Source organism: Maniola hyperantus, chromosome 2, assembly GCF_902806685.2.
Source record: "Maniola hyperantus chromosome 2, iAphHyp1.2, whole genome shotgun sequence".
Lineage (NCBI taxonomy): Eukaryota > Metazoa > Arthropoda > Insecta > Lepidoptera > Nymphalidae > Maniola > Maniola hyperantus.
Window position 1 is genome coordinate 3289591 of NC_048537.1, and position 122029 is coordinate 3411619.

Here is a 122029-nt window from a genome sequence, read left to right on the forward strand (position 1 = left end):
CATGGACAATAAATATTACGAGTAGCTAGCGCGAGCCGTATTTTCTAATGTTAACGCTGTGTAATCGAATTTAGATTAGGTAGAAAGCGTAGGTTTCCAACGTTGACGATAATGACGCGAAAAGAACACAAATGTGAAATCATTGCATATTTCGTGGACTAATATCGCCCCGCGGGCAGCTCGCGAGCCACTACAATGTAGAGCACAAACTAGGGTCATATGTTACTACGGCGAGTAGGCTCGCTTAGGTCGCGTGGGGACTGGCGTTCGGTCGAAACCACCAGACTAGATAGATTTGTTCCATCAATTCGTGTGATTGTAGGCGTAGCCAACTCTTAAGAGCTTCTGTCACAGTCAAGCGGCTTGACATTTAGCACATATGTAGATCTGTTTTGATGAGCCCATCAAGGGGCTTGATAAAACGGCATTTTTCTCATGTCTCGAACACTGTCCGAACGTCGCGTCAAGCAAAAATATAAAATCGCATCAATCACGCAAATGCTTGAGTCGAGGGTCAAGCTTTGTAAACGGTCAAAATGCTTGACGTCAAGCCGCTTGACCGTCTCGGAAGCTCCTTAGATAAGGAGACCCCAAAAAACAATTTTCAATTCGTACGTGACCCATCGCATTTGAACTACATAAATGATTTTCATCAACACGATGAATTTTATATGCATTGCGATTAGTTACGTCCATGTTGAAAACTGATCCTTCCCTTGAGTGATGGCTTACAATAGGGATGGTGCCTAATTCAAGTCAGCAACTTTTTATCATACGTCAAAACGCTCGCATAATATCGGAGCTTGTATAATATACAGTGCGACAAGACTATCTTTAATTTGCGAACTAACGTTGCCATCAAGTGTCCCCTTTGTTCTTTTTTGAATATTCTAAGTATTGGTCTGGGATTCTAAGCCTTTGTTCTACAACAGCGCCCCCCTGTCAATGCCATTCAAGTGCGAAGAGAGCCTTGTCGCACTGTACATAGATGTGACGTCATAAAGAATTGACGTACTTTTTATTTAAAATTATATTTAAAATGGTTAGCAAACTTAAAAGTAACATTGGACGTGGGTTTTACGAATTTTGGAAGACCTATTTCAATAATTACTAAGAAATAATTTATTTTTGACATAGGCAGCATCCCAGTACAGTGCGACAAGGCTATCTTGGCGCGTGGCGAAAATCGTAACTAACGTTGCCGTCAAGTGCCCCCGTTGTTGTTTGAATATTAGAAGCCTTTGATCACCAACAGCGCCCACTGTCAATGTCATTTAAGTGCCAAGAGAGCCTTGTCGTACTGTAATTGCTATCACTTAAAAAGTTGACACGTCACTGTTCGGGATGAGAATTTCATATACTTTGGGTGCGCCATAACGATCCATAGCTTCGTAACTTTAAGTGCTATTTTATCATATTACGCTGTGTTCTAAGTACCTACTTAGTTTATGGATAAATTACCTAATCCTTTGAATATTGAACTACCGTCGAGATAAACAGAAGGATTCTGTTAGTTAACACTTAACAATATCCTTGATAGTGTGTCCATCTTCATAGTGTGTATAGTGCATACATTTTGAGAACTCACTCGCCATATTTGCTCTAAACTTCGTACTTTGACAAATTTCAAAAGTAGGATTTTAGCCCTTAATCTAAGGGTAAGAAAACCATACTTTTGACATGACAGTTGACACATAGAACAAATATGGCGAGTTCTCAAAAATATATATATATATAATACATATACATCCAACATACTCTGTATATGTATTTTATAGAATTGACAATGATTGTATAAAATGTCTTAGAGCTTTGCGATGGTGATTGTAAGCGATGCGAACTACAATGTATAATTATAATACAGGATGTAACCAGAACGCTGGCAAAAATGACGACAGGTGACAATACTGATGATTACTGATATGATACTACAAAAAACAAACGTGAAAAAATATATAAAAAATCCTTTAATTTTGTAAAAGTTTACGATATAGTGCAAATAAAACATCTGACTGACGCTAGAGATCAACGAACGTTGCATAAGTAGGCCACTTGGAATCAATGCCACGTCGTAAGCGGGGCATTGACCCGAGTTTTGAACGCTATACGTTGCTGGTTTGTAAAATACTAAATCACTAAAACTACAAAATGAGGCAAATGGTTATATTGTTATTGGATTGTGTTTAGGTAGTACAACAATAACACTAAGTTTTTGCTAGCGTTCTGGTTACACCCTGTATTTTCCTTAATATTTTACCAACTGGGATGCATGTTGTATGAATACTGCGGGGAGCGGAGAAAACTTGATATGTGGCACTAATACCTAAAAATATGTAATTTACTTATAATAAACTAACAGCCCCTCCCCTGATTGAAAGAAAGAACTAAAAGTACAAGTACGAGAACAACAGTATGGGGTCTAAGAAGGTTATAATATGAAATACCTAGTCTTTATAGGCCTTTTAGGCGTAAATCTGCCATTTTTTATTTATTTATTTATTCAAAGAAAATGTTGTACAAGGCAAAGACTCCTTAAAACTAGTACACATAATAAAGGTAGAAACAATAGATATTGATGGAGTGCTTTGGCATTTATTATAGACCAAGAAGAAGGATAAGAATATGAACCGTCGTGATCTAATTGATGGTAGTTCAACAATCAAATACTTATAATAAAATTATTTTTAAGGGCGTAAGGAATTCTTTTAATGTTAATATTATTTATAGCTCAAGCTGATAAGAAATTTTTCATTGTAAGTATGAATCAGAATTTATGTGTTTTTTTATTATATCTACTTCGTGTTTGCGCCGCTCTATAATTGAAAATGAAACACTGTAATAGATGTAATTTTTTTTTAATTTATTGTCCCTCAAACTTTTGTATTGGAATTAGGGCTACATTCGACTGTTTTGTACGTACAGTACTTGCAATTCACGAAGCCGAGTGAACTTTACTTGTGGTAACATCGTTTACACGGTCATTGTGTAAGTGTGCGTGCATGTCGGACCAATCAGTCGCGAGCAAGCGTCCGCAAACGCACACATTTACTGTACCATACTTTTACTGATACGCCTTAAACTAAGCATGAGCCACTGGCCCTCGTGAAATGCAAGAACGATACAATGCGATCAAAGTAAGAATATGAAAGTCAATGTCACTTGAACAGTAAAGTTTGCGAGACTGTCTCGTTGGTCTAGTGATTAGCATTGTTCGACTGCAGATGACAAGGTTCTGGGTTCGATTCCCGGGTCATAAAATAGTTAGGTAATATTCTGTTAAGATATTTTCTGTATAGCTACTAGCCCGGAGCTATGGAAGTTACCGATGTTGCATCCCCGTGCTTTGGAGAGCACGTAAAGCCGTCGGTCCTGCACCTGATCTCTCTCCGGTCGTGTCGGATTTCCGCACCATCGGGCTATGAGATTGAAGGAATAGAGAGAGCACCTGTATACAAGGCACTATAATATATCCCGTGCAGTTGGCTAATTTCTATGGAGAATGGCCACTGCGGCCGACATTCGGTTGAAAGTACAAATAATTTGTATCATTATCATTTCACTCTGTGGGCGTCCACTGTTAGACATATGCCTTTCCAAAAGAACGTCACCACACCCGGTCCTCAGCCTTTCTCATCCAGCCACTTCCTGCCACCATCTTGCTTGTATCGATCCATCTTACTGGAGAGCGTCCCCCTATATTTTGGTTTTTCCTACATTATTTAACTGTTAGTATTACAAAATCAGATTCAAAATACATTTGTAGCTTACGGCCGAAAGTAAAATTCCATATCATTATTATTAGGTAATTTAATTTGAATCCTATAATGTCGATAGGTTACCTAACAACGTTGTTATTTCTCAAAAATTGTATGATCTTTTTGACAAAAAAACTAAATGCCCTATCGATAGATTACAGATAGGATTTATTAATAACTTCGATCGTAAATTCTCACAACATTTATTCTTAGTTTGATCGCAAATAAAACGAAGCGTTGAAGCGCTTTTTGTATGCAATGCTTAACGAAACTTAAGTGCCTTTTCATACGTTCCGGTTGGATATGCCGAGCTAATAACCCCGGTTAAGCAATCATACCTATACATTTCGCTACCGGTAAAGGCAACTGGAACGTGTGAACAAGAGATTAAGTTAAAAGTAAGTACTGTTTCGTTGGAAATAAATCAAGGATTTTGATGGCGCCGTACGATCTGGAGACATGAATTTTTGAATTCGTATAGCGTCAACCTGTCTGTATTCTTTAGATAAGTTACATAACAACGTTGTTATTTATCAAACACTGTATGGTATTTTTCGACAAATAACTGCGTTGCAAAGTAACTTATCTACAAACTACAGATAGATTGAATATTGAAAACGGAGATAATATGAAAATATTAGAACATAAAAAATATCAACTTAAATTCAGTCAATTACCGTATTGAAATTGTAGCAATTATTGATGCAGCTTTCCATAACCGACCAATGGAAAATATTTCAAATGATGTTAATACGTAAAACTGCACTGAAAATATCTGTTTAGAACTTGTAAGGGAATACATAGACAAACGTGGTAATTGTTTTATATTAGTTAGAGATGTAAAGAACCAGTCGAATAGAAATTTCTCACATTTGTAACGCTACAATGGGTTTTGCTAACGTTACTCGCTTTATTTAGTTCCTCACTTAGCCGCTTGAAGCGCTGAGTAATTTATGTATTACTAGGCTTCGTCTGCGTGTAGCTTTTTAAAAATCCGATGGGAACTCTTATTTTTCGGGACAAAACGTCATATAGGTATGAGTGACAGAGACAAAGCCGAAATGTCATTCTAAAGACCGATGTACATTACTTTCGGCCGCGTACTGTACCAATTTCGTCAAAATCGGCTAAACGGATGAGCCGTGAAAAGGTAACAGGCAGGTAGAAATAGAACCATTTCGCATTTATAATAGTAGGTATGTACCTATTTTACGCAGACGTTAGTGAGTAAACGCTTGAAAAACTTGTATTAGGCCTACTGATGTAGTGCCGTATACGCTGTCCGCGGGGAAAACTTAGTAGCGCTCTCTATGCATCTCTCTGTTTTGTAATCCCATACAAAAGACAACCATAAATCTCAGTGCCTAACAATTTTGAATCACACACGAAACTGTTTTCTAATTGAGTTTCAAATGTTTTTCTCCAGCACTCTCCAACACTCTCCAGGTATTTATCTATACCCATGCAAAAAATCACCGTTCCACCGTTGCGACGTGATTGAAGGACAAACCAACAAACAAACACACTTTCGCATTTGTAATAAAGGTACTAATGAAAGGGCTTTACTCGTATATTCTAAAACAGATTTTTATTTATTTTTATGTATAATAGTTTTTGACTTTATTGTGCAAATTGTCAGAAAAATACGACTGTATTACAGAACCCTCGGTGCCCAAGTCTGACTCGCATTTGGCCGGTTTTTTTGAAACATGGTTGGTGACTCAAAAATCGTCCACTGAGATTTTTGTCTCTATCATTTGTATGGGATTACGTAACTGAGAGAGCGCTATACTAACTTCTTTCCGCGGATAGGGTATAGTGAAGTAATTCTATGATCAAATAAGGTTCCGTTAGGTTTTGAAGTCCTTAGTGCCATATTTAGATTTTCTAAATATGAATTAAAAAAAAGAATTTATGTATGACAAACTAATAAATAATTTATACCTAAGGAGCTCAGAACAAGGACTGTTAGAAGTAGCCCTATTGTGACACTTACTGTTAGAGCGAGATAGCTAAATGCATTTAAGCTCTTGTTAGAACGTGACAAAATGATTGTTTTGTCCTTATCACCGTGGCCACTTTTTTCTTTTGCCAAAATGTATTTGTACGTGAGTATTTAGAAAACAACGTGAAGTGTAGAAGGAATGACATTTCACGAGTAAGAAATTCTGCTTGAGCGAGAGGGGCTGAGGGGGCCAACGCTAGTTGCAAACCTGTGCTAAGGAGTTATATTAAAACAATGCCAGCTATGTAATTTGACAACTTCATTAATAAATTGTGTTCCAAACGCAGAAGTTTTACAATGTTTTATAGCATTTTGAAAAAGTTCTAATTAGAGAAAGCGCAACATTACAGTGTTATTGCAAGCAGATGTATGAATATAATATTAATTAAATATTTTTACGTTGTTATTTGTTTGTTGCTTATTATGGAATTATTTTTTGAAATAATAAAATTTGAAATCCGAATTTTGCTGTTTTTAATGCTCTTTCGGTTGATCGCACATTTGTACGCATCTCACAACTAACTTGCTGGAGAGTTTCGTGAACGATCTGTCTGTCAAACTTTTCAAAAAATTGATGCGTCTAGTTCGACAAATGTGCGTTCATCTTAATCCTAGTTTGGCACATAGTAGTGGGTGTTAAATAAAACATAAAACAATTAGGTATTATATATTTTTTATTTAGTAATTACAATTTGTGCTTAATTCAATATTACAAAGGTATTTCACTACGAGTTGTTATGTGTGAATACCTACATAAAATTACAAAAGCGGGATGGCATAATATCCTTGGACTGTAATATGTTGAGCCGCGAACACCGAGCGGGCTTACCGCGCTCGCACTTTTCAAGCAGTAATAGCAATGGACAAGAGAATTGGGTTGATCATGATCGCCGTTGTAGTGAACTGGATTTCACGTCGAGTAATGTATGTACTATTTACAATTACTTAAAATTACATTTTTATATAAGGGTAATATTATCAAAATCTGCGAGAAAAGTGTTCATGCAATACTCCATTCGCCGAAAGAAATTAGCGCTTTTTTCGAATTAAATTTCGAATATTTTTTGAACACGTGTTTCGACTGGTTGGTGACTCAAAATGGTTAACGCCCACTGATGTTTTTGCCTCTATCCTTTTGTATGGGATTACGTAACAGAGAAAGCGCTATATTAACTTCTTTTTGCGGATAGAGTATAGCGAAGGTTCCGCTCAGTGTGCGCTGACCCTAAGAGCGATCACGTACAAAAAGTCAAACAATTTGGCCTCTGCTTCTGCACTGCAGTCAGTCCTTACAAAAATACGTTCAAACGAATTCTGCTACCTCATTACAAACTAGACTAGAAATATCTTACAATAGTCTAGAATTAACTTTTCCAAGCAGTAGGTAAATATAATTTTAAAAAAATCAACAGGTACAAATCTATTAAATGTGTTGGTCCACAGAGAGATGGCAACACTGAGAAAGATAAAATAATATTAAGTTTAAACATTACGCCAATTCACTTGTACACAATACATACAAAATATCTAGCATAGCTAGCAGATGCGTACGTTAATTGTACACACTAACACTACTCTATCTCACACATTTTGTTTCTCAGAAAAAAAGGAAGGTCTGGCGGCAGGTGGGCTCTTGCTTTGATTGTCATACGAGTTCCGACCTGTCCGAGTATAGCACTATGTATAGCCACTCTCACAATTTGACTGTGCTACGACAAGGCTCTTATGGCACTTTTGTTGTATAACAAAGGCTGCCAGCAAATTAAATCTCCTCAATTTTACGGAATATATTGAAAATGACAATGTCGATAATCGACTAAGTTTTATCTAATTTTAACTGAATGAGAAATTGCGAAAGCCGTCCGTTTCCAAATCGAGTAAGAATAATAAAAACCATTTATAGACCATGGACTTGCAACTTATCATGTTTACCGGCTTAAATACTATATTTACCTAGTGCTAAATATAGCTATAAGACGCAGACATATTTATGCTGTATATATATTATAAGAATATATCGGATGTTATGTATATGGAATGGCTCTAATATCTAATACAAAAAACAGTGAATTTCAGATTTTTTTTACTTAGCAACACCGCATATTATAAGGGAACAGCGTGACACATCACAAGATGGCGACGTTAGTTCCGATTTTGGCCACGCGCCAAAAGAGCCTTGTCGCACTGTAGCTCTACAGCCGCCCTCACAATTTTGACTGTGCACGGTTCAAATTTAGATCATTTTGAGATCTTATACTATGCATGACAATTCTATACAACTTAAAATATGCAAGTTTGAGATTACCTTACAAAGCGAGTTTTGTTCGCCGTGCGACTCGTCTGTACCTAATGTGCGATTTGCATTATGCATCGTTGCTAGTATAGGTACCACACTGGCAAAGAAATTTTACTTTCTAATTCTGTACAGTACAAACAATCACCTATATTTCTAATTTGTGCAAAAATACGTAAGTAAATAACTATGCGTAAAGCTATTCGTTCTTAAAGGAATGGCGTTTATTAAATATACTCTCGTGCATATTGAGCGGAGCTTTTGTTACCTCTATTAATAACATCGACTTAAGTCTTAAGAGGAAATTCGGTCGGAGACTTTTGGACATTCTGTCTCTGCGAGCTCGCCCCCTCAAATTCGTGCAATAAGGACAACTGCAGATCCGACTCAATAGTAAAAAGTTATATTTAAAGGTTTGGTTCTCGTCTATTTCCTCCTCCAATATTGGACCAATTTAAAAGATATTTCGTAAGCTGAATATAAAGGATATATACTCCGCCACTGTTTTTCTTTTTTCGTCAATAGTTCTCAAATTCGTACATTAGGCCTCTGTTAACAGCGGGTCTAAATAGGCAATTTTGAGCATTTTGTAAGGGTTCTAGTGCTTAGAAAGATAATGTATTATCAAAAAAGAAAACATAGTAACATATATGAGGTTGATATTTATTTCACTGTAAAAAATGATTGTTTTAAGTTCATAAACCAGAAAGAAAACGGACGAGAACGTTTGTATGGAGAAAAGACCAACCGCGTTTCCTCTTAATTTGAAAGTTTAAAAGCGCGGATCGCTGTAGGTTTGAGTAGGTAGATACATACTTCATTTCAAGTTGGATTTATAAATAAACATAATAAATATTTATTTTACAACACACATAAATTTTATCTGGATCTCACGCTCTTTTTTATGCTAAAAGAACAATAATAATATACATATTACACGGTTTATCTACTTAATAATCTCGGAAAAACGCGATTCACAACATACGGTTTCCTTATAATTCTAATTTTATTTTTATGTACTAATGCTCCGAATTGAGGTATATCTTATGTTTATAAAATTATAAGTAGATTTTTAAAGATAGGTACACATAATTAGTCAATAAGCTAAAAATGCATTCAAAATGTAAGACTATACATATTAATATTTTTAATCTTAAAAAATAAAAATATCAACTGACAACGTAATATCAAAAACAAAGGTACCCCGATATTTTCATATATAAATACGGAATTCCTTTAGATTTGAGGCTGGATTTATTCAGACAGCAAATTAAAAGTCCACAAAACTGAGAGCGTCGGGGGACACTCCGCAGAAGTGAAGCTTCTACACATTCTTTCAATGAAATGCGCTGCCGAGCCAATGAGTGCGTTTTACGTCACGTTCGTTCGTTCGTAGCTTCACTACTATAAACTAAAGACAGTGGCGCCGATTCTCGTCTTTCTCTAAACTAGACTATCTGCATCTTCTTCTTTTTAATATTGCTAAAAAGGGACAGAACATGAATTTTACATTTAACGACTCTTTTAGTGCACGCTACAAATTTAAACTATAGGCTCGCGACTGGCAGCTAAAGTCACGAGGTTTGACGGCTCTAAATTCAATTTAAAACTGTCAAACTGTATCTGTCCTTTTCTAACTGCATTACTAAGAAAGAGGATGCGAATGCTCTAAAATTTAGGTGTGCACAGAATCAGTATCAATATGGGTACAAACAGTAGTGTGTACGGAATGAAAATTATTTTTAAATTACATTAGATAATAATTAGAAGAACTATAATATACAAAGTGACTAGGTAGAAAGCGTCTTAGGCTAGCGTGTTAGTAACACGTCCTAATAAGGCAATAACAAGTAGTGCTTAAAATGTAATCAACATTGTGTTAAAAATTTAAAACCAAGCAAAACAATATAACAATACTATATTATTTTTATTTTAGATCAATTCCGTTTTCGAATTAACAGAATTATTATTTTAATAGAAGACTAGGTGGGTATGAATTGATTTACATTTTTCTCTTTTTGATATCGATTTGTTTATTTATTTCCACAAAAAACACAATCTTACAATGTTGGTTTCTTCGCGCTCGTAAGCGCTTAGAACGAAATATATCAATCATGGCCATTTATAACTTAAAATTATCACGTTCTTAGACGGTCGAAGTATGTTTAAATAGAAAGAAAACTTATGTATCGATATTTAACATTCTAGATATTACATATTTAAAAAAATCTGCAATGAAATAAAAAAATTGAGATTCGAAACAAAACAACCATTATTTAAATATTCATACCTACACATAAGTTATAAAATTTTAACAACGATTCCGTATTATTCAATAAGTCAAAAAAATATAGAAATGTATTGACAAATAAAATTGAGATTCATTTAAAAATGTGTTAAATTAAGCTTAATAATTAAGTATTCAAGCTGTTGTACTTATGGGTTTAATTTGTACATTTTTCAAGGTCATTACATTCTTAAGTACAAAATACACCTAATATTTTAGTTTCATAAAAGACTAGTAACGTATCTAGAACAGTATTTAAAAACCAATGGAGTTTTTTAAATTATTAAGTACATTCGCGAACGTAGTGGATAAAAAATAAAAAAAACATAGTCGAATTAAAAACCTCCTCTTTTTTTGAAGTCGGTTAAAAAAGTGCGCCATATTCATGCCATGATAGGGTACATACAAAATCTGCCGGAAAAAGTATAGCTTTGACTTTACTTTGATTAAGCAGAACAAAAAAAACGTGGTTAAAATTGATCTTGGTGCGTTGTAAAATTTATCTTATTCAGATAATGTTAAAGCATAAATCGCCTAAATCACAAATATTTCCACACACAATTCTGCAACGTAACACTCGCTGTTACTCCACTAGTCGATACAGTTTTCCGAAAGATTAGGTTTTACACTCGTCTGTCGTACAAGATATCCATAAAATCGAATATTTAGTACTCATATTCTTTAATTAACATTATTTAGAACTGTTCACTTTTCCCCTGGAGGGCCCATAAATTTTTTTTCCATCCTGTATAATCACAAAGGGATGTGCGTAGAAGAAAAATTAGATACATGACATTCTAATGTAGTTAAAGTTAAGATAAAGTGTTTTTTGAGCTCTAAAAAGCTAAAAATAATTTATATTATTGAAAAGTCATTTATTAATGTAATTTTATTAATGTAGAACACCCTTAATTTTATTTGAAAATTGAAAATATTAAAACACAATTGTATAACAGTCTGTACAAAATAAGTTCTCACGCGCTATTTAACTCTATTATATCAAATGGCATGTCAAAAGTACGGTTCACCTTTAATCGGACTAAAATCGTACTTTTGACATGACAGTTGACAAAGTTAAAATGGCGCGTGGGAACTCATTTTGTACGCATTGCACCCAATAATTTTGCAACCTTAAAAATTTATTGTACGTAAAAAGCGCGGACACAAAATATATCTTTACAATAAATAAAGATATGTTACTATTTAATTATTTCATTAATAATAATAATAAATGCTATATTAAATGCAAATTGGAGAAAATCCTTAAAACGTGTCCAAAAGTTTTGACACTTCGGAATTGACGCCATATTATAGTCCGTACCAAATGACTTCTCACGCGCCATTTCAACTCAATGGGTCAATTGTCATATCAATAGTATGGTTCTCCTTTTAAGAACTAAAATCGTACTTTTGACATAACATTTGATACATAGTTAAAATGGCGCATGTGAAGTAATTTTTTACGCATTATATCTATTTTACATTACATTATAATTTATAATACAGAAGCTACCTACTACAATCCATTGTTAGTTAACAATCATTTTCTGGTATAAAATAGTAATTGCTTCATAAACAGATTTTTAAGACTATCCAAGTAAGAATAACATAGCCTGACATCTTAAAAAAAAATTATAAAAAATTCCTTTACTCGATTGACTCTGAGACCAACTCGAAAGTTTAAATATAAGTACGTATAATATTATTTTTTGCAATTAAATCTTAATATGTATCACTATATTTTAAAATTAAAATAAAAAATAAATCAAAAATTATGTTAAAATCTATAAAATATTTTATCTTTCTTTTAAATGTTAATACATATATCACTATATTATTTAATAAAAATGAAAAAAATAAACCAAAAATTTTACCACCATTTATGAACAGGTACAGTCGGCAATTAAAATTAAAATAAATTAAGGAATGGCACAAATAAACAACTGTCAGATTCATTCTTATTTGAATAACATTATACACATGAAAACAGCCCCAGATTGTGTAAGAAAACCGTACTCAACGCAATCGTAGTCAGCAGCAAATTCTGCTACTCGATTGGCTGTGAAAAAATGTGAACAGCAAATTCAACCAATCAAGGGGCAGAATTTGCTGTTGAAGATGAATACGTAGACCCAACTTCCAACGAGATTCAACAATACAAGTCGAAAGACTCATTCGGTCTGATGAATAAAAATTGCTACACTTCGGATTGGCTACTGTTACCCTGAACAATATTAATTTACAAAATATACTCCCGATCCTGATTGAAGGGAAATCTTCATGGACACTATTTTACGTCCGTATGCTCAACCTGTAATTATATTTATCAAATATCCTCTATAGTCCATACAGGTTATACATAAGGGCTGCATCTAACCTTATTCAAGACAAAGACTAGTGGCATTTGTATGGATCAAATCAAAGTAGGAGTTAAGGAATTAAAAACACCGCATATTATCAAAAAATGACTGTCGGAAAAATACGGAACCCTAAAAGTGACGCGCGCTGGAAGGCACTCTGCAGTCTGCATATACATGTCAGAATTTTGCTATATCCGAAGTTCGATTCTGATGTTCACAGAGTGAGTGCGACAAAGATTTCCGTAAGTCAATGTCTGATTGCATGCAGTTAAAATAAATCATTGTCTTATTGAAGTTGCACTGAATAGACAAAGAGCAAACGCCAATACAAAGGAGCAATTTTTATTCACGAAAGCAACACTAACAATATAGGCACGATCACGTACCTTATCACAAATCAACGTTATGATGGTTCAATCAGAAAAGTTCAATGACCTTCTTCTTTAGATACTCCTTTAGCGGCGTATAGTAGTGATGCCGTAGCGAGACTAGTTCCGGCTTGCGCTTTATGTGCCGTAGTACCGGCCAGTCGGTCTCGAAGAGCAACAGCGCGGCGAGAGCGAGAGAGAGCCATACGAACAAGAAGGAGGGCACGAAGGTGCGCAGTAAGCTGAAGGGGCGGGGCGGGGGCTGCAGCGCGGGCGGGCGCCAGTCGTCCGCGGCGTGCGACGCTTGCGACGCGTACGTCGCGTGCGTGGTCGCGGCAGACTCGCATGACGAGTGCGAGAACGGGTCGCGTGTGCTGTACTCGGGTAACGCCGCTGCAGGAAAACGCATTTTTTAACAGATGCACCATCAAAACTATCGGTCGAAAAAAAATTACCGATCAAAAAAATATCGGTCGGAAAAAAGTTGTCGATCGAATTAAAATATCAACTGAAAAAAATTAATTGACACATACAAAATTCGCAGCGTCCCTTATCCGTACAGCACGTCTCATTTATTTATACGTAAAGCGTAGAAAGTGAAATTCTATTATTCAAAACTACGTAATACGAATAGTCACAAATGTTCAATGACCTTCTTAGATACTCCTTTATTGACGTGTAGTAGAGATGACGCAGCGAGACTAGTTCAGGCTTGCACTTTATCTAGAGGCCAGTCGGTGGTGCAGAGTATTAATTACTAATATAGCATCAAAACGTCAAAGTACCTGATGGTTTGGGCTCCTCAGTGACAGCTCTGAGGTGGTCACAGCAAGCCAGCGCGATGTCCACAGTGGGGCCACTTAACAGACATCCACCGTCACAGGCCTCGTTGTCAGGAATCATGCCACTTTCCTCTAAAGGTGCACTGTGCGTCGATCTAGGAAGACTGCTATAGCCTGAAATAATATAAAATTAATAAATATGTATATAGTATCAAGTAATATAATATTATGACATCGAAAGACCTTATCGAACATTTAAATATTCTGCCTTTATTTTACTAAATTAAAAACACATATTGTGTATACTATTTATTTTAAGAATTAGAAAAAAATACAGATGAAATGACAATTTACTTTTTTGCAAATAACAACTGCAAACTGCCGACCAACCTTACTACAGATTACAGATAGGAATGATTATTTATTATTATTAATTATTAATTTGGTTAGTCGCTTTTTAACCTATCCTTGTTAACATAGCAACAGACATGTTATAGCTTGAAAGGGTATTGTACCAAAATCTCCAGTCATAGGCGTAGAGGGCGTGGCGGGAACACTGGACGCTTTCCTCTTCCCGCCCGCACTGGATCCCTCTTCCTGAAAAAAACAATGGCAATTGATTGAAATCTAGAGACGATGCAGTCAAAGTTAAATATAAACACGATTATTTTACGGTACGGTACTTACCGTACCGTACCGTAAAATAGTCGTGTTTATACTAGTCGGTAACGAAATGTTTTTCTCTTTTTATTAGGGTTTCATAACTAAAAAGGAAAAAGAAACCCTTATAACTTTTATTTTTATTATTTTATAATCAAATAGGATACAAGGTATTTACATTTTCTGACTCGCCAAGCCAGTTTGTTGGCGAGTTGGCGCTCCTTAAAAATAATTAGTATTACATACGAATAGTATAATTACTACTACTAGTAATAATTAGTAATAACTGATTCCTACATTATTCTAAACTTATATTCTAACTTACATAATTTCTCTGTCTGTCTGTGTTTCTGTCAAGAAAACTCGTTGATCTAGAATCATGAAATTCGGCAGGTAGGTAGGTCTTAATAGCGCAATGAGGAAGGCGGAGGATCGTGTTTGGTGGCGCGCTCTTGGGAAGGTCTATATCCAGCAGTGGACTCAAACAGGCTGATTGATTGATTGATTGTTATATAGATTAGTAAATGTAAGTAGTGATATCAAACCTGTGAATCTCTGGGCACCAATAGTCCATCTCTCTCCAATATCTCTCGTTCGGTTCTGCCGAAGTATTTGAACTTGGTACCCCACGAGAACAGACCGCCGCCCGAGTATACACACGCATCCGACGATGATGGCAGGCTGTCAAATAAATTGATATTGTTAAATAATGGCACCGATTCTCTTGTCTTTCTCTAAACTAAATTTAGAGTATCTGCATCTTTTTCTTTTTACTATTGCTAAAAAAGGACGGAACATGAATTTTACATTTAAAAAATACTCTAAATTGTAGTGTTCGCTACAATAGACCCGCAACTAGCAGCTAAAGTCACGAGGTCCAACTCCAACGGGGACGATTTTTCTATTCGAAGTCTAGAAAAACATAGATGCAATACGTACGTAAAGAATAGCATCTGTTCTATCGCGCAGCACCACACGTGTCGGCACGCAGCTCCGCTCGGACATTTGAAGCCCACTGTGTGCTTTTTCTGCAAAATAACATAAATTATAATACGTCGCTAAACCCCGAAATAAGGCTATTAAAATCATTAGTCAACGTATAGAATGACAAATTGTCAGAATTCCGCCGAATCAAAAATCAGACTATACGTATAGTACGAGACAGCTCGAGATCGAAATCGGGGTGGGGACGCCCCACACACCCGCACAGACCCCGCGCTAACCCGGTGCGGGATAGCACAGGTGACGTGCGGTTGTTCGAAGCGTTCCCCTGCCTCATACACCTATTGCCAGCTCGACCTGACGCGTACTATAGATATTGGTAATTAAAAAAAATCTAAATAAACTCACTTCTGGATAATTCAAATGCACAATAAACATCCGCCCTTCAAAGTTGATCTTGTGAACTTCCGACCACTTGAAGTGATGCGTCTTTCTACTGCCTTGGAACGTCAGGATGCCGCTGTGGTTGATGCCAAGGTACAGTTGGTTACTTCTGTGATCCTATAACAGCAAAGACACTATAAAACTCAAAAAGGCCTAGAAACCAGAACCGTAAATCCAGTTCCAATCCAAAGACACCATACTATAACCGCAAAAAATTGGGAAACGTCAACCGTACAAGGCGTCGAGCGCCAACCCAGAAGACATAGGTTCGAATCCTGCCCGTTCTGCAATTTTTGATATGTATTTAACATTCTATGAACCGCATATAGTGCCCCTTTTACGCATTTCAGTGAGAAGTAGCGTCTGTGTAAGTATTTGTAACAGAAATAGCTTTCATACTAGGCACGGATTTAGACTACTTTTTATCCCGGAAAACTGAAGAGTCCCCACAGGATTTGTAAAAAACTTAAATCCATGCTGAAAAAATCGCGGGAATCATTCTAGTACATCATAAAAAGACAGAAATCCTAAATGATAAAGTACTTACTTTGACAGGATGCGGGTCAACCCCGTAAGTGTCGAGCTGACAGGCGATTTTCAGGAATGTCTGCTCCGCCTCTTGTGTGGTCATGCCCTTAACACCACCCGTACCCCCCGGCGTGCCCTCCACTGGCTCTCTGTGTAACTCCTATGATGAAGCATAATTTTATTTTATTATCGTGGTTTTAGGGTTCCATATCCGAAAGGTGCCAACAGGACCCTATTACTAAGCCTCCACTGTCCGTCTGTCCGTCCGTCTGTCTGTCAGCGGGCTGTATGTATGTAATAGGTCGAGTTGAAATTTAGCCTGAGTTAGTGGTTTAACGACAATGTAAATAACGTGTACTTCAAAATTCAAAATCATATTAACTGTGGTAGTACCTGTTATTTACATTATAATTGTGTAATAAGATAGTACAACCTAACGTTACCTGTATCCTAGCTTCAATGGCGTCAGTCTGTCTCAACAACAGTCTCATTTCTGTCACATAGTTGCCGACATGTATGCTTGGGTCATAGTCACCAAGCTCAACTAAAACAAATGATTCATTGACATTAAAACTAATTGAAAATTATATGATTTTTTTTTATTTTTTTATTTATTTTTTTAATCAGATACAAGTTAGCCATTACTGTACAAATTATGCCAGCACGAGCAAGGAATGGTGCCACAATACTATTTCCGTGCTGAACAGCCAGGCTCATCCTCTGCGCAAATAATGAGCCAGTCCTTCTGTCACTAGATGAAGCAATTAACCACAGTGAAATGTCTCAAAAGAATTTTTAGCACTTTAAGACTTCATGGGCCCAAGATCTAAATAATGCTTTATTATACTATTTGTAATAAATAATAATAATCAATAAGTTGAATAATGTTTTCTTCTAGTGCAAACTTATGATTGCACAATATTTGTAATCACATGTTTCAAATGAGTTATTGTCAGTCAGTTGCACAATGTTTTTAATTAAAAGGTATCATGATTCATTTAACATATTTTATAGTTTACACCACAGCTCGTAACTGTTTATCAGTACTCTTATTATACAAGTGAGAATGTGTTTGTTTGTTAGTTTGTCCTTCAATCACGTTGCAATGGAGCATCGGATCGACGTGATTTTATGCATGGGTTATTATAGTTCTTAATCTGGAGTGACATAGGCTACTTTTTATCCCGGAAAATCAAAGAACTCCCATGGGATATTTAAAAAACCAATTCCACGCGTACTAAGTCGACACATCAGCCGGACATCACATAGTCGGACATCAGCTAATAATTGCATAATAATTTACATAAAAGTCAATCTGCCTGTTCAACACATTATAAAAAATATTAATTGGTACATAATTGCCATTTGTCAAACCCTCCACACCCCACTTTAATAAGGTATTACCTTTTGTTACCAATTATCATTTTTTGATGTGCTAAATAATCGATTTGATTGAGGGACATGTTGCCTAGTTGTGACAATGCATATCAATCGATTGTGATCGTCAAGCAACATTGACCCAAGTCAGTAACTGGATGTGTCACCGACTTTGAAGGTCCACATTTGGCCTTTCTGTTCTTCCATGACTCGGAGAGCATGTTAAGTTAAGGTCCTGGTTATTATCACTAACATCTGGTAATAACTAAAACCTAAGAATTGAAATCTTGTTCTCTGTGAGTTGTATGTGGAAGGATCTGGGAACCCACCCCATTATTATTGCAAGAGAACTCCTGACATTATATAATTAATGGAAAGTCACAACCCTCAGCAATGAGGAATATAAAGAACGAAATAATCGATTATTTCTCCATAACAACTATTTACAACATCTCTAGTTGAGACAAAAGAAGTCCCGCAAATTGCTATTGCGCTGGAACCACGTCTCGTTAACATCTAAATGGCGTCGTTTTGACGGCATTTGACGTATATTTAAGTAAAATTATACCATCAGCTTGAAACTTCAGTCTTCTTCTTCTTCTTTTCTTGTCTATGGCTCTATGTACTGCGGTTTTGTGAAACTTCAGTCTAGTGTTGACGTCACTAGAATGACAGCCACGCACATTAGGAATTTGCGGGACTTAAACAAGATTTCATTAAATAAAAAATTCAATTACTTCTTTTTTTTAACTGGTTTTACAGCTCTGGGTTCTAGCCCTTTGTACTTACTTTGTATAATAAGTGCACCAAGCATGGCAGCTTCATTGGAAGTGCAATACAACCTCCCGTGCAGAAGATCCCTTTTCAGCTGCAAGTATATCTGGAACCTGGTCACATCCTCCTTTAGCAGCAGAGGATTTGGTGGGTAGAACTTGACTCGGAAACTAAACAGTATTGGTGAAGCATCTGCAATTACATTTTCCTTTTATGAATGAAACATTTGTGTTCAAAAGTCAAAACACACATAATATACACAATAACAATTAATAATGTCATCAATATACATAAGGATCACAAACATTTCTCTTTGTTATTTTGTTTTGTTTTTTGTTTTACTTAAATAATATTTTATAATCACTAAAACTTTCCTTCAAGAAAAATATCCATTCACTCATTCTTTCTTTCAATCTGCTTATAGTCCCCCGACTGATTGCAGATAATGACAAGTAAAAAAAAAAAAAACTCATTCTTTCATGCAATATAATAAAATTGAAATATATTATTTACCTTTAACTTGTTTCAATATTATCTTAGCTAAATGTAACCAATGCTGAAAAAGTAAAAAAAAAATTATATTTAGACATCTTTTAACAGCTAATGTTTTCACACAGATCAAGTGAATAAATCAATACAAATGAAACAAAAGAAAAGGAGATCGAAACGCTTCTATATATGCCTGGGACCTGGGCCCGTGGTAATAAGATGAAAGTAGCACCATTTAAATGCTAACATTTAAGTAATCCATAATTCAAAATTTGGCAAGATTTGTCAATCTAGGAGCTGAGCAATTGAAGAAGTAAAAATAAGTATACCACAATTATCATAATAATCCATTTTGTCAATATCCAATCGAAAGACGTGGTGGTGGAACAAGATGTGTATGAGAGCACATTGTACAAAAACAGATCTCAGAAAGGCTTGTGCATTTAATTCTTAATCTATGATCTTCACAAACTGACATGTTATGTATCTTCAGATTGTACTATGTACTTGTTTTATGCACACTATAAGTTCCGTCTCAGATGAAAGTGGAATAACCTTGTAAGGGTAAAACATTAAGTATATAACAAGTTTCACTAACCCTCTGACCTCCAGCATCAACATAACGCAGTCCAAAGTAATCTGTCTCAGTAAGATTCAATTGTTGACATACATGTTCCAAAAGAAATTTGCCTTTATAGCTCGGCTGTAAATATAAATTAAAGTGGAAAAGCTAAACTAAGGGTGACATACACCAAAAACGTCTCTAAAAAGGTAGCGAGAACTTTTAGTATCGTCACTTTTAAAATAGATATTTTGAGACTGGATTTCAAGCAGGAGAAAAGGAGTTACCTAAGATTTTTCTAAGAAAATTTATATTTATTCTTAGTTACCTACCAATTTAAAAGGTACATAAACACTAGGGTATTGAAACGAAAAATCAAGATAATATTACGATCAATTTGTGATCAAGATATAAGGGCGTATTTTGTTAAATACTTACGTGGAATTCACATTCTAATATTTCTGTATCTTCTAATAACCGTACAGTACATTTGTAAACAATATTACTATCGCCTCGACTTTTAAACATGCTGAAAACACTGGAAAAGGATTTCGTTTTTAGTTTGCGCAGTGACTGTAGAACTGTTTTTAATGTTAGCTAATCATTTTAAAATGACTCTAATAAGGTTCAAACTTATCATTTATGGTTATTTCGTAACTTCTTTGTTTTATTTGATGAGAAGTAAATTAAACAGTATTACAAATTTTAATTTTTTCTTCGAATATTTTCAATTCTGAATATTTTCAACAATTTTCAATTTGTCATAATTTGACAATTTGAATTTTGATCACAGACTTCACACACAGACTTGCACATCACCACAGATATTACGAACAAGCATCGAATAAGATTTTTGAAAAGATTTATAAACGGATTTATAGGATGTATGGTTACGAGTACCTACTGAAAACAACGAATCTTCAGAACGAAGTCTCTACTCATTCATTTTCCTCATTCAATCCATTCGAAAGTACGATTTTATATAACCTGTGCACATCAGTCTCTTTTGAAACTATAAATTATTTATTAAGATTTAATCACGATTTAATAGTAAAATGAATTAAATTGGCGGGTTAAGATGTATATTTAGTTTACATGAAATGTGAATTAAATAAATCTTAAAATTAAAATTTAATTACAACAAAACAAATATAGCGTTTTTGAACGCTAGCCAGGATATGACGTCATACAACGAAAGTGTTGTCTACTGGAAAAACAATAGGACAATAATAAGGAAATTTCAAACTAAGTGATTTCGAACGATCATTAAATTTATAATATTACAGAAAAATTTGCGCTCGCTTCGCTTGCTCTTAAATTGTATATAAGAATTAAGATTCTGTATGCATTCTCAAAACTCATGAAAATTGCTTACAGCTGCAGAACAAATAAACCATGCCCACTTCTCACAATATTCTGTGCCTGTTGAATTAAAAAAACCGGCCAAGTGCGAGTCAGACTCGCGCACTGAGGGTTGTTTTTATCGACACTTTACACGACCAATCAAAAACCTTGCCTAAAAATAAATAAAAAATTGTTAACGTCGACTAAACACGTGAGTACAGGCGGGACAGATAATATTTAGAATGAAAATCACTCACGGTAGTTTAAACGCTAAAAATCTGTTTTAGAATATACAAGTATAAAGCCCTTTCAATAAATGATACACCACTTGGGATAATAATCTTACTTTGTTAATTGAAAACTAATTATTAATTCATGACTACAATTTTTTGTGTGTGATATAACCACAAATTCACGGTTTTCAGATTTTTCCCCATATGTAGCAGACATATATCTACCTACCTGCCAAATTTCATGATTCTAGGTCAACGGGAAGTACCCTGTAGGTTTTTTGACAGACAGACGGACAGACAACAAAGTGATCCTATAAGGATTCCGTTTTTCCTTTTGAGGTACGGAACCCTAAAAACTAATTTGGTTGTTGTATTATAAACTTACTGCCCAAATTACTAACTTGTAATTTTGCATCAGCTCACGTAACGGCCCACCATTTTTTGAAGCACGCTCGTGGGCATCAAAAGGTGCGTACACCCCGTGCAATATTTTATGAACTCTGTCTGTCTGAACTTGTCATGAGCTTTACCTAACTGGTGTTGTATATAACTGGTATTATACACTGCATGTATATTATCTTTTAATTTCTATTCTGATAATCTAGAGATCTCTACTAAGATTTTCAATAATTTAACCCGAGTGGAGCCAAGTTGATTAAGGTAGAACTAAATTAAAGGGAAATTAAGAATTGAATGTAGCCACACTAATTACAGGAAGTGACTGTGAACCTTTCCTTCCAGTTCCAGGCAAAAGAAAAACCATTTCTCGTCCATTCTGTTGGAGTCTTTCTCGGATATTACACGCTATCCGTGGTGAGTGTCAAGAAGATATTGTGAAGTGCCAAATCCCAAGTGAATTGTATTAATTCCTCTCTAACTTAAGAAAATTGTGTTAGTATTGAGATTTGTTTTAACCTCCATTTAAAATTCCCCTCGGTTAGGAATGTATCGTAAATATGGTGTAAATTAGAAAAACGGAAAGTTCTCTTTGTTTCATCCTAGATTTTGTTAAGAGGTGTAATCAAGAAGTGCATTCAATTGTTACTTTTACAACCGGTGTTTTACTTGTTCTGTCTTTAAATTAGTACTTGCTTACGCGTCATACTTCGCTGCCGGCACATGTCACCACGTGGTAGTGATTCACCTTATGACTTTAATCTTGTTACGTATACAATTTTTCACGCAAGAATATTTACTTTCTAGTAATATCCATTAATTTTTTCTTGTAATTTGAAGATTTATTTCACCTTGCTCGTAATGGCCGACATCCATTGTGAAATGTCAAGATAGGGCGAGGCGGCCATGCGGCCGCCATATTGCCGGTAACATAAATTCGCGCATGAGACTACGACCTTGTAGAAGTGCATCACAAGTCCCGGTGTTTTGTTCGGTCACAACAATCATTATTCTAATTGATTGTGTTTCTTCTTTTCTAGACTAACCAAAAATGGGCAAGGAAAAGATTCACATTAACATTGTCGTCATCGGACACGTCGACTCTGGCAAGTCCACCACCACAGGACATTTGATTTACAAATGTGGTGGTATCGACAAACGTACCATCGAGAAGTTCGAGAAGGAAGCCCAGGAAATGGGCAAGGGCTCCTTCAAGTACGCCTGGGTGTTGGACAAACTGAAGGCTGAGCGCGAGCGTGGTATCACCATCGATATCGCCCTGTGGAAGTTCGAGACCGCCAAATACTACGTCACCATCATCGACGCTCCCGGACACAGAGATTTCATCAAGAACATGATCACAGGAACCTCGCAAGCCGACTGCGCCGTGCTGATCGTCGCCGCCGGTACTGGTGAGTTTGAAGCTGGTATCTCCAAGAACGGCCAGACCCGCGAGCACGCGCTGCTCGCCTTCACTCTCGGTGTGAAACAGCTGATTGTGGGCGTCAACAAAATGGACTCAACTGAGCCCCCATACAGTGAACCTCGTTTCGAGGAAATCAAGAAAGAAGTGTCCTCATACATCAAGAAAATTGGTTACAACCCTCTCGCTGTGCCTTTCGTACCCATTTCTGGCTGGCACGGAGACAACATGCTGGAGCCATCCACCAAAATGCCCTGGTTCAAGGGATGGGCAGTGGAGCGCAAGGAGGGTAAGGCTGAAGGCAAGTGCCTCATCGAAGCTTTGGACGCTATCCTGCCCCCAGCACGTCCCACAGACAAGGCCCTGCGACTTCCCCTACAGGACGTCTACAAAATCGGTGGTATTGGTACAGTGCCAGTAGGCAGAGTGGAAACTGGTGTCCTTAAACCTGGTACCATTGTTGTTTTTGCTCCTGCCAACATTACCACTGAAGTTAAGTCCGTGGAGATGCACCACGAAGCCCTTTCCGAGGCTGTGCCCGGGGACAATGTTGGTTTCAACGTCAAGAACGTCTCTGTCAAGGAATTGCGTCGTGGTTACGTCGCCGGTGACTCCAAAAACAACCCACCTAAGGGAGCTGCTGACTTCACAGCACAAGTCATTGTGCTCAACCACCCCGGTCAAATCTCCAACGGTTATACGCCCGTATTGGATTGCCACACAGCCCACATTGCCTGCAAATTCGCCGAAATCAAAGAGAAAGTTGACCGTCGTTCTGGTAAATCCACTGAAGATAATCCCAAATCCATCAAGTCTGGTGATGCTGCCATCGTCAACCTTGTACCTTCCAAACCTCTGTGTGTTGAAGCCTTCCAGGAATTCCCTCCTCTGGGACGTTTTGCCGTACGTGACATGAGGCAAACCGTTGCAGTGGGAGTCATCAAGTCTGTCAACTTCAAGGAAGCCGGTGGTGGCAAGGTCACCAAAGCTGCTGAGAAGGCCACCAAGGGCAAAAAGTAGCTAGTGCTGTTAACAGCTCAATTCTTTATGCAACTGCGATACTTCATTCACCGAAAGGTGTTCAGAAGGAAAAAAGGGCTACAAACTCATTCCTTTTCTATATTTTTTACAAGGCTTATACTGTAACATTATTTTATAATTTATAAGGTTATAATATATTCTAAATATTTTGTTATGACTACAACTAAAGTGTAAATTCATAGAATAAAGGGTAGCCTCCAGTAATAATAAAATTGGTTTTATTTAAACTTTGTATATTTTATTGCACAACCTTATTATGTAGAATAATAATACATAGGTAGGGCATACAATTTCAGATCTTTCAAAAATATTTATCAAAATCAGTTCGACAGTTAATTTTGTTTCCTAGTCCTAGACTAATATTATATCAAATAAGCCTAGGCCTTTCAGGAATTTCATAAATTTTATCAAAGTTTATTTTAAAGAAGGGTAGCTGCCAAGAATCACTAAAAATAAAATATTGTTTGTTCTATTCCACACAAACAACTCATAAAAATGGAAAGAGCATGATTCTAGGTTGTGGAAGAGGAATAGGGCTTCAATGAAAATAAAAACAAGCTCCTAGACCTTTTTGAACTTGGGAGTTACAATAATTATTATTAAAACAAAATACACTGTTTGAGGACTGAGGTTAAAAATTGAAGAGAAAATAAAGAAAGCTCTTGAATGTATATTCTTTATTTACCTAGATACCCCATATGAACATGAGATTTTTACTACATAGGTAAATGGGTAATAATATTATTTTGTTGTGCCTCTTATCATGCTATCAGTCCGTGGACTATGAATTTAAGCTAATTATCCAGTATATGCTTTCTCTTTAGTTGATGGATCGCCTGCTGCATTGTCAACTGCCACAAGCACTGCCAGGTAATTTGGAATTTGGATGGTTAGTAAGTCTTGTTTTGTAGTTGCAACTATTAACTCCTTAATTTCTTCCTTTACTGTGTTGATATTTAAGTGCTCATGAAGTTCCAATATCTGCAAGAACCAAGGCCGCGTTGGATAGTTGTTTCAAAATATAATTTTGAGCTCTTTGTACAATTTAAATATTGGAGTCGCATGCTGATCCCCAGAGCTCTATAAAAATTAATCTAATTAAATATTTAGTTATTTTACATTAGTAAGTTTTGCTTTGTTATTTTACAGGATTACAGGTTAGGTACCTAAAAACTAAAATTTCCAGTTTGGCAGTTTAAGTTAATAAATATCACTTTTAATCAAGATCATTTTAATCAAAACTAACTACATCATAGGTAAACACTAAATCAGTAGGTAACTAATTACATAATTATTGTTTTGTACAATTTCCCTTAGATTCATAGGGCTACTGAGTTTCAGTAGATTCTTTCATGGCTTCTTCTTGTTCAATTATCATGTTAGCCCATTCTTCTGCTTGAAATTGTCTCTTCCTATTAACATAAGGCCCATAATACAACTTGTGAACTACAACAACACCAGAGGTTATTGAAACAGCCATCAACACTTTTACCAAAGGACTAGATGATTTGAGCCAGGTCTGTAAAATACCCATTTCTATTGTGAAACTGGACTTTCTGTGTTATTATTCCTTTCTTTTTTCTTTCTTGGGAAATGCTCATCAAATAGAGGCCGCCAGATATAAACCCCACTAAAGACACCTAATACAGTGACCAAAACAATTTGACCTCTTGTTATTCCACGGGGTTTGTATATTTTCATATTCTGCGACAATTATATTTAAATTAATACGTAACTAGTTATTACTTTACTCTCAATTATAATTTTAAAACATTTTATAACCTATTTAGTTAGTGATGTGACTTAATCCAAAGAGAATATAATCACTACGTGACTTAATCTATGTGCGACTCAGCTCAGTGAACTCATGTTAGTGACATCCATTACTAATATTATAAATGCGAAAGTGTGTCTGTCTGTCTGCTAGCTTTTCACGGCCCATCCGTTCAACCGATTTTGACGAAATTTCGTACAGAGGTAGCTTGCATCCCGGGGAAGGACATAGTCTACTTCTATCCCGGAAAATCAAAGAGCTCCCGCGGGATTTTTTAAAAACCTAAATCCACGCGGACGAAGTCGCGGGCATCATTTAGTAGATAAAAAAGATACTAATTGGTTAGTGATGTGCCTTGAAAATTCATAGTCCATATTATTGTCTATGGGGCCGCCTTTAAACCATAGATACCCAGTTTATTTTTAACTGGATAACAGTCTGGGTTCTTGCTTTTTGAATTTTCCTTACTTGTAAACCACAGACTCCAAAACTTATAGTCCATTTTTAGTTATTCGTCTGTGATAGTCTATACCATAGACAATGGAAGAAAATAAAAAAAATTCTGGGAAAATGTTATTGTCTAAGGTTATTTTTTGAATTTCTCCCTTTTATTTCTGGTCGGTGATTTCCATAAAAGGTATTGGTCTGTGATAAAAGGTGATTTCTCCGACGTGTCTCCGACTAAAAAATGTCACAAGAATAATAATATTTTTTCATAAATTTAGGTAGTGATCTGTCTCTATTGTAGTACTTAATTATTTACCGAGTGATTTAAAATGGCAGCAGGACAAAGAACTTTGCCAAATATACTAATAACTGGTATTTTTTTTAAATTATAACCTCTCCGTATACTTTTTATCACGTTTTTTTATCTCGTAAAACGAACCCCTATTTTAACCCAGGCACTCCAGGCGTAGGCAAATCAACGATTTCTAAAATGCTATCTGAAAGAACAAAGTTTCCATGGAGAGAAGTATCAAAACTTGCAGAAGAATACAATTGTTTAGATGAGTATGATCCAGAATACCAGTGCCCTTTTTTGAATGAAGATAAGGTAAATAAACACAATCGGATGGTGTTTTAGATAACTTTTTACTGCTTGTCAATCTCTTCTCTACTATTTAATAAATAAATATAAATATTAGTTATACAGGTACCTACTTAATTTATTGTGTATCAAATTAGTTAAATAGGTAGGTAGGTACTTTAAATTGTATCATCCATATTCCATAATAATATTATAAAGTACAAAATATATACATAATATGACGGTTTTACATTACAATAAAACCGATATTATGTGCCGAGAGGGAAAACATACAGCATTTATGTATGAAGAAGCAATTATGTACTCACCGCATATATGCGCGCTTCATCCATAAACATGTATATTCCTATGCAATAATGTAGTTTACCTTACCGGATATAGGGGCGCTAGTGTCTCACCCAGCAAGGCAGTGAGCCGCTGCCATCTTGGATGTCATAGTCTTCACCAGGAAGAAGTTCCTGCAATGCTGTATGTTTTCCCTCTCGGCACATAATATCGGTTTTATTGTAATGTAAAACCGTCATATTGATGTGCCTCCGGAAAACATACAGCATTTATGTATGAAGACGTGTTTGTTATCTGCTGGTGAAATGTATTACCCACAACGCTATGATGAATCAAAGGGAGTTAATCTGTCAATTGAATAACAAAAATATTAATCGTTAAGTTAGATCATATAACCACGTCCCCTTCATTCATTGTCACCTATTAAAGTTATTGTTATTTCTAACCAGGGTTAATAAGTTAAAATATAATGTCTAAAAGACAAACAATTTAAATGATTTATGTCTGTAATTTTGATAAGGATTACTAAAACTCAAACCGGACCATATAATGATTATATTGAAAAATAAGCTTCAGTTATTTTGAGATCTCCTCCGGGCAATAATGATTTCAACAAGAGTGTCTGGTAATCTCTAGTTACCACGAGATACGAGTATATCGTCCATTGATTGGTTATCTGTCCCCAAAGAAACTACTGTTGATCCACTGATGAATCCCTGGGGATACAGGAATGCTGCCACATTGCTTAAGAACTGAACTGTTCCAGTGATCTATTACAGTACGTGATGCGGCTTCAGTTTCATTACAGTTGGTGATAAAAAGATTACAATATATTTAAATTCTTAACTTCATTCTGCTTGACCTATTTTCCTGTGTCAAAGACATACATGTAGTACTACTGTAGTATACTAGTACATTAATAGAGAATTATGTTTTCTGTTATACTATTATGTTTTGAAAGTGTCCATCCGTATTTATGTTAAGAGTGAGTGTCAGTCTTTGGGCCAAATAAAGTATATAATATATTTTTCCCGGTGACACAGACTTTCAGTTGTCAACCCTTCGTTCCAGGGCAACAATTGTCCATATAGGTTCGTCTAGATATCTCGGGAAGTGTGTGCTTAAATGAGAGCTTCTGTAGTTAGCGCTTGAGCTCTACCTTAAGGTCCTGTATGATAAATGGTTTAGTAATTTTGAGTTTAGCCACGTCAATAATTGCCTAGTGTCCACATGTGGATCATAGAAAGTTAACCGCCACCAGGTTTCGCACCAGTTTAACCATTTTTGATGTCTGGTAGGTAGGTAGGACAAAAATTGCTTCCAACAAGCACCTGTTCTTTACTTCTCGTATAGACTACTCCTTTATTTGGGCACCCATCCTCAATTTTTTCAGCTTCCGTGTAAATGTCTGGTGGACACTGTAATGTCGTGACATCTATCAGAGTCCCTGATAGGTTCTATAGTTCATTTGAGCTCTGCTTTCAAATCTTGAAGCCCAAAGGTCTTTCACGTGCCACATTTAAGTACACCCCAGCTGCACTTGTTCAAGTAAGTCAGTACTTTTGGCAATTAGTTTGGAGAAGAAAACACCCATGCTAAATTGATGTCTCAATGACCTGTTGAAAGCATCTATAACTTGCTGATCAATCTTTGCAGTCGATAAAGACATCACACCATCTTTATTCCCTACTACAGTAATCTGTTGTGCTGCAACCAAATCGATCTCGGACGGCGCTTGAGGGAAAAGATGACACTCTGTGGGAGGTTTTCCTCGTGACAGCCTTGAGCCAATAATGTAATCTGTTATGTGCGGGAGTTCGATTGTTAGAATCAGTAAAACCCACGACTTTGTTCATTAAAATGAACGTTAGAACGAACGAGTGAGTGAACGAATGAGTGTTCGATTGAACTAAGACTTGCGATTTTTACAGAGTTCTTGTGCTGTCTTCAATTGCCACTATAACTGCATAAAGTTCCTTCTATTGCTGTGCTATCATTTTTGATGCACTCACCAAGTTTCTGGCATTAATTTCCCGTTTAATTGGGCACTAAAAGCCAATCAGAGGCATTATTCGCCAAGCAGTGGATGGCAGGTTTTAGGTGTACATATTGGCAGCCTGAGACATGTGGTTCCGCGCCGCCATGTCATTCCCTGTTCCACGATTGTGGATTCAGCAGTCTAAAACATATTATCGAAACGTTTGAGGCGTATTTGGATCTGATCAGAATGTAGTCTGCTTCTGGGAGTTACTAAACTGGCGAAGTCTGACTGTCCTAGCAACCGTTGCATTTCGTGAAGAGTGATTTCAGATATTTTCAGTAATAATTCTCTCAAAGGTCTCGTTGATAGTTTTTTACTCTTTATTATGGGCAAGAACATTGAATTTTCTTATAGTCTGCCAACGAATACCCAGGTATTGTAGGTCTTGTGTGAGTGTTAGAATTGACTTTTAGTAATTGATCCCGATGTTGCTTAACTTCGGTGATCGGACGAGAACCGGTGTCTTCAACATGGTATGGACGTTGGCTTTTGGTAATTGATCCCCCTGCCCCGAAGTTCCAAGGACCTCACGCTTCCGCAGCGTGAAGGAATAACCTGGATTGGTCTTAGTTGACCAGAATTGCCAGCCCAGAAGTTCCAAGTGCCTCACGGCTTCCGCAGCCTGAAGACATAACTTGGATTGGTCTTGATTGACCAGAAGGAAGTCGTCTAGGTAGACTAGCACTCGACATTCCTTCGCATGCAAGGTTTCCGCAACCGAGCATGTTACAGGTGGGGCGCTGCCGCCAGACCCAAAAATTAGACAGGTTGTCCAACTTTTGTTGTAGAAAGCTACGAACCGGTATGACAAATCAGACGGGATAGTTTTGTTTCACAAATTTGTTTCGTTCTCGAGGGTCGAAAATCAGACGCATCGATCCAACGTTTTCCTTCCGCAGAAAAAGCTCGGAGATAAAACTGGGCATTTCCTTGTGAACCACTTCTACTAGTTTTGGTCCAGTAATTCTTGTGTCATTTAAGTCGTGACAGGTGACCAGGTTGCATGTTGCATTATTTGTTTTGTGGGCATTACCGGGGGTAGTTTCTTGTATTAGGGTATTCGAAATACCGTAATTGACATTTACAAAAACTGTTTGCACCAAAAGCTTGCCAACGATATTAGAATGTCATTACATAACCTGTAACATATTGTGTTGGATAGGTTTTTCGATTGTAGGCATTTATAGCTGTAATATTTATAAATATGGGCCACCAGGGGATTGCATAAACGCAGTGAGTGTTGCTTTATCCAAAAAGAACCTCGTCACTATTGTTAAAAGCCAATCCGGTATTTGACAACTAGTCAAATCAGTATCCTATAAAGCGTTAAAACACACGCTCAGCACGCGAGGCCCCATGAAACACTGGCATGTGACGTCACAATGATTTGACGTACTTTTCCAGCTTAATCAATAATTTAAAATGGTTATCACACCCAAAACTAACAAAGGGTGCGGACCTCACATATCAGATATGTGAGGTCCGAGAGGCTTCCAGTGGAAGACCCTCCATTCAGCCATCACTGAGAAACCATTCACTTTTGACATATGCAAATACCGTATCCAAAATTTCCTTAGAGTATTTAAAATAAACATCTCCATGAAAATTCTGTCTGATATTCATCTCCTGCGCCTTACATAATATATTATGCTATACATTCGCCTGTTACCCAAACAATTTGTAAAGTTTGTTCTGATAATTTTTAAGACAAAGATGATTTGCTGAATGTTATTTATTTATTTAACCATCTTTATTGCTAATCATTATATTCAAAAGAATAAAAATGCAGGAGATACTTAGACCAAAGGGCGACTTTATCATCTGAATGTTTCAGTCATTTATTAAAGGGGGTATCTGGATTCTTAACTGAGTTCTGTTTGGTATAATAAAGCATTGGTGGTAACGGCCATGATGTCCTCAGTGGGGCCAAATAAGTGTTAGCTATTGTTTAGTGAGTACAGTTCTCCGTTATTTTCAGTTTACGAAACCCCTTTAAATGAGCAATTTAACCAATGTCTTGTTATAACCAACATCTCGCCACGTGGGCGAGATAAAATGTTATCATTCGATTCACTGGCGTAAAATTTAAATTGCACTCAATTAACTTTGTACATAAAATAAATAGATTCAATAACCGATTATAGGTAACCATTGGGACTTTTCCTCGCCAAAATTTGTATTAAAGAAACCTAGATCCAGATTTAGATTTCGGTGTCGGTGTCGACACGTTCGTCAACCAAATCGCCATTTGTTTAATTTGGTTTCTCAATTAGCATCTCATTTGCATTAGATACACAATATGGTAAATGCATTATAAGATATGTAAGAAAACTCACCTGGTTGTATAACGCATCGATCCGAGGATCGATCGTTACCTGGTAATTTCTCGCCGTTTCTCTCGGGAGTCACTCTCAATCCTGCTCGTTGCTTGAATCGCTGCTGGATGTCGAGGTATCCCCTTTTTCAAGAGCCCTCTCAGGCACCAATAAGCGCGAAACACCAGATCGATTAGCTTACGTAGCCTATCGACATTGTTCGCGCACGTGGGGTCCAACCAAAATGTCCCCACGGTAATATTACGAAATAATAAGAAAATATATATCATGATCACCGTATTATCACATTTATTGCACTTATTGAAAATAATTTTTTTTAAATTAAAAATTAAAAATATGGAAATCATTTGAATTAAATAACATATTAAAACACTTTTTTACATATGTCCGGCATAGATCTGTTTCACATTACAGGTACTTATAATAAATAATCAAATATTTTTTTGGTCACAGTTATTGGACATTATGGAAGGGATGATGGCGAAGGGGGGCAACATTGTTGACTATCATGGCTGCGAGTTCTTCCCTGAGAGGTGGTTTGATGGTGTCTTTGTTATAAGAACTAATAACACCACTTTATATGACAGATTGTCTGCCAGGTAACTAGTATTACAAGCTTATCCATACATTTCCTTGTAATAATTTTAGCAGCACGATTGGGAAGCATCAAAGAGATACTGTCAAAGGCGCTCCGGGTGCAATAGTCAAGGGAAGTGGAGGTTCAAATCCTGCCGGTTCTGCAATTTGTGATATATATTTTTTTTTAGAAATACCTTGAAGTTTTGGTAAATGTCATCTATACTAATATTATAAATCCGAAAGCATCTCTGTCTGTCTACCTGTAGCCTTTCACGGCCCATCCGTTCAACCGATTTTGACGAAATTTGATACAGAGATAGCTTGCATCCCGGGGAATGACATTTTTATCCCGGAAAATCAAACAGTTTTTTAAAAATCTAAATCCACACCGATGAAGTCGTGGGCATCATCTGGTTAAATTATAAATTCCTTGGACTGATTTCTAGTAAATTTGTCTTTAGCCTGTCAGGTACGGCACAGCACCCCTAGCACTAAATTCTTTTAAAAGTATTGAATTTAAAGTTGTTTCTTTCATCACCTACTTCTGTACTAGCTCCCGTATTATCTGCCACTTAATTGTTTTAGAGGCTACACAGGAAAGAAATTAGAGGACAACATACAATGTGAAATATTTGAGACACTATTGGAGGAGGCACAGTCATCATACAAGCCGGAGATAGTCCAGGAGTTACAGAACAACACTGAAGATCAGTTGCACACTAATGTTGAAACTATTGTACAGTGGATAGAGAGGTGGAAGGAAAATAATATATAGCTTTTTAAATTGATTTGTTTGTTGTTTATTCTGAAATCCTTGTAACTTTGTTAGTTTTGAATTTGTGTATAATTCATACAAATCCGTTCTAATATTATAAATGCGAAAGTGTGTCTGTCTGTCTGCTAGTTTTTCGCAGCCCAACAGTTTAACTGATTTTGATGAAATTTGGTACAGAGTCAGCTTACATCCCGGGAAGGACATAGGCTACTTTTTATCCCGGAAAATTAAAGAGTTCTCAAGGGATGTTTGAAAAACTTAAATCCACGCGGACAAAGTCGCGGGCATCATCTAGTAATTTATAGATAAAAATCATAAATCAGACCACACAATACAATACAATTTGTTTGATTAGAATTATGTAAATGTTTTTAAGAAATTCTGAGGGCATCTATAGTTCGCGACAGGCCGACATGGCAATCTGAGTAATGAGGTGAAACGTGGAGAGGGGACACCCCGCACACCCACATTGAGCCCGCACACTATCTCACACCGGGATAGCGCGGGGCGTCCCTACCGCCGATTGCCATGTCGACATGTCGCGAACATTAGTTTTGCGTTTGCCTATGTACAGCTGTCTAGCTTCTGGTAGTCGGTGTGAAACTAAACAGACTAAGATTTTCTATGCTTTACGTTGTTTCAGCTTTATTGTTTAGGTTACTGTGCATAAGTGAGTGACTATGCAGTAGACATGTGTCCGCTATAGCTTAACTTAACTGAAAACCGCTGCCGTGCCTATAGCGTACCATAGCGTTATTGTCGTAGCTAGCAACGGTTTTCAGCTAACATCTATGACGAACCACCTGACAACGCAACGCTGCCAACTGGCAACTGACAATGCATTGTTTGGTTTTTTGGTAACTAGAAACGCAATAATTATGCCTTCTCTTTCTTTTTTTCACTGAAAGCTGAGAAGGAGCGGTTATTGGCTACCGGCTTAGTAACTAAGAACTTGATAAACCAAAGCCGACCTTATCTCTATTCCGCTAAGGCTTAACTGTACAAGTACTTGTCCATTACACTTTGATCTATCAATTTTAAAACAGTTAGCCTTAGAGTAATAGAGATAAGGTCCTCTTTGGTTTATCAATCTTCGTGAAATGTTTTTGGTTAACTGGATTGTGTCAAACTATTCGTGCAGGCGTCCACTATAGTTTGACCTATGTCAATGATCATTATAATTAAACTTTGCTGCTATGAACTTAAGGTTGTGATTACTTCACGATATTCATGAAAGTAAAATTGGTTTTATTTTAGTGAATATGCGCGCGCTAGCTATACAGACGGTATTGATACGGCAGCTAGCTTAGTTACTACTACGGAAACCGCTGCGCGTTGCGCATATTAAATTAGTTGAAACACAACTCTGATACCGATATTCGGCAACGGTTATCAATATTGGTATTGAAACTAAATAACTGTTGATTAACCGTTGCCAGAAATAGCCAATAACGCCCATCTTTACTATGCAGCCCATGTTGGGCAGAGATATCAGGGCCTGTGCAGACGAGGGACTATTGTCCGCGGAGGACAAAAATGGATCACTGGGACTGAATTGCATAAGGTAAACAATGGTTTATAGTATGGTGCAACACAGTAGTAAAAGATGAAGGACTTTTGTGTCCTTCGCGGACAATAATCCCTCGTCTGCACAGACTCTTAGTAATTAAAATAAAACACAAGTTTATAAATAATTCCTAATTTATTTCTTGTTACCACTGACATAATTATAAGAAATGCATTTAAAAATTACTGTATTTAGTGTATTACTTACGGGTTTTATATATGAAAAAGCTTGGTTGGTGTATAATTGTAAAAACAACATTTTCTCACTCTCCCATACAACAATGACTACCAGTACCACCCAATTTTTTTTGATAATTCCCAAATAAATGATAAACTCACTCATCTCATAAATAAATGGAATGACACCAAGAAAAGCTTTTAAAATTATGTTTTCGGAATACAGTGATGATAGGTACTCCAAAGCATTCTCACTCTTGTACTACATTGTAGTCTTATACAAAATAGATTTTAATATGTGCGAAGTGAACACACATCCATACATACATATGTTTCATTCACACACAGATCTTTCATGGAAAGGTTTGCATCACTCTTACAGTTCATCCTTCTTTGCATTTCCTTTCCTGTCGAAGCCTTTAAGGTCACTTGAGGCATTTTCGGATACGTATTTCAGGAAGTCTTCAGCTGCACGCCCACCCTGTGATTATTAAAAAAAAAAAAAAATTAGTCCCGCAAATTGCTATTGCGCTGGAACCATGTCTCATTAACATCGGAGTGACGTCAGCCGAAATAAAAATATACCGTCGGCAAAAAAGACACTCGATAGAAGCGAAGCTTACTTGTACTGTCTTGCCCACTCATATGGCCAAATAAGCGGGAGAAATAACAGAGGTCACACAGAGACACTCGGTAGAAGCGAAGCTCACTTGTACTGTCTTGCCCACTCATATGGCCAAATAAGCGTGAGAAATAACAGAGGTCACACAGAGACACTCGATAGAAGCGAAGCTTACTTGTACTGTCTCGCTCACTCATATGGGTAAATAAGCGTGCGAAAAAATGTTTCATCGCCATGTTTGTTTCACTTCCCTATACCATGTTTATGTATGTACATATATTGTACTATGCAAGAAGCTTCACTTCATCATCTACTCCAAAATGATAGGTGACTCACATTATATCTGACGGGTTTCTTGTTGGAGTCCTTAGGCTTCCAGTAGATGGTTGGGAAACCGGACACTTCGTAGAGGGACTTGGGCCAGTCGTTGGTGGTGGCGTCCATTTTGATGATGTCTACCTCCTCATCCTTAAGCTGAAAACGTAAAATTACAAAATTTAGTTTCTTAGACAATATACAAATTTATTACTAGCCAATGTACATGACAGCACGGATTTAGCTTTTTTAAAAATCTCGTGGTACCTATAGTCAGAGACAGGTTGAGATGGCAATTGGCGTATGAGGCGAAGGGAAGCCCCGCAAGTCACCCGCACTTGCCCCACAGCATGTTAGCGCGGGGACTGTGCGGGTGTGCTGGGCATTCTCTCCCCGATTGCCATCTCGAACTGTCACGTACTATAGTTTCTTTTCTAGGATAAAAAGTAATGGATACCATCTACTCTCTGGGATGCAAGCAATGTCTATGCCCGCCAAAATCGATTAAGCGTAATGGGTTGTGGAAATATAACAGACAGACATACTTTTACACATACATTATAATATTTATAATTTTTGGGAAGTAATCGGCCTAAGGTGGAAATACGCCTGCCTAGAAATCTTGACCGTCATTCTTCCCCTACAATATTATTTATGTACACACCTCCCCACCCAAGCTCCTCCCACACCGACGCGAATTTCTGGTAGTGTCCGCACCAGGGCGCGCAGAACTCGATCAAAGCATCCCTGCAGCTGTCTATCATCAGCGCCTTGAAGTTCTTGCCCAGTCATTCTTCCCCTACAATAAACACTCCTTCTCTCCAAGCTCCTCTCACACGTACATCAGCCCGAGTTTATGGCAGTGTCCGCACCAAGGCGCGTAGAACTCGATCGGAACATCCCTGCCGCTGTCTATCATCACCAGTTCTTTGAAGCTCTTTCCCAATCACCTTGACCGTCGTTCTTCCCCTACAATATACACACCTTCTCCCCAAGCTCCTCCCACACTGGCGCGAGTTTCTGGCAGTGTCCGCACCAGGGTGCGTAGAACTCAATCAGAGCATCCCTGCCGCTGTCTGTCACGAGCTCCTTGAAGTTCTTGCCCACAGCAACCTTGACTGGTCCGTCGTTCTTCTCTGGTACTGGCTCAGATTTGATGAAGGGCTCCAGTTTACCGTCTACGAGGTCCTTGGCGAAAGTGACTAGGTTTTCTATGCTGTAATGAAAATCAAATCAAATCACTACCCTTATTATAAACGTAAAAGTGTGTTTGATTGTTGGTTTGTCCTTCAATCACGTCGCAACAGTGCAACGATTGACGTGATTTTTTGCATGGGTAAAGATAGACCTGGAGAGTGACATAGGCTACTTTTTATCCCGGAAAATCAAAGAGTTCCCACGGGATTTAAAAAGAAACCTAATTGCAGAAACAAACAGTTTAGTAGCAGAAAATGTTTTCATGTGAAAAGGAATTATTGTCATTGCATTCAAAGATTATAATAATGCATTATGGAAGTCGACCGCCACAGACTGAGCGGATCAAAGAAGCGGTTGGCTCTTAACAATAAGTGTGACTATGTGCCCTGGCTTTAACAATAATTATGATATATATATATATAGCTTGTTATATATGTATAATGTATATAAAAAAAACTATTATAATCCAATTTAGAAAAGATGTACAACTACAGAGATAGTAGATGTAAAGATGTAGGTTTATGTAAAACTTTTTCGCATGTATATATGTTATGTAGGTATGTATTAAATTGAAAAGTTAAACTTAGACCTTGGGGCTTTGAACTCTAATCAGACGACTTCAAAAGTATATTATGTTAAATGATATGTATTTTTTGATTACTAATTTAAAAAAAATATCTATATGTGATTGGGACTAAACATAAGTCCATAATTTATGTTAATTTTTCCCTAATCATAAACTGGTTTCTAGATTGCTCCAGCAATAAAATTAACTGAAGCATGAATGCTGCCTACATTGTTCGATTGATAAGGAAAATAAATAATTTTGTTTTCTGTTTCTACAGAAATGATAAGCTGGTAACAAAGCATTATACTAAGAATGTCTTAGAAATTTTATAGGTTTGCTAAGGTTACATAGCTTTTTAATATTTTAGCGTTTAAACTATCGTGAGTGATTTCCATGAGATACATCTCACACCCGGCTTTACTCACGTGTTTAGACAACGTTAACCCGACAGTTGTCGGGTAGTAGCTAGAAACTAGTTGGGCTAAACACTAGAGTAAAGTAAAGCAGGGTGTGAGATCAGTACCCTTATTATAAATGCGAAAGTGTGTTTGTTTGTTGGTTTATTTTTTTGTTAGTTTGTCCTTCAATCATGTCGCAACGGTGCAACGGATTAGCGTGATTTTTTGCATGGTTATAGATAAAGACCTGGAGAGTGACATAGACTACTGTTATCCCGGAAAATCTAAGAGTTCCCACAGGATTTTAATCACCTAATTCCACGCGGATGAAGTCGCGGGTATCAGCTAGTATTATATATAATAGCTTATTAATAATTTGTTGCTTTTATGAAGATAATATACCTTCAAGTATATCATCAATTCGCACGAGTTTTGAAGGCTTGATTATGCATAATTCGCTTGAGGATACCACTGCATGATAAACATACACTGTAAGAACTGTCATCAATCGGGTCAGGTCTCAAGCCAATAGCCATCATACAAATTTTACTATGTAATTGATGCTTTATGGATAGATAGCTTCAATTCAGCAATACGTCTAGCACACCTCAAAAAATTGTTGTCGTATAAGCTATGATTCCGATTTCCATTAAACTGGCTTATGGATCCGACGTCGGAAGAAATTCGACGTAGACTTCGATACCGTGATCTATGAAATCGTGAATAGAGTTTAGGTAGTCAAGTTTGTGAATGAAGTCGTTAAGTCCGTATAGTATGAAGTCGTTAAGTCCGTATATTATGAAGTTGTTAAGTCCGTATATGAAGTCGACGAGTTCGTGAAAATAGTTCTTGAGATCAAAGAATATCTGAAGTCAATTAATTAACTCAGGGCACATGACGTATTCATTTCAGTCGATGTATTTTCGAAGATGGACTTGTTCCCCTTCGCGGAGTAAAAAAAATTAAGTTCGCGAATTAAATTGTTGAACTATTGAATGAAGTCGCTGAGCGCGTAATTGAAGTCGTCGAGCTAATTACCTGAACTCAGCGCTCATGACGTATTTGTTTCCATCAAGGTCCTTGCCAGCGACGACGGGTTTGTCGCCCTTCGCGAAGTCGATGCCGTAGTCGTTGAGCTCGTGAATGAAGTCGTCTTTATCACTGATCGCGAACGTCACATCCGACAGATCCTTGGCTACCTGTGGAATAATTTTCGATGATTTATACAAAATATTACAAATTGATTGTATTTTTTTATTTGTCAAATAAAAACCAGCTTAATTTTTAGGACATAACAAGAAGTTGTTCAGTAATATCGAAAGTCTAATAAAGCCTCAGCACTATAGTTCAACCGACGGACCGGAGGACCGTGTTTGGTGGCGCGCTCTTGGAAAGGCCTATGTCCAGCAGTGGACGCAACAGGCTGATGGATTGGATTGGATTGGATTGACTATAGTTCAACAAATAAATTGACAATAATGGTGATAATTAATTACGTAAATTTAAAACTAAAACTACGATGGTGCACCCTGGTTTAAGCTCGCAACAAACTTGGTAAGGTTAACTTTAAATATTTTTAACAGAGTTCCAAAAAGGAGGTGGTTCTCAATTATTCGGCCCGTTTTTTTAAGACCCTAGGATATTACACTTTATTACAGTACGCGGCCGAAAGTAATGTACATCGACCTTTAGAAGGAGATAGCTCATTTGTACAGGGCTGTCCCTGTCGTTGAGACCGACAAAACGTCATATAGGTAGGTATAAGTGACAGAGACAACGCTCTACAAAGCCGAAATGTCATTCTAAGGGCGATGTACATTACTTTCGGCCGCGAACTGTATATCAGAATCTTAATTATATCTAGCACTGTTTCCCTAACATTTCGCATGTGAAATAGAAAATACCTTCAGCACACGGTTTCTCCAGTAGTTGGTGCCCTTGGGGTTCTTGACATAGTCGATATCGTAGTAGGCCACAACCAGGGGATTTGTGAAGTCGTTGATGGTCTCCTTTTGACGGAAACCGACCAGGCCGTGGCTATAAATAAGAAATAAACAAGAATTAATAAAGTACCAAAACAAAGATGACCCAAAGAGGCACAGAATAGGGAGTGGTGTAAAGATTAATTAATAAGAATAAAACAAGTCTTTAATAATAAAATATCAACAGAAAGTTGGCACAAAGAGGCACAGAATAGGGAGTGGTGTAAAGATTAACTAATAAGAATAAAACAAGTCTTTAATAATAAAATACTAACACAAAGGTGGCCCAAAGAGGCACAGAATAGGGAGTGGTGTAAAGATTAATTAAAAAAAATAAAACAAGTCGTTATTAATAAAATACCAACCCAAAGGTGGCCCAAAGAGGCACAGAAGAGGGAGTGGTGTAAAGATCGGAGGGTAGTCTTTGCAGAGTCATGGGACAGTACAGGCTAGTTTAGATTAAATTTGAAAATTGAAAACAAAAGTGCACATTCACATAACTATGAATACTTACTAGTTCTCCTTGATGAAGGGCTTCAGTGATCCCTCGCCGCTGTACACGACTGAGGAGTCTTCAAACTTGTTGTGCATGCGCTTGGGACGGTACAGCACCACATTGTTTCTGTCAACAAAGATCATAAAACATGTAACAAGGATCAAGATTCATTTATTAAACTACCAGCTTACGCTCGTGACTTCGTCCGCATCGACTACACGAATTTCAAACTATTTTACCCTGTTAGGGTTTGAATTTTCAAAATTCCTTTGCCTACATCATAATAGTTATCTGCATGCCAAATTTCAGCCAGATCCGTCTAGTAGTTTGAGCTGTGCGCTGATAGATCAGTCAGTCAGTCAGTCACCTTTTCCTTTTATATATTTATGCTTTGGCTATACAAAATGCGGTGCCTAGAAGTTGTGGTACAAGGCACTGTCACCATCAACCCATCGCCGGGCCGCTACTGAGTATGGATCTCCTCGCAGAATGAAAAGGGATCAGGCCGTAGTACACCACGCTGGCCAAGTGCGGATTTCTCTGTGAAAACATTATGGAGAACTCTCAGGCATGCAGGTTCCTCACGATGTTTTCTTCAAAACGGACATCGAAACTCCGAAAAGTAAGATCTGCGTGCCGATCGAAGTAGGGATCGAACCCAGGATGTTCCAAATAGGAGGCGAATGTCTTAACCACTAACGCTTATTATAAAGAAAGCCTGCTTCCATTGTAGGCTGCATCATCACTTATCAGTTACCACCACTTGAGATTGCAGTCAAGGGCTAACTTTTATCTAAAAAAAAAAAAAAGGACAGTATGAAAACTGTATCATCATTATCATCAACCCATTGCCGGCCCATTACTGAACATGGTCTCCTGTCAGAATGAGAAGGGTAGAACAAAAATGTATAAAAAATGTTAGGTATACTGCTGCAGTACGCCCGTAAGAGTCGCCTGCAATCGGGCGCTGCAGTGTGACGATCTTCTTATAGTTTGTTGTAGATCAAATCATACAAGCGTACGCGCGCGTTTAATGTGACATCGTTCTGCGGATTTCCGCTGGTTAAACTACTGATTAAGCTTGGCATGTCGTGATTTGTAGTAACTGGGCTCATAAACACGACATTATTATAAGTACCTCCTTTGTTGATAGTGTAGATATTTGTGTTAGTACCTATTCGTGACTGGCTAGTACAATAGCTATAATGCTATGTTTGTAAATGTTGTATTAACTTATAATTGGCGACTACATTTAGTAAGTAATATTTTCAGAATTAAGTTTTTTTTTAAATGTATTAGTGTAAGTAGCCGTTAGTTAATTTAATAAATAAAATAAAATGCAATTCTAGGCAATAGGGTATTTGCCTACTTTTGAATTTGATAAATATTATTACTTTATTATAAACTAGGATAAAAATAATGACGTACACTGAAAAAAATATTAAAATCCAAAAAAGATTTACAAAGTTACAGGCATTTTAATTTTGGAGTGGGAGGGTCTTCTATCCCTTTCTCGCAAAACGAAAATTTGTATGAAACCGCACGTAGCTACTATGGCATTAGTAGGTGTGACGTCAAACTGCTGTATCGCTATCTCTGTCTAATTAGAAATATTTAAATGCTTATAACTTTTTTGTTATTTGATCGATTTAATTAGTTTTTTTCAGTTTGCGTCATTATTTTTATTCTAGTTATAAAGTAATAAAAAAATTGGAGTCAAATACCCAATTATAACAGCTACTGAGTAATAATTTTCAATGTAATTTTTTTTAAGCTTGCGCTTGACTGCAATCAGACTAAAGAGGAGATGATGCAGCTTAAGATAGAGTGCGCCTGCCCAGAAGGTGCCCATGGGTGGGATTTAAAAAAATCTACATCGGCATAGTCAGTAGTAGTCAGTCATACAGTCGCAGGTATCATCTATGTTCAGTACAGGAAAGCTTGCATCCTGGAGACATTGCATAGCTAATTTTCTGTATTTTCCATGATACCAATTATTATGGTGATTCACACCATATTGATTTTATAGAAAATACTACAAAGTAGGTTATCAAGATTATTACTGATCAAATCAAATCAATCAAATGGTTTATTCAAATTAGGTAATAAATTACACTTTTTGAAATTCCGTTGTTGCATTTGTAAGATGATAATATAGTGTGGCGAACTTAAAAACTAAAGCTACGACGGTTCCAAACGCGCCCAGGTCTGAGAAGAGCCCACAACAAACTCATCATTAGATCATTCCATAGGGTTGTATAACCCTAGAAAATATTCTAGAGTAACTCTTACTCTCTGCGTAGCGTAAGTGTCAGGTTATCGGTTTAAAATTAAATAATAGCGGAAAATTGCAGCAATTGTGAATAGTTTCAAGCATAATGAGGCATATCCGCATCGGCGGAATGGCGCAACTAATGTTTTCATATACAAACAATAATCGCTTTCAACTTGATTGGTTTGAAAAATAAATCTTTGGCCATACAGACAGCGGAAACTCCTACCCTCCGACAAATAGATGTGGAACAGTCGTGGAATAGTAATATTATGTTTTGTCTTTTCCTTCAAATGTCAAATTACTGATGACAGAGAAAGACAAAATAAAGTATAACTAGTCCACCGTTATTCCACGTTATTGTCAGGCAGCTAGAGATTGTAATCACCAACCCATCGCCTGTTGATTGCTGAGATTCTCAGAATGAAAAAGAGTTTGGTCTTAGTCTATCGCTTGCCAACGGCGGATTGGCAGAGATTGAGGCTAATTCCGTTGTACACAATCTCTAAACTAAAATGGCACGTCTAAATCTATTTCTATCCCTTTTATAATGTTGCTTGCGGAAAAGGATAGCACTAAATGTAGACCAGTTAATTTAGTTTAGTTTAGAGATTTTGTACAAGAGAATCAGCCCCATTGTGTACCTACAAGGATGTGTTTATTTATTTTATTTATTTATATAGTTTTTATCAGAATGACCCTAATTTCATCTTACAACTGATAAGAATAAAAATGTAACCTTGAATATATGTAACATACTTTGTTATCAAATACCTATCATTCATAGAAAACTTTTTGGGTCAACTTATAATATAAGAGGATTTTTTGTATAAAAAGCCAAAAGTCAAACGCTAAATAATATATCTATTACTGGCATTGATAAGTTCACTTTTATGATAAGTTAGATAAATATATCTTTAACATAAGTTGCATTATTTATAGATAATAATCAACATTTACGTTTATAGTTGGAAACAAAAACAAGTTTAATTTTTTTTTAAATTGCAACAAATAATTTTATCTTGAAACTAAAAATTATAAACGGTTCTAAACTACGTATTTCAATTTAGTAGAAATATAAGGGTTACATCTGTTCAATCTTGGATAACCGCAAATAATACCCATCTTATTCACTAAATTGAGCTAATTCAATCTAGCATCACTATAACCCTATATATAAGATTTATTGTAAGTTGTGCCTAACTATCCCATGCCTCCAACATTTGAAGTCAGCCAACACTACAACAAAACTGGCTATAGTCTAAGGTGAAAGTGCACATTATTATTTTAGCAGAATGATACATTAAAATGTAAAATTCCAAGTCCAAGGACATAAGTCCAGACAGCAATAATAAAAATACATTTGTGCAAACATTTAAAATGTTGGCACAAGTTAGTTAAAACTTATCTGTGTTACTAGGCACTTTACATAATTTTAACAGTTGTATTTAATTAACAAAAAAAAAATTTATCAACCAATTCTAATTGAACACATTTAGTTTAAATTTGATTGTAGCTTTTTATCTACAGGAAAAGTGTTTATGACTTTACTAATGAAATTATTGCATACTTAACAGTGATAATAATAATATTATGAGCTATTGTGCTTTATTTGAATACTTTGCATTGGTCTTCTACTCAAGAATTCTTAACTATTTAAAAATCCTTAGCCATTATATTCTATGAAACTACTCAAACTGCAAACTATAGCTATTACTATCTACTCAACTATAGTTGAATTTTTAATTAAACAAAGCAAGACCTTTTCTGGGTTGCCAGATTTTGCGAAAAATAAATAGTGCTGGGAGATAGAGACTGATATAATTCACTGACTTATTATGATAAGGATCTATGGTATAAATACAATTCATGCGGACTGACTCGTTTGTTAGTAGGTACATCTTATAACTTACTAATGACTAAGTTTGAAACTTGCTTGAAGTCAAGTCTCTTGATCATCTCGGAAAATCTTAAGGTAGATGATAATAATCTTACTACAACTAGTAACTTACTTGTATCCAGCCTTTTTCAGCACCTCCTCTGCAGAGGAGTGTCCAAAGGTGACTTCCTCCCTCATCTTGTCAGCAGTCTTGAGGAATTCTCCCTTGAGGTCAGTCTCCTTCTCGAAGAAGCCGATGACTACTACTTCATCCTTAGCAATCATTGCCTCAAAGCTAGCCACGGTGAGCAGTTCCCTGGAGCTTGGGCCAACTTGTGCACGCATGAATTTGATAATGCCATCTGTGGAAAGGCATTTATGTTAACGCTCGCTTTACCTTTGGTATGTGGTTTTGCCACACTCCCTATCTGAAGTCAGTTTTATGTCCAAAGGTGGTGTGAAACACTGTGAAATTTTAAAAATCACTTTAACTCAAACTTCAAGGGAAAGGTTAAAAATTTTGAGTTAGTGAATCTTTGACTTATCGAGAACTTTGAGATAAGGAGTTTTTAATTGTTCAATTTCAACTTGTAGAGGTGTATGTTCCATGCATGGTATTTCAAGTTATAGTCACGAGAAAATAAAAAATCAACTTGTTCTATGTAGACAGCACAAAAAGTAATGATTGACACTTTCAAAGAAGCAAAGAAACATCTAGTATGCTTCTAACATTACATGTACATATTGCTTCTTCAAGATATAGAGCCCGCTAAATTTGTAGTTTAGAGTTATAGTGTGATATCTACTAATAGTACCTACATCACAGGGAAATCATATTCACTTCGAGTTGTAGCATCTGAATAATTTTAATTTGAGACATTATTTGCATACAATTTATAATTAAAATTGTATTTTAAAATAAGCCTAATACCTATATAATCTTTAATGATTCATTAGGTTACAATAATTCAAGTTATAGGGTTTTTTGTACTTCAGCAGAAGGGAATAGTTAATTTCTTTCTTCTTAGATTTTGAGTTAATTAGATTTCGAGTTAATGGGTTTGACTTAAAGAGGTTCCACTGTATTGAGGTTTTTAAGCATTTAAAACATTAAAAAAATAATGGAATATATTATACCTAGAGATATTTACCTAAAGAGAAAAAAACATCAAAACATATTTTTGTACATCATAATAATTATTTTAAATAAGTAATAAAAAAAAATTATTTAAGGTTTGGAATCAACTTTTTCCAAACATTTTTTGGTCACTTTTCCATCATAAAATTTTATATTGCAAAACAAAGGATACATTTTGAAGTAGGTAATTTCAACTTTCTCATAGCTATCTTAGCATAGCTATGTTACCTTATTGAATACCTTCTCTGTTCTTATAAAACTTATCTTGAAGGGGTCTACTAAATAAAAGAAGTAGGTAATGCAAAATAAATAAAAGTTCCATTGTTTCACTTATTAACGTCATATGTGAATTGTGCAGTCTACTAGGTATACTTAGTGATTAAAAAAAGTGTAATTATGACTTACTGGATTCTCTTGGACCATTGTATTCTTGCGAGAGTTCTCCTTTTCTGAATATTTTGAGTGTTGGATATCCAGACACTGAGTACTTCTCGCAGGTGCTCTTTCCACCCTCAGTACAGTCTACTTTGACCAACGCCACAGGAGGATCATCAGTCTTCAAAACGCCGGCAGCGGCCGCGTATTCAGGTTTCAGTCTCTTACAATGACCACACCTTTGAAAAATCAACATTTTAACACATAACACTTTTAATTTAAAGTACATAAAAAGGTTATTCACCTCAAATTTAACTTACCATGGTGCGTAAAACATGACAAGAGCTGTATCATGTTGGGCTATCGCACTGGCGAAGTCCGAATCTGTAAGATCAAGCACATCCTCTTCGGTGGCCTTACATACGTAAATTACAGCTAAATATAAAACTAATTTAAGTGATCCTAGCATTTTAAAACTTTCACTGGGCTTCTATTTAATCCGTGCGCTATTCTTCGCCGACCGAGTGAAGCTATTCGAGGAAGACAAGAGCCAAGAGCCGGAAAAATACACGTATCAGCCGCACTTGACATTTGTCGAGAACAGCGTTGGCTGTTTCTGATTGGTTGATAATGGATGCATTCATATTTATTTTTTATTTACCGTTACGCTCTATAAAGGCAAAATAATTTGACAATAATCTAGTATTTTTTATCATTTTAGATAATTTTTACTATACATATAATACACGTGTATATAATATATCACTTTATTTAAATTATTTGCTGTTTTTAAATAAAGCGATAACCGATAACAATTTGGATAGTTACCGATTAATTGGCGCAACACTATAAACGTCAAGCACGCTCAAGCATTTTTTGTCAACGCTTTGTCAAAATGTTAATTGTCAGTTGGCTTTGCTGTCAATTGGAAAATGGCAGCGACGAGTGTTGTCGTTCTCGACAGAGGCAACAATACAACTTGTACCGTAAATCTTTTCGGTAAGTTTAATTTTAAGATGAATTTCCATAAACTAGCAAGGTAAAAGATATACTTATGTGAAAGTTCTTTGTAAAGTTTATGATAATTCGAGAAAAAAAGAGCCGCATAACCTGTAAAAGTTTTTTTGTTATTATTTTTGTAATGATGCGCGGAACTTTTAAAATTGTTGTTATCCCGAAAATAATGTTGTTTTAACTTTGTATTGAATTATTATAATATGACGAGATAAATGCGCAAGTTACTTAAATTTTGTTGATCGAATCGAATATAATAGGAGGTACAAGTTTTTTTTTCAATGAATAGACTAAGAAGTTGTCTGACTCCGACGCGACCTTGGGTATTGGATTGTAGGAAGTCAACTGTATACTTGCTTCTAAATTGTAAGTGGTTATTTGATGTACTCACAAAAAATGATCATAAGCTGTCTAGCAACATTAATAAATAATTAGGAAGTGATTTGTATTAACATTGTTAAAAATTACAAACTTCATTACCAAGAGTTATTTAGTTTCCATACAAGTGTTTATAAAGATTTTATCTCGCAACAAATCAAAATTTATGTTAAATTATTCACAGAGCTGGCTGAGTTTTTTGTCTGCTCTGCAGTTTTTTTGCCGGCTCTTCTCATTAGAAATTGATTTCCGAACCAGTGGTAGAGCGTCACATATCTTAAAGGGTATCAGTTCTCCTACATGAAAAAATATTTCATTTCAAACTGTATAAAGTATTTCTAGACAAACATTGTTATTAAAGTTCATTTGTTCGTACTTACTACTTTTTACTTTTATAATAATTTATTTAATGGCTAGCTTTTTCCCGCTACTTCGTCCGTCTATCTGTAACATAATTTATAGGCTACATCAGTCAGTCAGGGATAATGTAGCTATCTATCACTCAGTTCAAGAATTTTCAGAATTGGATCATTAGTACCACCTATGTCTAAACTTACAAACTTTAATTCTTTATAAAAATAATGTAGACCACCAATGATTTATTATTGATATAATATTGATTGCTTGAACTACTTCAAAGGGTAATGAAAGAAGTTATTAAAATAAAAAAAACAAATTAGCGTAGAGTACAAACTTAAAACAAAACTAGTAACCGATTGTTCTATATAAAATATTTACTTGGTTAAATTTCACCCTCATACTTAAGAAATAATTAAATATTTATTTACTTTGGTACATTTTATAGTATTTAATTTTGTAGTACTAGTATTGCTTAATTTTCATCAAACAATTCCTCTTAATTGTCCATTTTTCTTAAATTTTTTTACTTATCCGGAAATTGTAATTATTGACTACCGATCGCTGGCAGCTTCGCACGGCGAAAATATGAACACTCTTTATTCTCTATCCTGTAGGAATTTTGATAAATCTGGCCTTATTTATTATGAGGGGAAACCTCTGTGCAACAGTGGGCAGGCAGTTTGGTTAGGCCATTCATGAGTCATTCCGGCCTTTTCTTTTTATTTATTTAGATTTGATAAACATGCAAAATCATACTATTTTATCTTTTTGTAATGTAATACTTAATGGATATTAGTAATCATTTGAAGTGGATTTTTATCTTATCTATAAATGGAAAAATGTATCTATCTTGCTGTTTGTCTGTTACCTTAACTGCCGAACCAATCTTGACGAAATTTATCACAGGCATAAGTTGTCCCACGAGGTTTAAAAAACCTACATCCGCGCGGACGAAATTGCGGGCATCGTCAATCCATACTTCCATATTAATATTATAAATGCAAAAGTGTGTCTGTCTGTCCGTCTGTCTGTCTGTCTGTCTGTCTGTCTGTCTGTCTGTCTGTCTGTCTGTCTGTCTGCTAGCTTTTCACGGCTCACCCGTTTAACCGATTTTGATGAAATTTGGTAAGGAGATAGCTTGCAGCCCGGGGAAGGACATAAGCTTTTGATCCCGGAAAACCAAAGTGTTCCCACGGGATTTTTAAAAACCTAAATCCACGCGGACTAAGTCGCGGGCATCATCTAGTATTATATAATTCAGTCTAGTAAGATATTTTTCTAGTCGCCCTATAATATCTGCATTTCTTTAAATTATCTACATAAGTATGTACCTAATATTCATTATTTTGTTCTACAGGTGCTACAGTGGTATCATGGCGGGTTAACAATCAAGAACAGTTATTTGTAAGGTAAGTGATAAATCTAGACAATTTGTTAATATATTTTAATTACATATTAAGTAACTAGCTGACCCAGCGAACTTCGTTCCGCCTAACAGTCGATTCAATTTTTTTTTTTTAAATATCAATTCACTATCAGAAATTCTAAATTCCCCACGATTTAGGACTTCAGTACTTTGCAGCATCAGGATTGAGGAGTTAGGATCCGAAGTTCAATGATGTAGCCTATGCTTGGTACCTAAAATAATTTTGCATCATCCGCAGTTCCTGAAACATTATAGTTTAGGAGTGCTGTACCCTACATCATCAGGGTTGAGGAGTTGAGACTTGAAGTCTGAGAATAAAGTCGTTGCTTGGTACCTACAATATGAATTCACTATGAACACTTCCTGAATCTTGATAACTCAGGCGGGCAGTAACCCTGCAGCATCAGGATTAAGGAGTTGAATCCATAATTTTTTATGTGACCACCACGAAAACTTTTTTTGTTGATTAAAAAAAATTTTGCAAATCGGTTCAGAAATCTCGAAAAAATCGATGTAGAAAAAAGAACCACCTCCTTTTTGACAGTCGGTTAAAAGCCGATGACCTTGAAATATTTACGGAACAATTTTTAAAATATCCTCTTTCTAACAAAAAAAGAATGAATGAAATTGGACTACGCGTTAATGAATTACAACTCTGTATACATTTTAACTTTCATCCCCTCTCCTACGGGAACCATGCTGAATTTCGGGATAAAAAGTATCCTATATTCTTCCTCATAGTATGACCTCAAATCGTACCAAGTTTCATTGGAATCCATTCAGTAGTTTCAGCGTGATGCGCGGCCGTGATACAGACAGACAGACAGACAGACAGACAGATAGACAGACAGACAGACAAAAATGAAAAAAATTACAGTTTTGGGTTCAGTATCGATTATAGAGTGCCCTCGAAAAAAAATTTTCAAAATATCTTCAATGTACAGAATTTGACCTGTTACAGTTTTATTATAAGTATTGGTTAATATATTTTAATTACATAATGTGGCTAATTCCTTTATACACAATCTCTAAACTAAACTAAAATATCACGTCTAAATCTATTGCTATCCCTTTCATAATGTTGCTTGCGGAAAAGGAAAGCACTAGATTTAGACCTGTTAATTTAGTTTAGTTTAGAGATTGTGTACTAGAGAATCGGCCCCATTAAGTAACTAGCTGACCCAGCGAACTTCGTTCCGCCTAACAGTCGATTCAAATTTTTTTTTTTAAATATCAATTCACTATCAGAAATTCTAAATTCCCCACGATTTAGGACTTCAGTACTTTGCAGCATCAGGATTGAGGAGTTAGGATCCGAAGTTCAATGATGTAGCCTATGCTTGGTACCTAAAATAATTTTGCATCATCCGCAGTTCCTGAAACATTATAGTTTAAGAGTGCTGTACCCTACATCATCAGGGTTGAGGAGTTGAGACTTGAAGTCTGAGAATAAAGTCGTTGCTTGGTACCTACAATATGAATTCACTATGAACACTTCCTGAATCTTGATAACTCAGGCGGGCAGTAACCCTGCAGCATCAGGATTAAGGAGTTGAATCCATAATTTTTTATGTGACCACCACGAAAACTTTTTTTGTTGATTAAAAAAAATTTTGCAAATCGGTTCAGAAATCTCGAAAAAATCGATGTAGAAAAAAGAACCACCTCCTTTTTGACAGTCGGTTAAAAGCCGATGACCTTGAAATATTTACGGAACAATTTTTAAAATATCCTCTTTCTAACAAAAAAAGAATGAATGAAATTGGACTACGCTTTAATGAATTACAACTCGGTATACATTTTAACTTTCATCCCCTCTCCTACGGGAACCATGCTGAATTTCGGGATAAAAAGTATCCTATATTCTTCCTCATAGTATGACCTCAAATCGTACCAAGTTTCATTGGAATCCATTCAGTAGTTTCAGCGTGATGCGCGGCCGTGATACAGACAGACAGACAGACAGATAGACAGACAGACAGACAAAAATGAAAAAAATTACAGTTTTGGGTTCAGTATCGATTATAGAGTGCCCTCGAAAAAAAATTTTCAAAATATCTTCAATGTACAGAATTTGACCTGTTACAGTTTTATTATAAGCAGACAAAAATGAAAAAAATTACAGTTTTGGGTTCAGTATCGATTATAGAGTGCCCTCGAAAAAAAATTTTCAAAATATCTTCAATGTACAGAATTTGACCTGTTACAGTTTTATTATAAGTATTGATTGATGATTGATAAGTATAAAGCTCAAAACTAATTGTGATCCAAGCGACGCGACGCGTCTTTTAAAAAATGTTTAAAAACTATTTATATGCAGTGGACATAAGATGACTATATATTTTTTATATCCGTATTTTCACGGATTCGGATCGGATGAGTGCGTGATCGCTCTAAGAGCGAAAATACGGAGATAAAAGATAATATAGTCATAATGTCATAAGCTACCCATACAAATAGTTCTATGACTACTTTGGAACGTATTTTTACGGACTCGGATCGGATGAGTGCGTAAACGCTTTTAACTCTCCACCAACGTGTCTCTAGCCTCAGTTTTTAACATTACATTAATTAAGCGTAATTTCTGAAGAGACATGCAACCTAAATTAAAAGACTAGGTGTACCTAGCAGTTTAGAACTTAATAAAGTTTTGAAGGCTTTGTACAGACGAATTATTTATGAAAATAAAACAGAAACCGGTACGAAACGCTACGCGTTTGTGGGGCGTATAGCTAAAGGTTTTTAAATAGATAAGAGTGACTAGGCATCTTCCAGAAGCTCGCTCCGTTTACATTATCGTTTTTCTTGGCGCGATTGTAGTCAAAAGTTATAAAAATGTGTCATTCAACTTTGATGCAATCTATGTGACGAAGAGGATATTTAGAAGGATGTTAAGTGACACTCTTGTCGGCTTCATCGTTGTCAGGCGAAGGTCTTTTGCAATGATCTCCATAGAACGCTGCCCCGTGCGTGCTGTTCCTTTTGTGTCCAGCGGCGGTCAGCGAAGCCTAAGAAGGGATAGGGAATAAAGAGCTTATATGTATATTACTAGATGATGCCCGCGGCTTCGCCCGCGTGGATTTAGGTTTTTTCATATCCTGTGGCAGGGAACTCTTCAATTTTCCGGGATAAAAAGTAACCTATGTCCGTCCCTGGGATGCAAGCTATCTTTGTACCAAATTTCGTCAAAATCGATTGAACGGATCGGCCGTGAAAAGCTAGCAGACAGACACACAATTTCGCATTTATAATTTTAGTATTGATTACCGAGCTAAGCCGCAGGTGGTTGCTAAATTGATTGCAAGATTGAAGAATTGAATGGTAGACTAGAGTGGCAACATAATCATACTTCTAAGTAATGTACCTATTTGTTGGAAGGGCGAACTGGCAATCGCGTGACGGTTTGGTCTGTACCCTGTAATGTATAAATTAACATGCCATCAATATTCCGCTGGAGGAAATGAGATGTACCGAGCCGTAATCACCGTCTCTGGGCTAATTGACGGATATATCAAATAACCATGCAATAAATCTTTGTACCTGAAAATATTGGAGGTATAAAATATCGCGACAATATGACCTTAATAGAATATCTAAATATAGAGATCCGAAAGGCTGTAGCTTTAGACTCCACCCTTTTCATGATTGTACTAGCTACCACAAGTCCAGAACCTACTTTCTCCTAACAAAAGCTTTTCGGTTCCATGACAAAGAAGTTTGCTAAATTTATTGGTATGCTCGTTGATCCTCCGTCATTCTCTTTCCTTTTAATACAGTTTTTAACTTGGTCTCTGAGTCTTTTTTTAAATTAAATTGGCATGCTTGACTGCAGTCACATCAAATAGGACGTACCTACCAGTTCATGATAATAAATCGCGCCTCTCGAGAAGGTGCTCACCCTTCTTTTAAAGGTCCCACTATAGAAATTGCCCATAATTTAACAAATATTACTCAGGTTTAATCTTTTCCACGGTGTAGAGCTTCCATCTTACATAAAATAGATTTTGATTGCAATCAAATAACACAAACAGTAACCCGTCTCGTAGTTTGTTTGCGTTAATAAATGAGATTATAAAAAATCTCCGACCGTGAATACCTACATCCGTGTAGAAACGAGCGCCTTCCGCTAATGAGGCTGCGTCGATTAGTTAGGGGTCCGACTGTTCTGAACCAGCGGATCGAAGGTTCCCAATTTGAATTATAAATGCTCCTCTTCAGAGTTTGACGTTTAGCTTGCTAAGTTGCAATTTAAAATGAAGTTGTAGAGTTGTACTTGTTTAGAAACAAGCGGCCATTCCGTATTAGGCTGCGTTTAATGGTGCCTTAGCTTTGTTGACCTGTGGATCGAAAGTTCCCACTTTGAATAAAGAACTCTTCTTATCTGGGTATTCCGTTTGATGTGGTTTAGTTTATTAAAGTCGCAATTTTAAACAAAGTAGAAACCAGCGCCTTCTACTAATGGATACTCGTCGATTAGTTAGGGGTCTTAAGCTTTCTGGACCAGCGAAACGAAGTTTCCCAGTTTGAATAATGAACTCCTCTTCATCTGTTATTCCATTTGATGTCTGGCTCACTAAAGTTGTTATTTGAATCACAGTTGTAGAGACTACAGGATAGACACTAGCGGCATCATCTAATGAGTTGTCTTCTGGACCAGACGATTGAAGGTACCCAATTTGAATAATGCCCTCCTAATCCTCCTCTTCATCTGATATTGCGTTTAAGATTTGGCTTAGTAAATTGCAATTTTATCTAAGTTGTAGAGTTACTAGAACTTAATATACCTTTGACGACCGCCGTGCCGCAATGGTGAGCTCTGTGGTCTAATAGGTGAGAGATCCCCGGTTGAATTCCTGGGAGGAGCAATTTGAGAATTTATGATTTATAAATTGTCTTTGGTCTGGTCTGGTGAGAGGCCTTGGTTAGTTACTACCTTATAGGCAAAACCCCCAAGCGATTTAGCCTCGGAACGATGCCGTGTGAAACCGATAAGGGATACCCCTTCCAACTTCCACCTTAGATAAAAAATAGGGTTCTTAAATGAATGCCAGAGATATCTACCAACAGTAGGACGTCAAGTGGATTTGCTATGTAGTAGCGGGTAGCCAATTAGAGGTACAACTGCCAAACCTCTTCCAAATTAGGGCGCTCCATATTAGAATGCATAATCATTTATCATCCTTTACCATCAAACACAAACCTGTAATTGAAGAATTTTTTATACATGCTTGGGTCCTGTATTAAGAAGCCAGGTGTTAGTTTGCTACAAATAGAACTGTCCATACTAAAAACTGGTTAAGTGCGTGCCAGAAAATAAAAATTGATAGGATTCCGTAGTTTAGTATGTTTATAAAAATATGTATAAATGTGTAATATCATAAATGATTGATAATTAGAATCAAAGTTATTTTTTGTGTGATTTTTTTTCTCACTATATTATTTGTTTCCACACTAATTACACATAATCTTGATCCACTATAGCCAGTTAGTTATTGGTCTCACAATTATTAAAGTCGTCATTTTGTTAATAACTTCATACTGTGTGCTTAATATTCTAGAATTTACCAGATTTTTTAATATACTTAGTTGTTTAAGAGTTAAATAGACTGGGACATTACTCGGGAAAAGTTTAGGGGCCCAATATAAACGGTAGTTTTTTCGAAAAACAGTTTAAGAAAGAATACAATTTCAATGAAATTCCTCTTAAGGAAGGTATACCAAATTAAATTTTTGACTCACTTTTCATGTTCAGTTCAGTATCCTAATTTTTTTTAATTCGAAGAAGTATAGCTAGGCCTATGCAACGTATGTACCTATGAGCGAGACCAATAATTAATCTATGACCTATGTATATATTTTTAAAATGGCTGTGACACAGATGGATTGACAGAAGGACTGGACGAAACTGTAAGGATTCTTTGTTTTACTACGGAATCCTAATAAAAAGAGATTCCTAGAATTTCTGTGTAATCGTGATAATTGTCTTATCAAATGACTTAATAAATTAAACGACGGATACAGTTTTATTATCCAATTTGAAATTACCGCGTTCAAACATTGAATAATTATTAAAGGTTGCAAATAGCATGCCGAACGATCGAGCTTAATTACGTTTAATGCCATATAAAATTAAGTATATCTGTCGTAATGCCATTAACAGAGTAATTAGATTTTTTATATATAATAAATAGCGAGCAAACGAGCAGGCGGGTCACCTGATGTAAAGTGATTACCGCCGCCGCGAAAGAACATTTGCAGCACCAAGGGACCGCCAATGTATTGCTATTTGCCGGCATTTAAAAATGCAGATAATACATACAAAAAATGTACTTAGATACATGCAAGTTACTAGGTAGGATCTAATAAGTACGATAAAATAGGTTTCAAAGAAATATTAAATGCGTAGGTCGTACAATAACACAATAATAATACACGACAAGTCATATTGCAAAATAGTTTAATTATGAATTATTTAAATACAACTCCTATACATTTTTGTGAGTCAATATCTTAGGTCGCGGATACACCTGTAAGTTTTACTCACGTAAGAAGCTTACATGATTAACTTACGAATTAATAATGTAGACACTCTTATAAGTACATTTACAAATTTACTCAGTAAATTTACTGTCAATTAATCACGTAAGCTACTTACACGAGTAAAACTTATACATGTAATCGTGGCTTAGACTGAGAACTTACAAAATTACTTTGCTCAGACTACTTAGGCCGAGATTTATAGAGCGCACTTCGACTTTGCTCATACCAAAGAAATTTCAAGTAGGTACTTATTCTTGAATTATTACTTTCTATATCCATGGCTCATACTCAAGACAGTGTTAAAACGGGACAGATTTATGCACAGATATAAATCGATCTTGTTTTAACTGTGTTTTAAGTCCGAGCAAAATCAAAATAGGCCTTAGTTAAATTAAAATGGTTTAATTCTGAGTAAAATCTGAGCAATGTCAAAGTGCCTACCTATCTCAGACTTAGATTAGGAAAATTTCGACTAGAGATTGCATCGTCAGCATTTATATTTCGATGATCATCTGTTAATACAAACAGAAACGAAATTAAGACTTAGTGTGTGTGAATTCTTAGTACCTACTTAGTAATGCTAGATTCTATTTATAACTAGCCAAGTTCCAAAATTCACCACGTCACGAGATCTTAAAGTGCTGATAAGAATTGTGGCAATGTCCACCGTCATCTATTGAAAACAATAGCGAAGCCCAACCTATTTGATCATTATTTATAGACTTGCTTAATTCAATCCTATTCTATATCTGCAGACAAATTTGCATCAAGATTGCGATTTTGATAATGCCTCCAGCAAACAAAATTAGCAAAACGTAGTTACTAGCCTGTTTGCATAAGGTAACGCTAAGCATAAAACTCAAACAGATTAGAAATATAGGATTTTGCATGTTGGTTTTCATTAAAACGTTGACTTGCACTATAGAAAGGATTTTTCGAAAATACACCCGAACGAAGCCGGGACGGCTCAGCTAGTTATGCATGTATGTATTTCCTTTTGTTACCGTTGAAATTTTCAAAAGTTTTATAGTTTCATTTTGAATTCTTATCGCCCATGTATTGATAAAATTTTTATACCCATCGTTTATGAAAAGCACTTAAATATTTTATTTTTCTTACGTCTTTTATATGCCTTATTTTGTAGACCTCCTTACCGAGTGTTTTATATTATATCTAAATACGAAAAAAACCCATACCTATATCAATTTTACTAAGATATTTATTACCTTTATACATATAAAATATCTATTCATATTATATTCTCCTACACATGTGATTTTTGTATATAGTAGGTAACGTTCGTGGTATAATTATAGTATAAACAAGGTAAGGTTCAAATATGCGACCTTCCGGATTATTATCCCTTTCACATCTTGAGTTAAGGCTTCGATTTAGAATTTATAAGATAAAAAAACCAAATTACATTTTCAATAAACGCAAGATCGTTTAGCTAGTCCATTCAAAGCTATCCTATCGATAATTGCAAATGAGATCTTTCCATTCAATCGCAATTAATTCCGAATCAATTTGGAGTCACGTATTGCGCGGATGCAATTTGGAGAGGCGACAAAAACGCGTCTCGGCCGCGGGTGCCTAACAAACGAGCGCCTGCTAATGATTCTAGTTATGTGTCTAGGGTTGGAAGTCGTCGAGTATGGGGCTTAATGGTACTTTTTATGTGGGTAAATAATAAATTTTCTCTTGAAGGTGAGAATTATGGTATCTTTGTTACTTTAAAGGTCAGAACTAGTCAATATGATGGATGTAACAAGGTGTAATATGTACCTAACTACAATATAAAATTGATTGAGTTTGAAAAGTGGATAAAACATAGCTATTTCAATTTTAAATAATATGATGACTACCTATTTTATACCTACTATCTATTTTAGTAAAAAAATATTTATCGCTAAAAGTGGTAGATAAATCATTTATTTGATATTAGCTGATGCCCGCGACTTCGTCCGCATGGAATTAGATTTTTAAAAATCCCGTGAGAACTCTTTGATTTTCCGGGATAAAAAGTAGCCTATGTCACTCACTCTCTTTATCTATACCCATACAAAAAATCACGTCAATCCGTTGCACCGTTGCGACGTGATTGAAGGATAAACCAACAAACAAACACACTTTGGCATTTATAATAAGGGTACTGATAGACCTGTTTCAAAGGCTCTCATGAGTCATGACAAGCAAGACTACCACCCACCTGCATAGTTTGGGAAACCGAAACTGAAGAAACTCGGTCAGAATGAACCAGCAAGCAGATCCTGGTAAAATATTGGATTATGCTTGAAAGGGCGAAGAAAGGACGTCAATATGCGCAAAAATTTAAATGTTAATGAATACAACCACCAACTCAATATTTCCAAAACGCCTATATTGCAAAACATGTTCGGCTTCGCAAAATATCTTTGTAAACACTGTGACCCATGTTTACAGCAAATAAATTATTATAATTATTACAAAAAGAAAGTCGTAGTAATGTTCCCTAATCAAATGGGAGTAGACCCTATAAATAGTTGATTAAGTAGTAGGAAAATGTCACAGCGTAGGAAGTCTGGATAAAAGGAATGAAAATCTTACGGAGATGGCGAATTCAATTAATTGCAATGTAGTGAAGATTTTTATTCGAACGATTTAATTAATTACATATTTGAACTTCTTTTGGTATTATTAGGAGCCACTTATTAGTAGACTACGGTTGAAAAACTTATCCGCATTGGTGCTAAATCAACAAAAGAGTAATTCGCAACAAAAAAAAACAATAGTCATAATTGTGATGTAACAGAGTTACATGTTGTAGTAAATCTTTTAACACCAACTATTCTCAAATGTTCATGCGCACACAAAATGTATAAATCATGAATTTCGTCTTAATATTGTTTAATTCATCAGTTCTCTTTATATCAACGCAAAAAATATGATATGATCACTGATCAGATGGTCTTCTTTATTATTGTAGAGCTAGGAACATAATTATTTCAAAATCAATGCTACTTGTATCTTATCCGTAGTTGATACAACATCTTAAGAAAAATAATAATGAAAGAATGAAAAAAACGTAATACATTTATTGTGTATTTCTGGAAAGTTCCCAAAATAAAATAAATACCTTATAAAAAATATATTGCATGCTAACTAATAGGCAGAATTTGGCTGTACCTTTTTGTTTTTGTAACATCTCCACTGTTTACCCATATTCGCAATAAAGAATTGTTTGTGCACAAACTCAGTTGTGTTGTTGTCTCTAAACTCAGTTGGCATACATCCTTTTCACGTTGTTCCCTCTGGGCCTCTGGAAAAGGGTCGCACTACTTTTAAACCTTTTAATTTTGTTAAGATTGTGATTGTTTTGTACAACAAAATTTACACCATCAGTTGCGGTAAAAAATGCCAAAGTTTTGTTATTTTATCGTCAGAATAGATGTCCTTGATAGTTGATACGGTAATGAGAGAACTTCTTTGGGTTTATCACCCCAGACTGTTCTAGATGAATGATGGCCGGTTAATTTTTTCTCCAATTCACCATTACATCGCATTATAAAATTAAATCACCTAGGAGCTAGCGTATCAGGGCTCGTGTCATTGGCAAAAACTATGCCGCTTTCCGTTTTAATATTAAACATAGTTGGTGAGCTTTTTGTGCGGATGCCGGAGGGACGTGACGCGCCGCTTGACCCTTTTACGCCGGGATTGCGGCGTGAAATGATTCTGAAGAAACTAATGGATGGATTCGATATGCTTCAGAGTTCGTAATTTTGAACGCAGCGCCTAGTTTGGTGCGAAATATTTTTTGCGAAGTCTTATTGCTTTTATTTTGTGAATTTGATGATTGCTGAATCTGTTGTGATTTGCCATTGCTGGGTTTTGATTTGAAGGAAGAAATATGTTAAGATAAAATAGCCTTAATGAAGTTTTTAAGAAACACGCCATTCTAGATTCTCTTTCGTGTTCATATATTTTTAATTACCTTTTGACGATTCTTCGTTTTGATCAATATGTTTTTTTACTATTTAGAGTTCTATGCTCTAGTTCAGCTCTAAACTCTTGCAATTTACATTCCCAAAATATAAATTGTGAATTAAGAACTATGTACATTTATTTAGATAAATTTAACATTCTAATGAGCGAGTTTAAATCCGCAACATCGCTAAGCCACTAGCAACAGACACACAATTTATTAGCGCAGCGTAGCTAGCGGGTAGCTCGCCCCATCTTGTTTTTGTGGTCGCGTCTGCAGCCCCGAGTCGCCACTTTCTTCCCACCCCCTCCCTCTGATGACAAATGGCCTTCCCCCCGCTAATGCCCAGATAATTTTATGCGGCGATGCAGGGCCGGGATGACCGTGTGATTACTAGTGATGCGAGCTATGGAGAACTTGAATAAGTATGTGATAAAATTCAAAATTTATATATTTCAAATAGGACAACTAGTGTCTCTTATGGTACGTCTGTGACTCTACCATGATAAGCAGATTCTACTGAGAAGCCCGCAAGAAATCACCTTTCAAATCATAAAAAGTTATACTACTATCAATGTGAAATTTAATATCTTGTGTACAACTGAAAGCTCAGCCGGTTGCTTCTACGCAACTTTGTGGTTAAGGAATTCATTAATTATATTATAATAACCTAGATTTAATATAAATGTGTTTTTAGTTTTAAGTGTTTAAATATGGCAAATCTTAAAATTCATTCGAAACCATAATATTATAATCCTGTAAAAGCGAATGCAAATGTGACAAGGGCGTCTCTTGTGCCCAATGACTTATGTAGTATACATATAAGTCATTGCTTGTGCCCTAACTTTTTCATGATCGATATCAATATCCTGAAAGATCCCAGAATCTCAAGAACTCTAAAAAAAATACCAGTCTTATTGATTGATTTATTCCTTGATCGTTTAACTGTGTGAAAGGCTGTTTTAATAAAAAGAGCTGATGGATAGATAGGCTAATGTAACATTTATTATTTATACTTTCTTTTAGGCTCCGGATTTATTATCTTATATGATGATAATATTGTTTTATTTCATGCTTCTCAAGTAGTGTAAAAGTGCACATTTTAGCAATTTAAATTGCGAATTGCGATGTATTGAATTGCAGCTTGCACAGTATTCATGTTTGCGGTTCTTTGTATCTTGATGAACGTGCTCGATTAAGATCTCAGTTTTAAGGAATCGATTATGATAACGGCTAGCATATTAGCAACTTTTACAGAAACCGTGGGCATCTGCTTGCCGATCCAGTATTCATACTCGCTTCTGATAATAATGGTTTGATCTTAATCGATAAGTCTTTAGGGATCGAATATGAAGACTAGTCCGTCTTGATATATCGCATTTCTATTGTTTATCTCATAATATTCGTGGTCTTTGGTCTGTTTCTATTAGGGCTGATAGTGATGATTAGCCTCCAGCACTGAAATTGTAATTATTGTGGCTGAATTCGATTTCGATTCAAGCATCACTAAGAAGTTAAAAATATATCACTTTTCACAGATCATTCGATATATCGCATTTCATGTGGCTACCTCATCATATTCGCGGTCTCTTTTCTGTCTCAAGCACAGCAGTTAGTAATGACCTGATGGAAGTGTTCAATTGAGATCTTCAAGAATCGAATATGATATCTCTAGATCATTCGATATATCGCCTCTCTATCGGTGACTCCATCGATCGACGCGCGTCAATGGTCCCAAGCTTCACATTATTCACCTCTTCACGGATCAGTGCTCGCTGAAACGGGTTTATCGCGTCATTAGATGGGAAATCATTTCTATCATCAGATGCCTTATTTGGCTCTGTTATGGCGTAATCTGTTTTAATTGTACAGCGCGAGCGGTTACCGTTTCTTCTGGATATTGGATGCATGTGTGATTAGATTAATTGAATTACAAGCGGAATATGTCATGTGTGACGAATAGTCTGATTATACGATGTATCTGACTCAAAAAGGTTCAAAACTATTTAGTTGTCATACTGTTTATGGGGCTACGCTACGCGTATCTCTTACGTATCTATTTATCATTAAAAGAAAAAAAACGACAACAAGTACTATAGATCGGTAAGTGCGTAGAAAACAACATTGCCTTAAATTTTTGGGATAAACAACTAAAAGTATGTCTGCACTGCGAAACAACGCAAATTTTCTTGCAGATTTCTGTGACATATTTGAAAATCAAGTGCGTACGGCTTCATACAATTTCCATGTCAGAGATTTCTGCAGGAAAAAATACGCGATAAAATTTCGCAGTGCGATGTTACCCTTAAGTATTATATTATAATTCTAATTTTACAGTTTTTTGTTGACTATTCTGTTTCTTGTTGACGTCAATATTTGGGGCCATTTTGGGGATGCTTCTATTTTAAGATGGATTTATTGGAAAAGCGGTTGTTTTCAAATTTCTTCCGAACACCATAACCAAACCCTTACAACATCTAAATATATAAAAGGAAAAGGTGACTGACTGACTGACTGACTGACTGATCTATCAACACACAGCTCAAACTACTGGACGTATCGGGCTGAAATTTGGCATGCAGATAGCTATTATGACGTAGGTGACGTAGGCATCCGCTAAGAAAGGATATTTGAAAACTCAACCCTTTAGGGTGAAATAGGGGTTTGAAGCTACTATGACGTAGGCGACGACGTAGGCATCCGTAAAAGAAAGGATTTTTGAAAACTCAAGCCTTAAGAGGGTGAAATAAGGGTTTTAAATTTGTGTGGTCCACGCGGATGAAGTCGCGAGCATAAGCTAGTGTGCCTATAAACCTGGCTACTCCATCTGAACTACCTTCTCCCAGCTTCTTCAACTCTGGCTTGAGCGTTTCTTATCGTAACTGAAAGTGCCGTAAAACTAATCTTCAATGAAATAATTAGAATGGAGAGTTCTCTGAAGATAACCATAACTTCAACAGTAGCGACAGAATCACAAAAGCATCAAAACGGACTATAGGAATGACTGTCGACCTCGGTCACACATCATTGCCCCTGAATAGCCACCCGTCATATTATTATTATCTCCTTCCACTTGATCTTGATTCTTGGCTCTACGAGAGGAAATCTATATCGTATAATGATGTATCTATATCGTATATGATGTATAGTTTGTATTGAGATTTTTTTTAACTGTGAGGTACGGGGCTGCAATTGAGTTTTTGAATTCTTTAGGCAAAAAACTTCTTTAGGCACAACTTAAGAGATTGCTTGAGAATTATTCCTTAAGGAAATATGTACCTATAGTCCGTACAAAATGAGAACTTACTCGCCATTTTAACTCTGTGTCAACTGTCATGTCAAAAGTACTAAAATCATATTATTCAGATCATCATCTAGATCATATCATATAGATATCAGATTATAAATAATCTTTTATTTGGGACCTTAGCGCACAGTTTACAGTTATACAAAACTACACCAAACAAACGTACTGAAAAAAAAAACATGAAGACAAAAAGATCACAAATACTAACTAATACGTACGGCTTTCCACGTATTTCAACCGAGAAAACCGCCGCCATATAGTTTTTCTGAAAACTATTTCCCTAGAACATTTGCATAGCGATAACAATCGAACTAATTGTAATTTTGTAATTACACAACATTATCAGCAATTGCCGATGGACTATGCAACTGATTACATAATTAATAATCTTCACTTCGCTACAGTAGGTACCTACCATTAAATATTTCATTGTATATTGCATCATCATAATTATCTCAACCGCATTTTAGATTATAAATTGAGCAATTTAGAGCTGCAGAAAAAGTCGGAGGTCCTTTTTGGGCTAATTAGAGCGTGCAGTTCTATCAATGCGATCTTGTGCTTGGTTTTGTTTAATTACTCTCTTCAAAAAATATTACCTTATTATGTAAGTACCTTACAAAATCTATATATGGACTATATTAAATAGACGGACCGGGCTGAAATTTGGCATGCATATAGCTATTATGACGTAAATATCCGCTAAGAAAGGATTTTTGTGAAATTCAACTCCTAAGGGGTTAAAATACGGGTTTGAAACTTTGTAAGTCTACGACGACGAAGTCGCGGGTTTAAGCTAGTTTGTATTATATAGCCCTTATCCGATATATGTATTTGCGCGCAAAACAAGTAGTCCAATCTGAAATTGCACATGGTGGTTTGCGCAGGTCACAGACTATTTTATTATACATATCTTATTGATTTCCATTATACATATCATCTCACACCCGGCTTTACTGACGTGTGCAGTCTCAACCGCGACGCGTGCGCCAACTAAGTCCCGGTGACAAAGTACCTCCTGATGAGTTCGAAACTAGTTGGGCTAACGTCGACTAAACACGTGAGTAAAGCCGGGTGTGAGATATGTGTAATGGATATGTATACACAAGCTATACTGACATTTGACGTTTTTGAATAATGCGCAGTTATTCGCCTCGTGTTCAGATTGAGCTACTCTTTTTGAGCGCACTATATTTACACGCACTGTGCTATTTCCCGCCGAAAAGCGTCTTGTTGTCTGATTGAACCGTCTTGCGACGCAAATCACGTCGCAAGTTTTTGCGAAGTTTGAATTGTTTGAAGCGAGTTTACAATTTTGTCAATGCGACCATCGCTGTACGTTATACCATCGATGTAGTGTCGCGTCATTTCGTTTCGCGGTTTTGCATTTCGGCTATAGCATCATCATCTCAACCCATCGTCGGTCTATTACCACTACCAGAGTGAACTAGAGTGAGGGAACTCTCGGTTTGATCCTGAATCGACGATAAATGACAAATATTAGGCTATGGTGAAGTGAAATCAAAGAAAAATTGGGCTACCTTAGGGCCACCTGCTTCAAATGTATTTGACGCCTGCCAGTGACGACGAAGCCTCGATGTTTTGTTAGAAGTTACTTAACTGTCGTGAACAGTGCCACTATTGAGGAGTTAGGAGGCGTGAGTAGGTTCCTTCTGAGTGTTGATCTTAAAGAATAGAACTCCGACGTATAGTCCGCGACAGCTTGAGATGACAATCGAGGAAGGAACGCCCCGCACACTAACACAGCCCCCGCGCCAACCCGCCGTTGCGGGCGACCGCGGGTGACGTGCGGGTGTGCGGGACATCGCCCGCCTCATACCCCGATTGTCATCTCGACCTGTCGCGTACCTGCTTGGAGTGCGATTTACTTATGTGGGATCGGTGTGGGATCCCTGTGAGGTACGGGTCTCAACTATTGGGGTGTCTGGAGAAATCATACACTGCGAGCCTTTGGAATGGCGTTTATTGCAAGCATGTTCGCTCCACGACTGTTGGTGAAGGACTAGCTACTCAGTGCACGGTGTCTGCTTAGCTACCGCGCAATTCCTAGTCAGCCCCCCCCCCCCCCCCCCGCCCCTTTTTAAAACAATTTTACAAAAGTTGCATCGAATACGGTGCATCATTCCCTATTCCTTGTGGTTTAGAAATGTTGCTCACCCCAACGTTTCCCATCTACAAATGAAAATGATACTTTATAGAACGTTGACGGAACGTTCTATGAATCAAAATTGTTTTAATAAAAATAAGATAAAACGCAAAAAGAATGCCAGTAGCTGGTAGCATCACCGCTGACCTCCGCGTCACACGCCACTGCTCTTGAATAGCCACCTCATATCTCCTTCCACTTGACTTGGATTCAACTGAGGACGCTGAACGTTAGCGACGTGAATTATCGTGAACTTCCTCGCTTTTAAACCTCAGTGACACGCTGAAACGGCGTTTTGAGAGATAATGAACTGTGGCTCAGAAACTAAAATTAGTTTATTTATTTTTACACTTTGCACACAACACAAAGTAAACATTGAAAAAACATACAAGGATCTTAATCTAATAGCTGTAGCATGCAAAGGCGGCCTTATCGTAAAGCTAGTTATTTATTTTGTACCAAAAACTTAAACACTGAAACTAATATTGAAAGTATATGCACAAGGACAGTTACTTTTCTATAAGTGATTTCTACTAAGTATGAATCTTGAATCTAAATATATAAAAGGAAAAGGTGACTGACTGACTGACCGACTGATCTATCAACACACAGCTCAAACTACTGGACGGCTCGAGCTGAAATTTGGCATGCAGATATCTACTATGACGTAGACATCCGCTAAGAAAGGATTTTCGAAAGTTCAACTCCTAAGGGGGTAAAATAGGGGCTTAAAATTTGTGTAGTCTACGCGTATGAAGTCGCGGGGATAAGCTAGTATAGTATATTAGTATATATTACCCTACGAATTCCAAATATTTTAGACTTCAGTATTCTGTATTTGGGAATAAACAACGTTGTCTATGTACTGCCTATTACCGTATCTCTATATATCTATGACTTCACTTTTAAGTTGCGGCGTAAACTGCTTTAGTCCGCTGGGCAATTGATCATTTACTTGTTTTTGTAATCGTTACTTAGCTTTAAGATACTAATAAAACTTTAAGCGTTATTTCAAATCGAGTTATAATAGTAACGACCGACTGGCAGAGCGCAACCTTGGTCTCCGACAAACCCGACAGATTCATGCACATGTTCCAAAATATAATGAACTAGCTGATGCCCGCGACTTCGTCCGCGTGGAATTAGGTTTTTAAAAATCCCGTGGGAACTCTTTGATTTTCCGGGATAAAAAGTAGCCTATGTCACTCTCCAGGTCTTTATCTATACCCATACAAAAAATCACGTCAATCCGTTGCACCGTTGCGACGTGATTGAAGGACAAACCAACAAACAAACACTATCGCGTTTATAATAAGGGTACTGATAAGGTTTTGTCTGTTATGTAATGAACTTCTAAATAAATGCCAGATCACTAGAAAACAGAAAGCGATGCTTATGTCCCCGTTGCACGTGTTTATGGCGTCAAATACAACACATGTTCTAATGTTCCTTTTTTTTTGCTTTTCCGTGACACCCAAGACATTGATTGTTCCCTCATTCCCTGTTTCACGCTTTATAACATCTACTACATACGTCCCAACTTCAAAATATCTTTTGAACTCTACAACCCAAGTATGGGATCTCTTTGATTTTCCGGGATAAAAAGTAGCATATGTCACTCTCCAGGTCTTTATCTATACCCATACAAAAAATCACGTCAATCCGTTGCAACGTTGCGACGTGATTGAAGGACAAACCAACAGCTTTTTTTTACCGAAAGCTCAAATATCATCAATGTAACTTCAAAAATGACGGACTTTTATACAAACTTCCATCCCCCATTTAACCCACTTAGGGGTGGAATTACAAAAATTATTTTCTTAGTGGATACTTACCCTTTACAAAGAACACACCCTCAAAAGTTCATGTCTCTAGGACCAGCGGCTTAGGCTGTGCGTTGATATATAAGTCAGTCAGGACTTTGAAGTTGGGACGTGTAGATACTATTTTATAGGAGAATGACTATGAAATGAATTATTAGACTCGCCGATCCCACAACGACTTAAAGGGCCAATTTGTGATTTAGTAATCCTCCTACTCACAATATTCATTGTTTGATTGCCCCCTGACTGATTTACTACCATTTACATCTCGCTAACTTAGTTGTGATTTATTCCATCTCTCAATTTTGTGTTTACCGCGCGTCGTCTCTGGCTAATTACCGTGCATGAATATGATATATAACCTTATACGTACTCACTGACTGAACATACCTATTTATGTTTTGACCTTTGACTACTTCGAAATAAATACTTATAATTCAATGCTTAAGATTAATGTAAGCCAAGTAGTTTTAAATATTTCGTTTCTGTAGTCCTGTGTAGTCAAATTAAATAATTTTGAATATTTTAACCTTAGCGTTATTCTCTCTATCTTCCTTTAACTTTTTAAAACAAATGGCGATTCTTAAAATTAAGCATTTCATATTTTTTGTTATTGTAGTCAAATTTCAAATTAATATACACAGGTACATAATATTTTCATCATAATATTTACATCAATGTTATTCTCTTCGTTTAAGTTTTTTTTTAAATGGCTTTCTTAATATTAACTGTGGTATTATAAATATTTTGTTACTTATTGAAATAGTCAAATGAATATATTTGGAACACTGTTACGTAATGAACGTTAATCTCACCTCTCGCATCTCTGGATGTGGTAACGTAAACCATTTTCTTACCTTATTATCATCCTACGCCTAGGTTGCGTGGTTATTATAATTTTCGTCAGATCGTGATAGCTAGCTCATTTTGTTTGGGCGTGTAATTATGTATGTACGTTCAAGTTGAAGATGCCATCGGATCTAATCACGCGATTGTCGACTCTGTGCTTGAGATAATTAAGTTAATCGTGGCAACCGTTTTTTTTATTTCATGCCGAAGTAAGGAACACGCGATTGGTTTATAAAGCTTTGTATGACATCACCAAAATTTGTCTCGTGCGTCCTTACATGGTTGCATCGCGTATGATCTATTGGTTTCTACTTGTGAACAGCTGACATCGGTAATGACGTGTAAATTCCGAAACTTTTCCATAAATGGTCAGTGTAAATTAAGTAGGTACACGTGTATTAACAACGAAGTGGAAGTTAAAATCTTTTTATTCAAGAAGGATTGGATTATATATTAGCGTCTTTTGACTTAGGTATTTAGTTTATTACTTTAATATTTTCTATCGTTCATCTTCCCTTCCTCTTCTCTAAAGCCTGGACCACAGCCTACACACACCTCAAGTGCTTACCTAACTCTTTTTCTTGTGTTTTTTCATCTTTTAAAAGGTGAAAATTGTTTTGTGCGAAAATGTATAAATCGCGCTAATTTTACTTTTATTTAAGAGTAAGAAAGTATGTTAGTTTGTTGGTTTGTCTTTCAAAGGAGCAACGGATTGACGTGACTTTTGCATGGATATAGTTAAAAACCTGAAGAACTAACATAGACTACTTTTATACCGGAAAATGAAAGATTTTTAAAAGAGGACTTTTAAAAAAAACTACATTCACGCAGACGAAATTGCCAGCATCATGTATTTAAAGAAATATTTATCTTCCGCAAAGCAAATGTTCCGTCAGTAACTTCTCAAATATCTGAAATTGCTCTACATAATTATATGTATGTAGATACTTCTACAGACTTTAGCATCTCCGCAACGCATGCCCAAGGTTGTAATCAGCTTATCAAGCGGGCGTTAAGTCGAGTCGGGGAGGGCCTTATTAATCGCCTGTCCGGAGCATCTGCGGTCCAACCGCTGACCCCTGTCGACCGGCTTTGTTGCCTCCTAGATGTTTGTCTCTGTCCGCTCCTATCTTTCGCCTATTTGTTAGTGGTTATTAGTGATGTGCCGGATCATTAAAAATGTAGATTGCGGATACGGATCATTGGCGTCAAGATCCGTAGATACGGATCTTAACTTTCTTACTCAATCGGTGTCGGTGTGCGTGACCTTGAAACGATAGTTGATGCCACTTGACGCTTTGCGTGGCAGGACATGTTTCGACTTGCATTGCCCGGATCTTTCTTTTGTTCTTTAAATATATAAAAGGAAAAGGTGACTGACTGAGCTGTCAACGCACAGCACAAACTACTGAACAGATTGAGCTGAAATTCGCTAAGAAAGGACTTTTGAAAATTCAGCCCCTAAGGCGTGAAATAGGGGTTCGAAATTTGTGTAGTCCATGCGGACGAATTCGCAAGCATAAACTAGTTTGTTTATAATTTAGTGTTACACTGGGCAGCAATAAAGTTTGTATTTGTTTGTTTGTTGTGGAATTATATAATAGTATTTTATTGCTACCTAATCACCTAAAAATAGAATTTAATCTATGTACCTACCTATTAAAATTAATAAGGTAAAAGATCCGCCAAAAAAGTAACGGATACGGATCTTTATTTTCTCGCGGATATCCGCGGATACGGATACGGATATCCGGAACATCACTAGTGGTTATACACCGCTCTTACAATCTTCCTCCTCCTAATCCATATCCATACTAATATTATAAATGCGAAAGTGTGTCTGTCCGTCCGTCCGTCCGTATAACCTCTGGTTGATTGGATTGTCTATACTAATATTATAAAGAGGTAAAGTTTGTTTGTAGGGGGTAATCTCTGGAACAACTGAACCGATTTTGTAAAATCTTTCACCAGTAGGTAGTAAGCTACATTATTCCTTAGTGACATAGGCTATATTTTATTTGAAAAAAAATATATTATGGATCGCTGTGAAAAATGTAAGCTACCGGTGTGAAGCCGGGGCCGGTCGCTGGTCACATTATGAATATCAATAATTCACTTTGATTTGGTTTTCAAACTTCAATCAATATCGTTCTGAAACTTTGTTGTATTATATCTGGTAATTGTGAGTTCGGTCAGTAGGTAGGTATCTAAAAAGAAGGTTTTGCTCGAGGAAATCTTTTGTTCCCATAATGGACATCCGTGTATCGTTAGTGGATAACCGCAAGAAGTGGTAATTTCATAAGCCCTTGCTTATATACCGTTAAAATGGATGTTTTCTGTGAATCAGAACTCGTATTAGCTTTGTCTTCTTATATGTATTTGGGTTACGAAAGGTTTTAAATTTGCGTGGATATATGGTATTTATTTTTGGTAGGTATTCTAAATATATAAAAGGATTGACTGACTGATCTATCATCACACAGCTCGAACTACTGAGCGGATCGGGCTGAAATTTGGCATGCAGATAGCTATTATGACGTAGGCATCCGCTATGAAAGGATTTTTGAAAATTCAACCCCTAAGGGGGTGAAATAGGGGTTTGTGCAGTCCACGCGGACGAAGTCGCGAGCATAAGCTAGTCATAGATAAAATTACATTGAGTTTCTTGCAGACTCTTAATAGAACAAACGTCACAAGTTGATATGAAGTGAATATTTGAATTTGAATCTATCTTGATTTTATTCCTAAACTGTTCGTAGACTTATGGCCTATAAAAGCTTTTAATGCCAAATAAGCTTAAAGTGCTCTAAAATTTGATCATAGACCTTATACCTAAGTACTTCGTGATCCAAGGTTATGAATCAAATATAAACTTAAATTCGTTGAACCTGAAGCTCACTATGAAACAAATAAGTAATTTATCAAGCGGTGTTTAGTTAGATTTACAGATAATTCTGTACCTACATAGTAATTTGGCTTATAAAATACGATGTAGATATATGATTAGAGACAAGCATTTCAAAATCCGTGTGCCCGAGCACGTGCGGCTGTTTTGGCGCCTACGCTGCTGCATAGAGTCGGAAACTCGAAACACTTTCAAAATTCAATCAGCGGCCGTGGCTACATCGAAGGTTACCAATGTGATATGTAACCTTTGGGTTAGGAAGTTGGTTTATTTTCCAAATAACAATTATTATTCTCTGTACTTAACAACTTACAATCATAATTGTCTTTGACTGTAGTTATAAAATAATATGATTTTTAGGGTTCCGTACCTCAAAAGGAAAAACGGAACCCTTATAGGATTACTTTGTCTGTCTGTCTGTCTGTCAAGAAACCTACAGGGTACTTCCCGTTGACCTAGAATCATGAAATTTGGCAGGTAGGTAGGTCTTATAGCTAGCATTAGGGGAAAAATCTGAAAACCGTGAATTTGTGGTTAGGTACATTACACAAAAAATTTAAATTGTGGTCATAAACTAATAATTAGTATTTTCAACTTTCAAAGTAAGATTTCCATATCAAGTGGGGTCATATGAAAGGGCTTTACTTGTACGTTCTAAAACAGAATTTTATTAATGTTTAGGTATAATATTTTTTGATTTATCGTGCAAAATGTCGATAAAATACGATTGTACTGCGGAACCCTCAGTGCGCGAGTCTGACTCGCACTTGGCTGGTTTTTTATTTGTATAGTGGTAGTTTATGGGGCTAGAAATCATTATTAAATAGGATTTATGTCGTTTACATAATGCGTAAACGACAAAATATATTTTTCAATTTTTTATTTTATTTTATTTTATTTAACATAAGAAATATTTTGCACCAGAAATTACACTATTTTTATGTTAAAATATTAAAAAATATTTGTCGTTTACGCATTGTGACGTCATTAATCGCTTTTCGTACAGCGTGACGTTAATAATTAATTATTTAAAAAATAAATAAAAATCATGATTTTTAAATTACATATTCTCTTTAATATTGAATTCTAGGCCCATAAACTACCACTACAAATAATTACGTCATTCTTTTACTATAGTCCAAGACCCTATTATTCTCTGTACTTAACACAAACATAATAATTGTGACTTATGGCACTTTCGTTAAACTGTGCTTATGGTCTGGATGTAATACCTAGTTGCTTGTCGTTATTTCTGTCCATTGATATTTGAGCTTCGAAATGCAAATTTACTACAACTACTGGATGGATTTGGCTGAAATTTGGGGTGAAGATTATACCTTCGATTAACACATAGGCTACTTTTTATCCCGTAAAAATCCATGGTCCCCGCGTAATTTTTTGAACATATATCCACGTGGACGAAGTCGCGGGCATCATCCTCTTTTTTTGTATACTTGTATAAAAATGAATGTTTGTGTGTTCATTACCTATGCGTTTGCATCATCGTTCATAAGTTTTGTTGGGACTTAGTACAGTCGTAATGTTGGCCCTTGAAGTTTCTGACAGTATATATTCAACTATCAAATCACAATAGATACCGCGTGACTCGAAATAAAAAATTTAAAAATGTATTGCAACGCATGCCAGGCATTAACTAGTATAAAATATAAGTACCTAAATAATTATTCAGTCATTCAACTTATTATATGTTTCACGTTTATTTTTATAAAACTCAGTATACATTTTTTTAAATAATATTCATTTTAAGAGATCTAACATGAGATGACTTCTTCTGTAGTTATAATTAAGTTTTACAGTTTTTTATTCAAATAATAATCCATTTACAAAATTTCCCGCGTAGATACCTAATTAAAATGTAAGATTTTGAGATTTTTTTATTTGGTTCTTACATGAATACGACTTGATGTTTTTAATATAAAATTGCGAATATCTTTCGTGTTCTCTTTTAATAAATGATCGTTAACGAGTCGGAATTCATTAACGAAAAAATGTTTTATAGCAATTATATTCGCATTTTAAAATTACATACACTTTAAGGTTATTTGTCCAGGTAATTGTAAATTTTTATCATCATAGCATGTAATGATATCCCCCGAGTCTAAACCTAATTGCACCCTCTAGCCCACATTGTCGGGTGTCGCATCATATTTTTACGAGCACTTTTTGTTTGTTTCTGCAGTAGCAACCTTTATTAACTAGTTCCTTTTTTTATTTAAACCAGTTATGGGCTCTTTTTAATATGTCAAAGTAACACGTTTGAAGCCATTAACTCAGGAGTACTTAAACTGCGCTTCTTGTATCGTAACGTGGTAACGGGAACTTAAAATTTATTAGATCAAACGCCTTTCTGACAATTATATCAACCGTACTTTATCTTAGTATTCGTTGAACTTCCAATGCAGTTTTTAAGGTACTTAATATGAGTTTGACTTGGAAGTTATACACTTAATTCCTGTCTGAAATCCTTTCTGTCTCATTTTATTGATGTATTTCTTTTTGTTTGTAAAGGCGTGCCTGTAAAAAGGATTCATGATGTATTATATTCCCATCCGCTTTTTCGATTGTGTTATGATGACTGCGAGTATTTTTGGTTATTAAATCCCACGGACCTCAATGTATATTATGTGGTAGGTATATACTGCAAATATCAACTTCAACAAAAAAAATGTTGTTATTGAAGTTCTCCATCTACAAAACTTCGACTTTTTCACAATTTTATAAAACAAGCATATCCATATTCATTATTAATTGCCATACCTATTGTATTTTTGTGTCTTATATAAAATTGTGCAAAAAGCTTTACCTACCTATGAGAGTTTCCGGATTCTTATATATACTTTCGACTTTTAGTTATTCACTCCGTTAAATCAGGTCAATTTTCAATTTCAAGTCAAAAAATTGTGATTTGATATTGAGTTTGTTGATGACAAAGTATTTATCACGCCTGACGCCTCTATTTGTCACAATTTTATAAAAACACGCCCGCGACCTTGTCCGCACGGACTACACACATTTTAAACCCCTATTTTACCCTCTTAGGGGTTGAATTTGCAAAAATCCTGTCTTAGCGGATGTCTACGTCATTATAGCTATCTGCATGTCAAATTTCAGCCCGATCCGTTCAGTAATTTGAGCTGTGCGTTGATAGATCAGTCAGTCAGCCTTTCCTTTTATATTATTGTCGTAATGTATTTTCATCCGACTGCGGCGAAGCCCAAAAGAAGGGTTATGTGTTTGACCTTTATGTATTCTGTGTATGTCCGTTCCTATGTTCGCTCGTAACTACTCAACGGCTCAACCGATTTTGGTAAATGATACGTCTTTACATTCGGCTATAATGTGCGGACTGAAAAAGATATTGAAAACAGCAGTTGGAGTTTTTTATGAAAACTTTTTAAATTACTTGTTTTCTAATTGTGAGAAGAACTTTCTAGAGATTCCGGATTCTTGTATGGAGTTATATCTCACGGGTGGGACAGTAGCTGCGTGCACTTGAACGCGTTTTTCTTAAACAAATTAGCCACACTTCATTACACTACCAAAGTTGAATTTGAGACTAATTGGAAGCAATGACTCCACATAATAAGTATAGGTTATTCCAGCTATACTCACCTATTAAGTCGACGTAAGCCCGACTAGTTTCGAACCCATCCGTGGTCATTCACAGGGACTCGGCTCGCTGCGTGTCGCGTTTGAGACTGCCCCTGACGCATAACGAGCTGAGTCCCTGTGAAAAAGGACCCCGAATGGGTTCGAAACTAGTCGGGCTTACGTCGACTAAATACATGAGTATAGCGGGAATAACCTGTACTTATAATGAAAATGTTTCACGATGGTTTAAACGCTAAAATGACTCCACAGTTTGAAAGACTTGCACTAGTGCGCGAAATTCGATGATTATTTTTCTCATGTTCCCACGCACTACTTCAACGTCATCTATTCGTATGTCAAGTTTATTGATTGCGATAGTTAGGTTATTAACTCTTCACGTTTTCTTGCTTCCATCGTCATTGTATGTCATTTGTTTTATTAATTCTAATCAAGCGTTGTAATTTCCAACTCCCGCCTTTGCTAATTGATAGATTTTTCCAAGAACTCAATTGACTCGTCGTGCTCAAGACCTCAAATCCTCCTTTAAAGATGATTTAGCCTAAGCTAAATTGCATAAATGTTTAATAGATAAGTATATGTATTTTCTTTCTTTCGGGAGGCAAACTATCTCTGTACCAAACGTCAAAAGCAGTCAAACGCATTGACCGTGAAAAGGTAAAACAGGCAGACACACTTTTGCATTTATATAGTACGCGATAGGTTGAAATGGCAATCGGGGAGGGAACGCCAAACACACCCGCACAGCCCCCGCGGTAACCCGCCTCTTAACCCGATAGCCATCTCAACCTGTCACGGACTAGGTACTAATATTAGTGTGGATTTGGCTGACCATGACTTCCATAAGTTATCTTAATCTTAGTGGAAGTTTCAAAATGGTTTAAAGAAACTTAACATTCATTGGTGCACCTAGACCTACTTACATCTGTTAACTGCTTATTGCAAATTGCCAGCTTATCCTGATGATATACATCTTCGACATCTATAATTGCTCCGATAACCTAATTCCGTTCTTTATATCCAAGCCCATTTGATAAAACTTACAACTACAAGTGTAATTGACTCAGCAATTTTATTGAGAGTGGAATTTTTCGAATTTTATAACTTCCCGCCATATTACCGACGCGAATGGATATGGCCCGCTCGGTATATTAATGTATACCACTCATGGATAACAGGTTCTATTCATTACTCTCAGTGTAATTACATTGTGAGCTTATCTTTCAATAGCCAAGCTACTGGATGTAACGGACCAGCTAAAAATACAAATTGGCGTGGAAATTGCGTAGGTAGGTACTTTGGTAGGTAAGTACCTACGCATTGCTAATTTGCTTGGTTATTTATAATTATATTCCGTTTTATATTTATGAGTTTCTTATAATGATTGAGAGCCTTTACGGGTGTTAAATTGTATATTTATTTCATGTTTATTTTTGGCTTCGCCGTTTTGGGCAAACCTGTACACCAAGTTCATTATGGTGCTGTTTAGAAGCAGAATCTTATAGGAGTATTTTAGCTACTGAAATCTTTTAAACCTTCCCATCATAATCTGTATTATCAGTTGCCATGAATAGAGAGAGAGAGAACCTGCGCGTGCCAGCACTTCGTTATTTTATAAAAGCTGAAAGTTTCTCTGCATATTGTTCCCAACACAGGGAGGAACGATCAGTGACTATGAAGAAATTTCGATCATGGTAGCTGTGGATATAACAGGTAATAAAGGTATAAAAAATCTTACGTCAATCTTTTATATTTTCTGCTGAGTTGTTATTTTAGAAATCACGTCATGCATTGCCAGAATCCATTGCCAGACGTCTTTAAAGTTAAATAAATTGTTACAGTTTAAGGATGTCTGATTGGGCTGGCAGGAGGTTGCTTCGATACTAAGTGTTTGGCAATGCATGACGTGATTTCTAATAGGTACTATTCCGAAAAAATATAAAAAATTATAATGTAACGTCAAAAAAAATATATCAAGAGTAACCATTCGCAGTATACGCACGTATCAACTATCACCAGAAGCTGGCAGTAAGCACCTCATGAGAATATAACTCATAGCAATATAACGCATAGATGTTGCAATTAATGTTTCTCCCATAAATGAACTTTCAAATACGTAGAATAAAATTTCCTAGTAGGTTACGATCACCAGAAGCTGATAGTTGGCAGCATCTCACGAAAACATATTATGTATATTATAACAATGTTGAGAAGCGCATCTGTGCTCGGCAATACGTGTATTCACCGTAGGTACACGTTGGACGTTGATACGTCGCATAGGTGTTGCGATTAATGTTTCTCCCATAAATGAACTATCAAATACCTGGAATAAGCTTTCCTAGTAGATATACGTATCACCAGAAGCTGGCAGCAGCATCTCACGAGAACGTAACACATAACAATGTTGAGAAGCGCATCTCAGCTTGGCATTAGGTGGGCACATGAAAGCGCGGAACAATAGGCTGAGAGCGGCTGTGACATTGTTTCGATGCGCGGTTTTTTGCGACACTCGTCATCACGGATGAGCGCCTGCGCCTGCGATGATTAACTACTGTCAACCTTCACATTGATCAGTCACTAATCATCAAAGTGGTAATCTATATTTATACTAATAAATAAAATTGAAGTGTCTGTCTGTAATTTCGAAATAACTACCTCATATTAAGCTCATATGGTTATTTGAACTGTACGGTGTACCATAACTAAATCACACGTTTTTAAATTTTTGTCTATCTGTCTGTCTGTTTGAACGGGCCAATCTTCGGAACGGCTGAACCTATTTTGACGGAACTTTCACAGACGAGTAGAAGATTAACCAGGGAGTAACATAGGCTACTTTTTTAACCCACTTTCAAAAATGGAATTGTGTTTTTCTAACTATGTACATCGAAATCTCCTAGATTCCTGAACCGTTTACGAGTATCATCGTAGTATTTTTTTCGAAAATTGGAGTAGGTATGACTCCAAGGCTGTGCGGGTGTGCGAGGCGTTCCCTCCCCGATTGCCATCTCGACCTGTCGCGTACTATAGTTACTGTGCCGCTGGTAATAAGGCAATACCGATACGTATTTCGTTTATCGGAATTAATTCAGGAAACACAAAGGCTAATTAAAACTTTAAAACACTTTGTCGATAATTGCAGCAAAGGAATCGATCCGCATAGCTACATTTTCTATAGCCATTGTTTCCAAAAGAGATGGCAGGGACGGAACGAGTTCGGGCGGTGAGGTAAAAACTCGACCGCTGCCGAAGGGAATGTATGAGTCGACCGCCGCCCTCCGCCCTCCCCTCTGGAAGGAATTCCAGCTGGAATCTCTAATTAAAACTTTATCTAGTCCCGCCTATTTTCTGGAATTCCTGTGCCTTAAAAAGCTTAAAATGGCGAAACGCGATCGATCATCTTCGAGTGCAGATGGGTTTGACAAAATCTTGGATGCATTCATTATTGTATGCATCATTTTGATCCGTTGTATGTATAATTATTTGTAGGTATACCTCTCTCGGGTTTGATTGCAAAATTACAATCCTACCAATATTATGTCGTACTAAATGCGAAACTGTATTTGTCTGTTGGTTTTTCCTTCAAACACGCTGCAAGGGTTTAACCGTTCGACGTGATGTCATGGATTTAGTTAAAGACTTGCAAAGCGTTATAGGTTACTTTTTATCCCGGTAAATCAAAAAGCTCCAACGGGATCTTTAAAACCTAATTCTACGCAAACGATGTTGCTGGCATCATTTAGTCATCAATGAAGACGACGAGAAAATGTGTCTTAAAATAATCAAAACTTTAAATATGTCTAATAATGTAAAAATAATTGAATTATAAATCCAAAGTCCCAACAAAAAACTCCATCAGCATATTAACCAACACAATGAATCATAAATTACAGGTTGCATTATAATATCAAGATGCACCGATATACACATAATATAATAACCACACGCACTTGACATTACGCTAGGAGTAATCCACTTTGCTAACGACATTGTAGCTGTGGCCTGCAGTTAACGAGTACACACTTACAGAATATTAATCACACTATAGATAACGTGGCCACACGTCTCCCTTCCAGACGGACTATTCCCTTTTTAACACGCTCAATATTTTTTTTAATTAAAAAACCTACTTCCAAAACCACTACAAAGTAAAAAATAACTTTTGTTTCTACACGTGTATGTATGTTGAAGTCGGGGGAGCTTCACACTTTGATTTCTAGTTTCTTTTATTATGCTCGCCCAACTTCATACATTAATTATTAAAATTTATTAAAAAAAATGCAAATCGGTCCAGAAACCTAAAAAAAATGAAACAGGCTGAATTGAGAACCACCTCCTTTTTAGAAGTCGGTTAAAAAGGATCGTCCCTATCCCTAGGACTCTCAATTTGCTGCGCATTTGACTGTCAAAAGATACGATATCTTCAAAACTTTTTATTATGTTGCGTTGTTCGTATGTTGTCATTTTGCCGAAATTGGGTAGCTGATCGGTAGCTACTTCCACTTGTCCGATTGAGTTGAAATTTGACAGACATGTGTGGTTTGGGAACAGTACTATATGATAATGGTTCCACTAAGCAGGCATTGGAACTCACTGATGGCATATCACAGGACCTCATGATTGCATTCCCTAAGTTTAATAAATTGCTAAAGTTTAAAGGTGTCTGGCAATGCATGGTGTGATTTCTAAAACTATTTCGAAGAAAATATAATAAAATTGACTTTGTACTTTGACGTAAGATTTTTTACATCTTTATTACCTGTTATCTCCCAAAGCCACCATGATCCAAACTTCATAGTCGCTGACCGTTCCTCCCTGTGTTGGGTACAATACGCAGAGAAACTTTCAGCTTTTATAAAATAACAAGCCTATACTACAATTTAAAAAATGTTACAGTCTAAACTAGCTTATTCAGCTACGTATTATAAGGATAAATACCAGCCAAGTTCAGAATTTGATGGTATTATAGCCCTGTACCTCTGAGAACAAGTAAATCTTTTGGTTAGGGAATAGAAAGAGTACCTACCTGTGTACAGAACACACACCTATGTAAATATCTGCTGCTTAACTGGCTAGTATTGTAGCTAGCTAGTAGTAGAATTCTGTTAGATCATTATTAAGATTTTTTAATGATATGATAGACTGTATATCCCGGTCCTCATAGGTTCCCGGGGAGCATCAAAACGTCCCACTATACAAAAACTGTTCTGCTTGGCGCTACATTATTCATTGAAGCTTTCAAAAATTTCGCGCTCGCTACTCAAGCGATTTAGTTCTTATAGGTAATATGTATTTGTGTCGTTTCACTTTTTTAGAAGCATGAAAATAATTCCATGTCTTGTGAAATTGTCTTCACCAACACCATGTAACATAACGTCATTTGATTAATATACTTAGTTCATATATTTTATTAATAGCCCGTGACTTCGTCCGCGTGGATTAGTTTCTTATAAATCCCGTGGGAACTCTTTGATTTTCCGGGATAAAAAGTAGCCTATGTCAATATCCAGGTCTTAAACTATACCCATGCAAAAAATCACATTGGTTGATCCGTTGCGACGTGATAGAACAAACCACCACACCTATAAGCAAACAAACACTGTCTGTCGCATTTATAATATGGGTCATGATTATTTCTCAATCTTCATATTTCAATCAGTGTCCCGCTTTGAGCAGGAAAAGTATGGCCATGTTAGATAACTATTATGACTAGGATATGCTAGATATTGTGGTTATCTATAAATGATAATGTAAATAAATTTTATTATGAGAATGACAAAAGCATTTGTGACGATGTAATTATAGGAATTTTAGCTAAAAAGTAGCCCATAATTTTTGTTTTTCCATAGTTTTTCATAGCCCCTGTCATTTTTTGTCCTTTCCACCTTTTCTTAAGTTCTGTGCATATCTTTATTCGTCCACATATGAATATTTATGTTTACATTTTTTATAATCCAGTTATTGTCGCTAGTTATTATTTATTTTTATGGTGTTATCTGTTTTGAACACGCTTTTTTAACGCTCAAAGATTGGTTGAGGTGATAATGACGAATAGCTTGCCTTTTGTGAAATCTGGTAATCTGAGTTGTACAATAACTTGAGTGAATAAGAAACTTCAATATTTCTTAAAAGGCTTTTAAATGGGATGCCTCTCGCTCCACTTAGCATATGAATTTTGCAGTTTTTCGCATATAATCCGATTGAATATAGGGGAAATATAAACCCTAATAGTGTTAGAGTCCAGTTCTACCTTAATATTTGCTTTGTTAGTAGTATTGCTTAATTTACCCATAACTTGCAGAGTTAAGAATAACGTAGGTGTTACGAGATTTATTTATCGCTGCCATATTGCAGTTATCTATTGGCGTTTACTTATTTCCCACCAATTGCAGTCATTACTTTAATCGATACTTAATTTAATCTTGAAACTTAACTGGAAATTATTCGACCTCGTCGGATGAGTCAGCTTAAGCCATGTCCTTTAATATCTTCAAGTACAAGTTATGCCTTTGTTACTTATTTGCTTCAGCAAAAATGTAAACGAGTAAAAACGACTACGTTATCGTAAGTCGTGACTGCGAATGGATTCTCTTAATTAAAAGGTATGCAACGAGTAATGGTTGTAAAAATTGGTCAGATTATCCCGCAATACGAATATGCGAGTTTTGTATGGTGACATCTGCCGAGAATCGACGTCGCCTGTCCGTTCGTCACAAGCTCCGAAATGCTAAAAATGGCATAAATAATTTATACGCGGCTTGCTGGGCTCCGTTTTTGTCGCGTCGCCGACCTGACCACTGATGCATTTATAATATAAGGGTGCTTTTTGCAGAGTCCCTCAGCCGCGTTGGAATGCAACCGCTAAAATTGATCTTGTTCCAAACGTGAGCTGGAAAGTAAATAGTATTGCTGGTGTCTTTGCACGACAGTTGAACTGTCGCGGCTCGCATCGCATTGTCTTCATCTCTGCACGTCGATATACTAAAGTCTGAATGTTTTTTTCATTCATGGTACAATTGGTTGTCTACAATCACAGCTGGTGGAAACCAATGTAAAGTGGAACTCAGAGCCACTTGCCTAGAAGATGCCTGTATTCACCAATGCTTTAAAGATTCCGAATCTTTGCATTTGCATTTCTCTCAGATGCACTCCACTCAGTGCTATTCAGATTTAAGTATAGTCATCATCACCATCATCATGATATCAATCATATCGGCACTGAGCACGGGTCTCCTCTCAGAATGAGAAAAGTATAGGCCATAAAATTAATACTTCATACCGACTAAATTAGGACTCAGTTGGAAATCAAATTGGTTAGAGCTTTTCAACTTAATTTCTGAGTCACTAGTTTCCTTTCCTTCAATGATCAGCATACCGGTTCTAGCTGTTAATCAAAACAGGAAACTTATAACTTATTTAATATTTTACGCTTGTAAGTCTATTACCGTGTAATTAAGTATATCGAAACCTACCTATCTTATTTTCAACTGCGGTGAGAAATTCTTAATGAGATTTCCCAAAAAGTATTACGAATTAATATAATAGGAATTTTTATGTTCAAAGCCTTACCATAAACTTTTGCGAAACAGTACTTTTCTCATCTTAGTCCTAATTGAAACTGCTTTGTAAGAAAATTTAGCAAGCTTAAACTTTTTCCTCGGTTAGAACTTTCTGGTATTCCGACGATCTTCTTTGAACCCTTTTGCAACGGGAATGAATGACTGATACTTTATAAAGTTTTCTTGTTTAAAAGCGACGTAGCTAAAATTTTTGTTTCTTTTTGTTTCAGTAAACAGGCTGTGTTCGATGGCAAGAGGGCTATACGAGGAGGAATACCGTTTGTATTTCGTAAGTGTTAATATTTTATTTATTTTGAACTTTCAGTCATCATCATTATCATCATCATCATGAATCATGATCAACCCATCGCTGGCCCTCTATTGAGCACATGTCTCCTCTCATCTTTGAGAACATTATGGAAAACCCTCGGGCATGCAAGTTTCTTCAAGTTGTTTACCTTCACCGTTAAAGCAAGTGATATTTTAATTTCTTAATCGCACATTACTTCGAAAAGTACCTGAGAGGTATTCCGGATCTTCCGGATAGGATGCGGACGTCTCAATCACTAGGGTATCACGGCTCCCAATCACAAATTAGCTGGCAATTGAGTTGGATTGAAAAGATTCAATCGAGCCGTGTCAAATTAGTTACTATTTGGAAATTATTGAATTTGCTTCTGCTAGAAACCAATAAGGGGTATGGGTTTAATAAAACTGCCATACCCCTTCCAAGTTAGCCCGCTTCCGTCTTAGACTGCATCATCACGTACCACCAGGTGAGATCGCAGTTGATTCCTTCTATAAAAATTATTCAAAATTACCTTTATGTCAATCCGCAGCTCAGTTCGGACAATGGGCGTTCGGGCCGCAGCACGGGTTCGCGCGGGTCGCGCGCTGGCATGTGGAGAAGATGCCAGAGAGACTGCCAAGCGGCGACGTGGAAGCTGTCTTCAGCCTTATGGATGACGAGTTCACGCACTCCATGTGGCATTTTCAGTTAGTACCTTCACTTTTGACCATTTTCACAAAAGGACAGCATTAGTTTTAGTATTGAAATCTATAAATCCAATCTATACATTTAAAATATTTTTTTCAATAGGTACAGTTTACCACATTTTTCAAAACGGACTAAATTGTATAAGATAGTAGAGACTTATCCCGACTGACTAATATATCAACGCACAGCCTGAACCGCTGGGGGTTAGGAACTTGAAATTTTGATAGTAGGTTCCTTTCATGACGTAGACTTATTAGTGCATAAGAAAGGATTTTTGGCAATTTTAGCCCCATAGGGCATAGGGGTTGAAGTTTTGTATAAAAATCCGCCATTTTTCAAGTTGTATTCACGAAAATTGGTATTTGGGCTTTCGGTTGAAAATAAAGAAATGTGTTTCAAGATTTTTAAATTCCACCCCTTCACCGATGTTCAAAACTTCCATTCGCGCGAAACCGGGGCGGATCAGCTAGTAATCGATAATTTCTTTTGCAGGTTTAGATTGACATACAGACTAATCTTACGAGAGAAGGAGTTGCACTTCAATATAGGCGTGTACAACCCGAGCAAGGAGCTGACGTTCAGTTGCCAGTTACTGCTGCACACTTACTTCAAAGTGCCCGACGTGCGGCGCTGCCAGATCACCGGCATGCACGGCTGTATGTTCATTGACAAGGTGAGGAGTTGCACTTCAATATAGGCGTGTACAACCCGAGCAAGGAGCTGACGTTCAGTTGCCAGTTACTGCTGCACACTTACTTCAAAGTGCCCGACGTGCGGCGCTGCCAGATCACCGGCATGCATGGCTGTATGTTCATTGACAAGGTGAGGAGTTGCACTTCAATATAGGCGTGTACAACCCGAGCAAGGAGCTGACGTTCAGTTGCCAGTTACTGCTGCACACTTACTTCAAAGTGCCCGACGTGCGGCGCTGCCAGATCACCGGCATGCATGGCTGTATGTTCATTGACAAGGTGAGGAGTTGCACTTCAATATAGGCGTGTACAACCCGAGCAAGGAGCTGACGTTCAGTTGCCAGTTACTGCTGCACACTTACTTCAAAGTGCCCGACGTGCGGCGCTGCCAGATCACCGGCATGCACGGCTGTATGTTCATTGACAAGGTGAGGAGTTGCACTTCACACGTGTGCTCTGAATGCCACTGATTCGCGGACTTTTTTTACTGACTTTACGGCTTTGGTTTCTAACCCTTTCGAGCCAACAAGCTGGGCCCTGTCAGTCCTACTCCTATCATACACGATACTTTTAGCATTGGCGATCAGTGATTTTCCGACTGCATCGATGCTGCAACGCGTTTTGCAAACTTGCGGCGTTCTGTCACCGTATTGAAATTGTGCGAATTGTTTCCGAAAATTGACATGATCGCTGCGCGTGGAGATTGTTTGTATGCAGAGTGGAGCGTTCAAACGCGGCATAGACTGTGAAGCTTCCGAAAAGCAACTGAAACGTCGATCGCTGATGCTAAAAATACTGTCTACTTTGGCCCTTAGAGGTATATCTTTTTCTCATTGTCTTAGAATTTGTATGTATAATTTTACAGACCCGGGAAGGCGCGGTGTACCAGGAGACGCGGGAAGTGGTGACGATCAACGAGTGGACGGACCGCATCTACCAGAACACGATGCAGGAGCACATCATCACCAACGTGGTCAGCGGACGCAAGATGAGGATACAGAAGTACAACTTCCCCGACACTGGTGAGCCTCATTGTTTGTCCTCCAGAGCCGGGAGGGCGCGGTGTACCAGGAGACGCGGGAGGTGGTGACGGCGCTAATTATTTGTTCTCACTCACACAGCTATACACACAGATATATTGTGTACAGTGCGACAAGGCTCTCTTGGCACTTGAATGACATTGACAGGGGGGCGCTGTTGGAGAACAAAGGCTTACAATATTCAAACAAGAACAAAGGGGACACTTGACGGCAACGTTGGTTCCGATTTTCGCCACGCGCCAAGATAGCCTTGTCGCACTGTAAGTGAGACAGAATGATTAACGCCGCCATTTTCGATTCGTTTCTTTACTTTCATGAGTTACACATTCGTTTAAATTATGAATGGTCCCGTCCTCTTCGCAGTGATCTGGAACCCCTGGGCGGAGTTCGCGAAGGAGATCCCCGACTTTGGCGACGACGAGTTCCCCAACATGGTGTGCGTGGAGGCCGGACGAGTCGCCGCGCCCATCGTGCTGCTGCCCGGCACAGCCTTCGAGGCCAGCCAGATTCTGCAGGTGAGGAATAACCCTCAGATATTTTTCCTCTCTCCTTTTTAAGGTTCCGTACCAACGGGACCCTATTTCTCGACAGGTCGACATGGCAATCGGAGTGGGGACGCCCCGCACGACCCTCGCGCTATACCGGTGCGGGATAGTGCGAATGATGTACGGGGCGTCCCCCCACCTCATACCCCGATTGCTATGTCGACATTTCGGCAACAAATAATAAAAATTTCAAAATGAAAATAAAAAAATTAAGGAACACTAAAAAGGTAATGTGTAGACAAAGTCACAAGTTAGCCTAGATAATATAGAGATATTTGATTTGTTGCTGTTTTCTCATTTCCAGGTGATGTAGGGAGCAGGCGCCTCCCCCCGCAGCCGTCCACACTGTGAAGTCAATTCAAGTGAATATTCTAACGTCTATGACAATATTGTGTCTCCGACAGATCTCTAGGAGATACAACTAATCTGAATCTTCATATCCTTGTCTGTCTGTCTTCTTTATTACTTCTTTACTGTCCAATGAGGTTATAAAACTAATGTAAATTCAATATGGCGGATTTTTTGGACCCTTGATTTGGAAAGCGTCAGTGAGTATTACAACAGAATACTTAATAGTACCTTTCAAGTACAGAAGACTCACGCCGTAATAGAGACTCAATTGTTGCGACGCAATAAAGTGCAATTCAGCTCGCACAGCGCTGCGGCCTAAAATTTAACGAACGCCTCTCTTTCTATTGTGTAATCTTATCTCTCGTATGAGACGCGAGAGCCGTTGAAGGGGTACGCCGCTGTTGGTATATTTCTCGGGTCTTTATTTTTGTAAAAAGTATATTAGCCTTGTTAATTATGACTAATATTCCCTTTTCCCTCCAATTAAGCGTAAAGCTTGTGCTAGGAGTGGGTACGACAATAGTGCAACGGGTGGGGTTTGAATCGCCGACCTTTCGGAATTCAGTCCGCTCCTTAACCTTTGAGCTATTGAGGCTCTACCAATTTCCACACCACCCTGAGGTAGAGTGAGTGGCGCAGTTTATTTTTTTTTGTGGTATAGTAGGCGGTAACCACCTTAATTTTGCCCATCAGTTCGTCCAGAGTAAATTGACACTGATCGAGAGAAGAGTAAATATACTACATCGAAGTTTCGCTATCGTTTTCATACGGACCTCTTTTTAGGGTTCCGTACCCAATGGATGCCAACGGGACATTATTACAAAGCCCCCGCTTTCATCCGTCCGTCCGTCTGTCTGTCAGCGGGCTGATTCTCGTGAACCGTAATAGGTAGAGAGTTGAAAATTTTGACAGAATGTGTATTTCTATTGCCGTTATGACGACAAATAAAAATTTCAAAATGGCTGTCATGAAAAAAAAAAAAAAAAGAAGTGTTATTTCTTGTAATGATGGTACGGAACCCTTCGTGTGCGAGTTGGACTCACACACTTACCCGTTTTTTGGGCGTCTCGAGCATGTTTATGATGTGGTTGCAGCCGATACACAACATCACAATTGGCGCATGAAAAATTTTACCACGCACTACCAACTGGAAAAATAAAAAATGGGTCAATAGCATCGATATAAATGACAAGATATGGTCAAGCGAACAAAATTTTTCACGATTAGAAACCAAATAAATCAGCGCCACCTCTTAGATACTAATGAACGACCCGTTTGAAATCCAGACGTCACTGAGGTTGCATTGGTGCATAAGCACCAATGAGTCGGTGCCATTTTGTTTGTTCAATAACCCTGTCCATACGAAGTAATATATAAGTCAACGGTCAAGAGTGAGTCCGACTCGCACACGAAGGGTTCCGTACCATTATGAAATCCTGCTTTCTTGGATTTTTCCAAACTAACTTCAATTGATATGGACAATACATTCTTTAATTTTCTTGTCGTAATAAATATGTTATCTCTAAGACTTGCTTCCTTCTTCGTCTTCCTATCATCATTCTTTGTAGTTATAAAGACGTGTTTCTATTTGTAATGTTCCTGTTTTATGTATGTAACAAAACTATTCTAAGAATTACATTCCGGTGTTACAATTTAATATAGGTACTCTAGAAGTCTAGACTATTAATTTTGCCGAAATGTTTAATTTGACTTTTGTCAGTAACGTACTAAAAGTAACAATTTAAGAAAAGGGTTGGTATAAAATTAAGTAAGGCATATTTCAAAATTGTGTAACATTTAGATACCGTCGGTCGATAAAGTAAAATTACAACTGTTAATTTTTATCATGTTCTAATTGAACCGATTCGTTTTCAATTTACAATAATCGATATCATGATATTTGTCAAATGATCGATTTTTCACCTATCACTAACCATACTAAAAATTACTACAGTACGCGGCAGAAAATAATCTACATCAACCTTTAGTATGACATTTCGGCTTTGTAGAGCGTTGTCTCTATCACTCATACCTATATGACGTTTTGTCGGTCTCAACGGCAGAGACAATGTACAAATCTGCTATCTCTTTCTAAAGGTCGATGTGCATTACTTTCTGCCGCGTACTGTATTTTTAAATTGATGGGTACATAAAATTAAAAAAAGCATGTTATAATTCTATTATTGATGTAGTAATCGAATTGTTGTATGTAACTTTATTCTATCGATTTAAAACTAAAAATCTTTGCAAAGTGTGCAAAATTCGTCATCTTTTTGTAAAATAAAATATAATAATGTTCTTTAACTTGTATCCAGGACATTATAAAATTAAATATTAATAATAATTATACTTATACCGCTCACTCGCATCACAAAATACTCATGACAATATTTTTGTTTAGTAACTTATTTTTATAAATGTTAGCTGTTAATGCAATGCTTTATAATAATAATTTATGAATAGTTATGTAATAGAAGAATGATTTTTTTGATTACGATTTCACTTTGCCTTTGTCGAAAGTCAATTACACACTTGCCTCTTTTTCGGGATTTCTGAATTAAACGTGAAATATAAAGTAATGGATAGTTTTAGGGTATATTATAGTAATCAATAACGTCTGGTAAGAGTTTTGCGGTTTTCGTGACGTTTATTAACATTTTGTGCTACCGATTTTCGTTAACAGTATTTTGCACTAGGGCCGATAACTTTAGATGTATAAAGAAAGTCGGTATTCGCCATCGAATTTCGTTTATAAAAAATCTCTTACAAAGGCGTACATGATTGAATACAATTTCTTTTACTGACCTTAATATTTTGAACATGCTTTCTATTTCAATATCTACAATTCATTTTCATACATGAGTTGAGTTATATTATGAGCCTAAAACTATACCAATTTAACCGAACGTCATTAGTTAATAGTGGGAAATAAATAATAATTAATGTACATACAGCCGCATAATTTGTACAAATTGACATAATTTTTTTATGTACATTAGGTATATTTTGTACTTTTTTTTTATTTGGAAACGTTTTGGAGGCTTTTAAAGTATACGACAAATAATATAAGAATATGTACTTAGATATCGTAATAAGTTCCTTATTGTTCTTTTTAAGAATAAAATGCAATTTGATGGGTACTTGTAATAGTTGTAATGTTTTGTAACGTTTCCACAATAATTGTTAAATAATGATATAAAATATACTACTATGTTCTCGCTAAACCAGTTTTATGGTAATCATAAAACTAACATGATTATATTGTAGTTTCATCAAATTATGTATTATAAAATAATCGATTCAGTGACATCATATTTTTAAACCTATCGTAATATTATTGATATTAATACTGGTGATTTTGTACATCGAAAATTAGTAAAAACTGTACTTCCATAGGTGCAATAAAGTGATGTAATTAGAAAATACATACATGTTTTTTATTGACCTGCCCTACAATACAATAGTCAGCCCAGTCGTATGTGTTTTAACGTTGATAACACTAACCCAAGATGGTGAAACGATTTTAAGTACATACATATATCGTTTCACTGAGACGGCTGACTAGCCGTGTGGACAAGTAGTGTACGAGTTGCGTAGGGTGACGTAAAAATCGAGAATCCAACGCCACTGTAACCCTCCCGCAACCCGCACCTCACGAGTCTTCTCAGTCAAGCGGTGCATCTCTATGGTATAATTTTATTAGTGTATAAAAAGCTTGTTTTATTAATCTTGCTTAAAATTGATTTAAATTGAGCTTGCTATCCATACGAAATCAGCGAGGGCTATTCAGTTATAACAGCCGTTTTGAGAACATTAAAAATATCTCGATTTTGAAATTCATCAAAATCAGGTCAGTACTTTTTAAGTACCTATTATAAAATAAAATAAAATATGAGAACGAGTTCTAGTAAGAAGTTGAAGATTCTGTGCCCATTATTTGCAATTATGTAGGTTTCTCAGTTCAATTTTTGCCGACTTCCAAGAAGGTGGTACTCAATTCGGTCCGTTTTTTTATGTATGTACACCGATTTTTTTGCACTAGTGCGAGCAGTTTTGGCTGACATGGCTGTAAGTGTATATGTGTATAGAGGCGCTCTATAGAGAAATATTTTTCGAAACTATAAAATTTCGTAGTTACTAAGGGGATACTGATAAGTTAGAATACAAAAAAAAGAGTAATAAAGCTTGAACTCATTTAATCTATATCCTAACATTTATAACATCTATACAGAGGGCGCACTAGTTTCAGTACTAGGTTTAGTCTCCCAAACACCAATTTCTTTCAGCATATCCTGTTTCGATTCGAAGTACTCTTTGTACCACATGATGTGATCTATCTTTTCCTTCACCGTGTAAAAGGCGTTTTTGGAAAGGCCCACGCAGACTAGTTCCATGAAATGTCGGATCGGTCCCTTGGTCGGACACCAGCCTTCTAGGTGTGTGTCTATGAAAATGTGTTCAGAAAAGTGGACGTTCTTCTCTTCTTCCATTCCTGTAATGCAAGCATGCAAGAGATAATGAATAAATCTATGGGATTTGGGAATAGACTAAATCAAACTATTATTATTTAAAACAGCCTGTCTTCAAAAATCTGTCTTTTTAGGATTCCGTATCTCTAGAGAAAAAAGGAACCGTTATAGAATTACTTCGTTTCGTCTGTCGTGTCTGGTAAGACGCGTCAAGGGAACCAAAACCTATAAGGTACTTCCCGTTGACCTAGATTTATGAAGCAGGTGGCAATGTCACAAGCACAAGTAAAGGGAAAACTCCGAAAACCGTGATCACAAAAAAATTCAAGTGTTATTTCTTGCACGATGGTACGGAACCCTTTATGTGCGAGTCCGACTCGCACTTGAGCGGTTTTATTTAATAGTTTTGTATCTTACAGAACTTATGGTTTCAAATTATTGATAGTGGTTAGTAATTAGTAGAGCCACAGACCTCAATGCTAAAGCTATTATATGCAGCGATAGATGGCAGCACAAGTACACTACTTCACGCTATACTACCGTAGGTTTGGAACATACAATAGGTTTGTTTGGCCACATTACATTGGACGGATTTTGATGAAATTTGGAGATTTTTGGACAATCATACTTCTTTAAAAGAAGGACATGATTAAAAATTTAAATAAAATATAAATATTAAACCTGCTGGCCTCGGAAATATGTAGAGTCAAATGACATTTAGTACATAGAAATAGATTCGATGCCAGCATAAAAATTTATAGAAATTTAAATTGAAAATCACTGAACATAAAAGTTTAATTTTTATTTTTTTTATTTATTTTGTTTATTTGAAAGTAATCAACAGCGTAAATACATAATTATTATTTAAATTTAAATCTAGGTATAACAGAAGGCCAAAATAGATTACTTAAAATTATAATTAAACTATTTTAACAGAATAGAGTTAGAATAAATGTAGGTATATACAATAATAAAATAAAATTACAACAGTGTGTGTATGATTGTGTGTGTGTGTATGCTTATGTGTGTGTGTGTGAGCGTGTGTGTATGTGTGTGTGTGTGTAACTGGGAGTGTATGATTGCATGCATATTTAGATGTTAGCTACTTTTTTTTTTTGTTTTACGATGATAGTTTCTGAATTCCTTTTTAAATTTATTGTTTGATAGGTAAAATAAGTCAAACTCAGCGAACTGATTGTTATAAGTACGTACCAAGCGTGGAATTATAGAATTTCGCGCATAATTTGAGTTAGATTTGGGAACATTTAGAAGGCGCGTGTGACGCGTTCTTAAAGGTTGAGCATTAAATGAAAAGGCTGAGAGTAAGCTAGGACAATCGGTTGAGCCGGTTAAAATTGCTTGCAGTAACAACATATCACATTGTTCCCTTCTATGTTCCAGTGAGTCGATACCGTAGTGAGTACACGCTTCCTCATAACTATTAAATTTTTTAAAGTCTTTAAAAGCTAAGTATTTAGGGTCCTATATCTCCAGAAAAAAATGAACCTTTACAGGATTTGGACACGAAGGGTTCTTTACCACCATAAAGAAATAACACCCTCTTTCCCTGCTATAAGATATTACTACCTGCCAATCATGATTCTAGGTCGAAAGTACCCTATAGGTTTTGATTCCCTTGATGGGGCTTGACAGACAGTGAAGAGATTCTATGAAAAGCCCTTTTTCCTTCTGAGGTACTGAACCCTAAAAAGGGATTCAAAATATAATAAATATCCGCCTTGCTAATACGTACTTGGCCAGTGTGGTGGCCTATGGCCAAACCCCTCTCATACTGAGAGGAGACCCATGCTTCGTAGTGGGCTGGCTATGAGTTGTTTTTATTTATATTTATTTAGGACAACCAAAAATTGTTCATAATGATGATGATGAATATCCCATCCCTCTTTACCCTCCAACTAAGCGTAAAGCTGTAAAGCTTGTGCTATGAGTAGGTACGACAATAGTGCATCGGGTGGGATTTGAACCGGCGACCTTTCAGATTTCAGTCCGCTCCTGTAACCATTGAGCTATTGAGGCTGTATTAGATTGGTTACCTTGTTCATTATCAATAGGGAATTTCCACACTTTGCCCTGTTCAGTCCACATTATCATCTTCTGGTAGTAGTTGGCCGGAGGCTGCGACGTCGCTAGCATCAACTCCCTTTGGTTGAGTTGCTCCCATACATCCAGCCTTGTTCCATAGTTTGTTCCCTTTGCCTTGAAAATACCTAGAGGCTCCCCATTGAAAATGTTGATCGTGTTTGCTTGAGGTAAGCTGTAATAAACAAAAAGCTGTTTAAAATGAGTTTTTTTTAATTTAGTTTAGGCATCAGCTAGTTCTAAACAATATCTGTCCCGGCTGTACTCACGTGTTTAGTTGACGTTAGCCCGACTAGTTTCGAACCCATCTGGGGTCCTTTTTCACCCCAGGGTTTTTTTAAACACTAAAACATCAGCTAGTTATAAATATGTTTTTACCTTTTCCTTTGTGTTGGTGTTGGTTCCTCTTGAAGTTGTGTTCTCTGGCCATACCTAGTCCTCTGGGTCTCTGCTCTGGACTTCTCCGCTAAACGTTTCACTTGTTGGCCCCTTGTCTCCCTCGCCGCGGGCTCCTCCCTGTCCTGTGATCTGTCCACTTTCATGCCCACTATCAAATCACTGAAAATATTTGAATCTCTTTAGAAAAATGACTTGAAATCAGTTAGACTTACTGGAACGGCGGTTACGCACTCATTCGATCCGAGTCCGTGAAAATACGTTTCTTTTAGTTTTGTATGGGAGCTTATGACATATGTCGTAGATAATAGCAAGTATTCTCACGGATGACGGAAGAGCAGTGCGTAATCGCCGTTAGTCTGCGGCCCAGATGGTAGCGGGCACATCCTGCAGGGCGGCCAGCGTGTAAAACAAACTTAATATTTACAAGAGATTGGGAGGAAGACGCGCAGACGCGTTTTAATTGCGAGGGGATCGGAGAGTACAGCATCGCGCCCGCTGGCCGCCCCGCAGAACACACTCGCTCCCACCCAGGCCACAGACTTAATGATTTGCTAATTAAATTAAGTTACAATGCTATGATAGCCTAGTGGTTAGGACGTCCTAATCAGAGGTCGGGGGTTCGATTCCGGGCACCTATAACTTTTCGGAGTTATATACAATATTGTATATAATGGAAATCACTCACGATAGTTTAAACGCTAAAATTTTCGGAGTTATATGTGTTTTTAAGTACCTAAGCATTTAAAATATCACTTGCTTTAACGGTGAAGGAAAACATCGCGAGGAAACTTGCGAACTAACTAACCAGTTTTGACAAAACTTGGTACAGAGATTGCTTTCATTATGAAAATGGCACAGGCTACTTTTTATCCCAGAAAATTGAAGAGTTCCCACAGGATAAGTAAAAGGCCATTTGTTTAACTGATTTTGACAAAATTTGAAACAGAGATAGTTTCTCAGAGAAGGCCATAAGCTACTGTTTTTGGTGGAAAATCAAAGAATTCCTGCAGAATTTTAAAAACCTATATCCAAGACTATCAATCAAAGCAAATTCATGGGCATCATCTAATTCTACATGTAGTTATGTAATAAATAAATTGCCTGGAAGAGATCGCTTTAGCGATAAGGCCGCCATTGCATGCTACAGCTATTAGATTAAGATCCTTGTATGTTTTTTCAATGTTTACTTTGTGCTGTGTGCAATAAAGTATAAATAAATAAATAAAATAAATAATAGATACCTGAGTGTAGTGGAGGTTTGGTTGATTTTGCCTAGAACTCTAGAAAGCAATTCTGCTTCAGTCTGTTTGACATTGCCTCCAATCACCTGAGCCACTTCTGATGCAGCTTTTGTAATGTTTTCCTCTGAAATAAATCGACTGAACATCAAGCATTGCAACTTTTTACATGAAAAGAGAGATAGCTTTCTTTATTACTTGTCTATATAATACTTGTCTATAAAAGGAAAAACTGACTGACTGTCTGATCTATCAACACACAGCTCAAACTACTGGACAGTACAGGCTGAAATTTGGTATGCAGATAGCTATTATGACCTAAACATCTGCTAAGAAAGGATTTTTGAAAATTCAACCCCTAAGGGGATAAACCTAGTTCGTAAAAACCGATAGACATTGGAGTCCCAATGTGCTGGAATGGCGACCTTGCACCGAAAGACGCAGTGTTGGAAGACCCCACAATAAGTGGACGGACAACATCAGACGAGTCGCAGGGAACCGCTGGATTCAGGCGGCGCAAGACTGTGGCGTGTGGATTGTGTAGTCTATACAGAGAAAGTCGCGGGAATAAGCTAATCTGGCATACATCTCTAATTTTTAGTTCTATATTTTTCTATAATCCACATTCTACAATAAAAATAAGCAACTTCTTTTACAATAATGAGTGTAATGTTGTTCTCAATTGATAGCTACTATTTAGAACAAGTTTGTGATTAATACCAGAGTGTTGTTTTAATTTAAGTCAGTATTCATTAGAAATATGCTCTCTTTATAACTAATATCTACAAAAGAAATGGTTGATCCTTTGAAATTTATTATATTGTGGCTAATTCTATTGTATACAATCACTAAAAACAAATTACTGGTCTAAATCTAGTGCTATACATTTCACATGGAGCATTATGAAAGGGAGAGCTAAACATTTAGGCCTGTCATTTTAGTTAAGAGGTTGTGAACAACCGAATTAGCCACAAATCACAATGTATTTTATGGAGATATTGAAATTGTTTACCAATTTTCTCCATTTTGACTTCAATTACATCTGGTTTTGGCCGTTTCGGTCTCTCCGGTGCAGTTGTGAATTTCTCCCGGTACTCACTATCAGACATCTTGGGCTCAGCCATCATCAGTTTCAGGAGAGCCTGAATCTTTTCCGTACTAGACTCTGTTCCAGCCTCTTTCTTTTCATCTTTCTGATCCTTTTGTTTGATCTCCGGCATCTTTGCTTCGTGTTCTGGAGGTTTATCAGATAAACATCGCACGAAAAGTTTAACTTCACGCTTAATTCTTAACCTGTAATAATGGTTAGTTTTATGGCTTAATGAGTCGTCTGTAAAACAGTTAAATGATTTTTTGGTTAGAACGAAATATGTACTTTACCTGGAAAGCATTTTAGTTTCAATAACTTTTCATAAATCTTAAAAATTATTAATTTAAAATTGTGTAATTTCGATGTTTACAAAATGAAAACCATAGACGGGATAAAAGTGTAGAACTTGTGATTGTCAAAATCTGACATTGACAGCAGTGCCATTTGTCTATGAACTTGTGCATGAGTTGTTTGTCTGTGGTGCATGTTTTTTAAACCTGAATTCTAGTCTTTTGAAGTGGATTACCGGAAGACCACTATGAATATTTTAATTATTTCTCAGAAATAGTCTAGTGCCCATAGCTAGTGCCCTTTCTTTTAATAAGGGTTCGACATTCAGTTTCCCTGAAGATAGGTATAATGATTTTAGGAGCAAAAATTGGTATGTAGGTAGGTACCTACTCTAGTTAGGTACCCTCAATCATAAAATGAATCATTTTAGATTCTGGGTTTTTTATTCTGCCCAAAGTAAGATCTTAACAGCAAGCTGTAATTCAAATGGATAGGTATTACGTACCTATACTGGTCCGACCTAGATTCTATTTCTCAGACTTCCAACACGAGTAGTTCTAAATTATTCTATTAAGAGTTTAGTAGGAGAAAAGAAATTTTATCCAAGTTATTAGGTAAGGCTACATCACGAGTAAAAAAATTACTCATGTTAAAAATTACACGGCTGAATCTTTTCAAGCATTTAGAACAAGCAGGGAAGGGTAGGTGAAATGAAATAACAAAGTTTGTCGGACCATTGGCGTTTTATTGATGGACTGGACAGTAATTTAAGAAAATGATACACTTACTATGGTATTATGTACAAAAGATGTGCCTATTATAATATGATGCCATCAATGGCTTCGCCATGTATAGGTCTACCGTTTAACTGAGACGGGTCCTGTAGGAGCTGCGCGTTGCGGGTGTGGTGACGACTAATGAACCCTTAGTGCTGCCGTAATACATTGATCCACCAGTGGCGACTGGCGACCACTATACTTTATCCAAGGAAAAAAATTAGTATAGCACTCTCTGTTACGTAATTTCATACAAATGACAGAGCCAAAAATCTCAATGGGCGTTAACATTTGAGACACCAAAAAAACAAAATTATGTTGAATTGAATATTTGAAAACATGTTTGTAATTAGTTGGTGTTACAAAACGGTTCAGGCGGCGCAAGTGGCTTGTGGAAGTCCCTACAAGAGACCTATGTCCAGCAGTGGACGTCTATCGGTTGTTGATGATGATGATGACGATAAAATGGTTAACGCCCACTGAGATTTTTGGCTCTGTCGTAGAGTAGTGGCCGCGTTTTGTCACTCATCTCCCGCACACATTCGATGGAATGTTGCGGGCAGTTGCCAGCTTCTCCTCGCCGCCCACAGGTTCAGTCTTGCTACAAGAATCCGAGACTCGATGGATAAAATCAACAGTGTTTCCATTTTGGACAAACAAATACGTCCGATCCTTGTCAAATACTGAGGGAAATCGGACGATGGATTCTAGTCACTAGTAGCTGCGACTGGTGGCCGCGTCCATCCACCTGTGGCTGCGACTAGTGGCTTAACCTAACCACTAGTGGCTGCATATAGTGGCCGCCACTAGTAACTCAATGGACGGCAGCGCTTACGTAACCATCATGCCTCCCTCATCGCGCTGCTACTTCAGAAACCAACTCAGTTAAACACACAGACATTGAGTATGTTAAACGGTAGGCCTATAGGAAGGTTCCTACTATATTTTTTACAATCCCTTATTAAAAGATCTAGGTAACAAAATTATCAATGTCAATTTCGTTGACGATTACAGCGACTTCAGGCGTTAGGCCTAAGCACCAAGCTTAATATTTAAATCCTTAGCATAAGTCTAACTTGATATCACAATAAGTAAAACTTGTGGACTAAAACAGTACTTACCTACAAAAGTACCTACCAATTTTACTGTACTCAACTTATAATAAACTAAATTACCATTAAATCAAATCATCTTTGAAACTGACTATTTAATATTACAGATGTATCAGAAGAAATGTTTTAGAATTTTTTTTTAATCCACTAAACTGAGATTGACTTACAACTTTCCAAATGAAAATACATATTGTAAATTGTAAAAAATCTATTTGAGCGTTACTGGATTATTGAAATGATAAACGCAGCTTCAACCAGTTTTTTTTTTTTCACTTTTTGCGCATCTCATTTTACTTGCGCATGTACTTCGCAACGGTGAAACCCCCAAAGGAATAATACGTTCATGGATTTTTTTTCAAATATTTAGTTCTTAACCTACTAAAACGTACCTATTTTGTGGTTTAGAAGTTCCATTCATTCGTTGTATTATATAGGTAATACAATTTAAAAAAACATTCCTGACTCACACTACCGCAATGACGTAAATATACATCACTCAGAGTTCAGACTAATACGTCGAGAGGTGATAAACGATTTTCTTCAATGTATTATACCAGCCCCTTTTACATACGTGTTAAATAAGGAGTGTCCAAAGGTCCATTCACTGAAGAAATCGACTCTCAACTCATAACTCATAACCAACAAATCAGCACCATATTAAAAACTAATACTCAACATAGATGTCATACTAACATGTACCAAACTAATAATTATGACTCGCTTAATGCCTACATTACATATAAAAACATCAATAAATGTCATATAAAATCATTTTTTAAAATAACTGCCGCTGCAGATTTACTGAATTTAGGCTCAAGACATATTGTGGTGAAGTAAAAATGGCGACGCGTTAAACTTGACCCTTGAAGAAGGCACCGTGGTCGTATCATGAATTAATTTCGAGCAAAAGCGCGTGTCCTCGAATAATCTTATATATTTCCTGATCCTGCGGTAGGTATAAGTCCCGCAAATTACTATTGCGCTGGAACTTTGTCTCATTAACATCGGAATTACGTCATTTTGACGTCATTTGACGCATATTTAAGTAAAAATATAACATCAGCTCGAAACTGCAGTCTAGTGCTGACGTCACTAAAATGGCGGCCACGCGCATGTGAAATTTGCGGGACTTATACTAATTTGAATACAGTACACACATCTGGACATTAAGCAGTGGAGTTAAAGTTCAATCTACTTTAAAACATTGTAGAATTAACGTGTTGCGTCAATTCTTTTACACTACCGCAATATGCCTGGAGCCTATTGACACTAGAACATAATCAATATTAACTAAAAAATAAGTCAAAATGCTTTTTTGAGCAAGTAGAAAAAATAAGAATGTCTTAACTATTATTACATTTGCACTTAAAATGAAATAATTATATAGTATAGATGACACAAAAACTAACACACATTTCACATCAAAATATGGAATAACAAAATAATTTTGTCAAACTTAACACGAAATTTTGGTACTCGTGGGATTCTTCGACCAATACGAGATCAATTCACTGGAAGCTCGGATAAGAAGAAATTATCATTATACATAATATCTGTACGGCTAGTCGGTTAGCCCGACTAAAAACGTGAGTACAGCCGGGACAGATATTATGTATAATGGAAATCACTCACGGTAGTTTAAACGCTAAAAAAGAAATTATCATCTAATCATTTTTCATCAGCTGTTATAAAGAAGCATTTAGGTATAAGCCCCGTAAATTGCTATTGCGCTGGAACCATGTCTCATAACATCGATTGACATCAGCCGAATTAAAAATATACAATCAGCTCGAAACTTCAGTCACTTGCTGACGTCACTAAAATGGCGGCCACGTGCATTAGCAATTTTCGGGACTTATATGTCTAAGATCTTCCTTTAGGCACCATATAATATCGTTTCCATCAAAAAATTACTCCAAAATTCAGACCTTAATTTACATTCCAACTGTATACAGCAAAATAATTATGTCTCATGGACGACACAAATATAAGTACATAACACAGTGTGATGTACGTAATCAACCGTTATGTACAATATATGGCACACTTAAATCACTTCCTGTACAATAAAATAATTATAGTATTACGATAGCACCATTCGTATTTCGTATCAACAGAATGGGAATAAGGCACAATGGCAGTATATTATATGCTTCTCTGTTTGAGGCCCATATATACTACGAAAGAGAGACAAAAATTGGAATTGTTTGTATAAAATATGCCACTCTTGTTTTGTGTGCAAATGACACTCCTTAGACGTACGGTTTTACGTACCGATTTTATGCCACGACTATAGCATGAAATTAAAAAAAAAACAATAAGTAATAAATTACCTACTCTTTTTGATAGTCTGTAAGTTGTAAGTCTGTAGTTAAACTGTATGGCGATGTCATGACGTTTTTCCGTAAGTAAGTTTACCTCAAAAGTTACACCAGTTTCTGCGCATTACAATACTTAAGGCCTGTTTCACATCTGCCAGATACTGACGGATTCCCAATACATAACGTCAAATTTATTCTTCAGATAAAGTTTACCTGAAGGTTGTGAAACAGTGCCCTTATAAGTAAATATACAAAAAACTACAGAAATATTGCATTCCCCGAGTGTATGTGGGGCCTCCTCCCGTCCTTTCAAGCATTTCACTATCACTATCACAGCCATATTAGGAACTAAGTTTGACAAAGCCGAAGTAAGTGTAACCCGGTCGAAGCCACAAGGTCCTGTTCTGTTCCCGTTGGGCCATGTTGACGGTGTCTCCTTTGTACAGTCGGGTTATAGTGTGGACTGAGCACGAGATCTGAGATTTGCTGAGGGTCCTGGGGCTCGAGTCGTCCCCTGTAGCGCAGGTAGTTAAGAGACGCGGCTCTTTATTCGGCTGCCGGGCCCAAACGAAGTAACAGTTTGGGGCGTGAGTTAGGTAGACTACCTGAAATTAATAAGTTAATTAGGAACGTAACTGGACAATTTATGTACATGAAATATCTCTTGAAAAATCAATTAGAGGATACATTATCGATGAGCCCAATACAGTTTTATTTTATTTTTGTCTGTCTGTCTGTGCAAGTTTCACGCTGAAACTACGGAACGGGTTAGATCGTATTGACTAGCGTACTTATAGTGATACTCCGGGTAATTCGGTAGTTTTTATCCCGAAAAACAATAGGGTTTGTTCAGGATATGGAAGAAGATTTTTGTCGATGTACCTAACTTCATAACTCCATGACCAATTTTAACAATTCTTTTTATTACAAAAGTTGTACTGACAGGTAGGTTCCATATTAAAGTGAAGATCTGCCCAATTGTGTAAGAAAAACGTATCCATCGATCGTAATCGACAGCAAATTATGCCCCTCGATTGGTTGATCCGCTGTTTAGATTTTTTCACAGCCAATCAAAGGGCAGAATTTCCTACCGATTACGATGAATACGTTTTTCTTACATAATTGGGGGGCACAGAGAATTCAACCGCAAAAGTACGCATATACAAGGTTTTGCATGAAAACAAAATCGTAAAATGTTGGCGGGGGACAGGGGAGAATGCTTTGTTGTGATTGGTGAACTCAAAAGTAACGTAATCAAGACAATGTGCGGAATGAGGGTACCGAACGGGCGTGGGCCGTCTTATATGCTAAGCAACTGCCTAAGCTTGGCTATCGGGGGTGTTAGGCTATAAGGCGTGTATAGGTGGTCTCTGTTGGGGGGCTGATAAAAAATGCGTAAGTATTCAAATACTTCTCAATAGTTTCAACATTCGTAACCGGAATTCACTTAGCTGCGTAGTTATTGTTAGACGTAGGTACATTCAGTTATTTATCTTTCGACAATGGAATTCGCCTTTTAATTCTCGGAACTTATCTATGGCTGAGAATTTAATAGGGGAGTACCCTATTCAACAACTATTCTAATCTATACTAGTCTTTAAACTGTATTTGAACAAAATCTGTACCTGAAACATTGGAATAAACTTAATTGTTGATATTGAACACAAAAAAAATTCTTGTGTGTCTGTTAACGCATCTCTCTAGAACTCCTGGAAGGATTTGAATGCAACTTGGCATAACGGTCTTGTACCGCCTGAATCCAGCTGCTCTCTTTGAAGTTTATGTCATCTGCCCACCTAGTGGTGGGGGGGTCTTCCAACGCTGCGATTTCCGGTGAGGGGTAGCACCTTGAGACCCCAACATCTGTCGGTTTTTCGAACTATGTGCCCTGCCCATTGTCACTTCAGCTTCGCAACCCGTTGGGCTATTACTGTTACTCTGATTCTCCTACGGATCTCCTCATTTCATTTGATCACATAGAGAAACTTCAAACATAGTTCTGATGTCTATCGCCCGCTGAGTGACTCAGAGGCCGAGATGAGTAGGGCATACTTTGACTTTGCTCAGACTTAAGTCTCAGTTAAAATGAGACAGATTTATGCCAGCGATATTACGCTGTCTCCTTTTAACAGTATCTTAAGTCTGAACCAAGTCAAAGTGGACTCTATACTATATTTCAGTCTGAGCTTTCTTATGAAGCCCACAGATAGTTAGCGACTATGTCTCGGATCTAAATGTAAAAACTTACTTGTGCGTAAACGAAGTACAGTCCACTCTCTTTGACTGTGAAGTAGTTATTGTTTAGCTCTATTTTCGCCTCGCTGTCCTTAGAAGACACTTCCACGTCACGCACCCATGGACCAATGATGGCTGTAACAAACAAATTTTGACATTTAGAGCAATATCACAAATGCATACTTCGGTGATGTTTGCCTTGAGTCTGCGGCCCAGGTGAAAGCGGGTGCGTCTTGCGGGGCGGCAAGCGTGTAGAACATACTCTTAATATTTATAAGAAACTAGCTGACCCGGCGAACTTCGTACCGCCTAACAGTCGATTCTTTAATTTTTTTTAATAAATTTTTTTAAATTTTTCCCTCCGTAAGAACCATCCTCGTACCTCAAGGAATATTATAAAAAAAAAATTAGCGAAATTGGTTCAGCTGTTCTCGAGATTTGCGTTCGGCAACACATTCAGCGATTCATTTTTATATATAGAGATTTGAAGAAAGACGCGCGAACGTGTCCTAATCGAGAGCGGGTTGGAGAGTATGGCATCGCGTCCGCTGGCCGCCCCGCAGAACGCACCCGCTCCGACCTGAGCCACAGACTTACTCTTGATATGGGGTTATTTAATATTGTTTAAATGCAACAGTGGCCTAACTGCGTACCCCTTTTTAGCGCTGTATGCTCTTATAATTTGTGCAGGCGCATGCGCGTGCCGCGCTAGGCAGTGTCAATCATTACATACGTCTTACGTAAACAGCCAATAGCGACACGCGGATTTGCCGCTATAGCTCCAAATAGCTAGAACCCAAAACCGTGAAGCAGCCAGAACTTTTAATGGAAAAATGCTTTCAAAGCAGTGCATATATATTTTTTAATGTCATAGATGTACTACGTGAATAAAGTACATATGTCAATTAACGACAAATTTTGAATTCATAATCAAGATTTTAAGATAATTGTGAGCGTAGATAATGGCGCTGATTCTGTTGTTTTTCGCTAAACTAAATTTAGAGTATCTGCATCCTCTTCTTTCTAAAAAAGGACGGAACATGATTTTTACATTTAAAGACTCTAGGTAATAGAGAGCACCCTACAAATTTAAACGATACGCTCGCGACTGGCAGACAAACTTAATTGTGCTCAGAATCAGTACCAATAACTACGTATAAATAAATACTAATAAATACTAATAATACCAATAAATACTAATCCCGCGATCATAGGCCATAAACGCGCGTAAATAAAAACACGATACATAACAAGCATCAGCTGATATCCGCTCGCTTTGAATGGAATTCCATTAGTCAGTGTTCCCCTTATGATACGGATGCTGATACGATGCTGCATCAGCAATGCATTGTATTGTTAGCAAATTTTTACTACTATCATACCTACGAGTAGGTACAACGAAGAAAAATAATATACTTCTGTAACCACCTTTATCTTCTTCTTTCCATACAGTGTTTCTATGTTTTAGAAAAAACCGGCCAAGTGCGAGTCAGACTCGCACACCGAGGGTTCCGTATTACAGTCTATTTTTTCGAAATTTTGCACGATAAATCAAAAACTATATCTATCATACATAAAAATCTGTTTTAGAATGTACAGGTAAAACCCTTTCATATGATACTAGTAAAGTTATCTTACTTTGAAAATTGAAAATGCTAATTATTTGTTCATGAACACATTTAAATTTTTTTGTAATGTAACCACAAGTTCACCGTTTTCGGATTTATTCCTTTATTTGTGCTATAAGACCTACCTATTTGCCAAATTTCATGATTCTAGATCAACGGGAAGTATCCTATAGGTTTTCTTGACTGACACGACGGACAGACGGGCACGCAGACAGACAAACAGACAGACAACAAAGTGATCCTAAAGGGTTCCTTTTTTCCTTTTGAGGTACGGACCCCTAAAAGAAAAATCGTTTATTTCAAATAACTTAGGTTTACAGTAACGCCAAGAGGTTGGAGCCTTCTTTAAGGAGGAGCAGGAGAACTAGTCCTGTATCAGAAGACTCCGCTCTTCCTTAACAATATCAGCGTTAGCATGCATACGTGTGTGTGTGTATGTTTAAATGTGAGCACTGAGCACCGGGCAAAGTTTGTCCTTAATTTCATGTTCCACTTCATCATGATTTAGTGATAATAGACAGTTTTAACAGTTATCCTACAAGTGTGTCAGTCGCTCATACCGTTAGTCCTTCAACGAACAGTGAAAGCGTCACCATATCCGATTTATTTACATAATATATCATTGTAGAAAACATAACGGAGGAATATAATTTGGCAAATAGATGTTAGAATATTTTATTTTATAGAAAAACTAGCTTGATACCCGCGACTTCGTCTTCGTGGACTACTTATACGAATTTCAAACCAATATTTTACCCCCTTAGGGGTTGAATTTTCAAAAATCCTTTCTTAGCGGATGTCTACGTCATAATAGCTATCTGCATGCCCATCCGTCCAGTAGTTTGAGCTGTGCGTTGATAGATCAGTCAGTCAGCTTTTCCATTTAGGGTTCCGTAGTAAACAAGGAACCCTTATAGTTTCGCCATGTCCGTCCGTCCGTCCATCCTCGGTTAATCTCAGAGACTATTTTTGCTAGAAATCTGTAATTTGGTATGGGTATAAATATTAATCACGCCGACAAAGTGGTGTGATAAAATTGTAATAAATATTTTTTTAGGGTAGCTCCCCTACATGTAAAGTGGAGATGAATTTTTTTTCTCGTTTACCCCATTGTGTGGGATATCGTTGAATAGGTCTTTTAAAAATACTGTGGGTGTGGGAACATCATTTTTCGATTTCTAGATCCGTTTGTAAAATATGATATTTTAAAGTGATAATTTTTATTAGAGTCAAGTGTCCCCCTCCTGTATCAGCCAAATGGTAATATATAGGAACGTGAAAAAATTCACAGCAGTAGTATATATAGTCAATTTTAAAGGAAAACTATCATGGCTAAGTAGGGTTCACAGGTTAACGAGTATATGACTACGGAACCCAACACTGCGCGTGGCCCGCCACGTACTTGGCCGGTTTTATATATTTCGATTAGACTATAACGCGACTTATAGTGTAAGTTTCCGTTTGTCAAAAACCTCTTGGGAACTCTTTGATTTTGCGGGTTACAGTATATTTATCTCAGGGATGCAAGCTATCTATACGTCAACGAAGTCTTGGGCATCGTCTGTCTATCCGCTACCTTTTCATGGCTTATCCGTTTAACCGATTTTGACGAGAGGTAGGTACCTACAGAAATAAGCTTGTATTCCGCAAACGGAAATGACTACTTTGAGTCTCGGTAAATGTGTTTCCCGTTATCAGCCCAGGTACCGAAGTCCGTAGGTTGTGTAATACATGTGCTGAATCGACTTTATTTATTTGCCTATTGAGTGTTATTGGAAAATGTGGGATCTATGAAATAAGACACCCTGATATCGAGGCTTTGTTTATGTCATAGTAATTGTAGGAGTTAATATAATATGTTGTAGTAAACACATTAGGGCAGGTCACTAGTCCGTGACTATTGAGTTAAATAACTACAAAGGGCACCGGCTCTCGGTCCTACAGAGGCTTCCTATCCATAGATGGTTACTGGTATCTCGATGTATTCCAACCAGGGCCTTACCTACTACATTACCTAGGTATACCTAGCTTCCTTTAACGTGTTTTCATGAAGAATTTGTTGCAAATCGGACTGGCACACAACAGGGTTTCGTACCATCGTTACAAGAAATAACACTGTAATTTTTTAAATATTCATAGCGGGCCTTTAGAATCTTTTTGTTGTTATAGCGACAATAGAAATACAAATAATGTGAATATTTAACTCTCTATCTATAACCAGTTCACGAGTTACACGAGATTAGATATTTCAGGACTCAGGAGGCATCCTGGTTAGTTGTTGTGGCCGCGTCAGGGAGTGGGATTAAACCATGTGACATGTTTTATTGTTACTTGTTAAGATTCGACTCTGTCTCAGTTCATGACAATTAGGAAATTTGTAACAAAACGTCGGGGCTTCGACGTCACTGGCAGGCGTCAAATGTTACCTACTTTTGACGCTAGATAGGCTATGAAACAACCAGGTTTCTTTGATTTCATCATGGATGTAGGAAGTAATAATTCTTGATTTCACGTCACCCATAGCCTAATTTTGACAGTCGATTCAGGATCAAACCGAGAGTTTCTTCGCTTATTTTATAGTTAGTACACTCTGTCTGTGACGTCGTGTGTCGATTTAGCTAAAACACCCAAACTCCTATCACGTTAATCCTTTACGCATCGATAGTCATATTTATTGTTATCAATGTTATTGTTGTTACAACTACCGATTCCGTTACCTTCGGACCCGGTCACTGACGCAGGGCGCCCGTCCAAGGGGAAACCATATCAGCTGAACTTGTTTAGGTGAATTGTTCTTCCGATGGCGGAAGAAAACCCGGTGCTGATTTTCAGTCTTAGGATGCCCGACAAGCAGATTATAATGCGTATCATGCTGGTCTCGCTCTCCCTACCATGTCTCATCTCCAGTACCATGGGATTCTGCTGGAAAAGCCGAGTATGTATAATCTCTTGACTCTTGATGATGACTCTTCCATCGGGTCTCCGACAGAATTTCGTTCCACTGCCCAGCGGATTTTCTCTGAATTTGATTATGATGGACTACATGCGGGTGCCATCTCTCTCAAACAACTAGACAGATGCCGATCGTGGAACTTTCTCAGTTAAACTGTAACACAGTCTGGGGCAGCGGCCGATTTACCTGAATCTGGCTCCATACAGCACGATGCCGATGTTATCATCTTTATCGTGATGATTTTTACTATGATAACAATGATTCAGAAGGCGTTGCCAAAATTATCGGTAAATAGCATACTGCGTAACGGCCCGATAGGGTCAGTCCGCTTTGAGAACTACGCCCGGTTCGAGTTACCACGATGAATAATCCATTTGAATGTATCGCTGGTGGAATAATGACCCTGATAACGAATCTAACAATAAACACATTTGACCAAGGAAGCCCTATGAAAGTGGCAACAGCCATCATTGACCTTGGTGCGTTGCGACACAACTGGCAGCGGTTACGGACACTCGCACCTAACAGCCGTATTGTTGCGGTGGTAAAAGCGAATGGTTACGGCCACGGAATACTCGAAGTGGCCCGTGCACTCAATGATGCGGATGCGTTAGCAGTGGCGCGCTTGAGTGAAGCACATGTCTTGCGCGCCGCTGGCATTGTGAAACCTATTATTCTGCTGGAAGGTTTTTATGATGCAACCGATCTGCCGGTGGTCGCCGCGAGCAGTCTAGAAGTGACAGTTCACTTTGAAGAGCAGTTGCTGGCGCTGGAACAGGCTGAATTATCTAATCCGGTAAAAGTCTGGATGAAAATCGACACAGGGATGCACCGTCTGGGTGTACGTCTTGAAGAGGCAGAAGCCTTTTATCAGCGCCTCTGTCTGTGTAAAAACGTGCACCAGCCAGTGAATATCATCAGCCATTTCAGCCGTGCGGAGGAAGACGATCCGGAGCCGACAGAAACACAGATTGCTCGTTTTATAGCTTTCGCTGACGGCAAGCCAGGTGAAAAATCTATTTCTGCCTCTAGCGGGATCCTCTTTTGGCCACAGGCACATTTCGACTGGGTGCGTCCTGGGATTATTCTTTACGGTGTTTCGCCGAAAACCAGTACTGACGGTACACAATATGGCATGAAACCGGTGATGACCCTTAAATCCCGATTGATTGCTATCCGCAGACACAAAGCCGGTGAGCCGGTGGGCTACGGCGGCATCTGGATCAGCGAGCGCGAGACTTGTATCGGAGTCATAGCGATCGGTTATGGTGACGGCTACCCGCGCAGCGCCCCATCAGGTACACCAGTTGTCATCAACGGACGCCGCGTGCCGATTGTGGGTCGAGTTTCCATGGACTTAATTAGTATAGATTTAGGTCCCAATTGCAGTGATAAAGCAAATGATGAAGTGATTTTATGGGGAGATTCACTGCCGGTTGAGCATATTGCAGATATCAGTGATATCAGTCCCTATGAGATTATCACCAAAGTAACATCGCGGCTGGTGATAGAATATCTGGGCGAATAAAATGCGGGGACATATTACGGTGAGAATAATAACTAAGTATCAGGAGCCTAAAACCCGATCTTCACTCTGCCGCGCGCGGTCCTAGGGAATTGGCTAAACGCACGCGCATCCGCAGTACTTGTTAGTAATGGCAAACCGGCATCGTTACCACATGAGTAGATTACTCTACTGATGATTGCTGATCGAAGTTGTCCCATAAAATTATTGCGTGGATGGATGCCTTAAGAAACAAATAATAATACTCGAATTTATCCTTTTTTTAGGTAACCGAAAGATACGCGAAGTTAAGTAAAAGTAAGTTTTATTCATAATTGAAATGTCGTTACCTACTCTCGAAATTATTAAGTAGGTACGGCACCTATTTAGATAGATATGTCACGTTGAACCAATGCGCGGAAAGTGTGTACAAATCTAAGTATACCCTATTCACATTTCACAGAACGAAAAAAGAATAAAGGAGTAAGTAGGTCAATATATTATTAAGTATGTCATTGTTTTACAATGAATAAGAAATATTTAAGTATTTAAAATAAATTATTAAAAGTTAGTAGGTACCGATTGTATTTTTTCTCTTTGTTGATAACCCAAAATGAAGTCCTTAACATATAGGAACTAGGAAGTAGAAACTATGTAAAGCAATATGGACTTCCGTACGCAATGATAAAGGTACGATTTAGCTTGATTTATCTATTTAAGAGAACTCTCCATGGTCACCCCAAGTCGAGCGTGAAAGGATGCTGTTGCAATCAACATTTACGGGACGCGAAAATTAACTTTAAAAAAAATTACAAATTAAAGACATTTAGAATTACTGTCAAGTAAAGTTTGCCATAAAGACAATAGTTTTGCATTTTTATAGTTTTGTAAAAGGGTTATTTATGCGTAATACGTTTGTATGGAGAAGCGCGTAAGAAGTGTAACCTTAATAATAATTATGCAGGCAATCATTATGCATGCTGCGTGGTGGTGATGGTGCGTATTGCTTGCTTGGTGGCTGGCTTTATGTGCATGTTTAGCAGTGGGAGGGGGGCGGTGCATATCGTATGCTGCATGTTGCAATATGCATATGTGCAGTCAGTTTTGAAAACTGAAGCAATTAAAATCAGTACCCTTATTATAAATGCGAAAGTGTGTTTGTTTGTTAGTTTGTTGGTTTGTCCTTCAATCACGTCGCAACGGTGCAACAGTACCTATAGATACAGACCTGGACATAGGCTACTTTTTATCCCGTAAAATCAAAGAGTTTCCACGGGATTTTTAAAAAACCTAATTCCACGCGGACGAAGTCGCGGGCATCAGCTAGTAAATTGTAACAGCAACACTTCAATTAGTGTCTATGTCTAACCCCTGGGCCCTGATCTCTACTAATACAAGTAGGTATGCTGGAGTTGCTGTTGCCGTCCTGTTTTTGGATCTATTTGATTATCACTTCGCTTTTGGCACTGCTGATATCAGCAGTAAAGATTCGTGTGAGCGTAATCGGAACTAAATATTAGTGTTGATCAGGACACATCTTTCAACAAAGAACACGAGGACCATTTGACACTATTGTCAATTTTAATTCTCGGTACGCTCGGTGGTGCGCTTGAATCAGCACAAAAAACTACTGCCATTTTGTATAGCACACCTTATCTAGTGTACTTGTATAATATGTCCATTATCTGTGTATCTAACCCATTAATTGCCACTTATTCTTATATGTACGGCGATGATCGGACAATTGCAACCATTGATGTTAGGATTGCAACAGATATTAATTGCTTTCTTTGGTGAGATATCTGATTACTTCTAAAGTGTTGATTAAGTGAAGTATGGCAGTTGTCACTGTTTTGTGTTTAAATGCTTGGTTTTGTTAACGAGTCATTTTCATAGGATATGGAAGGGGGGGGGGGGGGGGGCTGTTGTGCAGACCAGAGCCAAATATCATTAATTTCCATTCCCTTTGCCAGGAATCGAGCCTTGAACGTCACACTTTAGATGACAGTACTCACCACTGCAGCAGGGAAGCAGTTACACCAAAAGTGAACTAATTGACTGCGTTTGCGCACTACGTCCTAAATCCTAATCTACTACGGAAAACTATCGCAATTGGATTGTTATCAGCTAATTAATCACGATTGTTATTGATTCGGTATCGCAATTACAACAAATAGCAAAAAATGACACAAAAAAATAGATTTTTACGATGTTATATTTTCGATTCCTTCAGCTTATCTGACCATTCTTGGTAAGTGACCTTGTTAGTAATCTATATAAGCAAAAGCTGACTGGCTGATTGACCGACTGACTGACTGATCTATCAACGCACAGCTCAAGCAACTGGACGGATCGAGCTGTTTGGCATGCAGATAGCTATTATGACGTGGATCTCGTAGACATCCGCTAAGAAAGGATTTTTGAAAATTCAACCCCTAAGGGTTAAGGGGGTACAATAGGGGTATGAAATTTACCTATGTGGTGCACGTGGCCAAAGTCGCAGAAATAAGCTAGTATGTACATACGACATTTATAATATCTAATTATAAATCTATAGAACAGCCTGAAGAGATCATTACTTAGGTAGGTATTATAAATCCGAAAGTGTGTTTGTTTGTTGGTTTATTGGTTTGTGGGTTTGTTAATTTGCTCCTTCAAGCACGTCGTAACGGTGCAACGGATTGACGTGATTTTTGCATGGGTATAGATTGACAGACGGACCTGGAGAATGACATAGGCTACTTTTTATCCCAGAAAATCAAAGAGTTCTCATTGGATTTTAAAAAAACCTAATTCCACGCGGACGAAGTCGCGGGCATCAGCTAATAGTTTATAAAGGCGAAGGACGGAGACGTCTAGACAGAGCAATCCTGCGGGGTCACAGGGACGAGACGGGGGAGGGATTAGATAATATATCATTATAACGACCGCCAGAATTCGGCAGAACAAACTTTAATTATTTTTTTAGGACAGTCGTTCGGATCTGAGGACGGATGGTCTCTGACTCGGCCACAAATATCATAGGCGTTGTCTCACAGTGCAAGTGTATAGTATACGTATATCGTCTTTTTTTCTTCGTGTAAGTTTTCTTGCTATTAGCCCTTAGCCGGCCGGTTTGACTATAATGCGGGTTGCCGCGTTTTGTCGTCCGAGGGTATAGGCGTTGTGCCTAATATAAGTAAAATTGTATGATGTTGAAAGGAGTAACTTAGGCTAGGGTTTCGTCACGATGTTTTCCTTCACCGTTAAAGAAAGGGTTATTATTTAATTGCTTAAAAAACGCACCGAGAAGTCAGAGGTGCGTGCCCAGGATCGAACCCCCGACCTTCCGAATAGGAGATCGACCAGTATTAACCACTAGGCCGTCACTGCTTTACAGGGTTCCGTACACGAAGGGTGCGAACTGAACCCTATTATTAAGTCTCCGCTGTGCGTCCGTCCGTCTGTCTGTCAGCGGGCTGTATCTCGTTAACCGTAATAGGTAGAGAGTTGAAATTTTTGACACAGAATAATTATGTATTGCCGCTCGCGCTATAACAACAAAATAATAATAAAAATATTAAAATGGTCACCATGAAAACTTACAAAAAAATAAAAAGTGTTATTTCTAGTATGATGGTACAGGGGACCCGATTCGCACTTGCCCATTGTTTTTTAATCTATAAAAGGAAAAGGTGACTGACTGACTGACTGATCTATCAACGCACAGCTCAAACTACTGGACGGATCTGGCTTAAATTTGGCATGAAAATAGCTATTATGATGTAGGCGTCCGTTAAGAAAGGATTTTTGAAAATTCAACCCCTAAGGGGGTAAAATAGGGGTTTGAAATTTTTGCAGTCCACGCGGACGATGTCGCGAGTATTAGCTAGTACAGGTATAAAAATAATAGACAACAGCTGAGATGACTTCAATGAATGAATAAAAAAGGAATTATATAACACCGTCTGGTGTTTAATTGCTCAGTGAGATTAATTGCTTATCCTTATCCTTCAGTCATACTTTATAATTCAAGCTTTTTCTATAGAACTGTACCTAGTTACTAAGCTATCTTACAAAATATATTATTGAAATATGTATTCTATTGTCTTGAAAATAAAGTAGGAATTAGTAAATTCTATGATGTTTGAATGTTGATTCATGTATGTAGGAATGCAAATATAAAGGCTTCCAGCACATATCCTGTGGTATGCAGCATTATTATCATACTAACGGCTATACTTGGATTGTTGTTTTGAATTATACATATTGTCTAGCAAATAAACCACAGAAAACAAAAAAATAGTTATTAATAAATACCCAACTATATATTTTGTTATTTAAAAGACTATTCTTTACAAAGTAGGTATAAGTAATATATTTTTTTAAATTTTAATTTTTTACTATAGGCAGGTATTTACTACTTAAACAATAACTACAATTTCAAGTTAAGCAGATGTTTATATGTGACTAAATGAAAAAAAATGTTTATTTTCATACTTACATTGAGTGCCAATGTTTAGTTCTCGTATAGCACCATTAAAGTGAACTACCAGAGGCTCTGCAATAAAAATATTATTTATTAATAACAATGCTTGGGAGTGTGTTTCTCAGTGTTATAGTAATTTGAGATCATATTATTATAGGTAACTACTAACTACCTTTTTGGAAGAAGGATAAGTCATATGTTGGCAATTTTTCTTGACTAGGATTCTTCTTGCTTGAATCTACAAGTAACATATCCTCACCGAGGTCTTCAACATAGTACCTTTTAGGGGGCACTTCACTTCTAATATATTCCCTGCCTTCTCGGACCTCAACACCTTTCAACTGCGGTTTAAAATTAGATACAAGAGGGCTCTGTACTGCTCTATCCTGATTTAGGACCCCATCTTTTATATTCTGTATCAGAAATTGTTCTCTCAATACATCAAACTGTCTTCTCAGGGATGATATCTCGTTGCAGTAATAAAATGCTATGGAGCAACTTGTTATCATACAAATTACACTGAGCAAGAAGCTCAATATGAATAGAAGCTTAATTTTCTTAGAAGACGCGATGGACAAAGTCGTATTTATGTGAACGCCGACGTCCGCAGGCTTCTCTAAAATAGAAAAAAATAATTAAAACCAGTTCTTTTAGAGTTAATAACTCTACAACTTTGAGTTAAAGAATGTTTAATAACTGAAAATCACCTGTATTTAAATGAATAACAGTCCCGTCCCGCTCGTTTACTTTATTTTTGCCAGTATTCAAATAAATATTCGCTGCACCTGTCGAGTTCAATGGGACACCTTCGAGGTTTAGTTTCCTGTCCCCGTCCATTGTAAATATTTGTTTACCTAGTAGGTACTAGTACTATGCTACTATGATAAAATGCTGTTCACACAATCATCGGTGTAGGCGTCGCCGTTCCTAAACAAAGGAAGTAAGCTTATTAAAACTTCGCACAGCGTACGATAGCCGCGACTTGATAACAGAAAAAAAATCACAACACTTTTATATAACTTACCAAAAATATAGAGACATTTGTTACTTGTTTATTAACTGATAGTTCACTTTATCACTTCAACATTCACACAGTTTTTCTTTATTCATTAAAACTAGTCCTTCTACCGCACCAAAACAAACAAAAAAGTAAATAACACGAGCAAAACTTTCAAGTTGTTCGTTTGACGGCCGGCTGGCATTGGAGCGCGCGCGCGGCTTGACCGCTACACAGTCGACGCGCCAATTTCAAACTGCGGAGAGGACGGGCGCGATGAGAACGGAATGTAGGCCGAGAGAGGCGTAATCGCGACCGTTTTGCACTGGGAGTTCGAAAGGTTTTACCGATAAAATTTCGCGGTATCGTACTTATAACCGTTCTAATTTTTATAAACCATCCAATATTGTTTAGTTTAGCAAATATTTTATGGTTGACACAGAGATTACTAATAACTAGTTACATTACAACTTACAGCCTACATGCTAAATAGCTTGCCCTGTAATTGACTTATATTCTATTATTTAATTTCTATTCTAAGTAACTAGGTACCTAATTAAACAAAGTATTCAACTAAGTAATTTTTTTGGTCTTTATTCATGACAGGGCTGGGCCAAAATTGTCTTTCAATTTGTAAGATATAAATTGTAACTAAATACCTACCAAACAGGAACATTAACGCAGCAAGCATGAAAATATTTCTTTAGTGAAGAAAAAATTTAAAGAAAGCCTTCGCAAAATGTTATGTTAAAAATAGATAGGTACCTACTACTACTACTACTAGGTGAAAAGAAATCGCGGGTGCTGGGAACGCCATTTGTGTATTTTTACTGAAAAAAAAATTTTGGCCAGTAAGGGAAGGGGGAGTTTAAGCCCCCCGTTTCCTACGGCCACGGTAGGTACCTACCTACTTATAGTAGCAAATTAAAAATAAGTATTCATGATCCACTTTTCCTTTCGCGCTCCAAAAAAGTATGCCGATTGTCGATGTCCGTTCTTCTTCTTCTTCTTTGGGGCTATACAGGTCCTTGATATCCCTGAATCACTGCGACCGTCTCCGATCTATTGTGTTTGCCTCCACTTCACACTTCCTTGTCAAATCCTGTGGCCGCCAAATACAGCAGCACATTCTTGACTGGAATAATTGAAGTAACATCCTCAGGATAAATGATATGTCTCCCTATGTAAACGCTACGTTTGTGCATCAGAGCAGGGCAGAAGCAGATAATAAGACTCCGATGCATATTCGATGTCCAATACTGCCGCATTTATCTCAGGCAAAAGCTCGCAATTTGACCAACTTTAAGTTCGGTCAAAATTAACTTCGTTCAAATTCAATTCAAAATTCAAAGTAGGTAGGCATGGATTGAGAATCGCAGTCTGCGTGGTATGTGGCAGCTGCTATAAGCATGGTTTGTCCGGTTAGGGCGCATTTCCCTCGGCCGTATTTGGCTGCAAAACTACGATAGTTATATAATTATGTATTATTATATTATATTCTGTGGTATAACTCAGCTGTGGCTGCAATGAAACGAAAAAAAACTTGCTACAAAGATTTCGTTTAGATTAATTATGTAATGTATTATGATCGTATGAAATACTAATGCAGAAAAGACTGAGCTCTACCTTTACTGCATAAAAACTAATTTGCGCAAAACCATAGGACATAAAAAGCTGTAGCGGGTAAAAACTAAAAGTTAGTAGACAGGTTTAAGTAGGTATTTGCAATTTGCTGTTTCTAAACAACTTGATATTTAGCATTTTTGGAAACACCTAAAGTGTTTTAAATACCTACTTAAACTTACTATACTTATCTAGGTAGTTAGGTTCTGGTGTTTTTCTATACTTACGGCTCTTGGTGAAAATTTTTATATTAAAGTATCTCAGAGATTTAAAAAAATCATCAGTTAGATATACCATCATGTTGATCATGAACTCATTTGAGCCCTATAAAGACAAATCGGATGCGGCCTTTATGTACACGTGAGAAGTCGCCGTTTAAATAACGCCAATGTAAACGGAGCCCTATTAGATCTCTAAGCCTATGTAGACAAAATTAGAAGGACGAATCGGGCGCGGCTTGGAATGCCTAGAATTTTGTCCGTATGTTAAGATTCAGCAACGCAATACTTGTCATGTGTGGTGTTTTCAATTCGCCTCGGAACATCTAAAGATCTTATAATATTAGTTCTAAATATAGAATTATAGAAATTCGGTATGTTCTTCTAGCATTTGGTAATCGTTATTTAGCGGTTAGCCATAATAATAATACTTACTTATTTAATATCTTCCGTAGGTACCTAATTTTTCGTAGGTAGGTTAGGTCTATCTAGTTTAAAAAGTTCGCCAAATGAACTAAGTAGGTACCTACTTACTTATTATTTTCAGATTTTCAACAGAAATCCTATCAGGAAAATTCAGAGAAATGGTGTCACCAAGATTTTATATCTATCCCTTTACAGTCTGCCATCACTTCTTTTTATTCTTCTATCAGGGAAGATGAATTTTCATCACCTAGCCTTTTAAATTAGGAAAAAAGAACGCAAAGGGTTTAAATCTAAAGTTCTTATTTATAAGTAGGTACCGTAAATTGGTAATACGCGTGACTGCCATTTTAGCGACGTCAACGCAAGACTGAAGTTTCGAGCTGATGGTACAATGCAACAAGGCTATCTTGGCGCGTGGCGAAAATCGGAACTAACGTTGCCGTCAAGTGTCCCCTTTTTTCTTGTTTGAATATTCTAAGCCTTTGTTCTATAACAGCGCCCCCCTGTCAATGTCATCCAAGTGCCAAGAGAGCCTGGTCGCACTGTATATTTTTATTTCGCCTGACGTCAAAATGACGTAATTATGACGTTAATGAGACATGGTTCCAGCGCAATAGCAATTTGCGGGACTTATACCTATAGATACGAGTTTGCGTAGTGGTAAAAAATTGGCGCCAAATACTACTCGTAAAACTCAGGTAGTATTTTGAACCTGTTACCTATACTATACGCTTATTTAAGGTTATGTAGGTAGGACTTATAGGAGCTTACGTTCAAGGTTACGTCGAAGGTCCTAGTTGAAATGAATTAAAATCTTTCATTCTGTAGAAACGGGTTTAATTTGATAATATAGGTAGCTACCTACTCTACTACTTTTAATTTGATAATATAGGTAGCTACTCTACTACTATTAGTCATTCAGTAGTTTTACCTCAAAAGTTTTACGAAAGTTCTGAAAATGGGCTCTATAATTTTAAGAATTGCCCTGCCACTCTTTGTCGCTTACTTTACCACTCACGTACGCCGCCATATTGAAAAAATTGCGCCCAAAAATAGTTTCCTGACCATATTTCTAGACTATTTACTTACCGGATTAATATTGAATTACCTACTGATCAAATTACTTAGCTATATCTAATAATTAATAACTTCCACTTAATAGTTAAAAATATTTTTTATTTATATACCTACTATCTAGGTGATAAGTATTTTATTGGAAAAACCTCTCGAATAACAATTAAGACGAAACATTCACTGTTAACATTCTTTAATAGTGCTTTATCAAAATCGGGCCAGCTTTAAAGCACCTAACAGCTAACAGATGCCATCTATGGTGTAATGTTGGTACAACGTACGACTGTAAAGTTTCGTTTGAATCTTCGCTTTTTTGGGATATGTACCCTATTACCTGTCTTCGGAATGCAAGCTATCTCTGTACCAAGTAGGTACGTGCCAAGATGATGCCCGCGACTTCATCGGCGTGGATTTGGGTTTCTTAAAGGCCTGTGGGAAGATCAAAAGTAACCTATATCCTTCCCCGGGATGCAAGCTATTTCTGTATCAAATTGGTTAATCTGATGGGCTGTGAAAAGCTAGCAGACAGACAAACAGAAATACTTAGTAGGTATGGATCAAAAAATTCGTCTCGTCTTCATAAGCAATATTTTCATATCAAAATCGGGAGACCTCCAGCTACCACGAGCCAGACGCTCACGTGCATGCATGCATGCATTTTTTAATACTCGGAATAATTTATTAGTGTCTCGTAGCGTGGCACGAAAATACGTTGAAGAAATTCGAGCTCAGGTTATGAATCACTTGGACAGGGTTGTCACACGTTGGTACACGGATGACAAGTGCTTTTACGAAAAAATCTGGGACGTGGAATATGGGACAGTGTACTCTTGTACACTGATCCATTTTCTGTGAATGGAATACAACAAAGGGTGACAAAACACTCGTGGTCTTAAATTCGCAGGGAAAGAGAAAACATTCCTTAAAAACCTTGGTGGCATAGCATAGGGTAGTCAAATATTCCTGGGAATTAATGAATTACCCTTCTGCCTCTAGTCTTCTGAAACGATTTATTCTTGTCATGAAAAGCATTTAAGTAGGTACTTCTTTCACAAGCGCTTTTTGCCTCTCCTTAGGTTTTAAAATAGGTGTTTAAGTTTTAACTTTTAATATTATCAAGGTAGTCAGTGCAGCGGGCTGTATATTATCCTATAATGTGCTTGCTGGTAAGCCACTGGTAAGCCGTTTCCACTTCAGAAGATATATGCCCCCAGCGGCAATCGGTTCTGCGATATGACCTGCCCACTGCCACTGGGTTTTAATGACTTTTAATTTACGTGTATATTAATAACTATAATTTCAGTTAGACACTTAGGGTAAACCTGTACTGCGAAGTTTCAGCACGCAGAATTTAGTAAAAAGAGTTTTTTCGTCATGCTTTGTGATGTGAAATTTGACAGCCCTACTTCTACTTCCCTGATTCATGGTTATAAAGTTGAAAAAAATGCAAAGTTCGCAGGCAATTGATATTGAACAAACAGATAAAATTCTACACTTTGTTACGATTAATCATAATCATTCATGTAGGTAATGCTTAATTGTATAAGCGGAACAAAGCCTTAATTGACATTTTTCAATCTGAATCACTGTTTTCCAAACAAAGTAAGTTTGCTTACTTATAGGAGGTAAATAGCTACGTGAGTAAAGTCATAGTTTACTCGGAATTTCAGCAGATATTTGGGTCATATTAGATTTGGTTTCGTTTCATGTCCTGAATTCTTGAGCCTCTCATATTACAATTTGTAGACCAAACATACTGGACTGTTTTAACCGCGGCGCGGTGAAATATATTAGTCTAATCGCTAACAGGTAGGTAGGTACCTATAACCTACCTATATAGAAATTACATGAGGACAAAGTCACAGGAAACTATTTAGTAGTCTCATCACTAACATTAAGTTCCGGGTGCGCTCACTGTGGCTGCTATCAGCGAAAATGACGAAAATCAAGTAGCTACAAAATAGGCCGGCAATCGCAGGTCCAGCGTACCTACTTGTAGATATTAGTAGAGGTCAGTGTTTTTGACACCTAAAAGATGAGTATCTTGGCACCAAAGAAGTTGGAAGTACTACTACGATGCTTGGCAGCGAGTAGAAATCCGACTAGGGCGACTAAAGGTACAAACACTACAAACTCATTGCCTTTGTAGTTATACAACAAACGCTTGGCGCGTGAGGGGGCCGGCTATGATCGGTCAAGGGATAGTCTCTACATCTTGGCATATTCGCCGAAATTAGCTACAGACATCAAATAATATTTCGTAAGTTTTGTATAAAAGTAAGTAGGTAGGTACATTTGTAAGGATGATTTTACCTCAAGATGCTGCCTCGGTCCTAAGCACACATTTCATTTCGGCATTCACGCAAGTATGTATGCCAATTGTCTTCCGAAATCATAATAATATAATGAGTAACACTGTCAATGTACCCCCGCGCCGCGCAATACCGTTATGGAGATCATTTTTAGGTCATTCGTATTGACACAGTAACACAAAGTAAGATGAGATGAATGATCTTACTACCGCGTTCTTGCTAACCATATAAGAAGTTTTTGTAACCATAATATAATAAGTAGGTAATTAAGTACTTTACGGGGGACCTATTTTTGCTATATATATATATACCTATTGAAAACTTTTTTATCATCAAAGCTTACACCTAACATTGCTGTACATAGCTTTTAGCAGCATCATTGTTTTATTAGCTTTTTATACATTTAGTAAATACTAAGTATAATAGGAAGCTGTGATAGCCTAGTGGTTAGGACGTCCGCCTTCTAATCGGAGGTCGGGGGTTCGATCCCGGGCACGCACCTCTAACTTTTCGGAGTAATGTGCGTTTTGATTAATTAATCACTTGTTTTAACGATGAAGGAAAACATCGTGAGAAAACCTGCATACCTACCAATCCGCACATGGCCAGCATGGTAGACTATGGGTTAAACCCTTCTCACTCTGAGAGGAGACCCGTGCTCTGTAGTGAGCCGGTGTTGTGTTGATCATCATCATCAAGTATAATCTACTATATCTTATGACTCACGAATCACAATAGGTATAAAAAAGGTTGAATGAACCTCCAGACAGGTAGGCTCTCTTTTATGCATTTTTTCACGTAATTAAGTAAAACGTTCCGTTAGTCATGTAGGTGCCAATGCGGTTGACCAGTGACCTCTTCAATTATGGACTAAGAGCCAGCACATGCCAGACCTTCGTTATTTTATAAAAGCTGAAAGTTTCTCTGCGTTTTGTCCCCAACACTGGGAGGAACGTTTGCTTAGATCATGGTGCGTTTGGAAAATAACAGATAATAAAGGTGTAAAAAACCTTACGTCAAAATGTAAATGGGTAGTAGGTACCTATTAGAAATCATGTCATGCATTGCCAGACACATGGCGTGAATTCTGATACTAGCTACCAATTTTTAGGTTTATATTTTCTTCAGAATAAGTAGGTACTTATTCTGAAGAAAATATAAAAATATTAGACTTTATACTTTCACGTAAGGGTTTTTACACCTTTATCACCTGGTATCTCCCAAAGCTACCATGATCTAAACAAACATTCAAACAAAACGTTTGTTCTTTCTTATGTTTATTTCTTTCAGTGTTATGGACAATACGCAGATAAACTTTCATCTTCTATAAAATAACGAAGGTCTGGCATGCGCTGGCTCTTTTTATTACTTAACACAATAAAACTAAAAATCGGTCAAGTGTGAGTCATACTCGCACTCGAAGGGTTCTGTACCTATCGTACAAGAAATAATAGTTTTTAACTGTTTAAGATTTTCATGGCGCCTATTTTGAAATGCTTATTAAGTGTTTGTTATAAATAGCAGCAATAGAAATACACATTCTGTGAAAATTTCAAAGGGTTTTGGGCTGCAGTATTAAATGATGTATTTTTTTGTAGAGCGGTAGTTTATGGGGCTAGTATTCATTATTAAAGAAAATAATTTAAAAAAAACATGATTTTTATTTATTTTTAACATGAATGTCACGCCGAACGGAAGGTGAATAATGACGTCACAATCCGTAAACGACAATAATTTTTCAATTTTTAAACAAAAATAGAGTAATTTTTGCGGGAAAAAAATTTTCATGTTAAAAATTGAAAAACATTTCTCGGTGTACGCCTTGTGACGTCTTTAATCGGTTTTGGTACAGCGTGACGTTAATAATTAATTATTTTAAATTTTTTTTTTTTTTTTTTAATTATTCTCTTTAATAATGAATAATTCTAGCCCCATAAAATGCCGCTATACAATAACTCACGCCATTTTATTACTACAGTCCAAGACTCTATTACGGTTCACGAGGTACATCCCGCTGACAGACGGGCGGACGTACGGACGGATAGCGGAGGTTTAGTAATAGGATCCCTTTGGCACCCTTCGGGTACGGAACGCCGAAAACACTAAAATCTTATTTTTATGCAACGCATATCGTGCAGCTTTTGTTTTAGTTACTTTGTTCAAAGCTCTTCATTCTACATTATCTTCAGATAAGTGTATTTCCGAATAAATTCTCACTACTGAATACAGAGTTCATTCACCGGTACAAAAACTCATTTGGATGCGGGTTATCGTAATATTTATCATATAGTTTAGCATTACATCCTCCGTTATATCCTTTTTTAGTAATTTTACTAAACAAGTAGATCCCGTGGCGAGACGAATAATTTTTTCTCATCTTTTTAGAGTTCCGTACTTAGAGTTAGAGTTCCAAAGGATAAAACGGAACTCTATTAGGTACTAAGACTCCGCTGCCCGTCCGTCTATCTGTCCATCTGTCTTCAAAAATTTTAATAATATCATAATAGCTATCTGTATGACTAATTTCAGCCCGATCCGTCCAGTGGTTTGAGCTGCGCATTGATAGATCAGTCAGTCAGTTTTTCCTTTTATAGGCTTACTAGCTGATCCCCGCGGCTTCGCCCGCGTAGATTTAGGTTTTTAAAGATCCCGTATAGCCTATGTCACTCAGGAATAATGTAGCTTTCTACTGGTGAAAGAATTTTTAAAATCGGTTGAGTAGTTCTAAAGATTACCCCCTACAAACAAACTTAACGACATTACCTCTTTATATAATACTAGCTGACCCGCCCCGGCTTCGCTCGGGTGGAATTTTCGAACCGCGTCATTTACGGGAGCCGCGCGGGTACCTTACTCATAGATCTAAACTCCCCTCCCGCACGCGCACCCCCGCCTTGGTGACGCCCACTTCGCAACGGGCCGTGCAGCAGAAATCGTAATATTTTAATTTCGCCATAACTTCAAAACCAAACGTCCAATTTTAATCATTCAAAGACCAAATATTATCTCCATAAACTGTTCTTAGTGATGAAATCATTTATTTTGATAAGGATTAATAGCATGAGTAAAATAAACGCGTTTAAATGTAGTCCAAAAAAAATTCAAGATTTTTAAATAAAAAAATGGTTGCTGTGCCTCACTCGACATAGATGGGTATAGTGTGTCGCGGACTTTTTTGTAGATATTTATAAGATCTACAATTAATTAGAACATTTTATGGTTCTATCTTTTATAGTTTAGGCAGCGTACGCAAAATAAGTAACTTTTCTGGTTGATTTTTTACACCTTGTGTCCGAAAAACCCAAATATCTTACGGAACCCTATTTTTTTCCAAAATAAAATATAGCCTATGTTACTCGTGG

The 122029-nt window shown here is 37.0% G+C and overlaps 8 protein-coding genes across 12 annotated transcripts in view; 4 read left to right on the forward strand and 4 right to left on the reverse strand.

The window, feature by feature from the left end:
* Positions 1-165, forward strand: part of fray (oxidative stress responsive kinase frayed) — a 1656-nt gene extending 1491 nt beyond the window's left edge. Inside the window, exon 1 of the mRNA XM_034979538.2 lies at positions 1-165. This exon is cut by the window's left edge and continues 1491 nt beyond it. The gene's annotated coding sequence lies outside the window, so the exon portion shown is untranslated.
* A 6976-nt stretch (positions 166-7141) lies between these two features.
* Frmd5 (FERM domain containing) lies at positions 7142-20441 on the reverse strand. 2 transcript variants are annotated; one of them, XM_069505367.1, is made up of 13 exons: positions 20431-20441; positions 20065-20341; positions 19663-19767; positions 19089-19131; positions 18591-18767; positions 16868-16968; positions 16444-16584; positions 15861-16013; positions 15450-15538; positions 15056-15191; positions 14366-14447; positions 13854-14024; positions 7142-13461 (listed from the first exon to the last, which is right to left on the reverse strand). In XM_069505367.1, the coding sequence occupies exons 2-13, from the start codon at positions 20152-20154 to the stop codon at positions 13118-13120; spliced, it is 1632 nt and encodes a 543-aa protein (XP_069361468.1). In that variant the 5' UTR covers positions 20155-20341; positions 20431-20441; the 3' UTR covers positions 7142-13117. The 2 variants fall into 2 exon arrangements, with proteins under 2 accessions (XP_069361468.1, XP_034835417.1); XM_034979526.2 differs by lacking the exon at positions 20431-20441 and having other exon boundaries at positions 20065-20397.
* Positions 20442-21881: 1440 nt separating this feature from the next.
* eEF1alpha1 (eukaryotic translation elongation factor 1 alpha 1) lies at positions 21882-24290 on the forward strand. 2 transcript variants are annotated; one of them, XM_034979550.2, is made up of 2 exons: positions 21882-22016; positions 22640-24290. In XM_034979550.2, the coding sequence occupies exon 2, from the start codon at positions 22651-22653 to the stop codon at positions 24040-24042; it is 1392 nt and encodes a 463-aa protein (XP_034835441.1). In that variant the 5' UTR covers positions 21882-22016; positions 22640-22650; the 3' UTR covers positions 24043-24290. The 2 variants fall into 2 exon arrangements, with proteins under 2 accessions (XP_034835441.1, XP_034835445.1); XM_034979554.1 differs by having other exon boundaries at positions 21938-22094.
* A 2227-nt stretch (positions 24291-26517) lies between these two features.
* Positions 26518-32914, forward strand: Ak6 (adenylate kinase isoenzyme 6). Of its 2 annotated transcripts, none has more exons than XM_034979565.2 (4): positions 26518-26656; positions 26740-26891; positions 32001-32146; positions 32712-32914. In XM_034979565.2, exons 1-4 carry the CDS (start codon positions 26614-26616, stop codon positions 32899-32901), a joined length of 531 nt encoding a protein of 176 aa, XP_034835456.1. In that variant the 5' UTR covers positions 26518-26613; the 3' UTR covers positions 32902-32914. The 2 variants fall into 2 exon arrangements, with proteins under 2 accessions (XP_034835456.1, XP_069358368.1); XM_069502267.1 differs by having other exon boundaries at positions 26544-26562.
* Positions 32915-34584: 1670 nt separating this feature from the next.
* ERp60 (disulfide-isomerase A3) lies at positions 34585-46467 on the reverse strand. Its single transcript, XM_034981782.2, has 9 exons — positions 46207-46467; positions 45917-46125; positions 44507-44735; positions 40241-40348; positions 39649-39781; positions 38783-38943; positions 36566-36797; positions 35603-35740; positions 34585-35125 (listed from the first exon to the last, which is right to left on the reverse strand). Exons 1-9 carry the CDS (start codon positions 46353-46355, stop codon positions 35021-35023), a joined length of 1464 nt encoding a protein of 487 aa, XP_034837673.1. The 5' UTR covers positions 46356-46467; the 3' UTR covers positions 34585-35020.
* A 310-nt stretch (positions 46468-46777) lies between these two features.
* LOC117993930 (uncharacterized) lies at positions 46778-88858 on the forward strand. The gene is made up of 9 exons (XM_069502280.1): positions 46778-46885; positions 48996-49047; positions 82039-82097; positions 82648-82804; positions 83298-83478; positions 84240-84242; positions 84363-84519; positions 84901-85052; positions 85387-88858. The coding sequence occupies exons 1-9, from the start codon at positions 46819-46821 to the stop codon at positions 85393-85395; spliced, it is 837 nt and encodes a 278-aa protein (XP_069358381.1). The 5' UTR covers positions 46778-46818; the 3' UTR covers positions 85396-88858.
* A 756-nt stretch (positions 88859-89614) lies between these two features.
* Positions 89615-95117, reverse strand: mRpS31 (mitochondrial ribosomal protein S31). Its single transcript, XM_034981793.2, has 6 exons — positions 95020-95117; positions 94652-94932; positions 93643-93766; positions 92381-92560; positions 91957-92177; positions 89615-89925 (listed from the first exon to the last, which is right to left on the reverse strand). Exons 1-6 carry the CDS (start codon positions 95028-95030, stop codon positions 89657-89659), a joined length of 1086 nt encoding a protein of 361 aa, XP_034837684.1. The 5' UTR covers positions 95031-95117; the 3' UTR covers positions 89615-89656.
* A 2743-nt stretch (positions 95118-97860) lies between these two features.
* LOC117993922 (uncharacterized) lies at positions 97861-114958 on the reverse strand. Of its 2 annotated transcripts, none has more exons than XM_069505574.1 (6): positions 113038-114958; positions 112725-112944; positions 112190-112633; positions 112033-112089; positions 101478-101599; positions 97861-99834 (listed from the first exon to the last, which is right to left on the reverse strand). In XM_069505574.1, the coding sequence occupies exons 2-6, from the start codon at positions 112852-112854 to the stop codon at positions 99571-99573; spliced, it is 1017 nt and encodes a 338-aa protein (XP_069361675.1). In that variant the 5' UTR covers positions 112855-112944; positions 113038-114958; the 3' UTR covers positions 97861-99570. The 2 variants fall into 2 exon arrangements, with proteins under 2 accessions (XP_069361675.1, XP_034837696.1); XM_034981805.2 differs by having other exon boundaries at positions 113042-114954.
* Between the last annotated feature and the right edge of the window lie 7071 nt (positions 114959-122029).

What these genes read in the sequence shown, in the direction of transcription:
- Frmd5 (XM_069505367.1), bottom strand. Translation starts at nt 20,154, where the DNA reads ATGTTTAAAAGTCGAGGCGATAGTAATATTGTTTACAAATGTACTGTA. An exon ending in AATATTGAAACAAGTTAAAG is followed by an intron (nt 18,768 to 19,088) that starts GTAAATAATATA and finishes ATGTAATTGCAG; the next exon opens with ATGCTTCACCAATACTGTTT. An exon ending in GCCTATGACTGGAGATTTTG is followed by an intron (nt 14,025 to 14,365) that starts GTACAATACCCT and finishes ATATTATTTCAG; the next exon opens with GCTATAGCAGTCTTCCTAGA.
- eEF1alpha1 (XM_034979550.2), top strand. Translation starts at nt 22,651, where the DNA reads ATGGGCAAGGAAAAGATTCACATTAACATTGTCGTCATCGGACACGTC.
- Ak6 (XM_034979565.2), top strand. Translation starts at nt 26,614, where the DNA reads ATGGCAGCAGGACAAAGAACTTTGCCAAATATACTAATAACTG. An exon ending in GCCAAATATACTAATAACTG is followed by an intron (nt 26,657 to 26,739) that starts GTATTTTTTTTA and finishes ATTTTAACCCAG; the next exon opens with GCACTCCAGGCGTAGGCAAA. An exon ending in CTTTTTTGAATGAAGATAAG is followed by an intron (nt 26,892 to 32,000) that starts GTAAATAAACAC and finishes TTTTGGTCACAG; the next exon opens with TTATTGGACATTATGGAAGG.
- ERp60 (XM_034981782.2), bottom strand. Translation starts at nt 46,355, where the DNA reads ATGCTAGGATCACTTAAATTAGTTTTATATTTAGCTGTAATTTACGTA. An exon ending in GTCATGTTTTACGCACCATG is followed by an intron (nt 46,126 to 46,206) that starts GTAAGTTAAATT and finishes GATTTTTCAAAG; the next exon opens with GTGTGGTCATTGTAAGAGAC. An exon ending in CCCTTCATCAAGGAGAACTA is followed by an intron (nt 39,782 to 40,240) that starts GTAAGTATTCAT and finishes TCTTATTTATAG; the next exon opens with CCACGGCCTGGTCGGTTTCC.
- LOC117993930 (XM_069502280.1), top strand. Translation starts at nt 46,819, where the DNA reads ATGGCAGCGACGAGTGTTGTCGTTCTCGACAGAGGCAACAATACAACT. An exon ending in CACTCCATGTGGCATTTTCA is followed by an intron (nt 82,805 to 83,297) that starts GTTAGTACCTTC and finishes TTTCTTTTGCAG; the next exon opens with GTTTAGATTGACATACAGAC. An exon ending in GTACAACTTCCCCGACACTG is followed by an intron (nt 84,520 to 84,900) that starts GTGAGCCTCATT and finishes TCCTCTTCGCAG; the next exon opens with TGATCTGGAACCCCTGGGCG.
- mRpS31 (XM_034981793.2), bottom strand. An exon ending in AGTCAAAATGGAGAAAATTG is followed by an intron (nt 93,767 to 94,651) that starts GTAAACAATTTC and finishes GATTTATTTCAG; the next exon opens with AGGAAAACATTACAAAAGCT. An exon ending in CCCTATTGATAATGAACAAG is followed by an intron (nt 89,926 to 91,956) that starts GTAACCAATCTA and finishes CTTGCATTACAG; the next exon opens with GAATGGAAGAAGAGAAGAAC.
- LOC117993922 (XM_069505574.1), bottom strand. Translation starts at nt 112,854, where the DNA reads ATGGACGGGGACAGGAAACTAAACCTCGAAGGTGTCCCATTGAACTCG. An exon ending in CTTATCCTTCTTCCAAAAAG is followed by an intron (nt 112,090 to 112,189) that starts GTAGTTAGTAGT and finishes TTTTTATTGCAG; the next exon opens with AGCCTCTGGTAGTTCACTTT. An exon ending in ACTAAACATTGGCACTCAAT is followed by an intron (nt 101,600 to 112,032) that starts GTAAGTATGAAA and finishes TGTTTGTTACAG; the next exon opens with CCATCATTGGTCCATGGGTG.